Source organism: Pongo pygmaeus, chromosome 6 (genome assembly GCF_028885625.2).
Source record: "Pongo pygmaeus isolate AG05252 chromosome 6, NHGRI_mPonPyg2-v2.0_pri, whole genome shotgun sequence".
Lineage (NCBI taxonomy): Eukaryota > Metazoa > Chordata > Mammalia > Primates > Hominidae > Pongo > Pongo pygmaeus.
The window spans coordinates 148,249,504-148,391,975 of record NC_072379.2 but is presented as its reverse complement, the minus strand read 5'-3'; the positions used below and the strand labels follow the sequence as shown (position 1 = coordinate 148,391,975).

At 47.6% G+C, this 142,472-nt stretch overlaps 4 protein-coding genes across 9 annotated transcripts in view; 1 reads left to right on the top strand and 3 right to left on the bottom strand.

Moving 5' to 3' along the window:
* LOC129040959 (zinc finger protein 212) overlaps positions 1-3,976 on the bottom strand; it is a 17,463-nt gene extending 13,487 nt beyond the window's left edge. Inside the window, exon 1 of one of the 3 annotated variants that reach the window (XM_054495916.2) lies at positions 3,771-3,976. In XM_054495916.2, coding sequence (XP_054351891.1) covers positions 3,771-3,794 — 24 coding nt within the window. In that variant the 5' untranslated portion in view covers positions 3,795-3,976. The remainder of the gene's footprint in view (positions 1-3,770) is intronic. The other 2 variants (XM_063667949.1, XM_054495917.2) reach the window with 2 other exon arrangements.
* A 13,269-nt stretch (positions 3,977-17,245) lies between these two features.
* ZNF282 (zinc finger protein 282) lies at positions 17,246-49,035 on the bottom strand. 2 transcript variants are annotated; one of them, XM_054495775.2, is made up of 8 exons: positions 48,752-49,035; positions 45,764-46,183; positions 37,674-37,800; positions 37,012-37,131; positions 33,753-33,872; positions 31,994-32,107; positions 30,651-30,764; positions 17,246-19,661 (listed from the first exon to the last, which is right to left on the bottom strand). In XM_054495775.2, exons 1-8 carry the CDS (start codon positions 48,914-48,916, stop codon positions 18,826-18,828), a joined length of 2,016 nt encoding a protein of 671 aa, XP_054351750.1. In that variant the 5' UTR covers positions 48,917-49,035; the 3' UTR covers positions 17,246-18,825. The 2 variants fall into 2 exon arrangements, with proteins under 2 accessions (XP_054351750.1, XP_063524010.1); XM_063667940.1 differs by lacking the exon at positions 48,752-49,035 and adding an exon at positions 46,574-46,642.
* Positions 49,036-61,230: 12,195 nt separating this feature from the next.
* On the bottom strand, positions 61,231-97,710 carry ZNF398 (zinc finger protein 398). Its single transcript, XM_054495838.2, has 6 exons — positions 97,335-97,710; positions 91,062-91,457; positions 77,735-77,861; positions 77,089-77,202; positions 67,457-67,570; positions 61,231-65,387 (listed from the first exon to the last, which is right to left on the bottom strand). Exons 1-6 carry the CDS (start codon positions 97,356-97,358, stop codon positions 64,234-64,236), a joined length of 1,929 nt encoding a protein of 642 aa, XP_054351813.1. The 5' UTR covers positions 97,359-97,710; the 3' UTR covers positions 61,231-64,233.
* On the top strand, positions 97,704-141,407 carry ZNF425 (zinc finger protein 425). 3 transcript variants are annotated; one of them, XM_054495835.2, is made up of 4 exons: positions 97,704-97,989; positions 126,375-126,501; positions 132,350-132,508; positions 138,623-141,407. In XM_054495835.2, exons 1-4 carry the CDS (start codon positions 97,981-97,983, stop codon positions 140,575-140,577), a joined length of 2,250 nt encoding a protein of 749 aa, XP_054351810.1. In that variant the 5' UTR covers positions 97,704-97,980; the 3' UTR covers positions 140,578-141,407. The 3 variants fall into 3 exon arrangements, with proteins under 3 accessions (XP_054351810.1, XP_054351809.1, XP_063524018.1); XM_054495834.1 differs by lacking the exon at positions 97,704-97,989 and adding an exon at positions 118,772-118,900; XM_063667948.1 differs by lacking the exons at positions 97,704-97,989; positions 126,375-126,501; positions 132,350-132,508 and adding an exon at positions 135,134-136,118.
* The last annotated feature ends 1,065 nt before the right edge of the window (positions 141,408-142,472 follow it).

Genomic DNA, 142,472 nt, shown 5'->3' with positions numbered 1-142,472 from the left:
TTACAAAAGTAGTAGTAGCCTTCTATCTCTAAAGATACTAAATATATTTGTCAACTTTCTTTTGATTAGTATTTGCTTGGCATATTTTTTCATGATCTTTTATATTCAACTGTTTCTATATCCTTATCTTTTAGTTGTATCTCTTTTTTTTTTCTTTGAGACGGAGTCTAACTCTGTCACCCAGGCTGGACTGCAGGGGCGCAATCTCGGCTCACTGCAACCTTTACCTCCCAGGTTCAAGCGATTTTCCTGCCTCAGCAACCTCCGCCTCCTGGGTTCACACCATTCTCCTGCCTCAGCCTCCCAAGAAGCTGGGACTACAGGCACCCACCACCACATCCGGCTAAATTTTTGTATTTTTAGTAGAGACGGGATTTCACTGTGTTAGCCAGGATGGTCTCAATCTCCTGACCTTGTGATCCTCCCACCTCTGCCTCCCAAAGTGCTGGGATTACAGGCGTGAGCCACCACGCCCGGCCAGTTGTTATCTCTTTTAAACCATCTAGTTGGATTTTTCCCCCATCCTGACAATCTATGCCTTTTAACTTGAACATTTCATTCATTTACATTTATTTTAATTGTTCATTAGTTTTATTTTTACCTTTTTTGTGCTATTTATCCCATCTTTCTTCCCTACTTTCTTGTCTTTTACATTAATTTTTTCTTATTCTATTATCCCCCTTTCTGATCTGTAAGTTATACAACCAATTTCGAGTTGTTTAGCAAGTATCCTAGAAATTATGGGAAACATACATAGAAGGCCCTTTAACAAAGCCCTTTAAACACTTTAATTCTGATCATCTCTTCCTCATATTTACACCAATGCCATCATGTATTTTAATTGTTTTTAACACAACAAGAAATTGTTTCTGTTTTATTAAGTCACTATTTGTTTAGATTTAACCATTTCCATGCATCATCATATCTTCTCACATTTTCAGACTATTTGGGAAAATTTTCATTTTACCTGAGGTATATCTTTCAGAATTTCCTTTACTAAGAGTGTACTGGTAGCAAACTGTCATTTTTAATTTGTCTGAAAATGTCTTCATTACATCTTTGTTTCTGAAACATATTTTTGCTGCATATAAAACTATGGGACTATAGTTACTTTCTTTCAGCCTATTGACAATATCATTCTCCTTTTGTCTGGCTTCCATATGGTTGCTGTTGAGAAGCTGGCCCCCATTAGTTTTGCTGTACTTCATTTCAAGGTAGTCTTTTTTTTTTTTTTTTTTTTTTTTTTGGTTGCTTTTAAGAATTCCCTCTGCCTTAGGCCGGGTGCAGTGGCTCATGCCTGTAATCCCAGCACTTTGGGAGGCCGAGGCGGGTGGATCACCTGAGGTCAGAAGTTCAGAGACCAGCCTGGCCAACACGGTGAAACCCCATCTCTACTAAATATACAAAATTAGCCAGGCATGGTGACGTGTTCCCGTAATCCCAGCTACTCTGGAGGCTGAGGCAGGAGAATCACTTAGAACCTGGGAGGCAGAGGTTTCAAGGAGCCGAGATTGCTTCACTGCACTCCAGCCAGAGCAAGAGAGCAAGACTCTCTCAAAAAAAAAAAGAAAGAAAGAAAAAGAAAAAAAGAAAGAAAAGAAACGAAACTATGGCCAGGCACGGTGGCTCACGCCTGTAATCTCAGTGCCAAGGTTTAACAATTTACTTTGCAATCATCTGAAGGTCAGACCTTACTTTCAGTTCACCCTTACACAGAATATTGCCCTTTGAAGTCTCTGCTTCATGGGATTGGGTTAGGGAGCTTCTTAGACTTTCCATCTTAGGCTCTGAGATGTGTGTTCTATTTTGCAGGTCCTTGAATCATAAACACCAAAGATGAATGTTCGGCCAATGCCCTCAAAGTTGGCTTCAGAACTCTATCACTTTCAAGTTTCCTCTTTCGCTTAAGTTTTGGGGCTCCAAGTATTCTTTACTAAAATACATTTCAAATGCATTTATGTGCAGGATTTTCCAGCATTTTCAGTTGTTTCATCAGGGCACCTACTTGATCTTACTGTTAAACGAGAAACACAGAATTCTCACCTGAAGAGATGTCTGAGAAGAGAAACAGGCTCAAGAACAATTTGAGTAAGTTCTACAACGACAAACTCATTTTATTTAAGGCATAGTTTGGGATTCTGGTGGACTTTTTTTTTTTTGAGACGGAGTCTCGCTCTGTCACCCAGGCTGGAGTGCAGTAGCACCATCTCAGCTCACTGCAACCTCCACCTCCCAGGTTCAAGCGATTCTTCTGCCTCAGCCTCCCGAGTAGCTGGGTCTACAGGCGCCTGCCACCACGCCCAGCTGATTTTTTTATTTTTAGTAGAGACGGGGTTTCACCATATTGGCCAGGCTAGTCTTGAACTCCTGACCTCGTGATCCGCCCTCCTCAGCCTCTCAAAGTGCTGGGATTACAGGCATGAGCCACTGCGCCTGGCCTGTGGTGGACCTTTAAGGCTTCTTCCTAACAAGGTCTACTGACAACATGTAGGTAATTGTGGAGTGACCTGGCAGGAAGAACTGTGGCGGAGTCCTCTCGCCGGACTCTAACACTAACTAGATCTTGTGGAAAAGCCAAGTCTTTGACTGGCTCAGCCTAGCTTATAGGAGTCAGATGAGGTTAATATTGTAAACATTTGTGTCTTGTCTTCCCAATTCAACTGTTAACTTCCTTGAAAGCAAATACTGTGTTCTCTAAGTCTTCCAATCCCTCCCTTCTTAGTTCTTAACGCACTTTCTACAAGAATCAAATATAGCGCACCCTGCTCATGGTCAAATTTTCCCCACAGAATCTCCTTAGCCCTACATTCTCACAAAGATCTAACATGATTCTCGAAGTGCTTCTAGACCAAGGAACACTTCATTAAAAATCAATTCAATTCCAGCTGCCCTTTCCGTTGCAAACCCTCTGGTGTTGTTAAATTAACCACTACTTTGGAATAGTATGAGAATGTCGGAGCTGGAAGGAAACTTAGAGCCTTAGAGATTATCTAGCAACTACTCCAACACTCTCGATTTACAGTTAAGAAAACGAAAGAGACCCAGAGAGGCGAATACAGTTGCCTAAAATCACCCAAATGGATAGCTGAAAGCTTCGTGACTCCACAAATAGGATTTTCCTCACACCAAGCTCCGTATCTTGACGTTCCCGGAATGGGGATGGTCGGTGGGCTGGGGAGGGGGCGGTGAAGGAGAGAGTTTGGGCAGCTCTACAAACAAAATGCAGCAACTGCACTGTAGATAACATCCGTCCCCAAGGAGAAGCCCAGGCTGACTTCAACCTGTGGCTGCAACCCCAAGACAGAAATCTGCAGCACGGGAGAAACCGACAACACATCGGACCGAAGAGGAGGTGGTCGCAGAGAGGCAAGTCCTGGGGTCTCCCGGGCAGCGGGAGAGCTCACTCGTAGCGACGGAGACCGTTTCCAATCTGGAAAGGCTCCAACCTGGGAACGGGCTCTTTTGGCACGACAGAGAAAATGTGTGGGCAGGGTCACAAATCCCCCAACCTAAAACAAGCTTCAGAGAAGTTTCTGGGCAAGGGCGCACGGCGCCGAGGCTCCGACCCCGCTGCAGAAGGAAGCGGAGGGAAAAAAGGGCAGAGCACTGGGGTCGCGAGGAGGAGGGTCTGCGTTCACCCGCGCCAATTGCAGCCCCGGGAAACCAAGACCCCGGCGGCGTCCAAACCGCGAAGCCCCGCCCCGGGCAGGGGACTCCGCCATCCCCAACGCGCCCTAGGGCCCTCGAGCCCGCGCGCCGGTGCCTTTTACCCGAGCAGGCGCCGACTCCGCCATGGCTCCAGTCTCCCCTCAACACCCGGACCCCGCCTCAGAGCCCCCGGGCTGGGTTCCTGTCCGCTCGGTGCCCCGGAGCCTGCTGGAAGCCGCCGCCGCCGCCGTCGCCGTGTTGATGCCAGGTGCATTCTGGGAGCAGCGACCTCCCCCGGCACAAGACCGGCTCCAGCCGCTCTTCCTCACTGCACAGGCTTCCCATTGTGCCCCCGTGCGGCGGGAGGGAGAACGCTGCTTGGCACTCCCGGCCAGAGTGCGGGCACCAGGAGGGCTCAGTCACTCAAAAGTCAAGACCAGGTTCCGCGTTTCAGGCAAAGCCACGGGATCCTGCTGTCTTCCGTATGCTCAGCACTCTGCTGAATGCTTTGAGGGATTCAAAAATGTGTACAACTCAGACTTTTTGCTGAGGAAAGAACATGTCATGTTGTTGGAGAAAAGAAATATGGTTCCAAAAGGCAAGTGATTTTATTCCAAAAGTTCACCTGTTATTTGGCTTTTTAGAAACTGGGAACAGTTTCCGTATCAGCAGTGTGGAGTGTGGGGTCAGGCCCAGGCCAGCCCTCTGTAGCCTGTTAATTATGGTAATCATGTGCCTTGGAAAGTCCAAGACAACCCTGATTTCAAATATTTCCAGTCCTCATGCTACATGTAAGACGATGTGTCCGGGATTTTTGTTGGAAAGCACGGCCACATTAACATTTAATCGCCATGTACTTAATCCCCAATACCAGCAACACTACGGCAACCATACCTGCCTAATTTATACCATTGTCTCTCTGGAGACAAGCAATGAACTTCCACTTCACAGGATAGGCGTGAAGTGTTTCCTCTGAGAACGAAACTTTTTTTTTTGAGATGGAGTTTCGCTCTTGTTGCCCAGGCTGGAGTGCAATGGCGCAATCTCGGCTCACTGCAACCTCCACCTCCCGGGTTCAAGCGATTCTTCTGCCTCAGCCTCCCGAGTAGCTGGGATTACGGGCATGCGCCACCACGCCTGGCTAATTTTTTATTTTTAGTAGAGACGGGGTTTCTCCATGTTGGTCAGGCTGGTCTAAAACACCTGGTCTAAAAACCAGGTGATCCGCCCAACTCAGCCTCCCAAAGCCCCGGGATTACAGGTGTGAGCCACCCCACCCGGCGGAGAACGAAACTTTTAAGATCATGACTGGCTCCTTCCTCACATGCAGGGCTCAGTTCAGACTCTACATCCTCAGAGAGACATCCCCAGTCCCCCCTTTCTACAGCCCCACACCATCCTCCATCTCAATACTCAATCTCGTTACCCTGCTGGAAATTTTTCATACTATTTATCACCATCTGAAGTAATCTCATTTTTTCACTCGTTTACATAATAATTATCTGTATCTCTTCCACTGAAATGTCTCTCTAGTGTATCCTCCATTTGTTGTACACAGAAGTGTTCATATTTGTAAATGATTGAATGGTGAATCAGAGTGTAAGGATATGAAATGTCATCTCAAACAGAGGCATTATTTCCAGGGCAACTAGATCGACAGGCACTTCACTGAATCATTAATAAATCTAGAGAAAGAATGGGCCAGGCTGAAGAAACCAGTCAGTCAGGGAGATCCTGTCCAGAGGGTCTGACCTAATCTCTCAGACCGACAAACTCTTGGTGTCACATACAGAAAAAAAAAAAAATGTGTCATGGGTGAGGTGGCTCATGCCTGTAATCCTAGCACTTTGGGAGGGCAAGGCAGGAGGATCACTGGAGTTTGAGACCAACCTGAGCAAATAGGCAGACCCTGTCTCTACAAAATTAAAATTAAAATTAAAATAAGCCAGGAGTAGTGGTGCACACCTGTAGTCTCAGCCACTCAAGAGGTTGAGGTGGAAGGATCATTTGAACCCAGTAGTTCGAGGCTGCAGTGAGCCATGATCGCACCACTGCACTCCAGCGTAGGCAACAGACCAAGACCTTGTCTTTAAAAATAAAATAAAAATGTTATCCTCCACAGGCACAATATCAGGACATAGGATGCTGAGGTCATTAAACAGTTCAGTCGTAGAACTCATTCCCTCTATTCTATTTCTATATTCACAAGGCAACCTTCTGACGTTGCATGTTGCCAGGTAGCTTCTGGGAGGCAACACGCAGGTGAAGCTGATGCACATTTATACCTCAGTCTCTTGAAAATGAGCATGTTTCAGCATCCCAGACTCTGAGCCTCAAGTCTGGAAAAAGGTTCAGATCAAATTTCCAGCCTGCAAAGGAGGCAGCACCAGGCACCAGGGTTGCAATCACGTGGGCTGGTGGAGATGGTGTGGCGCCTGCAGTCCCCTGGGCTGGTGAAGACAGTGTGGCACAGTGATTTGCTAAGTGGGGCTGGGAAGTGAGACCGTCTGGGTCCCTAGCCCAGCACTGCCACTATATTAGGGTTCTCTAGACAGACTAATAGGATATATATATAATATTATATAAAGGGGAGTTTATTAAGTAATAACTCACATGCTCACAAGGCTCCACAATAGGCCATCTGGAAGCTGAGGGGCAAGGAGAGCCAGTCTGAGTCCCCAAACTGAAGAACCTAGAGTCTGATGTTTGTTGATGTTCAAGGGTGGGAAGGGTCCAGCACGGGAGAAAGATGTAGGCTGGGAGGCTAGGCCAGTCTAGTCTTTTCACATTTTTTTCTGCCTACTTTATATTCTAGCTGTGCTGGCAGCTGATTAGATGGTGCCCACCCAGATTGAGGATGGGTTTGCCTTTCCCAGCCCACTGACTCAAATGTTAATTTCCTTTGGCAACACCCTCACAGACACACCCAGGATCAATACTTTACATCCTTCAATACGATCAAGTTGATTCAGTATTCACCATCACAGCCACTTACTAGATGTGAAGCTTGGTCAGGTCTTTAACTTCTTAGTACTTGTTTCCTCATGATTATTGATGAATAGATAACAGTACTTAGCTCATAGAGTTGTGTGAATTAAATGAGTGAATTCAAGTCAAGTGCTTAGAACAGTACCTGGCACAGAGGAAGGGCTCAACAAATACTCATGATCATTATTGTTGTTTAGTCCCAGATCCTTCATTTACTAAGTGCTGTGGCTTACGCTCACTCTGCCCTAGTGTTCTTGTCTTCCGCTGAGAATGTGAACACCTCATCCTAAGGTTGTTGATGGAACTAAAAGATAATTTATGTAAAGTGCTTATGTAGCCAAGTGCCCGGCATACAGCAAGCACTTGATAACAGGCCATTTCTTCTCTCTGCTTTACTTTTGCAAGGCCCAAGCCTTGTATTGCAATGAATTCAGCAGGATAAATGTGGCTTTGTTGTGTCTCTTAGAAGCTACCCATTTGTTTTTTCCCACTGACATTCAAATCTTGACATATGCTGTTTTAAAAAACGTTGTTGGCTGGGCGCGGTGGCTCACGCCTGTAATCCCAGCACTTTGGGAGGCCAAGGCAGGCGGATCACAAGGTCAAGAGATCAAGACCATCCTGGCTAACATGGTGAAACCCTGTCTCCACTAAAAATACAAAAAAATTAGCCAGGCATGTTGGTGGGCGCCTGTAGTCCCAGCTACTTGGGAGGCTGAGGCAGGAGAATGGTGTGAACCCAGGAGGCGGAGCTTGCAGTGAGCGAGATTGCACCACTGCACTCCAGCCTGGGCGACAGAGCGAGACTCCGTCTCAATAAAACGTTGTTGTTGTTTTTTGTTTTTTGTTTTTTGAGACGGAATCTCGTTCTCTTGCCGAGGCTGGAGTGCAGTGGTGAAATCTTAGCTCACTGCAACCTCCGCCTCCCAGGTCCAAGTGATTCTCCTGCCTCAGCCTTCCAAGTAGCCGGGATTACAGGTGTGTGCCACCACTCCAAGCTAATTTTTGTATTTTTAGTAGAGAGGGGGTTTCATCATGTTAGCTAGGCTGGTCTCGAACTCCTGACCTCAAGTGATCCACCCGCCTCGGCCTCCCAAAGTGCTGGGATTACAGGTGTGAGCCACTGCACCCAGTCCGTTTTAAAAAACTTTTTTTTCCTTTTTTTTTTTGAGACAGTCTCTCTCTGTTGCCCAGGCTGGAGTGCAGTGGTGCGATCTCGGCTCACTGCAAGCTCCATCTCCCAGGTTCACACCATTCTCCTCCCTCAGCCTTTTGAGTAGCTGGGACTACAGGCACCCGCCACCAGGCCCAGCTACTTTTTTTTTGTATTTTTAGTAGAGACAGAGTTTCACCGTGTTAGCCAGGATGGTCTCGATCTCCTGACCTCGTGATCCGCCCGCCTCAGCTTCCCAAAGTGCTGGGATTATAGGCATGAGCCACCGCGCCCAGCTTAAAAAACTTTTAAATGAAGTTCACAGTTATTCCCATTAGTAGCAGTGGTATTCCAAGAATCAAGAAAATAGACATTTAGTACTTGTAGCCTGTCATCTCTACATTTGTAGAATATGAATGCAACATGCAGAGCTGAAAATGACCTTAGACATCATCTTACCCCAGACCCTCATTTTTAGTGAGAGAAAAAAGTATTCTTTGAACAAACAAATAATATACATTGTTAAAATCATGTTTTAATACTATTTATCTTGGCCAGGTGCAGTGGTTCATGCCTGTAATCCCAGCACTTTGGAAGGCTGAGGTGGGAGGATTACTTGAAGCCAGGAGTTGGAGACCAGCCTGGGCAACATAATGGGACTCCATCTCTACAAAAAAAAAAAAAAAAAAGCTAGGCATGGTGGTACACGCCTGCAGCCCCAGCTACTCGGGAGGCTGAGGTAGGAGGATCACTTGAGCCCAGGAGGTCGAGGTTGCAGTGAGCTGTGATCACGTCACTACATTCCAGCCTGAGTGACAGAATGAAGCCCTGTTTCACACACACAAAAATTATCTTATCCTTTAAATTTGTATCATGTGTATGATTTATAGCATACATATTAGCCTATATAAGTACATATATGTATGCCTGGTTTTTTCTCAAAAAAGTTTATAATCCATGGCTTTATTCCACTTGTTAAGACTCTTTCTGTCTCACTGCCATTACCATCTTGCAAGTCCCTAGATGGCATGAACCATTTTTTTTTTTTTTTTTTTTTTTTTGAGACAGAGTCTCGCTCTGTCGCCCGGGCTGGAATGCAGTGGCGCAATCTCAGCTCACTGCAACCTCCGCCTCCCGGGTTCAAGCAATTCTCCTGCCTCAGCTTCCCGAGTAGCTGGGATTACAGGCATGCGCCACCATGCACGGCTAATTTTTGTATTTTTAGTAGAGATGGGGTTTCCCCATGTTGGCCAGGCAGGTCACGAACTCCTGACCTCAAGTGATCCAAACGCCTGGGCCTCCCAAAGCGCTGGGATTACAGGCGTGAGCCACCAGGCCAGGCCGAACAATGTCTTTTGTATTCCTTCCCTCACACTAACAATCCTCTGGAGAGCATGCTCTGCTAGACTACAGGTCAGTGAGAATCCTGGAATCAACACGCCTTGGCTCAAGGTGCCTCCCCTGCTGTTTATGTGTCCGTGGTGCGCACCCACGAACTTCTTCAGCCTAGCATGTCTCCTTTCTTCCTCTGGGCATTGCGTCTCCCTAGGCTCTACCCATGTAATTCAAATGTGTGTTGCCATTCTTCTTGCATAGCAACTCCAGCCTGGTCTCAGTAACCACTTGAAGGGTGAGCACCTGGCTCAAGCCAGCCCAATCATATGGGTCCAATCATAGCACAGTCATTAAGCCAGCCCACCCTATGGGCCCAGTCATAGCACAGTCATTAAGCCAGGGTGGGATGTGTCCTGAGCTGGACCAATCCAAGCTTTCCCCTGGGTTTCTTCTAACTGAGCTGAGGGAAAAAGCTAATTTCCTCTCTGGTGAATTATAACTATATGAGTCAGGAATAATCTTGTCCTCCATTTTTTTTCTTTATAAATTTTTCTGGGACAGAGCCTCACTCTGTCACCCAGGTTGGAATGCAGTAGCGCAATCTCGGCTCACTGCAACCTCTGTCTCCCGGGTTCAAGTGATTCTCGTGCCTCAGCCTCCCGAGTAGCTGGGACTACAGGCATGCGCCAGCACGCCCGGTTAATTTTTGTATTTTTAGTAGAGATGGGGTTTCACCATGTTAGCTACGCGGGTCTCAAATTCCTGACCTCAAGTGATCCACCTACCTCGGCCTCCCAAAGTGCTAGGATTACAGGCATGAGCCACTGCGTCTGACCATCCTCCATTTTTTTAGAGTAAGTTGGTTTGAAAGAATGATCCCAATACAGTGAAAGGAGCAGAAATGAGAGACACATTTTTGTCAGTATCCAAGATTGGTTCTTCATCAGTTCCTTTGAGTCTGTGAATGATTCCAGGTTCCTTCCAGAATGTTCCCTTTTCTTCCTGGTTGGCCAGTCAGCTTCTGTTGATTGCAACCAGAAGCACACTGACTACTGAAAGAATGATGGCTCTCTGTATACCCAAACCGAATGGAAAGTCCCAGAGGGCAAGGAGTGCCTCCCATCCTGTCTTTGTGTCTTTCTCAGCCGCACAGTTTTGGACTTGGAGATACTTCTAAAAGACTTGGAGATACTTCTAAAAGCTCTGTGGGAAGTCAGGGGAGGGTGTGACCTAGAGTGGTGAAGCAGTCTTCAGGGACAAAGTGGAACCAGAGCTGGGGCTTGAGAGACCAGGACTTGGACACAGCTCCCCTGGCCCAGGACCCCTGGAGAACAAAAGTGGGAAAAAACAGGGCATGGCTTGGAAGTAGTCAAGAGACAAGCCTGTAATCTCAGCACCTTGGAGGCTGACATAGGAGGATCCCTTGAGCCCAGGAGTTTGAGGCCAGTCTGGGCAACATAGGGACACCTCATCTCTACATAAAATTTAAAAATTTGCCAGACATGGTGGCACACATCTGTGGTCCCAGCTACTTGGGAGGCTGAGGTGGGAGGGTTTCTTGGGCCTGGAAAGTCAAGGCTGCAGTGAGCTATGATTGCACCACTGCAACCCTCCAGCCTGGGTGACAGAGCAAAACCCTATAGATGATTGATTGATTGATTGATTGATAGATAGATAGATAGAGCAAAACCCTATAGAGAAAGAAAGAAAGAAAGAAGGAAAGAAAAGAAAAGAAATAAAAAGAAGGAAAAGAAGAAATAAACGAAGGAAAAAGAAAAGAAGGAAAGAAAAGACAGAAAGACGGAGAAAGGAAGGAAGGAAGGACAGGAGGGAGGGAGGGAGGGAGGAAGGGCTGAGCACAGCTGGGCAAGTTTGGGTAGTAGGCAATAGAGCAGAGAGAGCTTCTACTAACAAGCTAAATATCTGTATTGCTGTCATAGGGGCAGTGTAAAGAAAGAAATGCTCCTTTAAAAACTAAAGGCAGTCGCCGGGCACGGTGGCTCACGCCTGTAATCCCAGCACTTTGGGAAGCTGAGGCGGGCAGATCACGAGGTCAGGAGATCGAGACCATCCTGGCTAACACAGTGAAACCCTGTCTCTACTAAAAATACAAAAAAAAAAAAAAAAAAAATTAGCTGGGCGTGGTGGCGGGTGCCTGTAGTCCCAGCTACTCAAAAGGCTGAGGCAGGAGAATGGCGTGAACCCGGGAGGCGGAGCTTGCAGTGAGCCGAGATTGTGCCACTGTTCTCCAGCCTGGGTGACAGAGCGAGACTCCATCTCAAAAAAAAAAAAAAAAAAACTAGCTCCTGTAATCCCAGCTACTTGGGAGGCTGAGACAGGAGAATCACTTGAACCCAGGAGATGGAGGTTACAGTGAACTGAGATTGCACCATTGGACTTCAGCCTGGGCAACAGTGAAATTCCGTCACGAAAATATATATATATTTATATATGTAAATAAATATATATATGTGTGTGTGTGTATGTATATATGTATGTGTATATATATATATATACACACACACACACAAAAAAAAAAATTAGCCAGGCGTGGTGGCACACTCCTGTAGTCCCAGCTACTTGGGAGGCTGAGGCAAGAGAATTGCTTGAACCCGGGCAATGTATGTTGCAGTGAGCTGAGATCACGCCACTCCACTCCAGCCTGTGCGACAGAGCGAAACTCCATCTCAAAAAAAAAAAAAGAACCGCTTCTCATCCCCAAATCCTTGAAGTGTGGGGCAGGGGCACTGGCTTTGACACTATATGTAGGATGGGTCTGAAGCTATTTTTCAGTTAAAGGATATTGACACCATCGGAATGAAAGGTATGGGGACACCCAGATAGTCAACACTGGCTTACACCTCTAATACTAGATACAAGATTTGAATCTTGAATGGGAGACATCAAAGGTAGTCTTTTTTTTTTTTTTTTTTTTTTTGAGATGGAGTTTCACTCTTGTTGCCCAGGCTGGAGTGCAATGGCACGATCTCGGCTCACCACAACCTCCACCTCCCAGCTTCAAGCGATTCTCCTGCCTCAGCCTCCCAAGCAGCTGGGACTACAGGCATGCACCACCACACCCGGCTAATTTTGTATTTTTAGTAGAGACAGGGTTTCTCCATGTCGATTAGGCTGGTCTTGAGCTCCTGACCTTAGATGATCCACCTGCCTTTGCCTCCCAAAGTGCTGGGATTACAGGCGTGAGCCACCATGCCCGGCCCAAAGGTAGTCTTTTATAACAAAGAGAGTCTTCTGGTAAACCTATAGAAATTATCACGCTGAGGGGTGATGTGGATTTAAAATATGTCTAGGCCAGGCACAGTGGCTCACGCCTGTAATCCCAGCACTTTGAGAGGCCAAGGCAGGAGGATCGCTTGAACCCAGGAGCTCAAGGCTGCAGTGGGTCATGATCCCACCATTGCCCTCCAGAGTGAGTGACAGAGCGAGACCCTATCTAAAAAATAACACATTAAATTAAATTAAAGTATGTCTAAAGAAGTTTGAACAGAGGTTCCCAACCCTTGGGATGCAGGGCCAGCATCTCACTAGCAGAGTGATTCTTATGGAAGGAGACATCTGGGGCCCTTGTCATGGGGGCTGGGGGCTGTGTATGATTCTGACAGATATTCAGGACCTCTCATCTCAAGAATTACCAGTTTAGAGATATGCCTCCCTAGCCGGGCGCGGTGGCTCATAACTGTATTCTCAGCACTGTGGGAGGCTGAGGTTAGTAGATCACATGAGGCCAGGAGTTCGAGACCAGCCTGGCCAACATGGTGAAATTCCATCTCTACTAAAAATACAAAAAGTAGCCGAGCATGGTGGTGCACATCTGTAATCCCAGCTACTCAGGAGGCTGAGTCAGGAGAATCGTTTGAACCTGGGGGCAGAGGTTGCAGTGACCTGAGATCGTGCCACTGCACTCCACCCTGGGCGACAGAGAAAGAGCCTGCCTCAAAGAGAAAGAAGGAAAGAAAAGGGATATGCCTCCCTAATGACTCCCTACGAGTCAGTGGACAGGGGGAGCCATGGCCTCCCCCAAACTGTCCTTCTGTGCTCTTCCAAAACAGGGTTCTGGGGCTCTAGGATGCTCTATTGCATGTTTTTACAGTAACAGCTGGATGGACCAATGCTGTGAAATTATAGGCACAGGCTGGCTCATCCTGAGCCTGGTATGAAGTTTCCTACTTTTCCCCTTTACTCCCTGCCAATACCCAATACCCAGGGCCCAGATGTCAGAGAGCCGGTCATGGTGCCCAAATCCTTGATCATAAGATAACTGCCTTTACCTTTGTGTTTCGGGGTGTTTTTCATTTTTGGTGGTGTCTGACTTAAACCTACCTTTTCGAGACTTCCATTTCATCCTCTGGCCTCCTTTCAGTGCTATGCATTCCCTGTTCCTGAGGAGTTCCAAAGGGGCTGCAGCTCTGTGGGGCCCAGATCACCAGCAGCTGGTCCACGGCCTCTGGCTATGCCAGTCTCCTGCCTTTCAATCCCAATTGCTGTTTCCCCAGTGTGTTTCACCTTCGTCCCACATTGCCTCCTCCCTCCTTTCCCTCTGCCCCATCCAATTCATCCTCCAATCCCTGACTTCTCCATGAAGGTTAATCTCACGCTTATCGTATCATGAGCTCCAATTCCTCCCATCAACTCTGCTGTCAAGCAAATTGTACCACCTTAGGTTGCCAATTTCCTCTTCATGTCTGTCGCTCAACTCCAATCACTTGTACCCCCTATGGTCCCCATACTGGCTAGACACGTGCTAAATACTAAAGAGGTAATCAAGTGAACAAAATGCAGAGGCCAGCATCCTGAGTGTCACCATCTTTGATCAGCTCTGTGGTTAGAGCTCCCTATGGGACTCTCCTAGGGCCTGTGCTGGGGGCTGGGGTGACTCACAGTGTAGTTGAGGGGCACTAGTGCAGCGGGATCCCCCAGCCCAGGATCCAGGAAACCGGAGACTTAGCCTTGGCCATCACTAGCTTAGTATGGCTTCTATAGACCAGTATTTTCCCAGCTTCTCAGTGGGATGTCCTGCGGTAAGCCTTCCGGATGATCAGGCATATATTTCTCAAGCCCTCACCCTCATGCAGTCATATGCTTTCTAGTAGTGTGGTTCTCACAAATACCTTCTCTCCTATTAGACGTCAGGCTCCCAGAGGGCAAGGACTAGGTCTTACTCTTCTTTGTTCCCTAATAGGTGTTCATGAAACAATAACAATGCAGCCATCCATCTATCCTCAATCTCATTCTCCTAACACCCTGCCTTGCCCTTTCCATAAAGTAAGGCACAAACGGAGGCCATGAGCATGAAGTTCCCTGAGCTGTCCACTCATCTCAGGAAACGTTCTACCTCTCTTGAGCTTTTTGGAGCAGCAGCCTTTGCAGAGCACTGCTTGTACCTGATCATCTGGTACAGTGCTGAGGAAGGAATGCTACAATCCAGATGTCCCTGTTAGAGCTTCCTAGGCTGATGAGGACAGAAAGCCCAGAAAAGCATATCCTGAAATGAAGTAATTTGAATGTCTGGGAAATTGAACACAGGTCTGTAAGGACACAGATGCAGCTCTCAGCAGTGGATACTTCCAGGAAGTGTGTTAGGAAAGAGTTTCACTCTTTATTGTGTCCTCTTTTTTCTTTTTTTTTTTTTTTTAACCGAATTTTTATTGCATGCACTGTGTGTGTGTTTTTTGTTTTTTGTTTTTTTTTTTTGGAGATGGAGTCTCACTCTGTCACCCAGGCTGGAGTGCAGTGGCACAATCTTGGCTCACTACAAGTTCCATCTCCCGGGTACAAGCGATTCTCCTGCCTCAACCTCCTGAGTAGCTGGGATTACAGGTGTGTGCCACCATGCCCAGCTAATTTTTGTGTTTTTAGTAGAGATGGAGTTTCACCATGTTGGCCAGGCTGGTCTCTCCTGACCTCAAGTGATCCACCCACCTCAGCCTCCCAAAGTGCTGATTACAGGTGTGAGCCACCATGTCTGGCCTGCATTGACTTTTAAATTAAAAGTCAATTAAAAAAATAGGCTGGGCTGGGCGAGGTGATTCACACCTGTAATCCCAGCACTTTGGGAGGCCGAGGTGGGCGGATCACTTGAGGTCGGGAGTTAGAGACCAGCCTGGCCAACATGGTGAAACCCCATCTCCACTAAAAATACAAAAATTAGCTGGGCATGGTGGTGGGGGCCTGTAATCCCAGCTACTCCGGAGTCTGAGGCAGGAGAATCACTTGAACCCAGGAGGCAGAGGTTGCAGTGAGCTGAAGTGGCACCACTGCACTCCAGCCTGGGCAACAGAGTGAGACTCCATCTAAAAAATAAATAAATAAATAAATAAAAGGCTGGTGCAGCAGTTCACACCTATAATCTCAGCACTTTGGGAGGCTGAGGTGGGAGGGTTGCTTGAGCTCAGGAGTTCAAGCCCAGCCTGGGTAACATAGCAAGACCCTATCTCTACAAAAAGTAAAGAAAAAATAGCCAGATGTGGTGATGCATGCATGCCTATAGTCCCAGCCACTGGGGAGGCTGAGGCAAGAGACTGTTTGAGCCCAGAAGTTTGTGGCTGCAATAAGCAATGATTGAATCATTGCATTTCAGCCTGGACAACAGAGTGAAATCCTGTCTCTCTCTTTTTTTGAGACAGAGTCTCGCTCTGTTGCCCAGGCTGGAGTGCAGTGGTGCCATTTCAGCTCGCTGCAACCTCTGCCTCCGGGGTTCAAGCGATTCTCCTGCCTCAGCCTCCCGAGTAGCTTGGATTACAGGCGCACACTACCACGGCTGGGTAATTTTTTGTACTTCAGTAGAGATGGCGTTTCACCGTGTTGCCCAGGCTGGTCTTGAACTCCTGAACTCAGGCAATCCATCTGCCTTGGCCTCCAAAAGTGCTGGGCTTACAGGCGTGAGCCACCATGCCTGGCCTGTCTCTGTTTTTAAGATTTTTTCTTTATTCTAGAGACAGGGGTCTCGCTATGTTGGCAGGGTAGTCTGAAACTCCTGGTCTCAAGCAATCCTCCCACCTCAGCCTCCCAAAGTTCTGGGGTTACATGAATGAGCCACCACACCCAACCGGATTGCTTCAGCTCCGGAGGTCAAGGCTGCAGTAAGCCAAGATTGCACCACTGCACTCAGCCTGAATGGCAAAGCAAGACTTTGTCTCTAAATAAATACATAAACTACATTTTCTCAGAAGAAAAATAAAAATCCATCCCCAAAGCAAAACCCCTGTCCTGCTTCAGGATGTGGACTCCAGGGTCTTCACTGAGGATCTTCACTGCCTGGGAGCCAGCAGAGGCCAACATCCTGAGTGTCACCAATCCCCGATCAGCTCTGGGGATAAGGCTCATTATGGGATGCTCCAGCAACCTGTGCCAGGGCTTGGGGTGACTCATGGTGTAGCTGAGGGGTACTTTGTGCAGTGGCATCCACCAGCCTAGGATACAGGAAAGCAGAGCCTTGGCTCTCACTAGCTCAGTCACTAGGTCTCCTTGGGAATCAGCCCCTTGAAGGTAAAATAAAGGGATCAGACTGAGCCTCGTGCTCAGGTGTTTTTGTTTTGTTTTGTTTTTGAGTCGGAGTCTCGCTCTGTTGCCCAGGCTGGAGTGCAGTGGTGCGATCTCCACTCACTACAATCTCCACCTCCTGGGTTCAAGTGATTCTCCTGTCTCAGCCTCCTGAGTAGCTGGGATTACAGGCGCCTGCCACCATGCCCGGCTAATTTTTCTATTTTTGGTAGAGATGGGATTTCACCATTTTGGTCAGGCTGGTCTCAAATTCGTGACCTCGTGATCCACCCACCTCGGCCTCCTAGTGCTGGGAATACAGGTGTGAGCCACCGCGCCCGGCCAGGTGTTTTAAACCCATGTCTCAAGTGACATCTCCCCTCTCCTCACACTCCTGCAACCAAAAAACATTCTGACCTTTCCATGATCTGGATTAGGAAAATACCTTGTGCATACGCTTTTGAAAAGTGGCACACTACCCCCCTCCCCCAGCAACTGATCACTGGAGCGGCCCCTTCTGCTCTAACAAAACTCTACTGAACCCTAATTTCTCATCTCAATTTGCTTTAAGATTTGTCTCCTTCAAAAAGCAGAATGAAGAAAAAAAAATACCCCATTGAATTGGATTCCAGTTCATTGAGGCTTTACTGTAGGCAAGCTGGAGAACCCCCAGCTCTGTGAACATGCAGTCTGCAATCTGGATACCTTTTATTTAATGTCAGGAATTCCCTTTGCACGGCAAAAAGGGGTCTGAGGAAAGCGGAGCAGCGTAGATGAGGGCGAGGGCGGAAGCAGGGCGCTCGCCAAAGTGGTGCCGGGTGCCGGCTGCCCACTGTGATCCCGGCTGGGAGGAACGCCGGACCCACGGCAGGGGCAGGGAAAGTCATTTTTGACACAAACAAGGGTCCTGGGGCATGCCACCCCACCCGGTGCCAGGCCATGCAAGACTCTGAAATGGAGACTGTGGCCCCTCGGGACGCAGCGCCCGGAGCCATGGAGCAGGTGCACCAACTTGAAGGGGAATCCTTTGGGCGCTTCCCGAGGCGCCTGCAGGGTGTGGAGCACAGCAGGGTCTGTATCCATGTCCGTGAGCACGGGCAGTAACAGATAGCACCAATTGGGAGGCCCAGGGCAGGAGAGCCTGAGGCTCAGACTCTAGCACCCACTTGCCCGGCGCTGCTGGGAAGAGACACATGACGGCTACTCTCTCAACAAAAGCCTCTCCCTCGCCCCTCTGCCCTGGGAAAACTGGAACAAATCATCATGGTGAGGTCTGACCTGGGGCCCTAGCTGCCTGTGGGGGACCAGGCCACTGTTGTGCAGTGACAAGATGCTGCTGCACCAGATTGAGGGGCTGGGGACAGGCTGGGGCCGAGGCGGCACCAGGATCTCCCATGGAGAAAGAGCCCTCTGAATGTACAACCTGGGGCGTTCCGTAGCCAATCTGTTCCCCGCTCCCAGGAACCCCAGGAGCTGGCCTCATGTCGCTTCTGGTTTTGTCCGTGGGTGAGAGCAAGGAAAGGAAGAGAGACCAAGAGGGCCAGGCCAGCAGCTTCCCGGGCAGCGGAGGTAGGCGCTGAGCGCGGTTGGGCAGCGCGCGCCCCTTCCCATGTGATTGGGTGAACCGTCTCACCTGCCTCTCACTTTCCTCGGTCACCAGGAAAATCCTACCCCACCTATCTTAGAGGGATAGGCCAAGGGTGAAATGGATAACGGATAGAAAACACTTAAAAAAGTATAAAGCGCTATTGAAACGCGAGGCAGTGTTGTCATCATGAAGGTGTTACCCTTAGCACATCCCTCGGCCTTCGCTTTTTTTCAGGGCGTCTCCTAACCTTGGGACCTGATTTCCTGATCTCGGAAGGGCTTCGGGACTCCCTGGTGGCTTCCCCTGATGACCATCTGTGGCCCAGTGGTCCCAGGGCACTCGAGGGGGCGTGAGGGCGGTGCCCGAGGACGCTCGGCTTCTCGCGGTCCCCCTGGCACTTCCCCGGCAGCTGGGTCCACCCTAGAGACGAGCTGGGCGTCCATTCAGACCAGACAGATCTGGGGGATCCCTGCCCCACCCTGGGGGACCCCCAACCGGAGTGCAATGCCTGTTGCCGATTTCCAGACGGTGGCCGAGGACACCCGGCAAGGTGGTTGGTGCTCAGGCCGCCCCCGGTCCACTCCGTCCGGCCCTGCCCTCCCCCAGCCCGGCCCTAGTCTCGCTCGGGCGGCTGCGGGAGCGGCCGTGGGGCGCCGGGGCCCGGGCCGCCACTGTGCACGCGCAGGTGGTCCTTGAGCGACTCCTTGTAGCGGAAGCTCTTGCCGCACTCGCCGCACGTGTAGGGGCGCTCGCCAGTGTGGATGCGCTGGTGCTTGAGCAGGTTCTGCTTGCGGATGAAGCTCTTGCCGCACAGTGCACACTGGAAAGGCCGCTCGCCCGTGTGCAGCCGCTGGTGGTTCTGCAGGTGCTCCTTACGGCTGTAGGTCTTCTCGCACTCCGAGCACTTGTAGGGCCGCTCGCCGCGGTGCGTCATCTGGTGGCGGATGAGGCCCGAGTGGCAGTTGAAGCTCTTCTCGCACTCAGCGCACTCGTAGGGCCGCTCCTTGGTGTGGCTGCGGTGGTGGATGATGAGGCTCTTGCGCACGCCGAAGCTCTTGCCGCACTCGGGGCACGAGTAGGGCTTGCTGCGGGCGCCGTGCAGGAGGAGGCTCCGCCGCAGCCCGCCGGGGCAGCAGCTGCCGCAGCCGCCGCCTGCCCCCGTCCCCGCCTCCGCGCCGCCGCCCCCACCGCCCCCATCGCCCCCGCCGCCCCCGGTGCTGCGGTCCCCACCCGGCGGCGCCTCGCCGGAGCCACGCTCCCCGGGCAGCGCCTGGAAGCCGTCGTCTAGCAGCCCTCGGCTCGGGGGGCCGCCCAGGTTCTCGGCCACCGCGATCGGGGGCAGGCTCTGGGGCTGGGGCTGCGACTGCAGCTGCGGCTGCGGTGGCTGGGGCTGGGGCTGGGGCTGTGGCGGGGCCGGGGGTGGGTTCTTCACCATCAGCAGGCTGTCACCTGGGGAGATAGGAAGAAGTGACATGCTGACATGGGTTCTCGGCCAGGATCCCACACTGCTCCCGAAGGGGGCCCAGGGAGCATGCTATCTGAGCCTCAGTTCCACTAACTACGAGGGATTGCACAAGGTGCTGGACCACGATCTACATGGCCCTTCAACCTGTTCGAAGCCACCCTGCTGTGGAGCCCAGAAACGGGTCAAGCAGGTGGCACGCGGCAAGGACAGGAAGTCCCTCCAGAACGCTGAGGGCTAAGGGGTAGGGGACCTGCTGTCCAGAAGTCATTTTGGAAGGCAGAATTTCCCGGAAACAACAAGACTTACTTGCAGTCTGATGGACAATGTTTTTTGTTTGTTTGTGTTTCCAGACAGGGTCTGGCTCTGTCTCCCAGGCTGTAGTGCACTGGTGAGATCACGGCTCACTGCAGCCTTGACTTCCTGGGCTCAAGTGATCCTCCCACCTCAGCCTGCCAAGTAGCTGGGACCATAAGCACGCGCCACCAGGCCCAGCTAATTAAAAAAACAAATCTTTTCGGACGGTCGCAGTAGCTCACGCCTGTAATCCCAGCATTTTGGGAGACCGAGGTGGGTGGATCACCTTAGTTCAGGAGTTGGAGACCAGCCTGACCAACATGGAGAAACTCCGTCTCTACTAAAAATACAAAATTAGCCGGGAGTGGTGGCCCCAGCTACTCAGGAGGCTGAGGCAGGAGAATCGCTTGAACCGGGGAGGCGGAGGTTGCAGTGAGCTGAGATCTTGCCATTGCACTGGCCCAGGCATCTAGCCTGGGCAACAAGAGCGAAAGTCTGTCTCTCAAAAAAGTAAATAAATAAAATACAATTTTAAAAGGCCAGGCGCAGTGGCTCACGCCTGTAATCCCAGCACTATGGGAGGCCGAGGTGGGTGGATCACGAGGTCAAGAGATCGAGACCATCCTGCCCAACATGGTGAAACCCCATCTCTACTAAAAATACGAAAATTAGCTGGGCGTGGTGGCACGCACCTGTAGTCCCAACTACTTAGGAGGCTGAGGCAGGAGAATCACTTGAACCTGGGAGGCGGAGATTGCAGTGAGCTGAGATCCCGCCACTGCACTCCAGCCCGGCGACAGAGTGAGACTCTGACTCAAAAAATAAACAAATAAAAATAAAAAATAAAAAATAAAAATTTGTTGAGACAGTGTCTCACTATGTTGCCCAGGCTGGTCTCCAACTCCTGGGATCAAGCAATCCTCCCACCTTGGCCTCCCAAAGTGCTGGGATTACAGGTGTGAGCCAGCACACACACTGCCAATGCTCACTTTATCTCAGGACAATGTCTCCATGTGAGCCAGCACACACACTGCCAATGCTCACTTTATCTCAGGACAATGTCTCCATGTGAGCCAGCACACACACTGCCAATGCTCACTTTATCTCAGGACAATGTCTCCATGGGAAGTGCTGGGATTACAGGTGTGAGCCAGCACACACACTGCCAATGCTCACTTTATCTCAGGACAATGTCTCCATGGGAAGTGCTGGGATTACAGGTGTGAGCCAGCACACACACTGCCAATGCTCACTTTATCTCAGGACAATGTCTCCATGGGAAGTGCTGGGATTACAGGTGTGAGCCAGCACACACACTGCCAATGCTCACTTTATCTCAGGACAATGTCTCCATGGGAAGTGCTGGGATTACAGGTGTGAGCCAGCACACACACTGCCAATGCTCACTTTATCTCAGGACAATGTCTCCATGGGAAGTGCTGGGATTACAGGTGTGAGCCAGCACACACACTGCCAATGCTCACTTTATCTCAGGACAATGTCTCCATGGGAAGTGCTGGGATTACAGGTGTGAGCCAGCACACACACTGCCAATGCTCACTTTATCTCAGGACAATGTCTCCATGAGAAGTGCTGGGATTACAGATATGAGCCAGCACACACACTGCCAATGCTCACTTTCATCTCAGGACAATGTCTCCATGGGAAGTGCTGGGATTACAGGTGTGAGCCAGCACACACACTGCCAATGCTCACTTTTATCTCAGGACAATGTCTCAATGGGAAGGAAAGAATTTTATCCAAGGTGAAAACCATCTAGAGGCCCACAGGAATGGAATGCAGGGAGCTGGAAACATAAGCATCAGACGGGTTGGCAGTCATGTTTCCACTAAGCATGTGGGGCATCTGATTTGGGCAGGTGTGGGCAGCTGGGACATGTGAGTCCCACCCTGGCACCTGACCCACCTGGACCTTGGCAGCACCGTGAGAGGCCCTCCTTGCACTCGTGGCAGCGGCCGCCCAGCCTACCACCCCAGGAAACGCAGTTCTTGCCCGCTTTCCTCCAAGTGCACGGTTCTCCACCACCTTGGGGGGCAGTGGGAGACAAAGCCCAGGCTCTGAGCATCAGAATGGTGACGTCAGGCCCAGTCCTTCCGCCTCCCACCCACCCTGCCCCTCAACCCAGTGGTTCTCATGCCTCACGCTCCATCACCTACCTGGTCTTCAGTTTGCATTCCTTTCTCCCTAGAGAAGCCCTGCTCCCCAGTTTAGGGGAAGCCTGTGGAAGAGCTCTGAAGAAAGAGACGGCCTCCCACCTCTTCTTGGCATCCTTTTCTCTTCTCCGTGCTCACACCCCTCTGCCTAGGACCCAACCGCTCCCCGGAGGCCACTTCCCAGGCCACATCTGCCATGTTTCCACCCAGCCCTCCTATATTCGTTGGTGTTTGACTGAGGTCTGTCCTTATATAGACTGGGCCCGCCCTCCTTCTCTGTCTCAATCAAAACTGACCTGGCAGAGAACCATCTCTGCAGGACACACTGGCCAGGTGCAGAGGCCAAAAGAATTCTCTTCACGTCAGTGCAGGATGCCTGGGAAGGGTCATCCCAGCTCCAGAGAATCCCGGGAGATCGCTGTGGCCTCTGTGGCTACGGCACTGAGGGTGTTTGCTTCTCTGTCTACCCAGTCCCGCTATTCTCACTCCTTCCCGGGTGTTATTTGCTTCTCTGTCTACCCAGTCCCGCTGTTCTCACTCCTTCCCGGGTGTTATTTGCTTCTCTGTCTACCCAGTCCCGCTGTTCTCACTCCTTCCCGGGTGTTATTTGCTTCTCTGTCTACCCAGTCCCGCTGTTCTCACTCCTTCCCGGGTGTTATTTGCTTCTCTGTCTACCCAGTCCCGCTGTTCTCACTCCTTCCCGGGTGTTATTTGCTTCTCTGTCTACCCAGTCCCGCTGTTCTCACTCCTTCCCGGGTGTTATTTGCTTCTCTGTCTACCCAGTCCCGCTGTTCTCACTCCTTCCCAGGTGTTATTCCCAGAGGACTTGCAAAGAAACTATATGCACGTAAACTCCCAGGGGCTGTCTCCCAGGAAGCCCACCTAAGACAGTCCTACTCTGACCATTCTTCCAACCCAGTGTGAACCTCGATCCACGTTCTCACCATCCCGCCACGCCCTCCACCTCCAACCTTTTTCTGTCTTCTGACGCAACTTGGCTCTCCAGGCCCAGCAGCCCAGGCACTTGCTAGGGCACCATGATTGCCTTTGCTCCTCCGTTGTGCTTGCCTGGAGAACTCCAGTCCTGTGACTGCACTCAGGCAGCTGAAAAACTGCACAAGCTGGCCAGGCACAGTGGCTCATGCCTGTAATCCTGGCACATTGGGAGGCCAAGGCAGAAGGATTGCTTGAGCCCAGGAGTTTGAGACCAGTCTAGGCAACCTAGCAAGACCCCATCTCTACAAAAAAACATTTAAAAATTAGGCACTGTGACACACGCCTTTGGTCCCAGCTACTCAGAAGACTGATGCAAGAAGATTGTTTAAACCTGGGAGGTCGAGGCTGCGGTGAGCCGTGATCGCGCCACTGTACTCCAGCCTGGGTGACAGAGTGAAACCTTGTCTCAAAAAAAAAAAAACAACCCTCCAGGGGCCTCCACACAGCCCGGCATCCTGGCCCATGTCTCTAGTGGGTTTTACTTTTCCAGTCTGGAACGATTACGTCATCCTTCCTCCTCTACCCTACCCCCTCCCACCCCCCGACCCATGCATGGCCATGAGGGCTCTTCCTTTCCAGTCACTGGCTGGTAAGTGATTCACATGCAAGCATGTAACCTAGTTATGGTCAGTAGGGTAGGGGAAGTTTGCTGGGAGGCTTCTGGAAAGATTTCCTCACTCCTTAGAGTGTGCAGGAAAAGACGGGCTTTCCTGTACACTCATGTCTGGATGTGACGCTTGGGACAGCTGCAGCTGCCGTGCTACCAGCCTGAGGATGAAGCCACACCGAGGATGGTCAGGCAAGGAGTTGGAAAGAACCTGGGTCCTTGAAAACATGCTGAGTCTTTGAATCAACTAAGCCTGAACCTGACCTACCTTAGGACTTCTAGTTACATAAGAGAAGAAATTTCTTCATTCTTTTTGGAGACGTAGTCTGGCTCAGTTGCCCAGGCTGGAGTCCAGTGGCGTGATCTCGGCTCACTGCAAGCTCCGCCTCCTGGGTTCACACCATTCTCCTGCCTCAGCCTCCCAAGTAGCTGCTACTACAGGCGCCCGCCACTACGCCAGGCTAATTTTTTTGTATTTTTAGTAGAGACAGGGTTTCACCGTGTTAGCCAGGATGGTCTCGATCTCCTGACCTCATGATCCGCCCGTCTGGGCCTTCCAAAGTGCTGGGATTACAGGCGTGAGCCACCGCGCCCAGCTTCTTTATTCTTTAAGGCAGTTTGAATCAGGGTTCTAAAGTAGTTGGGAGCATCTGACCTGAGACAATGGTCTAGTTATCTCCCACCTTAAAAGAACCCCCTCCCTAGGCCCGTGTGGCCCCTGCCCCAGCTCCTCACATGTCATTTCTGTTCCTTTTCATAGTAAGACTCATCAAGAGTCACTGAACTTGCCCTTACCACTTCTTCACCTCCCATTCTTTTTAGATGATTCCAATCAGGCATGCACCCTTGCCATTCCACTGAAAAACTTCCTCGTTTTTGAGACCAAGTCTTGCTCTGTTGCCCAGGCTGGAGTGCAGTGACACAATCTCTGCTCACTGCAACCTCCACCTCCCAGGTTCAAGCGATTCTCCTGCCTCAGCCTCCCAAGTAGCTGGGATTACAGGTGCCTGCCACCATGCCTGGCTAATTTTTGTATTTTTAGTAGAGACAGGGTCTCTCTATGTTGACCAGGCTGGTCTCGAACTCTCGACCTCAAATGATCCACCTGCCTCGGCCTCCCAAAGTGCTGAGATTACAGGTGTGAGCCACCGCACCCAACCTCCATTGAAAAACGTTTGTCGAGATCACCAACAATTTCCAACCTGCCAAATCCACCAGCCTCTTCCCTGTCCTGCATATGCAACCACTCATGGGTGTCTGACATAGTTAACCCTCCCCAAGAGATTCTCTTCTCCCAGCCTCTGTAACACCTTGCTCCTCTGGTTTTCTGCCATGCTCAGAGCTAAGATCTCTTTAATTCTTTGTTTACACTGTCCCTAGAACTCATATAGTTCTCAACAACCTAAGTGTAATAACTTGACTGGCCTTTGTCCCTGGTTCCTGGGAAGGAGCCTCTAAATCTCTGGATTTTCCAAGTGACAGGGGTGCCTTTGTTATTCATCATGGGCTCTTACAGAGTTTAAGCTAAGGAGATGACAAAGGATGGGGCTGCCATGCTGAAAAGACCAAGCACGTGACTAAAGGGTTAGGGTTTGAGGCCCAACCTCCAGGGAGGGAAAGGGGCGGGAGACTGAGCTGAACTTCATGGCTAATGATTCAATCAATCATATCTATATAAAGAAGCCCCAACAGAAACTCGGAACGCCAAAGCTCAGTGAACTTCCCTGGTTGGCAATGCTCTGCATATTTTCACACATTGACATGCTGGGAGGGTGACACATCCTGACTCCACTGGGAGGGAACAATGGAAATTTCATGCTTAGGACCATCCCAGACCTAGCCTTATGGGTCTCCTTTTGGCTAGCTCTGATTTGAATCCTTTTGCTGTGATAAAACTGTAATGATATATATAGCACTTTCCTGAGTTCTATGAGTCATTCTAGCAAATTATGATGGGGTGATGGGAAGCCCAGAATTTGTAGCCAGCTGGTCAGAAGTGAGGGTGGCCTAGAACCCCCAAATTTGCGGCTGGTGTCTGAAGAGAGAACAGTCCTGTGGAGGCCCGAGCCCTCAACCTGTGAGGTTTGGCCAATTCCAGGTCGCTGATGTTGGAAGTCACTGCAACCTGTAACTCCCAAATAAGTCTATCCCCAAGCTCTCTCTTGAACTCCAGATTCCTATATTCACCTACTTGATCTGCTACTTGAGTGTCACCTCAAATTTTAATAGGTCCAAACTAGAACTCTTGACTCCAAACTAGAACCAGCAACACAGGTTCTTTTCCAGGGCCTGGCACTTCAGCACACAGTACTACCATTCACCTACTTCTGTAGGACCCAGACCCAGGAGTCATTCTTGATTCCGCAGCCCCCACAGGCAACCCGAGTGACACTCCCAAAGTGCATCTGAATCTGTCCTTTCTCTCCGTGTGCACTGCTGCTACCCCAGCTCTGACCACCAGCATCTCTCCACCTGGTCTGCATCAAATGCATGAGCCTCAGACATGGCTCCACACCCCCCGCCAATCCACTCCTGAAATCCTATAAAAATGTAAACCAGATCATGCCCGATTTCATACCCTTTATTAGTCTCTCTCTCTCTTTTTTTTTTTTTTTTGAGACAGGGTCTCGCTTTGTTACCCAGGCTGGAGTGCAGTGGCATGATCTCCACTCACTGCAACTTTCGCCTCCTGGGTTCAAGGGACTCTCATGCCTCAGCCTCCCGAGCAGCTGGGATTACAGGTGCCTGCCATGATACCCGGCCTAGTCTCCTTTCTTGTAAGAATAAAATCCAAACTCTAACTTGTCCCATAGGTCATACACGTTCAGGTGCCTCAGTCTACGGCTCCATCCTCCTCCCCAAAGCCTCCATGGCCCTGCCCTCACTTCCCTCTTCTTGGTCTTCTCTTCCCCCTGCAGCCCCACGGCCGGCTCCTTCCCACTGCCAAGGGCACACTCAGTCAGGCACCGCTTCCCCTCGGAGGCCTTTCCTGACCACTCTGCCGTTGCTCTGCCTCATGTCCGCACCCCTTCCTGTTCTCCCTGCCATTGTTCTCAGAGCATTGCTGCACGCTGGCTTTACCTTGCCTGCTTGCTGGCCTGCTTATTCATCCTCCTTCCACAGAAGAAAAGGTCTTTCTTCACTGCCAATTTTTTTTTTTTTTGAGACAGAGCCTTACTCTGCCACCCAGGCTGTAGTGCAGGGGGACAATCTTGGCTCACTGCAACCTCCGCCTCCTGGATTCAAGCAATTCTCCTGCCTTAGCCTCCCAAGTAGCTGGAATTACAGGTGCCCACCACCCTACCACTCCTGGCTAGTTGTTTTGTTTTTTTTTTGTACTTTTAGTAGAGATGGAGTTTCACCATGTTGGCCAGGCTGGTCTCGAAATCCTGACCTCAGGTGATCCACCTGCCTTGGCCTCCCAAAGTGCCGGGATTACGGGCCTGAGCTACCACACCTGGCCCTTCACTGCTGACTCTAAGTGCTTACAATACTGTGCAACACATAGCAGGCACTAAGTAAATACCTGCTAAAAAAATATAAACTATGAAAGGTTGGAACCACTGTTTTAACCCAATGCAGTGAATAATGTGGGAATTTCAAGAGGGTGCTTTCACGTCATATTCTGTGGGTGTTGGCATCTGGGAATGGTGGCCCAGCTTCAGGATCCTGACCACCTCTCACTCCAGAAGCCCCTTTTAGCCACTGGACTCCAGAGTCCTAGCTACGCTTCCTGCTTCAGTGGAGGCACTGATGTACATTAACCTGGGCAAACTGAATCTTCTTGTCTTACACTACCATGCTGAGAGCAGAGACTCAGTACACACTCATTAATAAATAAATTCAGGAGTCCCTTTTACAAGAATGTAATATCCAGTTGGGTTGAGGTCTGCCTTTGAGTCAAGCGGATACCAGTTATTTCCCTCTTACATATCCCAGGGCTGGAGAAGGAAGTTGGCAGGGACAGGTATCCCATGTCTGCACTGTGTTCTCTACCCTGACTCTTCTCCCCTCCATACCCTTTCCAGAAGACTCTTCCACATAATAGCATGTCTACCAGTCTGACTGTCCCTGGCAACCACAATACTAGGTTGGTTTTAAACCTCAAAGAAACCACAGATGACAGGCCAGTGTCAAATTCCAACACTGATAAATAGGAAGCAGGCTCACTTTGGGAGAAAGAACAGAGGTTCTGTTAAGAGGCTGTCGTGACTGGGCAGGCAAGAGAACCATTTCCAGATACTCCTATCTCCTAAATTCTGTGCATTTCCTCCCAAATGCTAGGGTTCAAAGGTCCCTCAAATATAAAATAACATGGGCTGGGCCTGGTAGCTCCTGCCTGTAATCCCAGAGCTTTGGGAGGCCCAGGTGGGAGGATTGCTTGAGGCCAGAAGTTCAGACCAGCGTGGGTAATATAGCAAGACCCTATCTCTACAAAACATTTAAAAAAATTAGTGAGGCACAGTGGTGCATGCCTGTAGCCCCAGCTATTTGGGAGGCTGAGGCAGGAGCATCGCTTGAACCTAGGAATCGAGGCTGCAGTGAGCCAGGATCACACCACTGCACTCCAGCCTGAGCGGCAGAGTGAGACCCTGTCTTTAAACAAACAAAAAAAAGATAAAACAACATGAGGCATATCATTCTATGATATCCAAACTTAAGTAGGAAAATGGTTGGGTCCTTTGCAAATCCTTGGAAGTTCTCCATGGGCCTTCCTAGACTACTTTCCACACAGCACAAGTCCCCAAGAACAGGCTCCTCCAGGCCCACACGCTCCTAGCCAACTGGGAAGAATCAGAAGACAGCACTGAGGGATAAGGAAGGGTTTGGGCAGACTTTCCTGGCCCCAGGTCAGATGCAATAGTTCCTATGCCTTCGGGCCAGGGCTAGCAATGGTAGCCTACCAGCTGTGGAGGAAGAGGTGGAGTTGGCTTTCTTCCGGTGCTCACCGCCAGTCTCCTGGCTTCCCCCATCTCATCCCACCAAGTCAGCAGTTACAAAGAGGACCGCTTTCAATTCTACTTGAAATAAGGACATACATTGTTCCTATCTCGCTCCTGCCAACTCCTCCAGGCCCACACTGGCTCTTCTAGGACTAAGTTTGTCTTATAGAGAGTGTGATCCGCTTGCCTGAGTTTGAAATTGCTGTTCAGAACCAGAAACAACCCATGTCCTCCGCTCTTACGTAAAGTTTAAGCTCTTTCAAGATGTCAGCACTGGGCACAGTGGCTCATGCCTGTAATCCCAGCACTTTGAGAGGCCAAGGTGGGCAGATCACCTGAGGTCAGGAGTTTGCAACCAGCCTGGCCAACATGGTGCAACCTCGTCTCTACTAAAAATTCAAAAATTAGCCAGACATGGTGGCACGCGCCTGTAATGCCAGCTACTCGGGAGGCTGAGGTGGAAGAATTGCTCGAACCCAGTAGGCGGAGGTTGTGGTAAGCCTAGATCACACCACTGCGCTCCAGCCTGGGCGGCAGGGTGAGACTCTGTCTCAAAAAAAAAAAAAAAAAAAAAAAAAAAGATGTCAGGAAATACGGACAGGGAACACACATTCAGCTATTCCGTTAACCCTTCCACCAGCCAGAAGACACCAGGTCAGCCATGTCGAGGGCAAGGGGATGGTACTGGGTTTTAGCGAGGAATATTAGCCTGAGCTAAGAGTGTTCAACAATCCATAAACATATGCCTAGGGTCACAGGTCAATAAGTGGAGCTTCAGAAAGACCCAAGAGACCCAAGTCTGGTGAGACATTTGGTTCCATACCTGTTGGGAAAACAATCCTCCCTTTCTCTTTGAGCTTCAGTGTGTTCATCAGTGACTCCGGGATGGTAGCTCACGGATGCCTGGGGTACTTCTGCTAGTGTTTTTTGTGTTTTCTTTCAGGTTTTTTTGAGACAGGATCTCACTCTCGCCCAGGCTGGAGTGCAGTGGTGCAAGCATGGCTCATTGCAGCCATGACCTCCCAGGCTCAAGCGATCCTCTCACCTCAGCCTCCAGAGTAGCTGGGACCACAGGCATAAGTCACCACGCCTGGCTAATTTGTTAATTTTTTTGTAGACCCTGTGGGTCTCACTATGTTGCCCAGGCTAGTTTCAAACTCCTGAGCTCAAGAGATCCTTCCGCCTCAGCCTCCCAAAGTGCTGGGATCAAGGGTGTGAGCCATGGTGTGCAGCCTGGCTAGTGTCTTCCAGCATGTGAGCCACCTGCTGCTATCAACTGCCTCGGGCACACTGGCTCAGCAATCTCCCAGCCCCTCTCCCTTCCTCCCCTCCCTGCCATAAAGGGTTAAATTGTGCCCTCCCCCTCCCCCACCAAATATGTTGAAGTCCTAACCCCCAGGACTTCAGAATGTGACCTTATTTGGAAACAGGGTCATTGCAGACGTAGTTAGTTAAGATGAGGTCATACTAGAGTAGGGTGGCCCTGATCCAATATGACTGGTGTCTATAGGATGGCACGTGAGGACAGACACAAGGGAACGCCATGTGACAACAGAGGCTTGCAGCAACACATCTACAAGCCAAGGAGTGCCAGAGGTTCCCCGCACCCACCAGAAGCTGGGAGAGGCGAGGGAGGAATCCCCTACAGACTTCAGAGGGAGCAAGGCCCAGCCCACCCCTTGATTTTGGACTTTCAACCTGTGGAACTGTGAGAGAATAAATTTCTATTGTTGAAGCTGCCCAGCCTGTGGTACCCTGTTATGACAGTCCTACGGAGCTAATACAATTATCACACGCCAAAAAGAACGGGAGTGCTTTGGTGCAGAACTTTGAAAGGCTGCCACCAACAGAACATCACCCTACGAGGGGTGAGCTGAGAAAAGGACCAGCCTTCGTCCAGGCTTCAGCTGTACAGCTCCAGAGAAGAAACCCCAGGGTCTAGGTGGGGACATTACTCACTAGGGCCAGAGTCTAATCCGAGCTCTCCATCCATTGAGTCGCGTGGTCCCCATGGGTATGGCTGCTCCTCCTGCTTGATCCATGACAAAATGTCATGTGCTGAGATGAGAGACTCTGTTGACACGGAAAGAAGGCAGTCTTAGATTTTGTTCAGTTCCATTCGGCCTCCCATCAAAGATTTGAAAACCATCCCATGCGGAGGCTGCAACCTGCAGGGCATGTTTTGGTATCAGTGTTGCATTTCCAGGCCATCCTCCTTACCCTCGTAAGCCCCTTCCTAAATGGACTCTCACTGCTCGCTGCATTTCAAGTTGGCCAGAAGGAGACTTAGCCCAAGGTCTGTGCAGTGGCAGGGCCAGGATTAAAACCCAGATCTCCCAGCTCTGCCACTTAGCCCCAGAGGAACCCATGGGGACAGGACAGGCCAGAAGAAAGCCCCAGATAATGGCCCTTAGGGTCATGGCTAACAGGTATGACTTAGAAACCAGCAATGGCAGAGGCTGCAACCAGAGGTCACTGATAAGAACCACAGTGAAGCAGGAAGGCCCCTCTTTCCCTCTGCCCTGGGTCCCCTCAATTTCTCTGTGGTGAAGTTGACAAAGTACAAGGAATCCTAGATTCAACTTCTCACCCTCTCTCCCTGGTATGGTGGGTAGGATGAGACTTGTGTCCTAACTACCAGGCAATGACACTGGACTCCTCAGCTCTGCAAACACACGGACACACACATAGGTCGTGGGCAGGTGGGGCTTCCATTGTTCTTTTATGCCTCCCTGAATACCTAGACCTTCCCTACAAGTTTCTTGGGAAACTTCTAACTAGTATTCACTCAAGAGAAATTCCAGAAAATGTAAATGATTTTCTGACACAGAAATATACGCAGCTTTTAGATGCTTTTTGGTTGTTTTTATTGTTCAAAAATCAGTGCTGAATGGCCGGACACGGTGGCTCATGCCCGTAATCCCAGCACTTTAGGAGGCTGAGGCGGGCAGATCATTTGAGGCCAGGAGTTCAGAACCAGCCTGACCAACATGGTGAAACCCCATCTCTACTAAAAATACAAAAAATGAGCCAGGTGTGGTGGCACATGCCTGTAACCTCAGCTACTCAGGAGACTGAGGCAGGAGAATTGCTTAAACCCGGGAAACGGAGGTTGCGGTGAGCTGAGATCACAGCACTTCACTTCAGCCTGAACTACAGAGCAAGACTCCATCTCAAAAAACAAAAAATCAGCACTGAAGTAATTTTAGTATCAGTTGCATAGACACAATAAATTATTAATTTAATGATTCCTTTTGAAAAACGCTTGTTGCCCTCAATATTCATTCTGACCTTGTTCTCACCTGAATTGGGATCCGTGGGAATATCTCTGTCTGCCAAATCCTGCTGATCCCACACACACTGATGCTCCTCCTGTTTAATCCGGGACAAGAGGTCCTGGGCAGAAATTGGGGAGTCTACTCGCGGGAACAAGAGCGGCAAAGGTGTTAGAAGATGCGAAATCTCCTGCAAGTTTGTGTTTTGAGTAAATCTCGGATTTCATGCAATTATCTCTTTCCCCTAAACGTCAGGTACAATTACATAAGTCTCATTAACTAAAGGTTGAAGTCAGCTTGGCCCCAATTAACGGAGATTTTGCTGCAAATAAGAGGATGCTGTAGGGGAGTGACATTACAGTCTTTAAGAAAGAGCCTTTCTGTGTGGCAGGAACTTAAATCTCCTTAGAATGAGCTTCCTATTCTGGTGCTGAGACCACTATGGAAAGAGGTATTTCCTCTGGAAAGATGACAACTTCCAGAAAGCCATTTTTTTAAATTATATATTGACAAATTATATTTGTATATGTTTATGGGGTATAAAGTAATGTTACAAGCAGCCTTTAAATCTTTTGAATGAGATTTTTCTAAGATGTAAGAAAAAGACCCTATATTTTCTTCTACAGAGTCTCTGAAACCTAATTACCCCTTATTGTGTTCTTATCTCTTAAAGATCTCCTTAAAAATCCTAATACTGTGATGCTTTCAAGGGTCATGCCTGATGACAACTGAACGGGCTTTCCTCTACCCAGACACTATGAGCACTTACCTATGGGTGTGAGGCTCTGACTAAGGGGGGGGATGAGGTTTGTGGAGCTCTAACCTGTGGATAAGTAAAGGGCTACAGTATGTTAATATGTCTCATGATTGTTGATTTTATATGTCAACTTGGCTCGGCCACGGTACCCAGATATTTGGTCAAACATTATTTAGCTGTTTCTATGAAGGTATATTTTTAGATGAGATTTGAACATGTAAGTCAGTAGACTTGAGTCAAGCAGATTGCCCTCTATGATGTGGGCGGGCCTCATCAACCAGCTGAAGGCCTAAGAGAAAAGACAGACCTCCCCCAAGGAAGAGGGAATTCTGCCTGCAGGCTTGAGCAGCCACATCAGCGATTCCCTGGGTCTCTAACCTGCTGGCCTGCCCTGTAAATTTTGGACTTGCCAGCCTCCACAATCACAAGCCAATTCCTTAATATAAAATAAATCTCTCTTTTACACACACACCCTTACAGGTCCTGTTTCTCTGGAGAACTCTGATTGATACATACATCTGCTCTAACAGAGTTCTCACCTACGACAGAGTCCAGCTGCAATGCCAGCTAAGAGGAGGTCCCTCACAGGACTGCAGGTATGTGGGTGCCTGGCACAGAGGTAGCAGCCCATAAATACTTGTTTAAAACAATGAAAGGCCTTCCTGGTCAGGGAACAACAGGTCTTCCTGACCTCCCTGTTCCCCCACCCATGAAGCCTTACACTTAGTACTTCTGCCAGGATATTGTTTCTAAAGGGGAGGATGGAATAGTTAAAACCAGATCTGAGGAAGAGAGGAAACAGAACACGCTGAGCCCAGGTGTACCAGCAAATTGTCAATGCTGTTTGCCACGTCTGTGTCCCCTGGAGGAATCCTGGCTCAGCCCAGCCCTGGATGCACAGCCCTTCCATTTCGAGCTCAGCCCTCTGGCCTGGCACATGCGACAGCTAACTCTGGGGGCTGGCAGACCATGCTAACCCTCTCCCCTCCCCTCCCCTCCCTGGTGTGGACAGCTGCTTGGCTCACTCACCGGTAATGGATTCCGTGGGGATGGCTCTTTCCTCCAGGCCCCGCTGACCCCGGACACACAGGGTGTCCTCACGCTTCACCTGGGAAGACGCATCCTGCACAGGCACCAGGGACTCTGCTCCTGGGGACAGAGAATGACATTGCTTTGTGTCTTTTTTTCTGCAGGCACCAGGAGCTCTGCTCCTGGGAACAGAGAATGACATTGCTTTGTGTCTTTTTTTCTGCATGCTGGTCACCAGGACATTCTGGGCTCAGAAGCATGGCTGACAGCACTTGCCAGGGGAGAAGACAGGGATCTCGGGTCCCTGTTGGAGCCATGGGGGACCCTGAGGAGCAGAAGGTCTCAGGAGCAGGGAGGAAGCCAACATTCAAGAAAAAGGGCTAGGCAAGCAGCAAAATGAGGGGTGATGACGCTGAAGAGAGAATTCAGAAATAACCTAGAGCTGTGTAACTGGCTGGGTCCTAATCAGGGCTGGGCCACAAGTTCGACCTCTCTGTGGGAGTCATTAGTCCTTGTTTGTCATCCCAGTCAGAAAGAGCTGGCCAGGTTGAGGCCAGATGCACACACACGTGTATATATATGATTTGTGAGAAGCCGGGATGGGCAAAAAGGCACAACTAAGCTCTATTGTTGGACAGATAGTGCACAACCTCCTTCTACAGCCAGTCTCACTGTCGTCAACAGGTTCTTGGAAACAGTGAGTTCAAGTGAAATGACACATAGCAGATCCTCGAATAACGTCATTTGCTTCTATGATGTTTAGTTATAACATTGATGAGAAAGAAAAATTGGTTGTGTTATATGTCATTTTAAAGCCACAGTTTCCAAGACCCTATCAATGACATTAAGTGAGGACTCACTGTGCATGAAAGACAAGGACATAGCCTCTACACAGAAGCCCAGCATGCAAACAGGGCCTTTTCTTCTGATGGCGCCCCCTGCTGCAAGAGGAGGCTCAGGCACCAGGAAAGAGAGAAGACAAAGAATACCAAGACTGGGATCCTGGCTTCAACTCCGCACCAACTCAGTGGATGAGTCATTTAGCCTCTCTGGGTTCCGGTCTACCCTTTTCATCTACAAAAAGGACACAGTGATCCCTGTTCTCTCTCATGCTCAGTGATGGTTTGATAACCAACTGAAACTGTTGAGATTACAGTGCTTCACATGTAAAAAGCTACCCCATAAGACTAGGTGCTGTTACTACTGCTGCTGACCTTAAACTTCTGCAGTGCTTGATGAAGACAGGGAAGGAGCCATTTAGAGTAAATGTCCAGGACAGGCAAATCCATAGATACGGACAGTCAATTAGTGGTTCCCAGGGGCGGGGGGTAAAAGGGAGCAGGGAAGGACTTCTTGTGGGTGTGGGGTTTCTTTTTTTTTTTTTTTTTGAGACGGAGTTTGTCTCCCAGGCTGGAGTGCAGTGCAGTGGTGTGATCTCGGCTTACTGCAAGCTCCACCTTCCGGGTTCACACCATCCTCCTGCCTCAGCCTCCTGAGTAGCTGGGACTAACTACAGGCGCCCACCACCATGCCCGGCTAATTTTTTGTGTTTTTAGTAGAGACAGGGTTTCACCGTGTTAGCCAGGATGGTCTCGATCTCCTGACCTCGTGATTCGCCCTCCTCGGCCTTCCAAAGTGCTGGGATTACAGGCGTGAGCCACCGCACCCGGCCCTCTTTTTTTTTTTTTTTTTTCGAGATGAAGCCTCCCTCTGTAGCCCAGGCTGGAGTGCAGTGACGCAATCTTCGCTCACTGCAACCTCCACCTCCCGGGTTCCAGCGATTCTCCTGCCTCAGCCTCCCGAGTAGCTGGAATTACAGGTGCATGCCACTGCACCCGGCTAATTTTTTGTATTTTTTAGTAGGGATGGGGTTTCTCCTTGTTGGCCAGGATGGTCTTGAACTCCTGACTTCAGCTAATCCACCCACCTCGGCCTCCCAAAGTGCTAGGATTACAGGCATGAGCCACCATGCCCTGCCAGGTGCCGGGTTTCTTATGGTAGAAATGTTCTGGAATTAGATAATGATTTTGGTTGCATGACTTTGTGAGCCACTGAATTGCATTCTTTAAAACAGTAAATATTATGGTCCGTAAATCACATCTCAATAAAAAGGAAAGATTGGGAATGGGAGGAGGGGAGAGTGTGGCCTTGAGAGTTGCATTCTAAGATGAGTTTCAGGAAAATGTTCTCCGCTTAAAAACAAGGGAGGACACGGCCGGGCATGGTGGCTCACGCCTGTAATCCTAGCACTTTGGGAGGCCGAGGCGGGTGGATCACTTGACGTCAGGAGTTCAAGACCAGCCTGCCTAACATGGCGAAATCCCGTCCGTACTAAAAATACAAAAATTAGCTGGGCGTGGTGGTGTATGCCTGTAGTCCCAGCTACTCGGGAGGCTGAGGTTGCAGACTTGAATCTGGGAGGCGGAGGTTGCAGTGAGCTGAGATTGCACCACTGCATTCCAGCCTGAACCACAGAGTGAGACTCCGTCTCAAAGAAACAAAAAACAAAAAAACAAGGGAGGATAGAGGACCCAGACAGGCAAAAGTTCCTCCAGTGAGGTAGAGAACACAGTTTGAGCACCAGATTTCACCTAGTCCAACAATGCTCAGGAAAGCTGACCCTGAGGAAAGATTTCCAAGGCAGAGGCAGGCCTGGAACCCTAGGGCCTTCCACCCTTTCCACCCCAGCAAGAGCTCATCAAGTGTGATGTGCTCAGGAGGCCCGATTTCCTCAGGCTTAAGATTCCTTCTTGAGTGAGGCAAGCGGCTTGCAGGGCGAGCCTGCAGGTGAGCCGCATGTGTCGGCCGAAGAATGAGGTGATGACGCCGCACATTAGGCCGAGCAATAAGCGACGGGCTGGGGCGAAACCCCGCATGCGCCGCAGACTCCTTTTTCCCTCCTCTGTCAGCCTCTCTGAGCCCGGGCCTGGGGCCTCTCTCTATAGTTCCACGTCAGGCCCGCGCGGTAGTGTAAGTCTAAGCCCTTCCTCATCTCTCCACCCAGCTTACTTGTGAGTCCAGAGCTACGCCGCTTTAACAAACCAAACGACAAATATCCAGGGTGCTATTTTGAGCCCTGAGATCTCTTCCTGTAAGTGACCACCAAATTTCGACTCTGGCCGAACTGGCCCCTGGGAGCCACCCAAGACCCCCGCCCCATGGTGCACACACAGTGGCGCCTCCCAGCAGCAGCGTGCGGGCCGCCGGCTGTCCTCTCTCGCCCTTCCCTGGACCCCGCACTCTCTTCTGCTACCATCACCTGCTTCGGGATCCATTGGGATTTCTCTCTCTTCGGGGTGGCGCTGCTCCCACACACAAGGTTCTTCCCTGGGCTCAGCCTGGGCTGGAGCATCTGGCTTGGGGACTGAGCCCTCCGCGTCTGGAAGTGAGGAGGAGGGAGGGAAAGGCTGAGTGAAGCTGACCAACGCATCCAGCAAGGGGACGGGAGAACTCTCCGCTACCCCATCTCCCCCTCTCCACCTGGGTGTCCCTCTTTGGCAGCAGTTATGCGAGTTAGGCGGGTAATCTGTCATGAAGAACCTTGAAAACGAGTCGATAGATGCCCAAATTTCTACTGTAGGAAGAGCTGGTCTCTGAAAGCCAACATCAGACCAGCTATGGCTTAGCCAGGGCTGCTGGGATGTGGTGCATGGTGAGGTGCGAATGGTGCTGTTTTACTGTAATCCAACATGGTAGTGGTGTAACGTTGAGTTGTATGGTAATGGGCCCATTACTGGGTTTTAAATTTTTATCCTATTGTAAACTTTTCTATCCTACTAGCATTATAAGCAAATGGTTTCCTGAGTTTCCATTACATAAAAACATGAAACAACCTGCCTAGGCGGTGCTAACATGGACGAATAAGCATTTCACAACCCTCTGCAGAGATGCCTCACCAAAAAGGAGAGAAGGCGTCCTTACCCAGGGACATGAGGGTTTTGTAGTTCTCCTTAACAAGGTTGTTATAAAGCTCCTTCTGCCATTCGTCCAAGTTCTTCCACTCGTCTTCAGAGAAGTACACAGCAATGTCGACAAAAGTCACTGGAACCTAAGCCAACAAGCGGTTAATCTAGCACCTCCTGCCTGTGCCTCCCCACCACCTGCCCTTCTCCTGCAGGCCACAGGACCCACTCCCCACCAAAGCCCAGCCTTTGCTCTCCGTGGCTCCCCAGTCCCCAATGTCCATCTCAATGGAGTCAGTCCTCTCTGTCCCAGACCTTCTCATGCTTTCAATAACACGGATGGTCAACCCTGCCTTTTTAGAAAAAGCATTTAGCCACATCCATTGTTATTTCACTTTTAAGTCAACTGGATACCTGAGGGTAAAAAGTAGTCAATATGCTTCTTTTGGTATTTGGGGTGACAGAGGGGTGACAGGTTCTCAGAGTGGGTATCCGTGAGCCAAGTAGAGTAAAACCTGGTTACCAAACCTGTATTTCAGGTCAGGTCACCTCTGTGCACAGTTACCTCTTTGTCAGCAAAGCATGTAAAATCTAAGGCCTGTGCTAAGGTTCAGGACCTTGGTCCACTTCGTTCACTACTCTATCTTGATCATCAAGGAGCATACAGTAGGGAATCAATAAATACTTGAGTGTGCTGCACAGCGAGTGCCAATACCAGGAAGCTCCACTGCAGCCCGAGTCGTCGCGTGGTGTCAGTCACTTGTCAGACTGATGACAAGTGTGTTCGGATCTGTTACAGAAAGCCGATTTCAGTTTGCAATCCCTCACTTCAGCCACTCACCAGCACGACCTCAACTTGGACCGATTGTCTAAAATCGTTTCACTTCCATGACTTTGATAACTGAACTTCCTCCTCTGGACACACAGCCTTCCCTCTTACCACTTTCACATTCCGATTGAACCAGCCTTTCACTCTCGGTCTGAAATCCGACCCCTCAATCCTCCCCCATCCCGTGATTACAGTCCATTCGCCTACGTATCTGCATTTACAGGGCCAAAGCTGGCTTGTATGGCACCTTGGGGTGAGTTAGAAAAAACAAAGTCAGGAGCACAGCTACCACTACTCAGCATGGTGAGTGGGCAGCACCTTTACGTAACTTAGAAATGTCAGCCCTTTTACCAGGTGCTTGTAACTCTGAGAATGCCATGCACAGGTGCGATGTCTACACCTCAGTGCCATGGCCCCACCCCTACGGACTGACAACTCACTGTCCATCTTTACAATCAGAACTAGAATCTTTAACTACTGGACCTTCCACCAGATGCAGGAAAAGCCCCAACCTGGGAAAATTAATACAGATCCCTTTCTTCATTTTATTTTTATTTATTTATTTTTTGAGACGGACGGAGTCTTGCTGTCGCCCAGACTGGAGTGCAGTAACGCGATACCAGCTCACTGCAACCTCTGCTTCCCAAGTTCAAGTGATTCTCCTGCCTCAGCCTCCCGAGTAGCTGGGATTACAGGCGCTTGCCACCATGCCCGGCTAATTTTTGTATTTTTAGTAGAGACGGGGTTTCACCATATTGGCCAGGCTGGTCTCGAACTCCTGACCTTGTGATCCACCCGCCTCAGCCTCCCAAATTGCTGGGATTACAGGGGTGAGCCACTGCACCCGGCCTCTTCATTTTGCTTTTTTGTTTTTATTTTTTTGAAACGGAGTATCGCTCTGTCTCCAGGCTGGAGTGCAGTGGCACGATCTCAGCTCACTGCAACCTCCACCTCCTGATTTCAAGCGATTCCCCTGCCTCAGCCTCCCCAGTAGCTGGGACTATAGGTGTGTGCCACCACACCTGGCTAATTTTTTGTTGTTGTTGTTATTTTAGTAGAGACAGGGTTTCACCATGTTAGCCAGGATGGTCTCGATCTCCTGACCTCGTCATCCGCCTGCCTTGGCCTCCCCAAGTGTTGGGATTACAGGCGTGAGCCACCGCGCCCAGCCCCCTTTCTTCATTTTAATTCTCTGTTACTAGAACTCCGCAGATGACATCCACCCCAATTCACACCGCTGTCTCACGGCTGCTTCAGAAGCTTCTTGTTTGTCTCTTACTGACACCTTGCTATGTTCCCCGGGAGGCTTGTTTCAAATGATTCATCCTCCCAGACCTTTAAGTGACCTCCCACATCTGTCTGTCTTTGATCTCAGGTAGGCGCCGGCAATCTCCTTTCTTGCCCCTCTCCTTGCCAATCCAAGGCCACCGGTATGTGCCCTTCACCTCTTCCTCCACCTCCTGCCTGTGAAGCTTAATCTACGTCATCAGTTTCTCCCTCTCCACTGGCTCCATCCCTTCAGGGTCATTCCAACCTCAGAAAAACCTTCCCTCAAAACGCTGCTCCCTCAGGTCACTCTGCCCTCCCCATTCACTGGGAACATCTCAAGAGACACATTCTGTTTCTTCCTCTTCACCATCTACACATTCTTTACCCGTTTAGATTCTGCCTCTGTACCCTCCATTCTCTGAAACCACACTCTGGAAGATCATCAGCGACCTTCTGTTGAAATCCTCAACAATTCTGACCTCTTTGAAAGGTCAAATCATCTTTCTAGAATTTTATCCTGCTTGGTTCCCGTAACTATGTTACCTCCGTCCATCTGGCACGTGTCTTCTTTACTTTTTCCTCTTCCTCCCCCAAGACCACGTGCCTCCCACCAACAGGTAAGTGAGTGAGCCATGCCGGAATCAGGCCCTCCAGCCCCAGTCAAACCTTCAAATAACTGCTGCCCCATTCAACAGCTTGACTGTAACCTCATGGGACTCTGAGCCAGAACCACTCACCTAAGCTGCTCCCCAGTTCCTGACCCACAGAAATGGTGAGATGATAAATAATTATTTTTTTAGGCTGGGCTGCTACATTTTGAGGTAATCTGTTATACAGCAATAGGTAACTAACAAGATAATCTACATAGTGTCTTCCCACAAATAAAATTAATTAATCCTCACAACTCCATGAAGTAAGCATATTATCATCTTCATTTTATTGATAATAACCCTGAAACTCAGAGAAACCAGCTGGGAATTTACTGAATTGTTTATACTTCACTTCCTTCAAAAGAGGAATTAAGGAGGCTCAGAAACAACAAAAAACATATTTGACCAATGATAGGAAAATCAGTACAAGCAGGCCTCATGCAGTGGCTCAAGCCTATAATTCCAGCACTTTGGGAAGCCAAGGCAGGAAGACTGCTTGAGCCCAGAAGTTCAAGACCAGCCTCGGCAACATAGCAAGACCCTGTCACTACAAAGAATAAAAATAAATAAAAAACTTAACTGAGTGTGGTGGCATGTGCCTGTAGTCCTAATTAATTGAGAGACTGAGGTGGAAGGATTGCTTGAGCCCAGGAGTTCAAAGCTGCGTGAGCTATGATTGTATAACTGTACTCCAGCCTGGATGACAATGTGAGACCGTCCCAAAAAAAACAAAAAACCAGCAAGTGGCAAAGTCAGGATTTAAACCCAAGTCCTCTGATTCCAGACCCCAAAACCATTTCATTATTCTCTAAGAGCCCTTGTCAAGTCAAGTCTCCTCTAATGCCTAATCCAACGCACAGAACACACCACAGTGCCACACAAGGATATGCGCTGAGACACACAGAACAGACAAAAGAAAAGGGCAGTGTGTACGTAAATGCTGATGGTGCTAGACAAGCAACATATGCAAAACCATGCTAAAAACCAGCCTCTGTGGCTGCAGTGCCAGGAAATGTTTTGCCGAGGAACCAGAGCCACTATTACAACTCAGTTCTGTGAAGCCTCAATGAGTAATGTCAAACAACTCCTCTGGCAAAGTCGTTGGGGTGGTTGCCTCAGCAGACACGGAGACATACAAGACCCAGTCCTTGCCAGGAAGCTGTTAGCTCTCCAGCTGGAGAGAGGCACTCCACAAACATTTTTTGCATACCAGCCTAAGCCAGGTACCGTTCCAGGCACAGGGTTACAGCAGGCAACCAAGCAGAATTTACACTCTGGTTGGGGAAAACCAACCAAGAAGACAAAAAAAGGAATGCTAAACTTAAGAATAATATCTTAAGGCCAGGTGCAGTGGTTCACGCCTGTAATCCCAGCACTTTGGGAGGCTGAGGCGGATGGATCACTTGAGGTCAGGAGTTCAAGACCAGCCTGGACAACATGGTGAAACCCCATTTCTACTAAAAAATACAAAAATTAGGCCAGGCGCGGTGGCTCACACCTGTAATCCCAGCACTCTGGGAAGCCGAGGCGGGCAGATCACGAGGTCAGGAGTTCGAAACCAGCCTGACCAACATAGTGAAACCCCGTCTCTACTAAAAAAAAAATAGAAAAATTAGCCAGGCATGGTGATGTGTGCCTGTAATCCCAGCTACTTGGGAGGCTGAGGCAGAAGAATGGTGTGAACCTGGGAGGCGGAGCTTACAGTGAGCCGAGTTCGCACCACTGCACTCCAGCTTGGGCAACAGAGCAAGACTCCGTCTCAAAAAAAAAAAAAAAAAAGAAAAATTAGCCGGGCGTGGTGGCACGTGTCTGTAATTCCAGCTACTCGGGAGGCTGAGGCAGGAGAATTGCTTGAACCTGGGAGGCAGAAGTTGCAGTGAGCTGAGATTGTGCCACTGCACTCCAGCCTGGGCGACAGAGCAAGACTCTGTCTCAAAAAAAAAAGAAGAAGAATATCTTAAATATTTAAGATGTCAATGGCAAAAGTGCTTTGGAAAAAATTCGAGTAAGGGCAGGGAGACGAGTGTGCTGGGGGGACGTGGTTCTTTCATATAGGATGGTTGTGGAAGGGCACGCTGATGAAGTGGCACCTGAGCAGACCCTGATGGAAGAGGAAGCGAGGACAGCCATGCAGATATTCAGGGCAGGAGCTTCTCAGTGGAGAGTCCCTGAGCTGGGGCGCACATGGTGTGCTGGCAGAACAGCACAGATGGGAGCGAGCAGGAGGGCCTGGATGCAGAGAAGGTCAGAGAGGCAGGGGAAGAGAGCGTGGGCCATAAACAGACATGGGCTTTTATTCTAATCAGATGGGAAGCCATTTGGGAGCTGTTTTTTGGGGTTTTTTGAGACAGATTCTCACTCTGTCACCCAGGCTGGAGTGCAGTGGTAAGATCTCAGATCACTGCAGCCTCTGCCTCCCAGGTTCAAGCAATTCTCCTGCCTCAGCCTCCTGAGTAGCTGGGATTACAGGCGCCTGCCACCATGCCCAGCTAATTTTTGTATTTTTAGTAGAGATGGGGTTTTACCATGTTGGCCAGGCTGGGCTTGAACTCCTGACCTCATATGACCCACCTGCCCCGGCCTTCCAAAGTGCTGGGATTATGGGCGTGAGCCACCGTGCCCGGCCATTTGGGAGGTTTAAGCAGAGGTGTGATGTGACTGCTTCACATTTTCAAAGGATCACTCTGGCTGCTGTGTTGAGATAGACTGTATGGGTGGGGGGACAAGGATGAAGACAATGAGACCCACCAGGAGGCCATGGCAAAAATCAGATGAAAGACCATGGTGCCTGGGACCAGATGATGGCAATGGGAGTGGAGGTGGTGAGGACTGGCCAGGTTGTGGATATATTCTGAAGAAAAATCAGGGTATTTACTAATAGATTGGAAGTAGGGTGTGAGAAAGAGAGGAGACAAGTATGACTCCAAGGCTTTGGCCTGAGCACTTGAAAGGATGGAAGCATCCGTCATCAATGGAGATGAGGACAACTTCAGGTAGAACAGGTCTCAGGCAGGTGACCCGCAGTTCACTTTGGACATGTTAAATCTAAGATTTACTGACATCCAAATGAATTAATAGGTAGGAATGTGAATCTGGCATTCCAGAAAGAAAGCTGGGCAACATATAGAAAGGGAGCAGGGGAGAGAAAGCATCTATTTGGGAGGTGACAGCATACAGATTGCTTTTAATCCTGTGAGAGTAGCTGGGCGTGGTGGCTCACGCCTGTAATCTCAGCACTTTGGGAGGCCGAGGCGGGTGGATCACCTGAGGTCAGGAGTTTGAGACCAGCCTGGCCAACATGATGAAACCCCGCCTCCCCTAAAAATACAAAAAATTAGGTGGGCGTGGTGGCAGATGCCTGTCATTCCACCTACTAGGACGGCTGAGGCAGGAGAATCACTTGAACCCCGGAGGCAGAGGTTGCAGTGAGTCAAGATCACGTCACTGCACTCCAGTCTGGGCAACAGAGCAGGACTCTGTCTCAAAAAAATAAGTAAATAAATAAATAAATAAATAAATAAATAAATAATAAAGACTGTGAGATGTGATGCAGTCATGAGGGAGGAGAGTGAATAAAGAGCAAAAGGCCAAGACAGAGGTCTGGCCCACTCCATGCATTAGAAAGTTAGCCAAAGGAGGCAAAATTGGCAAACAATGAGACAGAGCAGCTGGTGGGGTAGGAAAAGAATCAACAGAGAGAGGTGTCCCAGAAGCCACCACAAGGGGTTTCAAGGAGAGAGTGGTCACCTACACACAATGCTGCTGACGGGACAGGGAGGATGAAGACTGAGAAGCAACCACTGGCTGTAACACCACGGACATCATTAGTGAGCAAAGGCCTGATCAGAGTGCGTTCCAGAGAGAAAGATCCAGTTACCAATCAACTGGAATACTGAGAATAGAAGAACATGTTAAATGAGACCACAGGGCACGTAATCAGTGGAATCCAGACAGTGAGATGCAAAACAGGACAGATGGCCCAATTCCTTCCAGATAAACTGAAAGGAAAAATAATAGATGGAAGAGATGCCTGCAGATTAAAAAAGACTTAAGAGACATCTCAAACATAATGTGTGGACATAACTTGAATCCTAATTCAAACTAAAAAAAGTTTTTAAAAATTGAAACAACTGAAAATCTAATCACTGACTAGATAGTGATCTAGGCTGAAGCTTTTACTATGGTGGTGGTGGTAATAACATTGAGGTTATCACTTAAAAAAAAAAAGAGTCCTTACCTTTTGAGCTAATACTGACAAATTTGCAAAGGAAGTGATTGATGTCTGGGGTTTGCTTCAAAATAAAATGGGAGTGGGGAAGTGGGCAGGGATTTAGGTGAAACAAGACTGGCCAAGAGTTGGCAGCTAATGAAGCTGGAAGTTGGATACATGGGGACCCATTATACTATTCTGTCTACTTTTATTTGAATATTCTATAATAAAGAGAAGGGGAAAAGGGAGGGAAGGAGAGAAAATGGGGAAGAAAGAATTGGACATAACAAGTATAGACAACTCTTTCAATGGATTCTGCTCTAAAGAGGAGTGGAGAAATGAGGCACCAATGCAGGTAGATGCAGGGCCCAGGGAAGTTTTCTGTTAAAGATAGACAGCAGGACAGAACAGTCACATGCTGGTGGGAACGGCCCAGCAGACGGGGGAGAGCTGATGACTCAGAGGAGAAAGGAGAGAGACACTGGGGTGACCTCCTGGGGTGGGCAGGGGACATCAAGCCACAAGAACAAGGGAAAGCAGAGCCTGTGGCCACCGAGCAGCAGATGGAAGAACAAGCTGGCTGCATGTGGACGCCTCTTCTGGGTGACTCCGTTCTCTCAGTGAACTGAAAAGCAGCGTTGAGGATCCGGGAGGAAAGCAGGAGAGGGAACGGAATAAGATACGGAGTGTGCATTCTGAACTTTAATAAGGGCCCCCCTGAGGTCAGTGACCACGACTTGAAAGCAACTCTAGGCAGCCTGGTTTGAGGTGCAGCTCCAGCCACATTCCGGTGAGCATATACCAAGACAGCCAGTGACACATGGTCGCTGGTAGGTGTCAAGTGGAAAACCAAGGAGTGAAGAGCTGCAGGAACTTGCAGACAACCAGACAACTCAGAGGGGTCTAGGGACAGTGAGAGCAAAGGCTCCCAGACAGAAATGCAGACTGTGGGGAATGAATGGAGTGAGCCTTGCTGGAGTAGAACATCCAAGACCAGGTTGTTTCAGTGGAGACAGGCTTTAAGAAGACACTGAAATTGGATAACGGGGGGCCAGAGAAATTTATGAGAAGGGCTGACAAAATGAAATCAAGGATTTTATTCACCTGTGCTGTTCCTCACCTCCATCCCTGCCCTGGGGACCACCACGTACCTTGGGGGCCTCCCCCTTGCTGCCCGGGGGCAGCCGCAGGACCCAGAAGTTCCTGTTGCGCAGCAAGTTCTCTAAGTTCTCCAGCCGCCTCTGCAGCAGCCCGTACTCCTGCAGCAGGGTCCCCAGCACGGCCCACTTGCTCTCCATGTGGTTCCCAAATTCCACGGCCGTCTTCTCACAGTCAGCCAGCTTCTTCTCGGCTGTCCCCGTGCGCCCCTCCAGGTTCAGCAGCTGGCTGGCCTGGGCATCCACCTTCCTCTCCACAGCCTGAATGGCAGCTACCACCGTCCAGAGTGAGATCTCTGCTGTGGGCAACTGGGGCTCTCGCATCATGCGGTCGGGGAAGACAGGTGCCCTATCTGGAAAGGGTGGGAACTGAAAAGGCATCGGCCGCCGGGCGTCCATGTCCCATTCTTGAGCCTGTATGCAGAGGGAGAAAGCGACAACCCAGGATGAGACCTTGTGTGAGTGGCGGAAGTCAGCTGGGAACAGGGGTCAACTAATCAGATGCTACATGTTGTCTTTCTTCTGCCAGGCCCCCGTAACTCAGGATACACTAATGCCCCCAGCAATAGCTACCCACTCACCCACCCACCCAACTCAACACTCTCCCATCTCCTGCCTAGGTGAGTCAGGCTGGTCACTAGTTCACCCACATTGACCCTTAGCAAGTTAAGGCTGTGACCCCTGCCTAAAATGTCACAGGCCACTTTCTTTGAATAGACCAACTGATTTCTTCAAGGGCTAGCCTTAATGACGAACTTCATATTTGCCTAGTGTTTTGTTTCCAAGAACTTTGATGTAAGTTACCTGATGCTAATCTTCCCAGCAATCTCTCAGCAGGTTAGGGCAAGAATGATGATCTCTGCCTTAAAGATGATGAAACTGAAGCACAGGGAGGCAGCTGGTCACTCCGCAGCGCCTCCCTGCACTGCCAGCTGGGGCAGCTCTAGGTGCTGCAGGTAACAAAAAACACATTCCTGGCCAGGTGCAGTGGCTCACACCTTCCCAGCACTTTGGGAGGCCAAGGCAGGCAGCTCATTTGAGGTCAAGAGTTCAAGACCAGCCTGGCCAACATGGCGAAACCCTGTCTCTACTAAAAACACAAAAATTAGCCGGGTGTGGTGGTGGGCTCCTGTAATCCCAGCTACTCGGGAGGCTGAGGCAGGAGAATCGCTTGAACCTGGGAAGCGGAGGTTGCAGTGAGCCGAGATGGTGCCACTGCACTCCAGCCTGGGCGACAGAGCAAGACTCCGTCTTGGAACAAACAAATAAACAACAAAAAAACCCACCACATTCCTACCAGGGCTTGCGGTCAAGGAAAAGACTGGAGAGCCCAAGCTAGGGCAGAAAAGCTGCTTCCCCCACGTATACAACTACTGTTTCATAAATATTTTCCAAATTGAAAATAGGTTCACTAAAAAAGGTCACTCATTAGAGGTGAAGAGGGGATGTCCCTCACACCCAAGAGGACCAAGAGAAAGAAAAACTCCTCTAGGATCCCTCCTTGCTTCCTGGGGAAGGGGTGCCCCATGGCCTGGGGACTCCCCCTTTTATCTTCCAGCACAGAGCTCTCACCCCAGAAGGGTAGACTAATTGGTGCAGTTGAGAGCTGAGACCTATGGTTAAAGGGGGCCAGTTGAGGCTGGTGACAGTTCACTGGTCATCTGGGACCTGGTGTCAGACTCAGGGCTCACTGGACCACATGGGCTGGCAGCCGACTCCCCTTCACACCTGGGACAGGAAGAGGTGTCATTTTCTGTCATCCCGATGGCTGCAGAAGAGGCCCTCAGGCTAGGAAAAGGGGACGCTTGCTGCTTGGGGCGATCTGGGCAGACCAGCCCCACTCTCTGACTCAGAGCAGCCCCAGCTTCCTGAGACCTGCTCCGGGACAGGGCAGAGTGGAGAGCAGGGCCCTAGGATCGCCAGGCCCTGTAATACCAGTAAGAGGTGCTGGTATTTCCATCAAAAGCACCCATTCCTCCATCACGGAGGCTCCACTCCGCCCTAGCCCACACAAGGGGACAGAGTCCACAGTAGAAGTTAAGAAAGTCCCGGGGCCCAGTTTAGTTTTCTCGGGTTTGAAGCCCTAACTCTGAAAATGATCAAACACAACACAGCAGCTCCTGGCTCCCTCGTTAGCACCTGGCTGAGAGCCGGGCCCCTGAGGAGCCCAGCCTCAGGGTGGGCCCAGAGACTCTTCCCTGGGGAAGCTCTCAGGCCTCTCTGAGGATCCACCTCCCCTGGTTTTATACCCAATTCTGGAGCACCGGTTCTGCCCACGGAGATCATCGATGGAGCCTGAAGAAATGCCTGGTGCTACTCTCACCCGGCAGAGACTCTGAGCTCTGGGACGAGGCAAGGGCTCAGGAGTCTTAAAAGCTGCCCAGGCCATTCCAACATGCGGCCAAGTTTGTCAACCGCAGGAAAGACCCCAAAGTCACCTCTCCATGGCCCCCTCCCTGGATCACACCCGGTGCAGGGGGAGAGTAAATTACTCATTACACTTGGTGAAAGGTGGTAATCAAACATTTAAAAAATCTCCTTGTCAAATTGGCCACCGTGTAAACACGAACGAGGCATTCACTCCTGCGGCCAGGCGGAAGCACTGCCCGCGAAGCTCTCCGCCGGCCGGGCGCAAAGGGAGCCCCGAGCGGGGGCTCAGCCACAGGGTCAGAGCTCCGCCAGGTCCCGGAAAGGACGGTCCCGGTCCCGGCCCCCGCCCCGCTGGGCCTCCGCACTCGGGCCCGGCGATCACTGCTCCGCGCTGCGCGGGCCAGGCCTGCCGTTCCGGGCCTGCGTCGGGCCCGCTCCGCCCTGCCCGCCGCGCAGCCGGGCCGTGCCCCGCCCGCCTCGGGCCTCGCCTGGGCGCGGGAGCTGGGAGGGCGCCGCAAGGCTACCGGAGGACGGCGCGGCCCGGTCCCGCGGCCCAGCCCCGCGCCCCGCCCCCACGGCAGCGCGGCCATGGCGCCGGCGGGGTTCTCCCACCTGCATGGGCGGCATTCCCTCGGCCATTTCCCCGCGCAGCGCCGGCTCCTGGTGGCAGACCTCCTCCGGGGGCAGAGCCTGGGCCCAGCTCCAGCTCCCGCTGTCCAGCCCCAGGCCCTGGATGCCCAGCTGCTGAGGCTGCGGCCGTGTTGACACAAACTGCATCCTGGGAGTGCTGTTCCCCGCTCGGGCCGGCCAGGGAGAAGAAGAACGTTTTCCAGGCGCCTTCCCCCTCTCCGGGGCCGGACAGCTCCATCTACAGCCCGTAGGAGCAAACAGTCCCCTTCGGCGGCGCTCCCCGCCCCTTGGCAGCCCGCGCGCCAGCCAATGGCCTCGGAGCTCCTGCCCGCCTGCGGGCACCGACCGGGGGCCACTCCCGGGCTAGGGTCGCCGCCGCCCCAAAACTGAGAGGCGGCGGCCTGGCCCAGGGGTCAGGCCCCCTCAGTCTGGGATGGCCGACTTTAAAGGCCCAAACTATGCGAGGACCTGGACTGTGGGCTTGATTACTGTTAATTCTGCAAATGTATTGGGCATCCCGGGAGAAAATAGTGCCTGACCCTTTTGAAAATTTTGCAAGAGTAATTCTGTCTTCAGACACTTTCTTCTGGCCTTCTGCCTTCCCTCACTCCTTTGCAGACTTTACCTCCCACTCCCCTTCTTCCCAATCCAGATTTACCTGGACCCATCCCAGAGCTTTTGCACTGTTATGGATGATAGAGAAGTGATTCATGTTAAGGTGTCAAAAGAGGGCTGAGCTCTTTCTCCCAGGTAAGGTGCAGTGCATTTTAACAGTGGCCTCTTCAAACACCTTGAAATTGGGTTGGGCGTGGTGCCTCACACCTGTAATCTCAGCACTCTGAGAGGCTGAAGCAGGAGGATGACTTGAGCCCAGGAGTTCCAGACCAGACTGAGCAACATATTGACACCCCATCCCTACAAAAAATAAAAATTAGCCGAGCGCGGTGGCTCACATCTGTAATCCCAGCACATTGGGAGGCTGAGGCAGGTGGATCACCTGAGGTCAGGAGTTCGAGACCAGCCTGGCCAACATGGTGAAACCCCATCTCTACTAAAAATACAAAAAGATTAGCCGGGCGTGGTGGCGTGGGCCTATAATCTTAGCTACTCCGGAGGCTGAGGCAGGAGAATCGCTTCAACCTGGGAAGCGGAGGTTGCAGTGAGCCAAGATCGCGCCAGTGCACTCCAGCCTGGGCGACAGAGTGAGACTCCATCTCAAAAAAAATAATAATAAAATAAAAAATAAAAATTACCCAGGCATGATGGCTCATGCCTGTACTCCTACTTACTCAGGAGGCTAAGGCTGGAGGATTGCTTGAGCCCAGGAGTTGGAGGTTGCAGTGAGCTGTGATTGTGCCGTTGCACTCCAGCTTGGGTGGCATAGCAAAGATCCTGTGTCAAATAAATAAATAAATAAACCTTTAAATCGGGCAGTCATGGTGGCTCACACCTGTAATCCCAACACTTTGGAGGCCAAGGCTGAGGCCAGGAGTTCAAGACCAGCCTGGGTGACACAGCAAGACCCCTTCTCTACAAATAAAACCCTTTAAAGGCAGGTCAGTGTCACTTTGAAACGTCAGGCCAGGTCAGAGGAGGAACCAGGGAGAGGCCAGTATAAGCTGATGCAAGATGGAGGAGGGGAAAATTCAGTCATTCCAAATGTATTTATTGAACACCTACTGTGTGCCAGGTACTGTTTAGGAAGAGAGTGAGCTTTGCAGTTGCATACACCTGAGTTTAAATCCCGAAATCACCACTCACTAGCTATGACTTTGAGCAACTTATTTAACTTCTCTGAGCCTCATTCTCTTCATGTATAAATGAAGAAAATAATGGCAACTCTATTTTAATGTTGTAAAATTAGATGAAAATCGTGCCTGGCACATAGCGAGCATTCTGCAAAGATAGTTACCCCCAAAAGGTGCTTCTGTAATTATTCTCAAAATAGTATTTACTTTGTTTTCCTAAAGGACCAGTCCCTGTCTTGTTAAGGAAGAGATCTCTGAGGCTCATCACCTTGCTTGGAGGCAGACCTGCTAGTACCTTTAAGTTCCACTGCACTTTGTAAAATGAAGGACATTATTGGCCTACGTAAGACATGTGCTTAGAGGGCCATCTTCAGAACAGTTACCAAGTACTTTCTCTGCTAGGCACACTTCCAGGATACAGAAATGAGTACTTCACAGATTTAAGATTATCCTCAAGCAGTTTATAAGCCAGTAAAGTCCATGCTCCCAGAAGTCAGTGATTTCCTTCCCTGCTTCCTGGCCCTGATTGTAAACATCACGTCCACTTTTATTAGAGGAACCAGGCAAGTTAAGTCTGAAAAGCTCTAGGCAAATCCATTTCCACCAGCGAGCCACATTTCAGAACACATCTTCTGCACTACAGATTATCAACTATCTCTTCTCTTTCCTAGAGGTGATAAAGGCAGGACTAGGTTAGTCCCAAACATTTATGCTATCTTTTCAGTATAAAGCCTTTAAAATGACTTCCCTTCCTAACCACTTAACTAGTTATAACGATGTCCTTTGTTACATCGCGGTAGTGTGTCTACTTCACATTTCTCCTTCACAGAGGGTGGATTTTTATGCAGCCATCAACACTTTCACCCTTTGTGACCAGAATAGTTGCTCAGAGCTAGAGGTCCCACTCATTGTTAAGATGATCCCAGCACTTTGGGAGGCCGAGGCGGGCAAATCATGAGGTCAGGAGTTTGAGACCAGCCTGGCCAATATGGTGAAACCCCTTCTCTACTAAAAATACAAAAGTTAGCCGGGCGTGGTGGTGTGCGCCTGTAGTCCCAGCTACTCCAGAGGCTGAGGCAGAAGAGTCGCTTGAGCCCAGGAGGTGGAAGTTGCAGTGAGCCAAGATCCTGCCACTGTACTCCAGCCTGGCGACAGAGCAAGACTCTGTCTCAAAAAAAAAAAAGAGATATATGAGCAAAGCTACTCAATTCAAACAGAATTTAAATGCACAGGCTTCATTGTACTTGCAATATTTTTATTTTATTTTATTTATTTTTGAGACAGAGTCTCACTCTGTCACCCAGGATGGAATGCAGTGGCTCAATCTCAGCTCACTGCAACCTCCGTCTCCCAAGTTCAAACAGTTCTCCTGCCTCAGCCTCCCAAGTAGCTGGGATTACAGGCACTTGCCACCACACCCAGCTAATTTTTGTATTTTTAGTAGAGGTGGGGTTTTACCATGTTGGCCAGGCTGGTGTCAAACCCTTGACCTCACATGATCCACCCGCCTCGGCCTCCCCAAGTGCTGGGATTACAAGCATGAGCCACCGCACCTGGCCACTAACGTTATTTTATAACCACCAAGCCTAGCAACCATAGGTCATAAAAGGCCGTAGTGGATACCAGCAGGAAGGTAGTGAATGGAGTGATTAAGGAGAACTTCCCAGAAGGAAAACAAGCAGCAAATGAGGAGGAAGCTGCTGTAGCTGCACAGGCGGTGGGCCCCATTATAGGTGCTCCCATGATCAACGGGCTGATGAGACAGAGAGATCCCCAAGAGTAGGAGAGACCCTGCACTGGGAGAGGTGCTCAGTCATAAGACTGGTTTCCAGAAATCACTGGGTGACGAGGAGACAGTTATCTAATGTACCGAGGAGCAGAATGAGCAACTGGATAAAGTGGATTGTAAATGCCATGTATCACGGTTAACACACGTCTCTTGTTAGGGAAGGACCCAGGCCTGGCCCCTCAGTTGCTCAGGTGGGAACTGACTGCTTTTCATCCCCTCCCCTAGGAATTTTATTGTTACTGCTCTGGACAGGATATTTGAAGTGATAGATGCTGAACTAAAGAATACAGGAGAGGCCGGGTGCAGTGGCTCACGCCTGTAATCCCAGCACTTTGGGAGGCCGAGGCGCGTGGATCACGAGGTCAGGAGATCGAGACCATCCTGGCTAACACGGTGAAACCCCATCTCTACTAAAAATGCAAAAAAATTAGCCAGGCATGGTGGCGGGCGCCTGTAGTCCCAGCTACTCAGGAGGCTGAGGCAGGAGAACGGCGTGAACCCGGGAGGCAGAGCTTGCAGTGAGCGGAGATCGCATCACTGCACTCCAGCCTGGCGACAGAGTGAGACTCCGTCTCAAAAAAAAAAAAAAAAATACAGAAGAGGCCAATGGAGAGGGGATGCATCAACGCCAGAACATTTATGTCTACTATTTCCTAAAGATTTCTGGTGCTCTGTGTCTTTTCAACAACTGCAATAAAGCTTTACTTGAGGAAGAAAACCTCTAGACTCACTGTTAACTAAGAGAAGAGGGTAACCAAATTTGCACTCCTATCTTGGTTTTTTGCCCCATACCTAATTTAATGAGCAGGCTACGAAGTACCAGTGTGGTCACCAGGATAGGGAAAGGAAGGCAGTTCAGCTTCTCAGGCTTCCTCCACCACTGGCATGTCCCTGGTCACAGCTTTCCACCTTCATTTTAGGACACTGTGCCTAGTTATGCCAAACTGCAAGGAAGAGTAACTTTTTTTTTTGGAGACAGAGTCTTCCTGTGTCACCCAATCACTGCAACCTCCGCCTCCCGGGTTCAAGCTGTTCTCCTGCCTCAGCCTCTCAAGTAGCTGGGACTACAGGCACGTGCCACCATACTCAGCCAATTTTTTTTGTATTTTAGTAGAGACGGGGTTTCACCATGTTGCCCAGGCTGGTCTCGACTCCTGAACTCAGGCAATCTGCCTGCCTCGGCCTCCCAAAGTGCTGGGATTACAGGCATGAGCCACTGCATTGGGCCGAGCAACAATTTAGGTTACAATATAAGTGACAGCCTCAGTGTGATAAAAAATCAGAGGCAGGGCTTTATGGAGGGGATGGGCACTAGGAGTAAGGTGACAAAGCTCCCAGACCACTTAAAGGGGCAGAAAGTATTAATGTGGGGGTGGGGGAGAAATACAGTCAAATATTTTGTATTATAAAGTTTTAGGGCAATTTGCTCTTGCAAAGGCATTTTTGAACATCTCTGCCCTTTACAGACCCTCCTTTTGGCAACATTTTATTTCAAACTTAAACACCCAAACACATACATGGTCTCCTTATTTCTGAAAATTTTTGCTTTATACGTATGCAACATTTGGAGAAAATACTTTTTTCCTCTTGAGTTCATTCTCAGTCTCCTTCAAATAAGCATTTCATTACCTTTACAAGTTTTGACACTGTAGATGAGTAAATTCACTGGCTTCTCGTCAGTTCTTAGTGACTCCATGGTACCTCTCCACTGCTCAGGTAACTAAGTATGCTACTAACATACTAACACAACAGACACCTAGGGCTTAGAAACTCTTTATGCAGATGACAGGTTTTATGTTGGTAATTGCTGTATGTTCTCTTGAATCTCCTCAGTAAACAACCTTTCAACCTTTTTTTTTGTTTGTTTGTTTTTTTGAGACTGAGTCTGGCTCTGTTGCCTAGGCTGGAGTGCAGTGGTGTGATCTCCTCACTGCAACTTCTGCCTCCTGGGTTCAAGTGATTCTCCTGCCTCAGCCTCCCAAGTAGCTGGGATTATAGGCATGCGCCGCCATCCCCAGCTAATTTTTGTATTTTTAGTAGAGATGGGGTTTCGCCATGTTGGCCAGGCTGGTCTCGAACTCCTGACCTCAAGTGATCCACCTCAGCCTCTCAAAGTGCTGGGATTACAGGCATGAGCCACTGCGCCCAGCAACCTTTCAACTTTTAAGTGCAGATTTGATTACTACTAACGGCCGAAATTCATGCAAAATAAAGTCTAGTGCTTATACAGAAACATCCTAGTTCTTCCAAATTCAAAAATAAGGTATTAAAACCAAGTGTTGGCCGGGTATAGTGACTCAAGCCTGTAATCCCAACACTTTGGGAGGCTGAGGCAGGCGGATCACCAGGTCAGGAGATAGAGACCATCCTGGCTAACACAGTGAAACCCCATCTCTACTAAACATACAAATAAATAAAATAAAATAAAATAAAATAAAATAAATAGCCAGGCACCTGTAGTCCCAGCTACTCCGGAGGCTGAGGCAGAGAATGACGCGAACCCAGAAGGCGGAGCTTGCAGTGAGCCAAGATCGCGCCAGTGCACTCCAGCCTCGTCCACAGAGCGAGACTCCGTCTCAAAACAAAACAAAAAAATAACAAACAAACAAAAAAAAGTGTTATTGTTAAATCCAAGTTGGTAACGATGTCACTAAAGTCTCTTTTTGTTCTTCACTAAACTGCTCTTATAAGGAGGCACTAGCCTCACCATTCTGGAAGTTAGTTAGGTCTACAGCATAGGCATGGGGTGCCAGTCTCATCTGTGCTTCCCCAGTCCTGCCAACTTTTTTTAATCACAGGCCCTGGACACAGCTCTGCAGCCTGAAGTGAATGCTGCTTTTCCCACTGACTCTAGAGCTCCTAACTATTGAGGTCAGAACTTTTTCAACCACTATTCCCACAGCTTTATATCCTTCTGAGTCCTGCTTCTAGAATCAAATTATGACTTCCCATTGTGGATTCAAAGACCCGTTATTAATCTCCAATCCACAGCTCCCTGCTCCAGTAAAGCAGGCTAAGTAGCCATTTCCAGTCCAATAATTCACTTTCTCTCTGATCTTCTATACCTTGCAGGCACATTAAAATCACTTGGGGGAACTCTAAAAAACAAAACATCCAGGTCTTATCACACACCAATTAAATCATACCATGGTGGGCCTTGGCATAAATATTTTTTTAAGCTCCCTAGGTTATTGTAAAGTTCAGCCAAAAACAACTAGTGCAACAGAATCTTCCTCCTACTCCTCATCTCCTTGTCAAGATCATCTGGGAAAATAAACACCCTAAATGACTACTTTCTTGGCTAATAACATAAATATGATTGGTGTAATTATTCTTGTTTTTATCCTGCTCTTTAACCACTGAGGGTGGCTTGTAGGTATTGTCTTATACAATTTTTTCCCCACAAGATCATCTGGGAAAATAAACACCCTAAATGACTACTTTCTTGGCTAATAACATAAATATGATTGGTGTAATTATTCTTGTTTTTATCCTGCTCTTTAACCACTGAGGGTGGCTTGTAGGTATTGTCTTATACAATTTTTTAAACTTATGAACTCAAGGCCAAGAACTGACCTGATGGACATAGATTGATGTACATCCTTAATTTGGAATCCTGCTTGTTTAGTCAACCCTCTCCAGTAATGTGCCTGCCTTCCTGATGTTCTAATTCTTACTATACATACAAGTGGTTATCTTACAAAAGTTGCTGCCAGAGCTAAACACACTATACATGTAAAACTAATTTTTTGGCATTAAATTTTTTCATCTCTGTCCGTACTTCCACTTCTCCCATTGCCCCCCAAATTGCGATATTGGGCTATAGCTTCTCCTCATCATAGGCAAGCAAATTGGAAACCAACAACTACTGCTTTTTTTTTTTTTTTTGCGACAAGGTCTCACTCTGTCACCAGGCTGGAGTGCAGTGGCGCAATCATGGCTCACTGCAGCCTCAACCTCCCGGGCTGAAGGGATTCTCCCACCTCAGCCTCCAAGTAGCTGAGACTACAGGCATGTGCCACCACACCCAGCTTTTTAAGAATTTTTTGGTAGAGACGGGGGTCTCACTATGTTGCTCAGGCTGGTCTCAAACTCCTGGGCTCAAGGGATCCTCCTGCCTCGGCCTCCCAAAGTGGTGGGATAACATGAGTGAGCCATCACACCCAGCCTCTGCCCAGTCTTGAATGAAGAGAAGCATCAATATGACCCATGATATTAACTGGTTAACAAAGTAATTCTCCTGCAACTACTATATCAACAGTCTTCTTATGTTTGACATATAGACTTCAAAGCACTTTAAAATCTTTCCTGCCAGGTGCGGTGGCTCATGCCTGTAATCCCACCTCTTTGGGAGGCTGAGGAGGGTGGATCACGAGGTCAGGAGTTCGAGACCAGCCTGACCAACACTGTGAAACCCCCTCTCTACTAAAAATACAAAAATTAGCCGGGGGTGGCGGGGGTGTGCACGCCTGTATTCCCAGCTACACAGGAGGCTGAGGCAGGAGAATTGCTTGAACCCCGGAGGCAGAGGTTGCAGTGAGCTGAGATCGCACCACTGCACTCCAGCCTGGATGACAGAGCAAGACTCCAACTCAAAAAAAAAAAAAAAACCTTCCTCATTTGATCTTCACAACACCTTTGTAAACTAGGTATTATCCTCACATTATGAATGAGAAAACTGAAAGCAAGGTTAAAACTCTGGCCTCCTGACTTGCTTTCCAGGACCTTTTCCATGACAATAATCCTTGTTCTTACAAAAACATTAAAAATGCTTTACGCGGGCCAGGCGCGGTGGCTCACTCCTGTAATCCCAGCACTTTGGGAGGCCGAGGCAGGCGGATCACCTGAGGTCAGGAATTCAGGACTAGCCTAGCCAACGTGGTAAAAACCCTGTCTCTACTAAAAATAAAAAATTAGCTGGGTGTGGTGGCACCTATAGTCCCAGCTACTTGGGAAGCTGAGGCAGGAGAATCTCTCGAACCCGGGAGGCGGAGGTTGCAGTGAGCTGAAACCGCGCCACCGCACTCCAGCCTGGGAGACTGCAGTGAGCTGAGATCGTGCCACTGCACTCCAGCCTGGGGGACAGAGTGAGACTCCGTCTCAAAAAAAAAAAAAACAAAAAAAACCACTCAGCTGGGCTTGGTGGCTGTAATCCCAATACTTTGGGAGGCCGAGGCAGGTGGATTATTTGAGGTCAGGAGATCGAAACCAGCCTGGCCAACATGGTGAAACCCCATCTCTACTAAAAATACAAAAATTAGCTGGGCATGGTGGCAGGTGCCTGTTATCCCAGCTACTTGGGAGGCTGAGGCAGGAGAATTGCTTAAACCTGGGAGCCAGAGGTTGCAACGAGCCGAGATTGGGCCACTGCACTCTAGCATGGGCAACAGAACGAGACTCCATCTCAAAAAAAAAAAAAAAAAAAAGGTTTCCACAAAGAGCTTTACGTTACACAAAATTTATAGGGAAAAGTAATCATTGAATTACCCTAGCACCCTAGCAAAAGAATTACTGTTTTCCTATGTTTTGAAAAAGTGAATTAAATGTATACTTTATATTTAAAACAAAATGTTATACTTTTGCTAGAACTTTTTCAGTTTGTGTAGCTTTGGAGTTATTATAATATGGATAGAATGAGACTCTTTAGTCTGTAAAAACGCATACCTCTCCAAGGTGTTTATACTGCTTTCCAGAACAATCACTCAATAGGGCAGAATCTAGGAAGAAACCAGACAAGGGAACAGGACCCAAAAGTAAAATCTTAAATTCTGAAATTTTAGAATTGAAGGGTCTTTTCCCCAACTCTGGCAATCCTACTCCAGAATAAAGGAACTTATATTACCATGTTGTTCAATCTTCACATTAGAGAGAGGAAAATAACATCTTTGTAAATTAGGTAGTTTGCCCCATACAAGTAGAGAATGTTAAGCAAGGACCATCATCCACTTTTTAACTCCTACTTCTGGCAGTCTTCATACTATATAATCATTCATTGAACAACCATGTGCCTAACAGCATGTGGCATCATGAGGAATACAAAATAATACATGGCCTCTGTTCTTGGGTAGCTTTAGACCAGTTTTAAGATTTTACAGTAAATACTAGCTTTGCTAGTAAACATAAAGCCACATAGCTCAATGCGGTTTTATTAAGTATTTTATGGATTTTTTTTTTTGAGACGGAGTTTCACCCTTGTCACCCAGGCTGGTGTACAGTGCTGCAATCGGCTCACTGCAACTTCCACCTCCAGGGTTCAAGAGATTCTCCTGCCTCAGACTCCCGAGTAGCTGGAATTACAGGCACCCACCACCACGCCCAACTAATTGTATTTTTAGCAGAGATGGGGTTTTGCCATGTTGGCCAGGCTGGTCTCAAACTCCTGACCTCAGGTGATCCGCCCGCCCCGGCCTCCCAAAGTGCTGGGATTACAGGCATAAGCCACCGTGCCCCAGCCTTTATCAAGTATTTTATTTGAAATGTAACCTGGGAATTTTTGAGAGCATTGCAGGACATTGCTTTTGAGGCATCTCTGGGCTGTAATATCTGCCTTCTTTGATGGGAGGTCTCCCTTTTTTTTTTTTGAGACAAGAGTCTCACTCTGTTGCCCAGGCTGGAGTGCAGTGGCACAATCTCAGATCACTGCAAGCTCCGCCTCCCGGGTTCAAGCCATTCTCCTGCCTCAGCCTCCTGAATAGCTGGAACTACAGGCGTCCACCACCACACCCGGCTAATTTTTTCTATTTTTTGGTAGAGACGGGGTTTCACAGTGTTAGCCAGGATGGTCTCGATCTCCTGACCTCGTGATCCACCCACCTCAGCCTCCCAGAGTGCTGGGATTACAGGCATGAGCCACCACACCTGGCCGGGAGGTTGGTCTTAAGGGTAAATTTTTTTTTTTTTTTTTTGAAGAGGCAATTTAATTGACCAAGTTGAGAAAAGTCATTGTGAATGTATGCATACATGATTGTGGCCAGTTACTCATTTAAAAAGAAACTAAAACAAGGCCAGAAGGAATAACATCCTAGAAAGCGACAAATGACTCCTGCAAGATACATAAACCGAACCTTCTAGATACATACACAGAAACTTCCATATTGTTTTCTGCAAGAAACAATATGCTCTGGCCCATGATAGTTCTTCTGCAGAGCAGCCTCCGTTCTTGGCACCTTCACTTCAAATTCAGCCCAGCTTTATGACCCCTCGTCTGGCTGGTCCTGTAAAATCTGATAGCCGATATACTGAACACCTCCTGTCAGCGTCCTGTGTTACACACTACATAGGTTTCCTCTTGAGCCTTAACACCTCTGAGACACAGGTATTATTATCCCTATCTTATAGATAAGGAAACTAAGGCTCAGGATGGTTAAATAATACATCAGTTATCTTACTTACGATGTCAGGACTTGAATCGAGGACTCCAGAGTCCCTGCTCAACCATTAAGCTGTACTAACATACATGATGTATTGTTGTTAAGGCCCTGCACACTCCCTGCCCCCACCAATTTGATCTAACTTGAGTATCTTTTGCTTGTAAGAGTCTGAAACATTTTAAAACAAAGAACGGACCAGGCGCGGTAATCCCAGCACTTTGGGAGGCCAAGGCGGGCGAATCACAAGGTCAGGAGTTTGAGACCAGCCTGACCAACATGGTGAAACTCCATCTCTACTGAAAATACAAAAATGAGCTAGGTGTGGTGGTGTGCACCTGTAATCCCAGCTACTCAGGAGCTGAGGCAGGACAATCACTTGAAGCCAGGAGGCAGAGGTTGCAGTAAGCCGAGATCGTGCCACTGCACTCCAGCCTGGGCCATAGAGCCAGACTCCGTCTCAAAAACAAAAACCAAAAACAAACAATAGCCTCTGTGTATAAACCCTGTGAGAAATGACTGCTCCTTTGCTACAGATAAAGAACTGGAGCTAGGCCAGGCAAGGAGGCTCACACCTATAATCCCAGCTCTTTGGGAGGCCTTGGCAGGAGGATCACTTGAACCTAGGAGTTCAAGACCAGCCTGAGCAACATAGCAACACAGTAAGACTTCTCTAAAAAGAATTTTTCAGTAAAAACAAACAAAAAACCAAGACTAAACATAACAGGGTTAGAAATATCAATCAGGTTGCCGGGCGCGGTGGCTCATGCCTGTAATCCCAGCACTTTGGGAGGCCGAGGTGGGCGGATCACAAGGTCAGGAGATCAGGACCATCCTGGCTAACACGGTGAAATCCCGTCTCTACTAAAAATACAAAAATTAGCTGAGCGTGGTGGCAGGTGCCTGTAGTCCCAGCTACTCAGGAGGCTGAGGCAGGAGAATGGCGTGAACCTGGGAGGCGGGGTGCAGTGAGCCGAGACCATGCCACTGTACTACTCCAGCCTGGGCAACAGAGCAAGACTCCGTCTCAAAAAAAAAAAAAAACAAAACAAAACAAAACAAAAAAACATCAGGCACAAAGAAAGAAAAAAAAAACATATTTGGTGACATCAGAGGTCCTTGTCCGTAAGAAAATATTTTTGAGAAAGAGAAAGATGCTTTTGTTCATGGCTCCTGAGCTGCCCTCAGGCAGTCACTGAGGATGCTTTTTGTAGTTTAAGAAGCTAAGACATGAGAGGAAGGGCGGGTGTCCTGCCCCTCCTCAGAGAAAATCTGAGCAGAAATTTGGGATTCCCATTCCATTTGGAATGAGGTCCTTTTTTTTTTTTTTTTTTTAATATCAAAGAGGCTTTTGTGGACTGTTATTACCTAGTAAGTCCCAGGGTCTGGTCCTGGTTGAGATAGACATGAACATCATTTCTCAGATATGCTCAAGAGAAACCCAGCAGAGCCCCACACCTTCCCCCCTAATAGGAACCTTGCACACATTATTAATGAAAAGGGAAGCAGGAGTTTCCAATACTAAATGTTCAGCAGAAAAGGAGCAGGGCCATCTTCTTGCACTTTCTAGACAATCAACCAACTTCCATTTATTTTCACAACTGTGGCTAAACCAGAGGTTCATCCAATGGTGACAATGGAAAACCTAGTAAGCAAAGAGTAAATCTGATTATAGTCAACACCTGGATCCACTCTAAGGGAATGGTGCTTATGTGTGATAGTGACAGCTTCTTGGTCCAAAAGACTGACAGATGAAGAGCACGTTTCTGGGGTTTCCCCTTTCCTATCTTGTCTGGTCATGACAAGCAGTTCTCACGTATTTCTTTAACTGAAGTGTTAAATTGCATGGTTTCTCTCAGGAGCACTTGATGGGCCAAGAGTTTCTCCTCCACACTTTCTGTTGGACACCTTATCCTTCCCACTGATCCATTTTAGTTGCCCACTTTTGAATCTTAAGCAAACACTCTCTGGAGCTGGCCTGCAGTTCTAACTGATAGGGGATTGATGAAAGAAAAGAATAACAGTTGAACTCGCTTTTATTCTTGGGCTGAGGATTAGTATCACACCTGCTTCCGTCTTTCTGGGATGGCCTTGCACATCACCTTTCGTTCCATTTGAGGGCTCTTGCTTCATTCGTATTTGAATTGTGTTCACTTTTTGCCAAAGTTTACGTCCCTGCTGGCTACACAGTTCCTTTCAGAAGGGACTGCGGGATCTATCTGCAGCATTTCAATCCACAGGTCTCTTTCACTAATAAGCTGTGTTCTTGGCAAATCTTTGAGTAAAAAAGTATTTAAAGTGTTACCTAGTCCCACATCTCACCTACCTTAGGAGTCCCTCCTCCAGCATACCCTGGCAAATGCCTGAAATCCACTCAGAAAAGGGAACTCAGCACCTAGACAATATTTTGGCTCTTCTCCCTTTTCACTGGGGAAATCAAGGTGCAAACTAGAGCTGAATCTCACATTCAAGTTCCTAGTGGGTTGCCAATGAAGCCAGAACCTTGGCTTTGGGATTCCCAGAACCCCTAAATTTTCCCATGGTATAGGTCCAGATTCTGGCTAGAAAGCTCTTAATCCCGATATGCTAGGGTATTGCCCATCATGTCTTGTTCTGTATTATTGGGCTTTTTCACTATAAGTTATGACAGCAGACACACATTTCTTGTGTCTCCCATGGTCCCTGGTATTGTGAATGTCATGGAGCAGATGTTTTGTAAGTGTGATTATCCTACAGAGCAACATGTTCAGACACAGCCTTCCCAGAAGCAAAGTTAGCTGGGCTAACACCTTCTCCTAGTGTTGTTATGCATAACTAGAGAGAGTGAAGGTTGGGCTAGGTGATAAGCAAAAATTGGGTCCTTTCCTTATCACTTCATCAAGAAAATATCCTGTCTAAACATTTCCAGACCTTGTTCTAGGCACCTCAGGAAGAAGCAAGAGAAAAAAAGAGTATAGGAATAAACAAGCTTTCTGCCCAAGATGTAAGACTTCTGCATTCTGTCTTCTACCTCAGGATTCCAAGTGGGAGTAAAACAACGAATCAAATAAATTTTAGTCAAGTTTCAACAAGAATTTATCTGCTTTGACTTTGCTATCTTATTTAGCTTTGCCTGGACAGAAGCCAAAGACAGAGACAGAACTTTGGCAGGAAAAGGAATGTATCAAAGACTTTTTTGAATAATTCCTAGAGGCTCACTTTTTTTCCTTTCAACAGCCTCATTTTGCAGATGAAAATTTGAGATCCATAAAGGAAACAGAACTTAGGCCCAGTTGCAAAGCCACTTAGGAGCAGACTCAGATGCTCCCAGGTGATTAAATCACCCCAAGAAAAGAACACGTGGTAGTCAAAGTCCCTAAAAGCAACACAGGCAAGAACAAACTGTTGTTGTCTATGCATGGTGCTTAGCTCTCAGTGATCTAGGAAGTTCCTCAATCTGTCCACTGCCAATGGGATACAGCCAGATAGGGTGAACATACACTCTCTCTGATGGCTAAAGGAAGCTGCATTACAACACTGTTATCATCTCACTACTGAGGACCAAGAGTTCACTGGCACTTTCTGAAGCTCCATGCTTCTGGAAAGTGCTGTGATCTTTGTTGCTGATGATTGTCAAGAATATCAGACACCAGGAATGGAGAAGCCAACTTACTGGCTTGGAAAAGATAAGAATTTGATGTGAACGACCCTCAGAACATGGTGTAGGCACAAATTTTAGGCTGTTCTGTCATTGTTAAGCCAGCTATTTCTCTGAGATCTCTAGTTTTTAAAGCTGGGGCTGAGAAAACTGTTTCCAATTTTTTAACCCGGACCTTGGCAAAGATTTCTGGCAGTTTAAATGGCAATAAGAGCCTGTTTCAAATCAAGCCAGTATAGTTAAGGAATAGTCTCCTTAATAATCTTTTAAAGTCAGATTTCTTGTTCAACCAATATTAAACAAAATGTATGTGAATAATTAATCTAAGAAACCTAGGCAGGCAGTCTTGAGTTACCATGTTTCAGGGAAAGGCAGCCACAGAGGTGTGTGAACAGATCTTGGCTGGTTTTGAGAGAGGAGGCAGCAACATAAACAGTGGCTTAAGCGCTTTCTCCAACAACCATCTTAGCTATCAAGGAGCTAATAAAAGGCTTTATAGTTAAACATTCTCATGCCTCATGATGGGCTTCCAGTTTTGGAGGCTCTTCTCATGTACCTGTCTCTACCTAGAGACATAATCTACTATCAACCTGCTGTTCTCTGAGAACAAGAGAACCAGAGGTTAAATCCTGCTTTCCAACCTCTCCGCAATATTCTTGTAACTTCTGCTTTTGTTGTATCATTGAAAAGAAGGACATGCTGGGCTCCTTTCCAGGTCTTTCTGGATTTCAAAATGTGGTATTCTTGTAAGGGTGTGAAATTCCAAAACACAAGCATGTCTCTAGTCAAGTGTATAGGACCCCAAATTCATTGATGTGCCAGATAATAATTACTGTGGGTGTTGGATGGGGCTCACAGACCTTCTCTTGGATTTTGTGCCCTGCTGTGAGCATATACAACCATGAAGCCACAGAGATTTGGATTTACAAAACTCCCCCTCCACTCCCTTCCCCATACCACTGGTTGGTCTCTAGACCTTCAGTGTTGACACCCAGGCCAGAAGTTTCAAGCCCAGTTATGAGGGGACCTGGTGGGTCGGGTGGCTGACCTGATGGGTCACTATCACCCCCACAGCCTCCATTGTGGCCCGAACGGAGGTGGTCCTTGAGTGTCTGTTTGTAGCGGAAGCTCCTGCCACAGTAGGAGCAGGGGTAGGGCCGCTCCCCGGTGTGGATGCGCTGGTGTTTCATTAGGTGGTGCTTGCGGATGAAGCTCTTGCCACAGTGAGGACAACTGAAGGGCCGCTCGCCTGTGTGCAACCGCCGGTGGTTCAGCAGGTGCTCCTTGCGCATGAAGCTCTTACTGCAGTCAGTGCAGGGGTAAGGACGCTCGCCTGTGTGGATCATCTGGTGGCGGATCAGGGCCGAGTGGCCGTTGAAGTCAATGCCACACTGAGGGCAGGAGAAAGGGCGCTCTTGTGCATGACCCCGCTGGTGAAGCAGGAGGCTGATTTTCAAGCTGAAGCTCCTGCCACACTGGGCACAACGGAAGGGTCTTTCGCTTGCATGAGCTCTCCGGTGGCTGGTGAGTCGAGCCTGGTCAGCAAAGCGCTTGGGGCAATCAGGACAGGGGAAAGGACGCTCAGTGCTGTTATGGACCCGAAGATGGTAGGTAAGTCTTGATGGGTGAGTAAAAGTCCTGGCACAGTGTGGGCAGGTGGGGGGTGTCTCACTGGCATGGTCCTGGGAGGTGCTGCTGAGGTCCGCCTGTGGAGTAAAGTGCTTAGGGCACTGGGCACAGGGTAAGGGGTGCTCAGTAGCATGGCTACATTGGTGGGTCAGCAACATGTCTTGGCTGAGATTCTTGCCACAGTGGTGGCATGAGAACACCTGCTCGCCAACTGGAGGTGGAAGGGGATAGCTACCCAACTGAGTAAAAGTCACTTGTCCCTCAGAGGCTTCAGGCAGGTCAGTGGCTGGACGTCCAAAAGGTGTCATGGATGTAGACTGCTGGCTTTTGAAAGCCACATCTGTAAAAGCATCCTTTGCTGCTGCTGGTGGAGAAGAGAAAGGGACTGGAACCTCAGGGCACAATGAGGATCTAGCAAGGCCTTCAGCTTTGATGACAAGCTCTTCATCTGAAAGAAAAGACTCCAGAGTTATACCCATCAATAACTGTCTCACTAGCAACTCTCATGCAGTCCTACCCAGCTCTAACTGATCACTCTAAGCTCAGATCAGAAATTCAGCAGAAGGCTGCAATAATAACCAAGACATCTGTGGTCTCTGTGGCAAATCATCAGAGAAATGAAATGACACTTTAAATTTATTTTATGACAGAATCACATTCTGTCACCCACGATGGAGTACAGTGGCGTGACCTCGGCTCACTGCAGCCTCCACTTCCTGGGTTCAAGCGATTCTCCTGCCTTAGCCTCCTGAGTAGCTGGGATTACAGGCATGCACTACCGTGCTCAGGTAATTTTTTTTTTTTTTTTTGAGACGGAGTCTCGCTCTGTCGCCCAGGCTGGAGTGCAGTGGCACAAACTCGGCTCACTGCCAGCTCCGCCTCCCAGGTTCACGCCATTCTCCTGCCTCAGCCTCCCGAGTAGCTGGGACTACAGGCGCCCGTCACCACGCCTGGCTAATTTTTTTGTCTTTTTAGTAGAGACAGGGTCTCACCGTGTTAGCCAGGATGGTCTCGATCTCCTGACCTCATGATCCACCCACCTCCGCCTCCCAAAGTGCTGGGATTACAGGCGTGAGCCACTGCGTCCGGCTGTGCTCTGGTTATTTTTAGTAGAGATGGGGTTTTGCCATGTTGACCAGGGGTCTCGAACTCCTGGCATCAAGTGGTCCACCTGCCTCAGCCTCCCAAAGTGCTGGGATTACAGGCATGAGCCACCGTACCCAGCCCTCATCAGAAAATTTAACACTGTACCTCTTCTATGCTGTCTGTTAAGAAACAGAAAATCCTTGGCATCAATCTTCCCAACGTTACTTTCACTATATTTTACCTCTACTCAAGAACTTTCTCTATTGCCTGTTGTAACAAAACCTAAAATCACATAATTATCTATTCCTATTTCTCTGTATTCTATCAGATCAACCCATCACTGTGGTCAGCTGTCTCTTTACTTCCCCTGAGAACAGAGTACACATTTCTGCTATGCATCTTTACTTATTCTGTCCTCCCTTTTGCAGAATGCTACCCCTCTCTCCCCATCTTTCCAAATTATACCCAGCCATATCATACCAATCTTTTAAGGTACAACTGTGGCTTTATGCCCTTCTTTAGGTCTTATCTAAATACCTAAACTAAAACTGATGCATATTTTCCTTTTTTTTTAAGAGACAGGGTCTCCCTATGTTACCCAGGCTGGTCTTGAACTCCTGGGCTCGAGTGATCCACCTACCTCAACCTCCTCCCAAAATGCTGGGCTTACAGGCATGAGTCACCAAGCCAAACCTGATGCATGTTCCTGAAACTTCTCATTCGTTTATATAAGTCGTCCACCCCACTCATCCTTGACACTTAACAGGCTTACCTAGTACTGATATGTATGTCCCTAGTATAAGTTTCTTCAAGAGCTGAAACTATCTTATTTTTCATTTGTGTTTCCCAGTCTAAAAGAACACAGAGCACAGAAAATACTAAAAAAAAACAGACTGCATTAAGCTGTATAAATGACTGGGTCTCAAGACCCTTCTGATCTTGAGATTCTCTTCTACAACACAAATGGCAAAAGTATCTTAGAAGGAAGATACTTCTATTTCTTCTCCCATCATTGATTTTCCTTTCACTGAGGGAGGGCTCTTACTTAACATTCCATTTACACCACTCCACGACCATTTCTGTCTCCAGGGCTTGTCTCCCCACCCCACTCCCACTTTTTCTACCCTTTCTACATGATTTTCAAATGTTCTTCTGTCTTTCCCCATCCCCATAATTTTGGTTCGTCTGTATGCCCTTATTTTTCTTCTGACAATTCTCATTTGTCTTTGCATGTAAGAGTGTATTTTTTCACTCACTTCAAATTTATCTTAGTAACTGTTTGGTTTCATTCATAATGTTGAGCATGGCTTTGTTTCTTTCCCTCATTCTTCTCCCACATATTTGCCTCTACAAATTTCACCTGCTGTTTCTTCAGTCAGTCCTGGCATGAGCTGGATATGGACATGAACACCTCTTTAATTTCATACTCACCAGCATAAGTGCTTTTGTACACGTCACTCTCCTTGGACTCCGGTGGGGCCCCAACCTGAGGCTCTTCTTCTTGTTTAATCCAAGACAGAATATCTGATGTTGAAATACCAGGTGCTAATTTGTGGGAGGAAAAAAAAAATGGCCTTCATGAACTTGAATAAGAAGGTGAGATAATCATGTTGGTTTGTTGAACACTATATTTTGCCCCAAATTTTTTTTCTTTTTTCTCTTTTTTTGAGACAGAGTCTCGCTCTGTCACCCAGGCTGGAGTGCAGTGGTGCGATGGCTCACTGCAAGCTCCGCCTCCCAGGTTCAAGCCATTCTCCCCCCTGCCTCAGCCTCCAGAGTAGCTGGGAATACAGGCGCCCGCCACCACGCCCAGCTAAGTTTTTTTTTTTTATTTTTTTGTTTTTAGTAGAGATGGGGTTTCACCATGTTAGCCAGGACGGTCTTGATCTCCTGACCTCGTGATCCGCCCACCTTGGCCTCCCAAAGTGCTAGGATTACAGGCTTGAGCCACTGCGCCCGGCCCCAAATATTTATTTCTAAATAACTATAACAATAGCACAGAAGCAGCCTTTTAAAAAATGCATACAGGCTGGGTGTGGTAACTCACACGTGTAAGCCCAGAACTTTGGGAGGCCGAGGCAAGTGGATCATTTTGAGGTTAAGAGTTCAAGACGAGCCTGACCAACATGGCAAAACCCTGTCTCTACTAAAAACAAAAAAAATTAGTCAGGCGTGGTGGCGGGCGCCTGTAATCCCAGCTACTCAGGAGGCTGAGGCAAGAGAATTGCTTGAACCTGGGAGGCAGCGGTTGCAGTGAGCCGAGATTGCACCATTGCACTCCAGCCTGGGCAACAAGAGCAAAAAAACTCCATTTCAAAACAAACAAACAAAACCAAGCCGACTTCCAAAATTACAGTTAGGTCAGCATAGACACAGAATCCAACTCCCCAGAAACACACTTTTCAGATTCCCAGTTCCGGGCTCTTTCTATGAGATATATTATCTTTGTCTATTAAATGATACAAGTCATTGTTTCCTAAATGCTGGAAGGGGAAAGAATATAGTATTGGCAAGTCCTTCAGGTCCTGGGGGTTCTTTCTGAAAGAAAAAGTGCACAGCCTGTAGAGGCTTTGCACACAACATGCCTCATCTGATCAGTACCAAAACAGCTGTGCTAGCTAGCTATCACGACCTAGGCCTATATGGCTTTATTTATTTATTTATTTATTTTGGACTAAATGGACAAGCTGGCAAGCTGACAAGAGAGCTTGTCAAGCTCCAGAGAGTACCCTGAAGCTCTCTATAGTTATTTCTCAAACACAGCCTTGTGGGCAAAATATGGTTTAATTCACAGCAAATTAACAGAATTCACTACTTTACCCGATGTCTTTTAAATCAGTTAGACGCCACTGAAATCTAAAGGTGTTCTCAAAGCAGAAATAAGAGGCTGGGGTAAGACGAAAGCCCAAAAGACCATCGGTTATGGGGAGCGATTTGGGAAATAGATTTTAGCACATGCAACAGTTGCCTTTCCAACTTCCTGTTCTGACCTAAAAGAAAAGCTGAAGTGTATTAAACATAGTCCCATCTTATCTTTGTTCTCTTCCAGATGTTATACACATACATATCTATAAGGGAAAAGGCAGAGTGGGGAAAGACTGGATATAAGGAAGAAAACCTCTGAACCGATATCCAGAGGATTAACTTCCCATTCAAAACATCTGACTTTTGTTTGTTTGTTTGTTTTTGAGACAGGGTCTCACTCTGTCACCCAGGCTGGACTACAGTGGCGTGATCTTGGCTTACCGCAACCTCTGCCTCCCAGGCTCAAGCGATTATCCCACCTCAGTCTCCCTAGTAGCTGGGACCACAGGTGTGTGCCACTACGCCCAGCTCATTTTTTGTATTTTTGGTAAAAATGGGGTCTCACTATGTTGCTTAGGCTGTTCTTGAACTCCTGAGCTCAGGTGACCCACCTGCCTCAACCTCCCAAAGTGCTGGGATTATAGGCATGACCCACCATGCCTAGCCAAAAAACCTGACTTTTAAAACACTTACCTGCTTGTTTTTAAAAATTTTCTGAATGGGCTGGGCACAGTGGCTCATGCCTGTAATCCCAGCACTTTGGGAGGCCAAGGTGGGCAGGTCACAAGGTCAGGAGTTCAAGACCACCATGACCAACATGGTAAAACCCTGTCTCTACTAAACATACAAAAATTAGTTGGCTGTGGTGGCACACGCCTAGCTACAATTACTTGAGGAAGGTGGCTACACTAAACAACAAATTTTCATGTATGAGAAACAACTTTCTATTGGAAGAATATATCATCTGGGACTTTCATAACTAGAGAGAAGTCAATGTCTGGCTTCAAAGGACAAGCTGACTCTCTTGTTACAGGCTGATGCAGCTGGTGACTTGAAACCAGTGTTCATTTTAGTATTCTGAAAACCCTAGGGCTCTTAAGAATTATGCTAAACCAGGCCGGGCATGGTGGGTCACGCCTGTAATCCTAGCACTTTGGGAGGCCAAGGAGGGCGGATCACCTGAGGTCAGGAGTTTGAGACCAGCCTGACCAACATGGAGAAACCCTGTCTCTACTAAAAATACAAAATTAGCCGGGCGTGGTGGTGCATGCCTGTATTCCCAGCTACCCAGGAGGCTGAGGCAGGAGAATCGCTTGAACCCAGGAGGCGGAGGTTGCGGTGAGTTGAGATAGCGCCATTGCACTCCTGCCTGGGCAACAAGAGCCAAACCCTGTCTCAAAAAAAAAAAAAGAATTATGCTAAATCTACACTGCCTGTGCATTAGAAATGGAACAACAAAGCCTGGATGACAGCACATCTGTTACAACATGGTTTACAGAATATTTTAAGCCCACTGTTCAGAACTACTGCTCAGAAGAAAAAATTCCTTTCAAAATACTAGTGCTCATTGACAATGCACCTGGTCACCCACAAGCTCTGATGGGGATGAACAAGGAGATGAATGTTGTTTTCATCCCTGTAAAACAACATCCATTCTACAGCCCACAGATCAAGGAGTAATTTTTACTTTGAAGTCTTATTGCATAAGAAATGTATTTCAGCATCAATGCACTTCAGCCTGGGTGACACAGCTAGACTCTGTCTCAAAAAAAATGAATAAATAAACATATTTCAGCCAGGCATGGTGGCTCACGCTTGTAATCCCAGAACTTTGGAAGACCGAGATGGGTGGATCACCTGAGGTCGGGAGTTCGAGACCAGCCTGGCCAACAGGGCAAAACCCTGTCTCTACTAAAAATACAAAAAAATTAGCCAGGCATGGTGGTAGGCGCCTGTAATCCCAGCTACTCAGGAGGCCGGGGCAAGAGAATTGCTTAAACCCGGGAGTTGGAGGTTGCAGTGAGCCGAGATCATGCCACTGCACCCCAGTCTAGGCGACAGAGCAGGACTCTGTCTCAAAAAAAAAAAAAAAAAAAAAAAAGTAATTGCCACAGCCACCCCAACCTTTAGCAACCACCACCCGGATTAGTCAGCAGCCATCAATACTGAGGCAAGACCCTCCATTAGCAAAAAGATTATGACTCTGAAGGCTCAGATGATTGTTAGGATTCTTAGCAATATTTTTAAATTAAGGTATGTACATTGTTTTTTTAGACATAATTTATTGTCAACTTAATAGACTGTATAGCATAGTGTAAACTTAACTTTCACATGCACTGGGAAAACAAAAGTTATTGTGACTCGTACTGCAATATTCACTTTATTGCAGTAGTCTGGAACTGACACAATATCCTGGAGATGCCTGTACTTGCCTTTAATGCTGTTTCCATATTAAATAAGTATTTATCACACACTGTGGCCGTAACTTTTGCAGTTTGAGGTGCAACAGTAAAACTAGTACAAATTTCTTTTACTTTCTTCACAGTTTCACAGATAGAAGATTTGTTCTTACCAGAAATCTTGGCAACCTCAGCATGTAACTTCCTTCCTTCCTTATTTAGTCAAGAAATTTCACCTTTTCACATAAAGGAAGCACTTGATGGCTTCTCTGATACATCTGAATTGCCACCATTACTACTTTTGCAGTTTGGGGCCATTATTTATTTTTAAAAAGGTGGGGAGTGGGGGGTTACTTAACATAAGCACTGCAATACTGCCACAGTTGACATAGCTTCTAAGTGACTAATGGCCAGGTAGCGTATACAATGTGGATGCACTGGACAAAGAGATGATTCACGCCCCAGATGAGACAGAGCAGGATAGTGCAAGATTTCATCATACTACTCAGAATGGCAAACTTAAAACTTATAAATTATTTCTGGAATTTTCCATTTAATATTTTCAGATCACAGTTGACAGCAGGTAACAAACTGTGGAAAACGATACCATCAATAAAGGGGGACTACTGTATGTAGTCTCTATGCTGATACAAAACTTCCCCTAAATGATGAGTGGTTGGCTGTACCTAACTGCAGTCACGTACCATGTAACATTTGTATAGCAGTACAAAGGTTTATATTCGTGCTGAATATAAGGACAGTTTTGAGCAAGACACATGGAGTCATGCACTGCATAATGGTGTTTTGGTCAAAAACAGGCCACTGTCGAGCATGGCGGCTCACATCTGTAATCCTAGCACTTTGGAAGGCCAAGGCAGGCAGATCACTTGAGTCCAGGTGTTTGAGACCACACTGGGCAACATGGCTATACCCCATCTCTATAAAAATAAAAAAAAATTAGCCAGGTGTGGTGGTTTGAGCCTACAGGCTATTTAGGAGGCTGAGGCAGAAGAATCACTTGAACCTGGGAGGCGGAGGTTGCAGTGAGCCAAGATCACACCACTGCACTCCAGCCTGGGCTACAGAGCAAGATTCCATCTCAAAATAAATAAATAATAAAAAGTAAATCCCAGCACTTTGGGAGGCCGAGGCGGGTGGATCATGAGGTCAGAGGCGGGTGGATCATGAGGTCAGGAATTTGAGACCAGCCTGGCCAACATGGTGAAACCTCGTCTCTACTAAAAATGCAAAAATTAGCCGGGCGTGGGGGCACAGCATGCCTGTGATCCCAGCTACTGGGGAGGCTGAGGCAGGAGAATCACTTGAACCCAGGAGGCAGAGGTTGCAGTGAGCGGAGATTGCACCACTGCAATCCAGCCTGGGTGACAGGGCAAGACTTCATTTCAAAAAAATAAGTAAAAAATTTAAAAATAGGAAAAAGTTATAGAAAAAAGGTATAAAGAAAAAATATTTTTGTATATATGTACAATATGTTTTACACTAAGTGTTATTACAAAAGTCAGAAGTTATAAAATAATAAAAGTCGTTACTGTATTATAAAGTAGTATTATAAGTATATTACTGTATTATAAAGTAATACAGTAAGCTAAGGTTAATTTATGGTTAAAGAAAAAATTTTTTGGCCAGGTGCGGTGGCTCATGCCTATAATCCCAGCACTTTGGGAGGCCAAGGTGGGTGGATCACGAGGTCAGCAGATCGAGACCATCCTGGCTAACATGGTGAAACCCCGTCTCTTCTAAAAAAAAATAAAAATAAAAAATTAGCCGGGCGTGGTGGCACGTGCCTGTAGTCCCAGCTTCTCAGGAGGCTGAGGCAGGAGAATCACTTGAACTCAGGAGGCAAAAAAAAAAGAAAAAGAAAAAATTTTTCTATAAATTTAGTGTGGCCTAAGTATAGTGTTTATAAATTCTACAGCCTAGTAATGTCCTAGGCCTTCACATTCACTCACTGACTCAGTGAGAACAACTTCCAGTCCTGCAAGCTCCATTCATGGCAAGTGCCCTATAGAGATGTACCATTTTGTATTTTTTTTTTTTTGAGATGGAGTCTCGCTCTGTTGCCCAGGCTCGAGTGCAGTGGTGTAATCTCGGCTCACTGCAACCTCCGCATCCTGGGTTCAAGCAATTCTCCTGCCTTGGCCTCCCGAGTAGCTGGGACTACAGGCGCCCACCACCATGGCTGGCTAATTTTTTGGATTTTTAGTAGAGACAGGGTTTTACCATGTCAGCCAGAATGGTCTCTATCTCCTGACCTCATGATCCACCCGCCTTGGCCTCAAAGTGCTGGGATTACAGGCATGAGCCACTGTGCCCAGCTCATTTTTTATCTTTTATACCAGATTTTTGCTGTACCTTTCCTAACTTTACATGTGTTTACGTACACAATTACCATTGTGTTACAATTGCCTACAGTATTCAGGACAGTAACATGCTGTACAAGTTTGTAGCCTAGAAGCAATAGGCTATACTATATAGCCTAGGTACATAGAAAGCTACGACATCTAGTTTGTGTGAGTTCACGCTATGATGTCTGCACAATGACAAAATCAACTAATGATGCATTTCTCAGAAGACATCCCCATTGTTCAGCAGCGCATGACTGTGTTTGTCAAACAGTGTGGTATATGCAGAACATGCGCTTTCCTTCTATGAGTCTGGAATTTGGGTAAGTGCTAGACAGAGGGTATGCATGTGATTAGCCCCCAGTAAAAACCTTGGGCACTGAGTCTCTAATGAGCTTTTCTGGTTGTTACAACTCATTACTGGAACAATTAAGCGTATCCTATAAGACTCCACTGGGAGAGGACTCTGGGAAGCCTGTCCCTGGTTTCCTGCAGACTTTGTCCCGGGTACCTTTTCCCTTTGCTGTTATTACTTTGTATCATTCTAACAAATCTTGCTGTGAGTACAACCATATGGGAATCCTGTGAGTCCTCCTAGCAGATCACCAAATCTGGGAGTGGTCTTTGGGCCCTCCAACAGAGCCAGGAGCATACATTTTTTTAAGAAAACAAGTACTGAGGCTGCGTGTGGTGGCTCAGGCCTGTAATCCCAGCACCTTGGAAGGCCGAAGCAGGTGAATCACTTGAGTTCACGAATTCAAAACCAGCCCGGGCAACATGGCAAACCCCCATCTCCACAGAAAATACAAAAATTAGCCAGGCATGGTGGTGTGTGCCTGTAGTCCCAGCTACTTGGGAGGCTGAGATGGGAGGATGGCTTGGGCCCAGGAGGTACAGGCTGCACTGATCTCAGATCATGGCACTGCACTCTGATCATGGCACTGCACTCCAGCCTGGGCAATAGAGCCAGACCTTGTCTTAAAAACAAATAAACAAACAAAAGAAATTGTGAAGCTGACAATTTGATCAACCAACAGCAAACAACTGTCCAGGCATGGTGGCTCACGCCTGTAATCCCAGCAATTTAGGAGGCCGAGGTGGGTGGATCACCTGAGGTCAGGAGTTCGAGACCAGCCTGGCCAACATGGCAAAACCCCATCATTACTAAAAATACAAAAATTAGCTGGGCATGGTGGCACATGCCTATAGTCCCAGCTACTCAGGGGGTTGAGGCACGAGCATCTTGAAAAACCATGGTAAAAACAAACTGACAAGATGACAGCAAAATGTAACTTTGATACGTTATTACAAAACCTAATTAGTTGTTATCTTTTTCACCCATCCCATAAAATACAATGATATATTCATTTGTACTTGCTGAGGGCTATGTCAGATAACTAATAATGTAGACCAAAGAAATATACCCAATAAGAAATCTTTCTGTAGTCAAGTCACTCATCTTTATTGGTGGTATTATTTTAGCCTCATTACTTATATCTGTGATATAAAGATTAGTAAAATGCAACCTGTTACACTGCCTAAATGCAATCACCTGCACATTCTTAAAAAATAATATGGCCAGGCGTGGTGGCTCACTCCTGTAATCCCAGCACTTTGGGAGGCCGAGGCGGGTGGATCACTTGAAGTCAGGAGTTTAAGACCAGCCTGGCCAACATGGTGAAACCCCATCTCTACTAAAAACACAAAAATTAGCCACGCATGGAATCCCAGCTACTCAGGAGGCTGAGGCTGGAGAATCACTTGAGCCTGGAAGGCGGAGGTTGCAGTGAGCCAGGATCACGCCACTGCACTCTAGCCTGGGCGACAGAGTGAGACTCCATCTCAAAATAATAATAATAATAATATATGTGTGGCAGACGTGTGCATTGCTTAAAACTCAATTAAGACTTGAAATTTCATTATATGTAAAATTTACCTGAAAAGACAAAAAACAAATATTGAACTCTGGGTTAACAATATTCATGCTGAACTATTTATAGGAAAACGCATTGATGTCTTTACTGATTTTGAAATACATCAAAAATAGGATAGATGGCTGGGTGCGGTGGCTCACGCCTGTAATCCCAGCACTTTGGTAGGCCAAGGCAGACAGATCACTTGAGGTCAGGAGTTCGAGACCAGCCTGGCCAACATGCTGAAACCCTGTCTCTACTAAAAATACAAAAATTAGCCAGGCGTGGTGGCAGGCACCTGTAATCCCAGCTACTCAGGAGGCTAAGCCGGAGAATCACTTGAATCCAGGAGATGGAGGTTGCAGTGAGCCAAGATCGCACCACTGCATTCCAGCCTGGGCGACAGAGTGAGACTCCATCTCCAAAATAAATAAATAAATAAATAAATAAATAATAGACAGATGGCTGGATGGAATGATGCAGTGATAGATATATGCATGATAAGGAAGGATGGTATAATGTTAGTGGCAGAATTTAGGCGCTGGATATCCAGGTGTTCACTATAAAAATATTTTAACTTTTCTGATTGAAAATTTTCATAATTAAATGTTAGAAAAAAATAAATGTGGCAGTGGCTCACGCCTGTAATCCCAGCACTTTGGGAGGCCGAGGCAGGCGGATCACGAGTCAGGAGATCAAGACCATCCTGGCTAACGCGATGAAACCCTATCTCTACTAAAAAATAGAAAAAATTAGCCGGGTGCGGTGGCGGGCGCCTGTAGTCCCAGCTACTCGGGAGCCTGAGGCAGGAGAGTGGCGTGAATCCAGGAGACGGAGCTTGCAGTGAGTCGAGATCGCATGAGCAAGACTCCGTCTCAAAAAAGAAAAGAAAAAAATAACTATATGGGACAGCGGGTGGGTTGTAAGAGAAGTTCATGTAATAGAGATGCCCGGAGGATGAACTTTCTGTGTGCTTCTATCCATCAAAGAACAAAAAAGTGTATGAGAATTTTCTGACAGCAAAGGTGAGGCATGAGAGAAACAATACAACTGGACTTTGGTTGGCAGTCTTTCCCACACAATATTAAGCAGCTGCCAACTAAAAAGTTAGGAAGAGTTCATGATAGCCAGCTTCCCAGACCTGAGAAAAATCCATGTTGCCCAGGTGGATGTCATCAGTGTCTACTGGTTCCATGCATCTTAGAGGGACCATGCAGACTCCTAGTCCCTTCAGCACTTATGAAGGGCCACGCTTACATTTGCTCAAGCCACTTTAGTCCAGATGAGCATGACTGCCTCCTTCATCATGTAAGGACATGTTTATGTTACTAAACAACTAGGTGTCAGTACTTCTGTCAGGGAATGCAACTTGTAACTGTTAGATGTGCAGTATCGATAGGTGAAGACACTGGACAAGGTGACCTCTAAGTTCCCTTTTATATTTAAATGCCTGATAACACATTCAAAATCTAGTTGCTTCAGCAATGAATGGCTCTAGAAGCCCCTAAGCCCTGCTTAGTTCTGAGCCACCATGTCTGACCAGGAAAGGGAGACAAGAAGTAGCAATCTCTTCTCCCACTTACCTTCACTGGGGTCTGTGGGAATCTCACTTTCCCCTGGCCCTGCCTGGTCCTCTGTATTATGTTCCCCTTCTGGTTGAATCTGAGATAAGACATCAGGTTGATTTATAGCATAATCTAGGAGAGGAAAAAGGAAGACAGAGTATTACAAAGAGATAAATGAGGATGACAACTAATTGCCGTCAAGGCTGAGCTGAAGCTTTGTGGTCACAGTGCCAGGGAATTTCTTTTAGATTCCGTATCACTTCTTCCCATCTATCCATCTTCAACTGTGGATATCTATTCAGGAAAGCAGGTAGTGGAGATGTAATATGTGGGGAAAACACATGTGCTAGGTTAGCACTGCTTTCAGAGTGACAGTGTGCCTCAAGCGGGAGAAGTCAAGCTCCTTTCCAAGTGAAGCATACCCATGGAAACCACCAGCTGTCACACCCATAACCCTGAACTTCATTCTCTGTCCTACAATTTTGTAAAAAGAGAGATTATGATTCCTAGTTAGCAAGCATTAATTGGTCATATTTTGGCTTGAAACCAGAATTTGAAGTGTGTGAAGATAGAGTGAGAATGAGGTCACTGGAGGAAAAGGGACTGTTCTGAGCCCTCTTGGAGCTGCTGTCACTTCATTCAAAAGGTGTCAATTCAGCCTCACCCATGGAGATGAGAGACTCGTAGTTGCCCTTCATGATATTCTTGTAAAGTTCCTTTTGCCATTCTTCTAATTTTTCCCACTCTGGAGTGGAAAAGTAGATGGAGACATCATCAAATGCCACAGGCACCTAAAATTACAATCACATGGGTTAGTCCCTCCCATTATAATTCAGTCATTCAATAAATCTCTTTCCAATTAGTTCCTTTTTTTTTTTTTACATTTTCAAAGGGTGGTCAATAAATATTCTAAATATCTCTGAAACGGTTTAATGCTTCACTTGTCATCAGAAAATCCTAAAATCCCAGTACTCATGCAATACAGCATGAGTACCTTAAATAAAGCTGGTACCTTTTCTTGAGGCACATTCAAGTATTTTGGTAAGCAATAACAAAATATCTAAATACCATGTATGTTAAAACTTCAAGCTTTATTGAGTCTTTGATTTCACCTCTTTTAAAATGCCTTTTCTCTAAGAACATCACTCTCCAGGAGATCCAAATTCCTCTATTTGTTTTCTTTGTGTTGTTTCTAGTTCCTCTAGTCTTTTGCCAAGTACAGAGTTCCCTTTGATGCTGTTCATCGTACACATGAGGAAGGATAATACCATGGCTGATGACTGAGAGCAAACAGGATTGATTCTGGAGGCATGTTAGGAACCAAAATTAAACTTCAAAATTCATTATGTCTTCTGTGTGTATCCTTTAGTCTTTTCTGAAGCTTTGTACATTCTTCAAATGGAATATTCTGTCTATTTAAAACCGAATTTTCTGTTTCCATTTCTTCTCTACCTGCCTCCAAGATTTACACCTTGTCCTGCCATCTCTTCAATTGTTTTCACGGCAAGATTTCCTCTTTTTCTGGGCAACTGCAGCTCACTGCAATTTCTCTTTAGCTTGACTATACATTTCTCTGAGATACATTCATGAAGCATATGCTTTTCTTCTAACTGCTGTGTCTGTTCTTTTTCCAATGTCTTTTTGACTTCTAGTTAGACTTTCTCAGCTTGATTTCTTACATTTCAGCGTTCCTGTTTTAATGTCTCCATCATTTCCTTCAGCATTCGGTTTGAACTCTGCAAGTGAGGTAACTTGGATCTGAAAACTACTGATTTACTATTCCAGGTCAAAATTTTCATTTTTTTTTCTTCCTCTGCATTTTTTTTCTTTCTTTTCTTTTTTTTTTTTTTTAGAGACAGAGTCTCGCTGTACACCCAGGCTGGAGTGCAGTGGCGCGATCTCATCTCACTGCAACCTCTGCCTCCCGGGTTCAAGCAATTCTCCTGCCTCAGCCTCCCGAGTAGCCAGGATTACAGGCACCCGCCACCATACACCGCTAATTCTTGTATTTTTAGTAGAGATGGAGTTTCACCATGTTGGTCAGGCTGGTCTCGAGCTCCTGACCTCGTGATCCACCTGCCTCAGCCTCCCAAAGTGCTGGGATTACAGGTGTGAGCCACCGTGCCCGGCCTCCCACAATTTCTTTTCACACTGATGCTTTTCACATTGCTTCCAGACATTGTGCTCCATTTTCATTTTCTATCTGCTAACTTGTTTTCAAATTCTAGCTTTTCATCCTGTAATACCACAAGTCTTTTACAACCTTCTTCCTTGGCATCTGGTGCCTTACATATTAATATATGATCTTTTTTTTACTAAGGGCACTTTGTGGTGTTCAATAGCTGGTCTGAGAATTTCATTGTCTGACCGTAAACCATTCAGTTCACTTTGAATCTTTTTCCTTTCCCTTTCTAGCTCACTCTTGCTGCCTCTAGTTTCATGGCTGTTATTTCTAACATGCTTGAAAGTTTCGTTCTTTGACTTTCGTGGTCAGTGTCTTTCTTTCTCTTTTTTTATTTTTATTTTTATTTTTTTTGAGATGGAGTCTCGCTCTGTCACCCAGGCTGGAGTGCAGTGGTGTGATCTTGGCTCACTGAAAGCTCTGCCTCCTGGGTTCATGCCGTTCTCCTGCCTCAGCCTCCTGAGTAGGTGGGACTACAGGCGCCCACCACCACACCCGGCTAATTTTTTGTATTTTTAGTAGAGACAGGGTTTCACCGTGTTAGCCAGGATGGTCTCGATCTCCTGACCTTGTGATCTGTCTGCCTCGGCCTCCCAAAGTGCTGGGATTACAGGTGCAAGCCACTGCGCCCGGCCCTCTTTCTTTTTTTAAGATAGAGTCTTGCTCAGTCACCCAGGCTGGAGTGCAGTGATGCTATCTCAGCTCACTGCAACTTCTGTCTCCTGGGTTCAAGCAATCCTCCTGCCTCAGCCTCCCAAGTAGCTGGGATTACAGGTGCACACCACCACGCCTGGCTAATTTTTGTATTTTTAGTAGACACGGGGTTTCACTATGTTGGTCAGGCGGGTCTCGACTCCTGACCTCAAATGATTCACCTACCTCAGCCTCCCAAAGTGCTGGGATTACAGGCATGAGCCACCGCCACCACTCCCAGCCTGGTCAGGGTATTTCTTTCTTGTTCAGTTTTATGTAATCTTTAATGATTAAAAAGGTACTTTGGCCACGCGCGGTGGCTCCTAGAACTTTGGAAGGCCAAGGCGGGTGGATCACCTGAGGTCAGGAGTTTGAGACCAGCCTGACCAACATGGCAAAACCCTGTCTCTACTAAAAACACAAAAATTAGCTGGGCATGGCCGGGCGCGGTGGCTCACCTGAGGTCGGGAGTTCAAGACCAGCCTGACCAATATGGAGAAACCCCATCTCTACTAAAAATACAAAATTAGCCGGGGCGTGGTGGCACATGCCTGTAGTCCCAACTACTCAGGAGGCTGAGGCAGAAGAATCACTTGAACTCGGGAGGCGGAAGTTGTGGTGAGCCGAGATCACACCATTGTACTTCAGCCTGCACGACAAGGGCAAAACTCCGTCTCAAAAAAAAAAAAAAAAAAAAAAAAAAAAAAAAGCTGGGCATGATGGCGCATGCCTGTAATCCCAGCTACTCAGGAGGCTGAGGCAGGAGAATCGCTTGAACCTGGGAGGCGGAGGTTCCAGTGAGCTGAGATCACACCACTGCACTCCAGCCTGGGCGACAGGGGTGAAACTCCGTCTGAAACACAGGTATTTTGTTCATTGTTTGATTGTGGCTCTTTTTCCGAGCATTTAACCTACAGTTTACGTGACATTTTTGGGCTCCTGGGACCTGACTGTAACTGCATCTCAGCCAACTGTCACATCTGTATTCTTAGGACATTTTCTAACTGAGCACCAGAATTCTCTTTTCCAGCCGTTAAATGTGCTACTTCAGCCTCTGAATGAATATATATATATTTTTTGAGACGGACTCTCGCTCTGTTGCCTAGGCTGGAGTGCAATGGCACGATCTCAGCTCACTGCAACCTCCGCCCCACCCAGGGTTTCAGCATGTTAGCCAGGCTAGTCTCAAACTCCTGACCTCAGGCAATCTGCCCACCTCGGCCTCCCAAAGTGCTGGGAGTACAGGCGTGAACCACTGTGCCCAGCCAGCCTATGAATATTTTAATTTCTGAAACAAATGGACTTTTTCTCAAACAAGTTCCTCTACTCATTTGTTGTCTCTTGTGGGATCAACACTAAGCAGCTAGTTATATAGTTCTATATCTTTCCCCAGTCTTGCAATCTATAATTCAGGCCAGGTGCACTGGCTCATGCCTGTAATCTCAGCACTTTGGGAGGCCAAGGCAGGAGCATCACTTGAGGTCAGGAGTTCGAAACCAGCCTGGACAACATAGCGAGATCCTATCTGTATAAAGAAATTTAAAAATTAGCCAGCTGTGCGGCCAGGCGCAGTGTCTCACGCCTATAATCCCAGCACTTTGAGAGGCCGAGGCGGGCGGATCACGAGGTCAGGAGATTGAGACCATCCTGGCTAACATGGTGAAACCCTGTCTCTACTAAAAATATAAAAAATTAGCCAGGCGTGGTGGCAGGCGCCTGTAGTCCCAGCTACTCGGGAGGCTGAGGCAGGAGAATGGCGTGAACCCAGGAGGCGGAGGTTACAGTGAGCCAAGATCGCGCCACTGCACTCCAGCCTGGGCGATGGAGCGAGACTCCGACTCAAAAAAAAAAAATTAGCCAGCTGTAGTAATGCACACCTGTAGTCCCAGCCACTCAGGAGGCTAAGGCAAGAGTCTCACTTGAGCCTTAAGGCTGCAGTGAGCCAAGACAGCACCACTGCACTCCAGCCCAGGTGAGAGCAAGACCCTGTCTTGAAAAATATATAAATAAATAAAAATAAAAATAAATCTCTAATTCAAATTTTAGAGTTTTTTTCTAAACTACATGCAAATTCTTCTTCCTAGTGTTTCAGATTCTATTTAAGAAATGTATGTTTACAGCAAAGCTTGCAGCTCTATACTTTTCCACTTCTTCATCCCAATTGCAAAAACACTGGAGTTTCTAATTCTTGCTGTATTTGGGCTTTTAACAATTCCCTTTTTTTTTTTTTTTGGAGTTAATTACCTGCAGCTTCATTTCTTCTAAGTCCTTAGCTTTTCTATTAATTCCCCTCTTAGTTCTTCAAGCAGGAGCTGAAGTTCTTCCTGGTATGTTTGCTTTTCATTTAATAGGCGCTTGAGTACTTTTTGCGACTTTATGTACTCATCCTGCCACCTTGTATGCTTGTATGTTAGGCATTCAGAATCTGGTAACTAGTTGTTTTTGGTTTTTGTTTTGTTTTGTTTTGTTTGTTTTTAAGACAGGGTCTCACTCTGTCATCCAAACTGGGGTGCAGTGATGTGATCATGGCTCACTATAGCCTCGACCTCCTGAGCTCAGGTCATCCTCCCATTTCAGCTTCCTGAGTAGCTGGGATGACAGGCACATGCCACTATGGCGAGTCAATCTTTAGAAACATAATTTTTGTAGGGATGGGTCTGGCTATGTTGCCCAGGCTGGTGTCCTACACCTGGCCTCAAGCAATCCTCCAACCTCAGCCTCCCAAAGCCCTGGAATTACAGGCTTGAGTCACCACACCTGGCCTAAAAACTAGTTTTTACCTTTCCTCAATATTTTCTAGAAGTCAGGTTGTCAGCCCATTGTCTCTACTAGGAAAGAAAAAAGTTAGGAAAAGATCCTGGTGGCAAGGAGCCAGAGCAAACAGGAGGAGGGAGAGACAGGGTGAGGAGGTGGTGGTGGGACAGGGAGGAGGCAGGGCAAAGAGGAGGAGACACAGTGCCAAAGGGGTGCTGGGGAAATCTGAGGAATCCTGGGAGAGCTCCAAGGGTCAAGAGGGCAGCACTGGGGAAAGCCCACCTCCTCCTGACAGGCCTCCTTGGGGTGCAGAGCAGAGACACCACCTCAGCCAGCAGCCCGCCCCCACTCTAGCCCCCTCAGTCTAAAAATCTTTACTATTTACCAAGTGCCTCCTGACTGAGAAAACTATATGGGGTACTGAAAGGATACAGGAAAAATAAGACACAGACCAGTCTCTAGGAGTTCACAATGTTTTCAAGAAGAAAAGTGATAATCTAAAGCTATGTATGAGCTTCTGGAGGGTGGAGGACTCAGAAGGGGAGGAGTTAGATACAAATGCAAAGCGTACTTAATTCACACGAGAAAACATTCTGAGTATCCACTACATACAAGGTTTTCCCTAAGCATTGAGATAATTAAAATATGGTTTCTGCCCCAAAGGGGAATATGACTATCTGCAAATGAATGACATGGACAAGACATGGGGCTGGCATGACTCAAAAAGAGATGTGACTTTGGCTAGTCCTAATGGGAATGGAGAAAACATTCAAGTGAAGGAAACTGAAGAGTGCATTTAGAGGAGGACTGTGAATTCTGCCTCGTTGGGGTTAAGACTGCCTGTAGGGAATGGCCATATGCAGAAGAGAATCCCACTTCCTAGTATAAACTGGTCTATACTGTCAGCTCACTGCAAGCTCCGCTTCCCAGGTTCACACCATTCTCCTGCCTCAGCCTCCCAAGTAGCTGGGACTACAGGCGCCCACCGCCACACCTGGCTACTTTTTTGTATTTTTAGTTGAGACCCCTGTGTCAGCCAGGATGGTCTCGATCTCCCGACCTCGTGATCCACCCACCTTGGCCTCCCAAAGTGCTGGGATTACAGGCGTGAGTCACAGCGCCTGGCCTAGAAGAGAGGATTTTTTGGTGTTCCCAACACAAAGAAATGATAAATGCTTCAGGTGATAGATATGCTAATTACCCTCCTTTTATCATTACACTTTATACAAGTGTATCAAAGTATCACACTGGCTGGGCCTGGTGACTCACACCTGTAGTCCCAGAACTTTGGGAGGCTGAGGGAGAAGGATCACTTGAGGTCAGGAGTTCAAGACAAGCCTGGCCAACATGGGGAAACCCCATTTCTACTAAAAATACAAAAATTAGCCAGGCATGGTGGTGCATGCTTTTAGTCCCACCTACTCGGGAGGCTGAGACATGAGAATTGCTTGAGCCTGGGAGGTGGAGGCTGAAGTGAGTGGAGACTGTGCCACTGCACTCCATCTTTCTAACAGAGACAAAGTGAGACTCCATCTCAAAAAAAAAAATTTTTTTTTTTGAGGAAAAGTTATTCTGGACCTGGAACTTGGCATTCAAATTTAAGAGCAGAAAAAGAGCATTTTTTTTTGAGATGGAGTCTCACTTTGTAGCCCAGGCTGGAGTACAGTGGCGCGATCTCAGCTCACTGCAAGCTCCGCCTCCCGGGTTCACGCCATTCTCCTGCCTCAGCCTCCCGGGTAGCTGGGACTACAGGCACCCGCCACCACGCCTGGCTAATTTTTTCTGTATTTTTAGTAGAGACACAGTTTCACCATGTTAGCCAGATGGTCTCGATTTCCTGACCTCATGATCCACCTGCCTCAGCCTCCCAAAGTGCTGGGATTACAGGCATGAGCCACTGCGCCCAGCCGAAAAAGAGCATTTTCAACAAAGCAAGGACACAAAAGTTTCTCATATTTCAATTTAGTAAATCTTTAATATATTTTGACTAGAATCAAACGCATTTTAATTTCATTAAGAAATATTCAAGAGATGGCCAGGCGCGGTGGCTCACACCTGTGATCCCAGCACTTTGGGAGACCAGGGCAGGTGCATCACTTGAGGTCAGAGTTCCTCTAAAAATTCAAAAATTAACCAGGCGTGGTGGTGCACACCTGTACTCTCAGCTACTTGGGAGGTGGAGGCAGGAGAATAGCTTGACCCCGGGAAGTGGAGGTTGCAGTGAGCCGAGATCACGCCACTGCACTGCAGCCTGAGCAAGAGGGAGACTCCATCTCAAAAAAAAAATCTTTAAGGGAAATCACATTATTTTATATATGATTTTAGAGTCTAAGATGGACAGTTTAACTGTTAACCACTTATTCCAGATAAGACAATAACTTTAACTTACCTTTACTATTATTCTTAAAATAAATACTAAATTTTTTTTTTTTTTTTTTTTTTGAAACGGTGTTTCGCTCTGTCACCCAGGCTCGAGTGCAATGGCACGATCTAGGCTCACTGCAACCTCTGCCTCCTGGGTTCAAGCAATTCTCCTGCCTCAGCCTCCTGAGTAGCTGGGATTAGAGGAATGCGCCACCATGCCCAGCTAATTTTGTATTTTCAGTAGAGACAGGGTTTCACCATGTTGGTCAGGCTGGTCTCCAACTCCTGACCTCAGATGATCTGCCTGCCTAGGCCTCCCAAAGTGCTGGGATTACAGGTGTGAGCCACCGCGCCAGGCCATGAATACTAAATTTAAATTATCCCAAGGAACTTCTGGAGGAGCTCCAGATGCACAAACAAAATGTACTATGGAGAAGGTTCTCTATGAGAAAGGGCTCCAATATCCTTTCCAGGTACTTCCTCATCCGCCACCCCACTTCACAGAAAAATCTGAAAGAGTTGTTGATCATCTTTCCATTTTTTCTCTTAGCATTCACTCTTCAAAATCTGCTCCATTCAGTCTTCTATCCCACCAGTCCACACAAGCAATTATTGTAAAAGCCACCAGTGACATCTATGCAGACAAATCATACTCAATGTCCTCATCTTTCTAAACCTCCCAGTAACATATTCAACATAAATGACAACTCTCTGCTTGGGATGCTTTTTTTTCTCCTTGGCCCTGTGACACCACATACTTTCCTGTTTGTTTTTTCCTCTACCTCATCACCCTTTCCTTCTTTTTGATTTTTATTTTTATTCGTTTTTTTGGAGACGGAGTCTTGCTCTGTCTCCCAGACTGGAGTGCAATGGCACGATCTCGGCTCACTGCAACCTCTACCTCCTGGGTTCAAGCGATTCTCCTGCCACAGCCTCCCGAGTAGCTGGGACTACAGGCGCGTGCCACTATGAGCCACGGCGCTGGCCCAGCCTTTCCTTCTTAATCTCCTCTGCCGGCTCCTCCTACCACCGGACTTGGTCCTGGACTTTTTTTTTTTTTTTTTTTTTTTTTTTTTTGAGACAGAGTCTTGCTCTGTCGCCAGGCTGGAGTGCAGTGGCACGATCTCGGCTCAATGCGACCTCCGCCTCCCGGGTTCAAGCAATTCTCCTGCCTCAGCCTCCCCAGTAGCTGGGACTACAGGCGAGCGCCACCACGCCCAGCTAATTTTTGTACTTTTAGTAGAGACGGGATTTCACCATGTTGGCCACAATGGTCTCGATCTCTTGACCTCGTGATCTGCCTGCCTCGGCCTCCCAAAGTGCTGGGATTACAGGCGTGAGCCACTGCGCCCTGGCGGTCCTGGACTTTCTTTCTTTTTTTTTTTTTTGAGACGGAGTCTCGCCTGTTGCCCAGGCTGGAGTGCAGTGGCGCCATCTCGGCTCACTGCAAGCTCCGCCTCCCGGGTTCATGCCATTCTCCTGCCTCAGCCTCCCGAGTAGCTGGGACTACAGACGCTCACCACCATGCCCGGCTAATTTTTTGTATTTTTTAGTAGAGACGGGGTTTCACCGTGTTAGCCAGGATGGTCGCGATCTCCTGACCTCGTGATCCGCCCGCCTCGGCCTCCCAAAGTGCTGGGATTACAGGCATTAAGCACCGCACCCCGCCCTGTCCTGGACTTTCTTAGTCCACTTTTAACGTCTCTCCTAAAAGTATCACAGGCATTTCAAACCTAACAATGTCAAAGGGGAACTCCTAATTTCCTCCCAACCCCAAGGCCACACTTCCCCAAGGTATTCCCCTCAAGGAAACTCCAACACCATCTACCCAGTTCTTCAAGCAGAAAGCCTGAGTCAGTAAACCTAACGTGGTTAAGAGCATCTGCTCTGGAGCCAACCTAGTTAAAACACAACTTCGTTATTTATATTAACTATGTGATCTCGGGCAAGTTGGGTCCTTCTGAGACTCATACGCCTTAAGTAGAACACTTAGAATAGTAAGTTCTAACTAAATTACCACACAGTAAATTTATAATTATTCTTTTTTTTTTTGAAATGGAGTTTCGCTCTTGTTGCCCAGGCTGGAGTTCAGTGGTACAATCTCGCCTCACCGCAACCTCCGCCTCCTGGGTTCAAGCGATTCTCCTGCCTCAGCCTCCCAAGTAGCTGGGATTACTGGCATGCGCCACCACGCCCAGCTAATTTTTTTGTATATTTAGTAGAGATGGGGTTTCTCCATGTTGGTCAGGCTGGTCTCAAACTCCTCACCTCAGATGATCCACCTGCCTTGGCCTCCCAAAGTGCTGGGATTACAGGCGTGAGCCACTGCGCCTGGCCTACAATTACTGTTCTTAATGCCTTATTTCCCTAATTCCCATCAGTAACTCTTTTTTTTTTTTTTTTTTTTTTTTGAGATGGAGTCTCGCCCTGTTGCCTGGTCTGGAGTGCAGTGGCACGATCTCGGCTCACTGCAACCTCCCCCTCCCAAGTTCAAGCAATTCTCCTGCCTCAGCCTCCCAAGTAGCTGGGATTACAGGCGCCCACCACCACGCCCAGCTAATTTTTTTGTGTTTTTAGTAGAGACAGGGTTTCGCCTTGTTGGCCAGGCTGGTCTCAAACTCCTGACCTTGTGATCCGCCCACCTCAGCCTCCCAAAGTGGTGAGATTACAGGCATGAGCCAATGCACCCGGACTTCCCATCAGTAACTCTTACTGTCAGTTCTACCACCAAACATTTTGCATCTGTCCACTTCTCTCCATCTCTACAATTGCTACCCTCATCCAAGCCACTTGCATCCCTCCCTGCCTTAGTATTTCCTCCCTTCTTCAGTTCTTCCCCTACGATCCATTCTCCACAAAGCAGCCAAAGGGATTCTTTCAATATATAAAACCGGCCGGGCGTGGTGGCTCATCCCTGTAATCCCAGCACTTTGGGAGGCCGAGGTGAGCGGATCACGAGGTCAGGAGATCAAGACCATCCTGGCTAACATGGTGAAACCCCGTCTCTACTAAAAATACAAAAAATTAGCTGGGCATGGTGACAGACGCCTGTAGTCCCAGCTACTCAGGAGGCTGAGGCAGGAGAATGGCGTGAACCCAGGAGGCGGAGCTTGCAGTGAGCCAAGATGGCGCCACTGCACTCCAGCCTGGGCGACAGAGTGAGACTCCATCTCAAAAAAAAAAAAAAAAAAAAAAAAAAAAATATATATATATATATATATAAAAAAAACCAAATATAATTCCTCTGCTTCAAACCCTCCAATTTCTCCTCATTACACCTTAGTTAAAAATCCAAATTCCTTTCCTTGGTCTTAAATGCCCTACACATCAGTGGTTCACAACCCTAGTCATATATTATAATCATCTATGGAGGTTTTTAAAAAATTATTCATGCTTAAGCTCCATCCTGGACCTATTAGGTCAGAATCTGGATGTGATGCTCACCAAAATTTTAAAAGCCTACCAGGTGATTCTTCTTTTTTGTTGTTGTTGGAGACGGAGTCTCACTCTGTTGCCCAGGCTGGAGTGCAGTGGCGCAATCTCAGCTCACTGCAACCTCTGGCTCCCGGGTTCAAGAGATTCTCCTGCCTCAGCTTCCCGAGTAGCTGGGATTACAGGCACCTGCCACCACACCTAGCCAATTTTTGTATTTTCAGGAAACGGGGTTTCACCACCTTGGCCAGGCTGGTCTCGATCGCTTGACCTCATGATCTGCCCACCTCAGCCTCCTAAAGTGCTGGGATTACAGGCATTAGCCACCGCGCCTGGCCCCAGGTGATTCTTACGTATAGCCACGGCTGAACACCACCACCCTAAATGATCTGACCCCTGCCCCTTTCTCCAGTCATGCTCTTGTTCATTCATCCATACCAACTCACTGGCATCTTTCCTTTGCCTCAGGGTTCCAAATCTGTTTGTGCCTTAGGGACTTTGCATAGCTATTCTTTCTGCCTGGAAAGTTCTTTCTCAGATCTTCTCACAGTTGAATCCTTCCTCATCTTTCAGAATCAACTTAAATATTAGCTCCTTTATGAAAGCTTCTCTGACACCCAATTGAAAATACGAAAATAGATTACCAGATGGCACTCGTTTTATTTTTATCAAAGCATCTAAATGTGTATGTGGGTTTGTATTATTTTTCTTTTCTCAAAAAAATCTAAGCTCCAGAGGAGCTTAAGTGAATTGTTTGCTGCCATGCCCTCAGGATGTAGATAGCAAATAGTAAGCATTCAAAAAATATTTGCTAGCTGAGTGTGGTGAAACACACCTATAGTCTCAGCTGAGGTAGGAGGATGGCTTGAGTCCAGGGGTTCGAGGTTGTGGTAAGCTATGATCACGTCACTGTACTCTAGCCTGGGCAACAGAGTGAGATCCGTCTCAAAAAAAAAAAAAACCCACAAATTTTTGTTGAATGAATGAATGAGTAAATAATAAATAGGCTTGCATGCAAACCAGCTTACTCAGGGCTGTCTCCTGTAGCTTAATTTTTTTTTTTTGAGACAGGGTCTTGCTCTGTCACCCAGGCTGGAGTGCAGTAGCAGGATTTTTGCTCACTGCAACCTCCGCCTCCCAGGTTCAAGCAATTCTCCTGCCTCAGCCTCCTGAGTAGCTGGGATTACAGGTGCATGCCACCACGCCAGGCTAATTTTTGTATTTTTAGTAGAGACAGGGTTTCACCACGTTGACCAGGCTGATCTCGAACTCCTGACCTCATGATCCACCTGCCTTGGCCTCCCAAAGTGGTGGGATTACAGGTGTGAGCCACCGTGCCCAGCCAATTTTTTTTATTTATTTATTTTTTAATTTTTAGAGACAGGGCCACCCAGCCTCCTGGGTTTAAGCAATTCTCCTTTCTCAGCCTCCTGACAGGGATTATGGGCACCTGCCAGTATGCCCAGCTAACCTTTTTTTTTTTTTTTGAGATGGAGTCTTGCTCATCGCCCAGACTGGAGTGCAATGGCATGATCTAGGCTCACTGTAACCTCTGCCTCCCGGGTTCAAGCAATTCTCCTGCCTCAGCCTCCCAAGTAGCTGGGATTACAGGCGCCCGCCACCAAGCCCAGCTAATTTTTGTATGTTTAATAGAGATGGGGTTTCGTCTTGTTGGCCATGTTGGCCAGTCTTGAACTCCTGAACTCGTGATCTGCCTTTCTCGGCCTCCCAAAGTGCTGGGTGTACAGGTGTGAGCCACCACGCCTGGCCAATTTTTATATTTTAAGTAGAGACAGGGTTTCACCATGTTGGCCAGGCTGGTCTTGAACTCCTGACCTCAGGAGATCCACCTGCCTCAGCCTCCCAAAGTGCTGGGATTACAGGCGTGAGTCACCTCGCCAGCACTTTTTTTTTTTTAGAAGGAGTTTTGCTCTTGTTGCCCAGCCTAGCGTGCAGTGGCATGATCTCGGCTCACTGCAACCTCCAACTCCTGGGTTCAAGCTATTCTCCAGCCTCAGCCTCCTGAGTGGCTAGGATTACAGGCGTGCGCCACCACACCCAGCTAATTTTTGTATTTTTAGTAGAGACAGGGTTTCCTCACGTTGGCCAGGATGGTATCAAACTCCTGACCTCAGGTATCTGCCCATCTCAGCCTCCCAAAGTGCTGGGATGAGCCACTGCGCCCAGCCTCAAATTGACTGATTTAAATGAATATTTATGTAGTCTCCTCCCCAAGAATCTGGCACACAAGTTAACAAAGAAAGAAGCGGCTCATGGGTAATGGGTAGGAGAAACCAAAAGAGAAAAAAAATCCATCTACCAGATAGCCAACTTTGGTCCAGAAAGAGGTTTCCAATCTGAATCTTGGCACTCTAAATGGGTACTAAATTGAACATAAAATGTTTCCCAAATAGACAAATATAAAACACCTTCATGATTCTTTCAGCCTGAGACACTTTAAGAAACTTTAAAAGGAAATAAAAATATCTAAGTAACTGAATGATCAAGACTACTACTAGTGTAAGTTCTAGTGGTACCACTTTACAACTGGAAATGAAGGTATTACCTTTGGGATATCTCCCTTAATACCTGGAGGGAGCCGCAGGATCCAGAAGTTCCTGTTGCGCAGCAGGTTCTCCAAGTTCTCCAGCCGCCTCTGCAGCAGCCCGTACTCCTGCAGCAGGGTTCCCAGCACGGCCCACTTGCCGTCCAGCTGGTTCCCAAGCTCGGTAACTGTCTTTTCACAGCTGGCTAGTTTCTTCTCTGCTGTCCCTGTCCGACCTTCTAGGTGTAGGAGTCGCCGGCTGTGGATCTCCACCTTCCTCTCTATAGCCTGCACAGCGGCCACCACTGTCCACAGAGAGATAGCTGCTGTCTGCAGGTGTGCCTCATTTGCTGCTGGGGGTGTAGGAAGAGGAAGGGGCTGCAGGGATGTAAGGCACTCGGAGTCCCATTCAGATGTCTGCATGCAGTGGAAAGATGGAACAAGACATTGAGTGTTAGAAGGAACCCTAACTCCAAACTAAAATCAGATAAGGACTGCTTAACTGTCCAGCAGAGATTAATTTGAATATAGTTTTAGTACTGCCTGCGTATGCCTCATCTTTCTGGAGCTCACTGGCATCAACAGCCAAGAGACCTGATTTGGTGGTTCTGGGATAGATTGGGTAAGACAGTGAATTAATGAAATTGGCTCTTGAACTCGTCTGGTATATTTCCTCTGATATAAGTCCCAGCTTAGGTTGCTGCAGCATCCTCTGTCTCTGGAAAAGGCAAATGTGCACAAGGATCCTTTCCAGGCCTCATTGAACCTAGTCCCCTCTGATAAATCCATTATAGACTTATGCTCTAGACCTGTCAATCACCCTGTTTACAAACTACAACCACACCATTCAGTAATGGCTGAATAAGCTAAGAATCTTGAATCTGAAGAAAACATGAGAGCTGTTTTCAAATAATGAGGGTTACAAAACAGAAGGCAGAACAGCCTTGTTTCATCTTACACTATGTTACTCCAGAGGGCAGAACTAGAACCAACATAACGAAATTTTCAGACAGGCAAACTTTGGCCTACAATAAATACATTTTTTGTTTCTTTTTAGAGACAGGGTCTCAGGGTCTCATTATGTTGCCTAGGCTGGCTCGCTCAAGCAATCCTCCTGCCTCAACCTCCCAAGTAGCTGGGGCTACAGGTGTGTGCCACTGTGAACCACTAATAAATAATTATTGAACTATTCAAAAAAAGAAATTCTTGCTGGTGTGGTGGCTCATGCCTGTAATCCTAGCACTTTGGGAGGCTGAGGTGGGCAGATCACCTGAGTTTCGGAGTGCAAGTCCAGCCTGGCCAACATGGTGAAATCCCGTCTCTACTAAAAATACCAAAATTAGCTGGGTGATGGTGCACATCTGTAACACCAGCTACTCGGGAGCCTGAGGCAGGAGAATCAGCTTGAACCTGAGAAGTGGAGGTTACAGTGAGCCAAGATTATGCCACTGCACTGCAGCATGGGCAACAGAGGCAGACTGTGTCTCAGGAAAAAAAAAAAAAAAAAGAGGCTGGGCGCGGTGGGTGGCTCACCTGTAATCCCAGTACTTTGAGAGGCCAATCACCTGAGGTCGGGAGTTCGAGACCTGCGTGACCAACATGGAGAAATCCTGTCTCTACTAAAAATACAAAATTAGCCGGCCATCGTGGCGGGCGCCTGTAGTCTCAGCTACTTCAGAGGCTGAGGCAGCAGAATGGCGTGAACCCGGGAGGCAGAGCTTATAGTGACCCAACTTCGCGCCACTGCACTCCAGCCTGGGTGACAGAGTGAAACTCCGTCTCAAAAAAAAAAACAAAACAAAAAAAAGAAATCTTTAAGGGAAATCACATTATTATTTATTTATTTATTTATTTATTTATTTCTTGAGACGGAGTCTCACTCTGTCACCCAGGCTGGAGTACAGTGGTGCCATCTCAGCTTACTGCAACCTCCGCTGCCTGGGTTCAAGCGATTCTCCTGCCTCAGTCTCCTGAGTAGCTGGGACTACAGGAGCGTGCCACCATGCTCAGCTAATTTTTTGTATTTTTAGTAGAGACGGGGTTTCACCGTGTTAGCCTGACCTCATGATCCGCCCTCCTCGGCCTCCCAAAGTGTTGAGATTACGGGCGTGAGCCACTGTGCCCGGCCACATTATTTTATATATGATTTTAAAGTCTAAGATGGATAGTTTAAATATTATCCACTTATTGCTTGAACCCAGGAGGCGGAGGTTACAGTGAGCCAAGATTGTGCCACTGTACTCCAGCCTACACGACAGAACGAGATTCAGTCTCGAAAAAAAAAAGAAAGAAATTTTTGTTGAATGAATGAATAAATAAATAGGCTTGCATGCAAACCAGCTGCCTCAGGGTGTCTTCTATAGCTTATTTTTTTTTCAATTTTTTTTTTTATTTTTAGAGACAGGGTCACCGAGGCTGGAGTGCAGTGGCATGACCATAGCTCATTGTAACCTATAACTCCTGGGTTATTGATCTTTCCAAGAAAATAAAAGGCTACTCCAAAATAATTTACTTTGAAACAAAGAGTAGTATAAAAGGAAAAAATTCCCACAACAAATAAGTTGGACTAGGATGATGTATACAAAGCCTTCTAACTCTATGAACCTGAGAAGCCACTCTCTGACCACAACATCCCATCTTTCCAACTCACCCACTACTTTATTCTCATTTCACCTAGTCCTTTGACCATTCCATTCGCTCCTGGTTTATCTGCCCGTTCCTGGCTTTTTTTCTCTAGTTGATCACTCCCCTTCTCTCATGTCTTTCTGCCTCACCTGCTCAGCTAACCTCCGGCCTTGAATCAGTCCAATCATTCTTTCTCCATTCCTGTAAGCAGATTAGTAAGCATGCCTAGAGGAAATCACCAGGTAAACTGCTGTTACCACATACCAATGGTTTCTAAGCTTAGTGGGGATCTCAACACTGACTCGTGCCCTCCATGTCGCTTGTCCCGTTCCATAAAGTGGCTACTACAAAGCCTCAGCACAGTCCTTCAGCTTTTAGTAGTTTGTCCTCAAACTAACATGAATAAGAATCACCTGGAGGGGCCAGACACGGTGGCTCATGCCTGTAATCCCAGCATTTTGCAAGGCCGAGACAGGTGGATCACCTGAAGTCAGGAGTTTGAGACCAGCCTGACCAGCATGGTGAAACCCCATCTCTACTAAAAAATACAAAAATTAGCTGGGTGTGGTGGCAAGCGATGTAATCTCAGCTACTCGGGAGACTGAGGCTAGAGAATCACTTGAACCCAGGAGGCGGAAGTTGCAGTGAGCTGAGATCGTGCCACTGCACTCCAGCATGGTGACAGAGCGAGACTGCCTGGGGCGGGGCAAGGGGGGGCGCTGGGGGGGCGGGGAAGAATCACCTGGAGATCTTGTCAAAGTACAGATTTTTATTCAGTAGGTCTGTAAGGAAAACTGAGATTCTGTTGGGTTTTGTTTTTGTTTTTTTTGGGATGAGGTCCCACTGTCACCCAGGCTGGAGTGCAGTGGTGTAATCTCAGCTTACCGCAACCTCCATCTCATGGGCTCAAGCGATTCTCCCACCTCAGCCTCCCGAGTAGCTGGGACCGCAGGCACACACCACCATGCCCCGCTAATTTCTGTATTTTTGGTAGAGACACGGTTTCACCATATTGCCTAGGCTGGTCTCAAACTCCTCAGCTCAAGTGATCCACCTGCCTCAGCCTCCCAAAGTGCTGGGATTACAGGTGTGAGCCATGGTACACAGCCTGAGATTCTGTATTTTTAACAAATTCCCAGGTGATGCTGACACTGAGTAGTAAGACTTGCCTGCTGCAGCCCCCACTCTCAGAAGATGACATGTCCTCTTACTTTGAGACGGAAATTAATCAGACCTAAATTCATTCAACTTTCTCTTCATACTCCTCGCTTCAAACTTATCAGTAACCAAATGTAAGTTTTCTTCTTTACTTCCTAAGGAAGTTGCATCCTATTTAAATCTTAACTCTCCACATTTGCTTCACTTATGCCAACCCCTTCCATCTTTTTGGGTACGTTGTTCCTTTCTTAGTGTCAATCTGTCTCCTGATTCTTCTCCATAGGGTAGACTGGCACTGTTCAATACAGTAGCTAGCCACTACCTACATGTGGCCACTGAGCACCTGAAATGTGGTTAGTTAAATTGAGATGTGCTATGAGTATAAAATACACGAGACTTTGAAGACTTAGTATGAAAAAAATATGTTTGTTTGCTTGAGACAGGGTTTCACTTTGTTGCCCAGGTTGGAGGGCAGTGGCAGGATCACAGCTCACTGCAGCCTCCACCTCCCTGGCTCAAACACCTCCCACCTAAGCCTCCTGAGTAGCTGGGAGTACAGGTGCATGCCACCACGCCTGGCTAATTTTAAAAAAAAAAATTTTTTTTTGTAGAGATGGGGTCTCCCTATGTTGCCCAGGCTGGTCTTCAACTCCTGGGCTAAAGCTATCTTCCCACGGCAGCCTCCTGAAGTGCTTGGGATAACAGGCTTGAGCCACCACACCCGGCCATTAATGTTTTAAATCGATTACATGAGGCCGGGGGCGGTGGCTCACGCCTGTAATCCCAGCACTTTGGATCCCAGCGGGCGGATCACGAGGTCAGGAGACTGAGACCATCCTGGCAAACACGGTGAAACCCCCTCTCTACTAAAAATACAAAAGGACCCGGGCGTAGTGGCACGCGCCTGTAGTCCCAGCTACTCGGGAGGCTGAGGCAGAAGAATCGCTTGAACCGGCAAGGCAGAAGTTGCAGTGAGCCCAGATGGCGCCACTGCACTCCAGCCTGAGGGACAGAGTGAGACTCCACCTCAAAAAAATAAAAAAATAAATTGGTGACATGTTGAGATAATATTTTGCATATATTGAGCTAAATATATAATTAAAATTAATTTCATCTATTTATCTTTATTTTTTAACTTCTCAAAAATTTTTTTTATTTTAGAGACGCGGTGTGGACTGCCTCGAACTCCTGGGCTCAAGTGATTCTTCCGCCTCAGCCCCCAGCCTAGCTGGGACTACAGGCGTGCACAACACAGCGCCTGGCTTTCTACTTTTTAAACGTGACGCCCAGAGAATTTAAGCAGGGGTGTCCAATATTTTGGCTTCCCTGGGCCACATTGGAAGAACTGTCTTGGGTCACACATAAAATACTGATCATGACAGCTGATGAGCTTAAAAAAAAAAAAAAAAAAAGACAAAGAAAAAGGTCCGTGCATAAATCTCATGATGTTCTAAGAAAGTCTACGAATTTGTGTTGGGCCGCATTTAAAGCAGTCCTAGTCCGCATGCGGCCTGGGGGCCGCGGGTTGGACAAGCTTGATTTAGAGTTTTGTATGCGGCTTCCCTTATATTTCTATTAGCCAGGACTGGCACAGACACAGGATCATCGCTACCATCCCACCTATACACAAAAAAAAAGGTTGGAAAAAAAGAAAAACAGGTCCAAGAGTGGAGGTGGCACTTTCCTCTACTCTATCCCCTACCCATCGCTGCTCTTCCTCCTTTTCCCAGTCACCCCTCATGTGCCAGTGTGGCTCCTGACCCAGTACAATGGCTCTCCTAGAGGTGACCAAAGACCTCTTGGGTGGCAAATGCGATCAGTGCTTTCCCCGCGGCCTGACCGTCCCCTTCTCATTCTATGGGGCTGCGTGCAGGCGCGGCCCGGTCGCCTCCGTCGCCCTGGCAACTGGCCGCTGCCGGCCCCCGCAGGCCTTGGCAAACACCCGCGAATGAACCGCCACGCACGCGAGGCCACTCCAGCCTCCGGGTCCGCACCATTCATTCGGCAGATATTTCGGGAGGGCCTCCCGCGTGTCCCGAGTCCGGTGCCGGGAGCCCAGGAGTCACGCAGCGCGGCGGGAATGCGCCTCCGCACACTTAAATGCCGCCCGCGCCACCGCTCAGATTGCTGGTGACGACCGCTCCCGCGGCCGCGAGAATGGTTGACGGCTCCCCAGCCCAACCCCGCTGCGCGTCTGGCGGGCAGGCGTGGGGCTGACACGCAGCAGGCACCCCCTCGACTTCAACCCAACTGCAGGGCCCCGGGTCTCATAGCTGCCTGCGAGTCCCCCTCAGACCTGCGGCCCAGCCTGGTGTCCCCGGGTGGGTGGTTTCACACCCACCCGCTAAGTCCTCTCACGCGAGGCTGCAGCCGCCAAGCACAGACGACAGGCGACGTGGCCGGCGGGACCCGAGAACGGCGCCTGTGCCTGGCAGCTCCCTGCCCGCCCGCCTTCCTCCCTCGGGGTCTGGGTCTCGGCGGCTCACAACACTCGCGCGCGGCCGCCCTTACCGGGGCCGGGGCCGCCTCAGCCATGGCCCTGCGCTATCTGGCCCGGGCCTCGGAAGTCGCCGCCGCTGCCGCCGCGCGCAGCTCCAAGCAGGCCTGGCCGCCGGGTCCTCTCCACAGGCGACGCCGACCCGGCCCTGCCTTCCCCGCACGGACGGGACTCACGCGGCCGTCGGGGCTCGGGACGCGCAGGAACGCGGCGGAGGCGCGGGGCGGCAGGCGGCGGGTCAAGCTGGGGTCGCGAGGCCGACTCCGCCGCACTCCGCCCGCAGCGGCCCCTCAGCTGGCGCTTTGTGGGCAGCGAGTGCACCGGGAACCGCGCGGGCCTAGACGCGCCGCAGGCTCGCGCTTCCAGGCCGCCGCGGCCAGCGCGCCCCCTGCCGGCCCCCGCGGCCAGCGCCGCCCGCGTCGCCTCCGCCCCTCCCCCCCGGCTCTTGGGCTTCGGTGTGGGGAGGGTTGTTATTTGGCGCCCACGTGTGTTCCGCTTTCTCACATTCCCACGAGAAGGTTCAGCCGACCGCAGTTTAGGACCCAGCCGCAAAGCCGGGCTCATTCTGGGGAGTGATTTTCTTCACGGAGGCTCGATACGCAGGCGCCGTCTGCAGGGAACGGCTTCTCCTGAAGGGCAGCCGTATTTTAAACAGCGGAAATGTACAGGGTGAGAGTAAGGGGGACAGGGCTGAAGGGAGCCTGTGGGTGGAATGAGTGACGGAGAGACACAATTTTGGAATGAAGAAGATATAGATCATTTGCGGAAATTACAAATGTGGTTGCCAAGGTGAGGCGGTTCAAGTCCCACGCGGCCCGTGTTGAGATCAAATAATATTCTAAGGTCTCCTTCACATCTCGGATTATTGACTCTTCGGGGCCTGGTCTGGAAATGGGATTCTTAATTTTTGTTTATTTATTTATTTAGAGACGGAGTCTCACTCAGTCGCCCGGGCTGGAGTGCAGTGGCGGGATCTCGGCTCACTGCAACCGCCTTCCGGGTTCAAGCGATTCTCCTACCTTTGTCTCCCAAGTAGCTGGGATTACAGGCATGTACCACCATGCCCAGCTTTTTTTTTTTTTTTTTTTTTAATAAGTGGAGACGGGGTTTCACCATGTTGGCCAGGCTGGTCTGAAACTCCTGACCTCAAATGATCCACCCGCCTTGGCCTCTCAAAGTGCTAGGATTACAAGCGTGAGCCATTGCGCCCGGCCTTATTTATTGATTTATTTAGAGACAGAGTCTCCCTCTGTCGTCCAGGCTGGAGTGCAAGTGGCACAAACAAGGCTCACTGCAGCCTTAAACTGCTGGGCTCAAATGATCCTTCCCCTCAGCCTGTCCGAGCAGCTTGGACTACAGGCACAGCTACCAAGCCCGGCTAATGTTTTATTTATTTGTATTTATTTATTTACTTATTTATTTTTCTGTAGAGACAGGGTCTCGCTATGTTGCCCAAGCTGGAGGAAGTGGAATTCCTGAAAGCGGCAGAGATCGAGCTCGGGGTTAGGGTTTGCTGCGTCTGAGCTAAAGGACCTGCGAGAACAGGCCGGGCGCAGTGGCTCACGCCTGTAATTCCAGCACTTTGGGAGGCCAAGGCGGGCAGATCACCTGAGTTCCAGACCAACCTGGCCAACATGGTGAAACCCCGTCTCTACTAAAAAATACAAAAATTAGCCGGGCGTGGTGGCGTGCACCTGTAATCCCAGCTACTCCGGAGGCTGAGGCAAGAGAGTCGCTGGAACCCAGGAGGCGGAGGTTGCAGTGAGCAGAGATGGCAGCACTGCACTTCACCCTGGGCGACAGAGCTAGACTCCATCTAAAAAAAAAAAAAAAAAAAAAAAAAGGACCTGCGAGAACAAAGTGTTATCTGGGGAGGTAGTGTTTTAAGTCAACAGAGTGTGTGTAACTGCAGTAGGTTCCTTGCCCAATGCACATAGCAAGTCTATATGCAGAGACACCAGGTTGCAGCAGAGAAAGAGGTCTAATCATAGGGCCACCAAAGGAGGAGACAGGAAGAAGCCTCACATCCATCTCTCCTAGGAATTTGGGAATTTGGGGTTAGAGTTTGTAAGGGTAATGGAGTTGACTGATTGGTGGGAGAGTGCTGGTGAAATCGTGGTACAAGAAGATGAAGAAACTACATTCTCATGCTCATCCCATTCCTCTGTGGGGGGTCTTCAAACTGGTTGAACTCAACTGTTTCACCGGAACTCGTGGTCTGAAAAACATCTTAAGCGATCCTTAAACAAAAGCCTTATGATTCTAATGTCAGAGATCCTGTCTACAGGAACAACAGGGATGCAAATCAATTCTTAGTCTGATGTCTGAAATCCTATCTATAGGAACAATAGAGATGCAAATGTCAGTATCTAGTGCCTTGTGACTATTAGCAACAAGGAAGTAGGCCGAAGTGCAGCCTGATTAATGCTTAATTATAACTATATTTCTGTCCAGAACCTGCATGCAATTTTTGTCAACCCTGTTGGGGCGGTTTCATGTGTGTGATGATAGGATAAACACATGACCCTGGTTTTCCAGGAAGTCTTCATTTCAAACATGTATGAATCAAACACTGCCAAACCTGTATTTCAACACATGAATCAAGTCAATGCCTGTAACAGTATAACTATCTGTAGATCACAAAAGTATGAGAACTATCCTGTTGGGGCAACTGCTCTTGAGCAGACTAAGTTACTTTTAGCCTGTGGCTATATATGCAGTCCGTAATTTGGGATTTACCTGAATATACATATTGGTCAGATGGTGAATGTTTAATAATGAAAATTGCCATTCTCTGAATCACAATATGACTAGGTTACAAAAAAATAATAATCTGAATTTTCTTGGAAAGAAAATTCTGTTGTATAATTTTATTATTTAAAATGTAGTAGCCGAGAAGCCGGGCACGGTGACTCACGCCTATAATCCCAGCACTTTGGGAGGCCGAGGTGGGTGGATCGCCTAAGGTCAGGAGTTGGAGACCAGCCTGAACAACATGGTGAAACCCCATCTCTACTAAAAATAGAAAAACTAGCCGGGCGTGGTGGTGGGTGCCTATAATCCTAGCTACTCAGGAGGCTGAGGCAGGAGAATCACTTGAACCTAGGAGGAGGAGGTTGCAGTGAGCGGAGATTGCACCATTGCACTCCAGCCTGGGCAACAAGAGTGAAACTCCATCTCAAAAAAGAAAAAAAATGTAGTAGCCGAGCACAGTGGGAGGCCAAGGCGGGTAGATTGTTGGAGCCAAAGAATTCAAGGCCAGTCAGGGCAACCTGGTGGGACCCTGTCTCTACAAAAAAATACAAAAATTAGCCTGAAATGGTAATGCGCACCTGTCGACCCAGTTACTCGGGAGGCTGAGGTAAGATCACTTGAGCCAGGGAGGTTGAAGCTGCAGTGAGCTGTAATAATACCACTGCACTCCAGCCTGGGTGACAGACTGACATCCCATCTCCAAAAAAAAAGTAGTAAAGTTTTCAAGTTTGATGTTATAAGGCAAGAACAACAATTTCTGTCAGATGCTCCTATGGCCATTTAACAGGGACATTTGTATTACTAAATAAGACGCTTCCAACTGAGCTCCATAGAAAGCAAGGCTACCTCTCTGCTTTAATATGGCAATATTACCACCAACTTATTAAATGTTCCTTCCTTGAATAGGAATATATTAAGACAAGAAATTCTTCCTATTTAATTCTTGACCTTAAAAATTCTTTGGATGGTACTGGCATTTCATTAAGCAATTTCACTGACTGAAGCATTTGTGTACTGTTTAAAGAAGATGCACAATATTTTCAGAAGCAGATGTAAGGTTGTTGTACTAACTTATTTTTAATTTATAATATTTTTGTCTGCTCTTGCTGCTATACATAATCACTAGAGAAAAAATTGTCCTAAAAGTTTGGATCTAGAAATGTGACTATGAAACAATTTAATTGGCTTTTTTGGGGGGTTGTTTGTTTGTTTGTTTTTTGAGATGGAGTTTTCACTCTTGTTGCCCGGACTAGAGTGCAATGGCGCAATCTCTGCTCACTGGAACCTCCGCCTCCAGGGTTCAAGTGATTCTCCTGCCTCAGCCTCCCAAGTAGCTGGGATTACAGGCATGCGCCACCATGGGGGCTAATTTTGTATTTTAAGTAGAGACGAGGTATCACCATGTTGGCCAGGCTGGTCTCGAACTACTGACCTCAGGTGATCTGCCCACCTCGGCCTCCCAGAGTGCTGGGATTACAGGTGTGAGCCACCGCACCCTGCCAATTGGTTTTTGAGTTAACAAAATAATCCCAGTTTCCATCTGCATCTTGACTTTCCCTGCATATGCACACCAATTTCAGCATCTTCCCTTGCATAGAATCAAGGACAGATTTTTTTTAGCATGTATCATGTAAAAAATACACTGATAGCACATCAATTTATTCAGCAAGTTCCAACAAACTCTTTTGTCTTCAAGCAACCATTGGTTATTGGTAAATCTTGCTACATTGGTAATATTCTCTGAAAATTACAAAATTAAAGCCTTTATCCGATCAGCTTTAGAAGGACATAATAATTGCACCACCTTGCTTAAGTATCTTGTAAAACAAGACAGTTTCAAAATCTACAATGTTCCTGCTTGCGGCCACTAATTTTTTTTTCTTTTCTTTTCTTTTTTGAGATGGAGTCTCGCTCTGGCCACCGCGCCTGGCCAGTAATTTTCTATTACGTCATTAATACATTAAGCTAGAGGTGGGAGAATCACCTGAGCCTGGGAGGTTGAGTTTGCAGGGAGCCAAGATCATGCCACTATACTAATCAATCAATCAATCAATCAATAAAATAACATACATTAAGCTATACCTATTTTCTGAATATGAAACTGAAGATGGGAACAAACTATAGTGTGCTTGTGCTCATAGCCTTTACTGTATTTTTCCATGGGAAATTAGACTTTCATGCATTTCTGTTTACTGATTTTACATTCCATAAATTTTTCTCAAAGTCAGATTCACTAAGGCCTAGGAATTTTTCATTAAGTAGGGAAAATGGAAACACAGTTGAATTAATCATTGGTCCTCTGTATGGTCAAACATAAAAAGTTAAGCTTGATTCTTCATATCCAAATATCTGGGTTTTTTTGTTTTTTTTTTAGACGGAGTCTCGCTCTGTTGCCCAGGCTGGAGTGCAGTGGCGCAATCTTGGCTCACTGCAAGCTCTGCCTCCTGGGTTCATGCCATTCTCTTGCCTCAGCCTCCTGAGTAGCTGGGACTACAGGTGCCCGCCACCATACCCAGCTAATTTTTTGTATTTTTAGTAGAGACGGGGTTTCACCGTGTTAGCCAGGATGGTCTCAATCTCCTGACCTCGTGATCCGCCCGCCTCAGCCTCCCAAAGTGCTGGGATTACAGGCGTGAGCCACCACTCCCGGCCCCAGATATCTTATATACCAGATATATACAGTATCTGGTACATATACAGATATATACGGTATATATCTGGTATATAAGACATTTTTAATATTTTATTGCAGCATTTTTAATATTTCATTAACCTTTTTGTGCACAGCAGAAAATGAATCAGGAAAAATATTTTAGGAATGTTTCCTAAAATAAATCAATATTTAGAATTAAGAGCTTGGGGAAATCTCAACCGAAAATGGTTACCAGTCTATAGCAATTATCTCTACAAGCTCTAAAAACATTAGTCCAGGCACGGTGACTCACCTCTGTAATCTCAACACTTTGGGAGGTTGAGGTGGGAGGATTGCTTGAACCCAGGAGTTTGGAGCTGTAGTAAGCCATGACTGCGCCACTGCATTCCAGCCTGAGTGACAAAGCGAGACCCTGTCTCAAACAAAAACAGCCTTCATGGATGCCAACCTATGATAACCTGTCTTACTAAAAGCATGCTCTAAAGTCTGTGGATTAGGGCCGGGCGCAGTGGCTCATGCCTGTAATCCCAGCACTTTGAGAGGCCGAGGTGGGTGGATCACCTGAGGTCAGGAGTTCAAGACCAGCCTGGCCAACATGGTGAAACCCCATATCTACAAAAATACAAAAATTAGGCTGGGCACGGTGGCTCACGCCTGTAATCCCAGCACTTTGGGAGGCCGAGGCAGGTGGATCACGAGGTCAGGAGATCCAGACCATCCTGGCTAACACAGTGAAAACCCGTCTCTACTAAAAATACAAAAAATTAGCTGGGCATGGTGGTGGGCACCTGTAGTCCCAGCTACTCAGGAGGCTGAGGCAGGAGAATGGCGTGAACTCGGGAGGCGGAGCTTGCAGTGAGCCAAGTTCGTGCCACTGCACTCCAGCCTGGGCTACAGAGTGAGACTCCGTCTCAAAAAAAAAAAAAAATTTAGCCTCACATAATGGCAATGCCTGTAATCCTAGCTACTCGGGAGGCTGAGATGGAAGAATCGCTTGAATCCAGGAGGCAGAGGTTGCAGTGAGCCAAGATTGTGCCATTGCATTCCAGCCTGGGCCACAAGAGCGACACTGTCTCAAAAAAAAAAAAAAAAAGTCTGTGGATTAGAGAGAACAGTTGTATTTGGAGTGCCCCATTTTAATCTAAACTTTCTCTTTTTCTTCATACTGTCTTTAAAAAAATTTTTAATCATGTCTCAAAGATGATTTAAAGATGATTTATCATATATGTGTTGTAGTTGAGATTCTCCCTCCTTGTGAAATTTTGAGGTGACCAAGTTGACACTGTGCTTTTTTCTCCCTAATGGGTGAAAAATTACCAAATAGGGATTTTTTTTTTTTTTTTTTTTTTTGAGACATGCTCTCCCTCTGTCGCCCAGGCTGGAGTGCAGTGGAACAAGCATGACTTACTGCAGCCTTGACCTCCTTGGCTTAAGCAATTCTCCTGTCTTAGCCTCCCAAGTAGCTGAGACTACAGGCCCACCCTGCTACCACAACTTTTAAATTTTTAGTAGAGAGAAGGTCTTGCTATGTTGCCCAACCTGGTCTCCAACTCTTGGGCTCAAGGGATGCTTCTGCCTTGACTTCCCAAAGTGCTGGGATTCCTGGTGTGAGCTACCACGCACAGCCAGGGATCTTTTTTTTTTTTGAAAGGACGGAATGGAACAAAATTGTTAAACATTCGTTTCTAAAGAGTGTTTTATGCGCCTGGCGTGGTGGCTCACACCTGTAATCCCAACACTTTGGGAGGCCAAGTCGGGTGGATCACCCAAGGTCAGGAGTTTGAGACCAGCCTGGCCAACATGGTGAAACCCCATCTTTACTAAAAATACAAAAATTAGCCGGGCATAGTGGCACATGCCTGTAATCCCAGCTACTATGGGGGCTGAGGCAGGAGGATCGCTTGAACCTGGAAGGCAGAGATTACAGTGAGCTGAGATCGTGCCATTGCACACCAGCCTGGGGAACAGAGCGAGACTCTGTCTCAAAAAAAAAGAGTATTTTATGTACTGTTATGAATGCAACTGTGCAAAATAATTCCACAGTAACTAGAATTATTGTATCTAATGTTAATTCTCTTTCCCTATGGTAGAATTATATTTTTATAAACATCTGTAGGCTCAAAAAGAACATAATGTTCTTTCTAAAGTTATCTAGATAACACACTCTAAATATACAGTCAATGTATGTAACTACTTGAAAGTTCCTGTTTATTACATAAAATAACATCTTTCGTAATCCTCAATAATTATTATAGCATTTTACTTTTGCAGTGTTAAATATATATTCATATATACTTCAACTGACTGCTAGGATTTGAACATTAAAGCACATCATCAGATTTTATTTTTATTATTTTTAAATTTTTATTTTATTTTATTATTTTTTTTTTTTGAGATGGATCTCGCTGTGTCGCCCAGGCTGGAGTGCAGTGGCGCAATGTTGGCTCACTGCCTCCTGGGTTCACGCCATTCTCCTGTCTCAGCCTCCTGAGTAGAGCTGGGACCACAGGTGCCCGCCACCACGCCCGGCTAATTTTTTGTATTATTAGTAGAGACAGGGTTTCACCGTGTTAGCCAGGATGGTCTCGATCTCCTGACCTCGTGATCCTTCCACCTCAGCCTCCCAAAGTGCTGGGTTTACAGGCGTGAGCCACCACGCCCGGCCAAATTTTTATTTATTTATTTATCTGTTGCCAGGCTGGAGTGCAGTGGCCGATCTCGCTCACTGCAATCTCCGCCTCCCAGGTTCAAGTAATTCTCCTGCCACAGCCTCCCAAGTAGCTAGGACTACAGGCATGTGCCACTACGCCCAGCTAATCTTTGTATTTTTAGTAGAGGTGGAGTTTCACCATGTTGGCCAGGATGGTCTCGAACTCCTGACCTCATGATGTGCCCGCCTCGGCCTCCCAAAGTGCTGGGATTACAGGTGTGAACCACCAAGCCCAGCACATCATTAGATTTTATACTTCAAGTTACATTTGGAATTTAGAATACCTAAATTTAAAAGTACGTATTCACACAGTAACGACAGGCCAGGTACACTGGTTTATGCCTATAATCCCAGCACTTTGGGAGGCCCAGATGAGAGAATCACTTGAGACTAGGAGTCTAAGACCAGCTTAGCAACATTGTGAGACCGCATCTTTACAAAAAAAATTAAAACTTAAAAAAACAATTGGCCGGGCGCGGTGGCTTGTGCCTATAATCCCAGCACTTTAGGAGGCCGAGGCGGGTGGATCACGAGGAGGTCAAGAAATCAAGACCATCTGGTCAACATGGTGAAGCCCCGTCTCCACTAAAAATCCAAAAATTAGCTGGGCATGGTGGCGTGCTCCTGTAGTCCCAGCTACTCTGGAGGCTGAGGCAGGAGAATTGCTTGAACCTGGGAGGCAGAGGTTGCAGTGAGTCAAGATGCATCACTGTACTCCAGCCTGGTGACAGAACGAGACTCCGTCTCAAAAAAAAAAAAAAAATTAGCTGGGTATAGTGGCATGCACCTGTAGTTCCAGCTACTCAGGAGGCTGAGATGAGAGGATCAATTGAACCCCAGAGGTTGAGGCTACAGTGAGCACATTTATTATTATTTTTCTGTGCTTTGCAGAATATTTGAAATATACAGGGATGTATAAAGACAAAGGCCACATATAATCATACAATCCAGAGACAATCACTCGAAGCATTTTGGTTCTTATCTTTGTGAGCTTCTTTTATATAAATATATATATATGTATATATACACACACACACAATATTTATTTGTTTATTTTCTTAATACAGTTGAAACTGTAAATACTGTTTTTTGATTTGTTTTGTTTTTGAGATGGAGTTTCACTCTGTCACCCAGGCTGGAGTGCAGTGGCACGATCTCGGCTTATTGAAACCTCTGCCTCCTGGATTGTAGCGATTCTCCTGCCTTAGCTTCCTGAGAGTAGCTGGATACAGGCGTGCACAACCATGCCCAGATAATTTTTGTATTTTTAGTAGAGATGGTATTTCGCCATGTTGTCCAGGCTGGTCTCGAACTCCTGACCTCAGGTGATCCACCCACCTCGGCCTCCCAAAATGCTGGAATTACAGGCGTGAGCCACTGCACCCAGCCATAAATACTGTTTTGAAACCTGCCTTTGTTATTTAATATACTTGAATATCTTCCATAGCATTAAATTTTTTTCTTTTTTTTTTTGAGACAGAGTTTCGCTCTTGTTGCCTAAGCTGGAGTGCAATGGCCTGATCTCAGCTCATCACAACCTCTGCCTCCCGGGTTCAAGCTATTCTCTTGCCTCAGCCTCCTGAGTAGCTGGGATCACAGGAGTGCGCCACCATGCGCAACTGATTTTTTGTATTTTTAGTAGAGATGGGGTTTCTCTATATTGGTCAGGGTGGTCTTGAACTCCTGACCTCAGGTGATCCGCCCGCCTTGGCCTCCCAAAGTGGTGGGATTGCAGGCGTGAGCCACTGCGCCCAGCCAAATATTTTTCGAAAACATGAATGTAATGTCTACATATTTCATCTTATGGATGCTTCCGACTTATTTATACATTTAGGTTCCAGTTTTTCACAACTAAATACATGTAAGTGTGCTTGCCCATAAATGCAGAAAAATGATTTGACAAAACAAATATTCACATTTACTCACAATAAAAACTCTCACAAAACTAGGGATGAAAGGGAATTAGCACAACATGATAAAAAGTATCTACATGCCAGGCACAGTGGCTCACACTTGTAATCCCAACACTTTGGGAGGCCAAGGCGGGTGGATCACGAGGTCAGGAGTTCAAGACCAGCCTGACCAATATGGTGAAAACCCGTCTCTACTAAAAATACAAAAATTAGCTGGACATGGTGGCGCATGCATGTTATCCCAACTACTCAGGAGGCTGAGGCAGGAGAATTGCGTGAACCAGGAAGGCAGAGGTTGCAGTGAGCCGAGATCACGCCACTGCACTCCAGCCTGGGGGAAAGAGCAAGACTCTGTCTTAACAGTATGCAGTTAACATCATACTCAATAGTGAGACTAAATGGCTTCCCCTCAGCTTGAGAAAGGCAAGGATGTCTACTCTCAACACTCCTCCAAAGCTACAGTAATCATGAGCATGTCATATTGGGGAAGGGATAGACACATGGATCAATAAAACAAGAATCTAAAAATAAACCCACACAAATTTGGACGACTGACTTTTTACAGAGGTGTAAGAGCAATTCAATGGGCTGGGCATGGTGGCTCACACCTGTAATCCCAGCACTTTGGGAAGCTGAGGCAGGAGGATCACCTGAGGTCAGGAGTTCGAGACCAGCTTGGCTAACATGGTGAAACCCCATCTCTACTAAAAATACAAAAATTAGCCAAGCATGCTGGTGGGCGCCTGTAATCCCAGCTACTTGGGAGGCTGAGGCAAGAGAATCACTTGAACCCACAAAGTGAAGGTTGTGGTGAGCCCAGACCATGCCATTGCACTCCAGCCTGGGCCACAAGAGCAAAACTCGGTCTCAAAAAAAAAAAAAAAAGGCCCGGCGCAGTGGCTCACGCCTGTAATCCCAGCACTTTGGGAGGCCAAGGCAGGTGGATCACGAGGTCAGGAGATCGAGACCAGCCTGGCCAACACAGTGAAATCCTGTCTCTACTAAAAATATAAAAAAATTAGCTGGGTGTGGTGGCGGGCGCCTGTAATCCCAGCTACATGGGAGGCTGAGACAGGAGAATCCCTTGAACCCAGGAGGCAGAGGTTGTGGTGAGCCTAGATCATGCCACTGCACTCTAACCTGGGTGACAGTGCAAGACTCCGTCTCAAAAAAAAAAAAAAAGCACTTAAATGAAGATAGAATAAGTTTTTCAACAAATTGTGTCTCAACTATTGGACTTCTATATGCAAAAAAATGAACCTCAACCCAACTCTCACACTTTTTACACAAAGTAAATGAAAACATATCATAGATATAAATTTAAACTGGGAAGTGAGGAGCACCTCTGCCTGGCCGCCAACCCGTCTGGGAAGTGAGGAGTGCCTCTGCTCAGCCGCCCCACTGTCTGGGAAGTGAGGAGCGCCTCTACCTGGCCGCTGTGCAACCCTCTAAGTGTGAGGTGGCAGCCTTGAGTGTGATTTTTACGCCCTCCTCAAGTTTGCATTTTTGACATTAAATTTTACTTTTAAATTAAAAGCTTTAAATAGGGGAATATAAATAAACATATAAATAAATAAATAAATAAATTTAAAATATAAAACTAGGAAACTTCTAGAACAAAAACAAATCTTTATGACCTTGAATTAGGCAGAGTTCTTACACATGACACCAAAAGCCCAATCCACAAAAAGCAACAAAGTACAAATTGGACTTAATCAAAATTAAAGCTTTATTATTATTATTATTGTTGTTAGTTTTTTGAGACATAGTCTCCCTCTGTCTCCCAGGCTGGAGTGCAATGGCATGATCTTGGCTCACTGCAACCTCCGCTTCCCGGGGTCAAGTGATTCTCATGCTCAGCCTCCTGAGTAGCTGGGACTACAGGCGCACACCACCACGCCCAGCTAATTTTTGAATTTTTAGTGGAGACTGGGATTCACCATGTTGGCCAGGCTGATCTTCAACTATTGCTTACCTCAAGTGATCTGTCTGCTTCAGCCTCCCAAAGTGCTGGGATTACAGGTGTGAGCTACCGCATCCGGACTATTATTATTAGTCCAATAGTTTTTGGGGAACAGGTAGTGTTTAGCGACATGGATAAGTTCTCCAGGTGTGATTTCTGGGATTTGGTGCATCCATCACTCGAGCAGTGTACGCAGCAGCATCCAATGTGTAGTCTTCTATCACTCACCCCCGCTCCCAGTCTTCCCAAGTCCCCATAGTCCATTATATCATTCTTACGACTTTGCGTCCTCATAGCTTAGCTCCCACTTAAAGTTTTCTTCTTTTCTTTTTTTTTTTTTTGAGACAGAGTCTCGCTCTGTCACCCAGGCTGGAGTGCAGTGGCGCGATCTCGGCTCACTGCAAGCTCCACCTCCTGGGTTCACGCCATTCTCCTGCCTCAGCCTACTGAGTAGCTGGGACTACAGGCACCTGCCACGACGCCCGGCTAATTTTTTTGTATTTTTAGTAGAGACGGGGTTTCACCGTGTTGGCCAGGATAAAATATTTACTAATCATATATCCAACAAAGGACTTAATTCAGAATAAATTAAGAACTGTCAAAACTGAACAATAAGAAAATAAACCACTTTCAAATGCCTGCCTTCTTCAACTAGGCTTTGTTAATGTGGTTATTGCAATCAGTATTATCTCTAACAGTCTTTAACATAATAAATGAGGTCAGGTGGTAATCCCAGCACTTTGGGAGGCCGAGCTGGGCAGGTCACTTGAGCCCAGGGATTCCAGACCAGCCTGGCCAACATGGTGAAACCCATTCTCTACTAAAAATACAAAAATTAGCTGGGCGTGGTGGTGTATGCCTGTAGTCCCAGCTGCTTGGGAGGCTGAGGCATGAGAATTGCTTGAACCAGGGAGGCAGAGGTTGCGGTGAGCCAAGATTGCGCCACTGCATTCCCGCCTGGGCAACAGAGCCAGACTCTGTCCAAAAACATAAAAATAAAAGTGCTGAAGGAAAAAAAACCAGCCTGGGCAACAGAGTGAGACTCCATCTCTAAATAAATAATAAATGATTAGATGTTACTCTTTTACCTATTATCTAATGTCTAGTTAATATATCTTTAAAAGTACTCAGAGTTGAAAAAATAAACTTAAAGTTGTACAGAAAGATCATTAAGAATATAATGGATGGGATGCTGTGGCTCACACCTGTAGTCCCCAAACTTTGAAAGGCTGAGGCGGGAGCATCTTGAGCCCAGAGGGTGGAGGCTGCAGTGAGCTATGATCACACCACTGCACTCCAGCCTGGGCAACAGAATGAGATCTCATATCAAAAAGACAAAAATGGGCTGAGTGTGGTGGCTCACACCTGTAATCCCAGCACTTTGGGAGGCCAAGCGGGGTGGATTACCTGACGTCAGGAGTTCAAGACCAGCTTGGCCAATATGGTGAAACCCCGTCTCTACTAAAAATACAAAAAAAAAAACCAAAACTAGCTGGGCGTGGTGGCGGGCGCCTATAATCCCAGCTACTTGGGAGGCTGAGGCAGGAGAATTGCTTGAATCTGGGAGGCAAAGGTTGCAGTGAGCCGAGATCACACCATTGTACTCCACCCTGGGCAACAAGAGCGAAACTCCGTCTCAAAAAAAAAGATAAAAACAGCATGGCCGGGTGCGGTGGCTCACGCCTGTAATCCCAGCACTTTGGGAAGCCAAGGCGGGCAGATCACCTGAGGTCAGGAGCTCGAGATCAGCCTGACCAACATGGAGAAACTCTGTCTCTACTAAAAATACAAAATTAGCCGGGCACAGTGGCGCATGCCTGTAATCCCAGCTACTCGGGAGGCTGAGGCAGGAGAATCGCTTGAACCCGGGAGGCAGAGGTTGCGGTGAGCCGAGATCATACCATTGTACTCCAGCCTGCACAACAAGGGCAAAACTCCGTCTCAAAAAAACAAAACAAAAAAAATCTGAAGGTCACAAAAAACAAATATATATATATTTAAAAAACACAAAAATAACCAAAAAGCCAGGTGCAGTGGCTCACCCCTGTAATCCCAGAACTCTGGAAAGCTGGGGCAGGCAGATCACTTTGTCAAAAGCCTTTGAACTGTAGCAACTTCATCTTGAATAGGGGCTGGGTAAAATGAGGCTGGGCTGCATTCCCAGATGGTTAAGGCATACTAAATCGCAGGAAGAGATAGGAAGTCAGCACAACATACAGGTCATAAAGACCATGCTGATGGCCTGGCACAGTGGCTCATGACTATAATCCCAGCACTTTGGGAGGCTGGGGTGGGCAGATCACTTGAGCTCTGGAGTTTGAGACCAGCCTAGCCAACATGGTGAAACCCTATCTCTACTAAAAATACAAAAGTTATCTGGGTGTGGTGGCAGGCCTATAATCCTAGCTACTCAGAAGGCTAAGGCAGGAGAATCGCCTGAACCAATGAGGTGGAGGTTGCAGTGATCCAAGATTGTGCCACTGCACTCCAGCCTGAGCTACAGGGTGAAACTCTATCAAAAAAAAAAAAAAAAAAAAAAGCCTTACTGATAAAACAGGTTGTGCTAAAGAAGCCAGCCTAAAACCCACCAAAACCAAGATGGCAATCAGAGTGACTTCTGGTTGTCCTCACCACTGATATAGGAGTTAAAAACAAATTATTTAGGCAGATAGTGAGGGTAAGGAAGTCCTCGGTAAAGGTTTCCTTTTGATAAAAAGCAGCCCCCAAATCATTACTTTCTAACAAGGAGCCTGTAAAATTGAGCTGCAGACATACACAAGCAAGCGGAAGCTTGCACAGGTGAATGCTGGCAGTTGTGTCAATCGGAAAAGGCTACCAGAGACTAGGTGTGTTTAAAATGGCAGCTCCATCTTCTGTTTTTCTTTCCAACCACTTGTGCAGTAGGGAGCACACAACATGGCAGTGGCCCAGTGGAAAGCTCATTTGCATTAAGAAGATTAGGGTGGGTGGCCAGCTTCCTCTCATGCTATGTGGACGTCCCACCTGGTCCAACCCTTCTTTGGGTCCCTGGTAAATCAGACACTGCCTCCTCAAGCCTGCCTATTAAATCCGGTGCACTCTACTGAGGTCTGGAGGTCCCATTCGGGTGCCTCTCTCTCTCGAAAGAGAGAAAGCTGTTCTCTGGGAAGGGCAGGGTGGCTCACGCCTGTATTCCCAGCGCTTTGGGAGGCTGAAGTGGGCAGATCACATGAGGTCAGGAGTTCGAGACCAGCCTGACAAACATGGAGAAACCCCATATCTACTAAAAATAAAAAATTAGCAGGGAGTGGTGGCACATGCCTGTAATCTCAGCTACTCGGGAGGCTGATGCAGGAGAATCAGTTGAACCTGGGAGGTGGAGGTTGCAGTGAGCCAAGATCATGGCATTGCACTACAGCCTGGGCGACAGAACAAGACTCTCTCAAAAAAAAAAAAAAAAGAGAGAGAATATAAGGAAGTCAGTGGAGTAATAAATTGATATAACCTCTTCTGAGCAACTTAGTAGTGTATCAATTATAAATAAGTAGACCTTTTGATCAAGCAATATTTTTCTAGGAACGTATTCTATAAATATATTTGCAAATGTAAGATTCATCAAAAGCAATATTTGATGCTTTTTGACTATAAACTAAAATTTGACTAAACAAAATGTCTAGTAGAGGACTGGATGAATAAATTGTGGTAAATTGGTATGCTGCATAGCTATTAAAGAAGGTGTGAACATATTTAAAATGTCTAAAACTGTTTAAAAGTGTCAAAAGCAAAGAATTTTCCACGAGGATAATAGACTAAGCTAAAACAGGAAACCCTCCCCACTACTTCAAATTCAATAGAAATGCTAAATAAAATATATATTTTTAAATGTTTCCAAAGCTGGATTATGGCTGGGGCTTATTACATTGTTCTGCATATGTTTTTTGTTTGTTTGTTTTGTTTTGTTTTTGAGGCAGAGTCTTGCTCTTGTTGCCCAGGCTGGAGTGCAGTGGCCTGATCTTGGCTCACTGCAACCTACCCCTCCAAGGTTTAAGTGATTCTCCTGCCTCAGCCTCCCGAGTAGCTGGGACTACAGGCGTCCACCACCACACCCAGCTAATTTCTGTATTCGTGGTAGAGATGGGGTTTCACTGTATTGGCCAGGATCATCTCGATCTCCTGATCTTGTGATCTACCAGCCTCTGCCTCCCAAATTGCTGGGATTACAGGTGTGAGCCACCACGTCCAGCCTGTTCTAAATATGTTAAAAGAATTGCCCATAGTAAAATCTTTCCTTAATAAAAAGTCCATATTTATCAACCTGAGAAAAATGCAATTTAAAAATGGACAAGAAGCAAGAACAAAAACTTAACTAAAAGTTGGCAATTTAGCACGTAATAAGAATTTTTTATATCATTAGCAACTAGGGAAATGCAAATAAAAACTACATTGAGATACCCCTACACTGAAACAGACCCAATTGCCCTATAGAACTGATGTTTATGGTTTCTTTGAATAAACACAGTAACTGATCCTTTTAGTCTTAAAACTTGAGACAGTTGCATTTGTCTTATCTGAGTTCCTTTCTCAGGAAACCAACCATCAGCCCTCCCAGATAGTATTAACCAGTTGAAACTCACAAGATCACTGAATTTGGACAATGAAAGTCAGATCCCTCACCCATCATGATTGCCTAACCCACCACCTGCTTCCTGTTGACCAACCCCTCTTCCTTACCCCTAACCAATTCATGTTTTTCCACATATGGTTACATTTCCTCCCAGCAATAGAAGCCGCTCATTTTAGCCTGTCAGGGAGATGGATTTGAGACTGATCTCCCATCTCCCATCTCCTCAGCAGTAACACCCAATTAAAGCCTTCTTCGTTGGCAACACTTGCTGTCGCCATGATTGGCTTTCTGAGCCACAAACAGTAGCACCTAGACCAAACCCCTGGTGTTTCAGTAACAACACCATTGATTAGAATGTCTAACAGTTTTTTAAAATGCTAAAAATACCAAACAAAGAATGTAGGCCAACTGAACTCTCATACGTTCACAAGGGGAACACATAATAGTACAGTCACTCTTAAAAATGGTTTGCTAGTTCCTTGTAAAATTAAATATACATATTTACCATGACTCAGCAGTCCCACTCCTGGGTATCTACCTTAAAGAAATAAAAATTTATCTTCACACAAAAACCTGTATGCAAATGTTTAGAGCAGCTCTATTCAGAATTCCAAAACTTGGAAAAGTCTGGGCACAGTTGCTCATTCCTGTCATCCCAGCACTTTGGGAGGCCAAGGCAGGCGGATCACTTGAGGTTAGGAGTTTGAAACCAGCCTGGCCAACATGGTGAAACCCCTTCTCTACTAAAAATACAAAAATTAGCCAGGTGGGGTGGTGTGCACCTGTAATCCCACCTACTCAGGAGGCTGAGGTGGGGGAATCACTTGAACCCCAGAGGTGGAGGTTGCAGTGAGCCGAGATCATGCCACTGCACTCCAGCCTGGGCAACAGAGTGAGACTCCATCTCAAAAATAAATAAATAGGCCGGGTGCGGTGGCTCATGCCTGTAATCTCAGCACTTTGGGAGGCTGAGGTGGGCGGATCACCTGAGTTGGGAGTTCGAGACCAGCCTGACCAACATGGAGAAACTCCGTCTCTACCAAAAATACAAAATAGCCAGGCGTGGTGGCACATGCCTGTAATCCCAGTTACTAGGGAGGCTGAGGCAGGAGAATCACTTGAACCTGGGAGGCGGAGGTTGCGGTGAGCCAAGATTGCTCCATTGCAGTCCAGCCTGGGCAACAAGAGCAAAACTACATCTCAATAAATAAATAAATAAATAAACAAATAAGTATTAAAAACAATAAAACGGGAAAAAATACAAATATCCTTCAATGGATAAATACTCTTCAGTATATCATAACATGGAATACTATCAGCAATTAAAATAAAACTGTTGTAGGCCAGGCGCAGCGGCTCATGCCTGTAATCCCAGCGCTTTGGGAGGTCGAGGTGGGTGGATCACCTGACGCTAGGAGTTGGAGAACAGCCTGACCAATACGGTGAAACCCTGTCTCTACTAGAAATATAAAAATTAGCCGGGTGTGGTGGGATGCACCTGTAGTCCCAGCTACTCAGGAGGCTGAAACAGGAGAATCATTTGAACCTGGGAGGCAGAGGTTGCAGTGAGCCAAGATCGAGCCACTGCACTCTAGCCTGGGCAACAGAGCAAGACTCTGTCTCAAAAAAAAACAATAAAAAATAAATAAAATAAACTGTTTTCACACACAATGATATGGAAACCAACTAAATTGTGACCTTTTTTCCTTTCTCGTCCAAATTTCTAACTAAGGGACATAGGGAGTCACGCCCTACAAACCATAAAAATCTCACCAGAAGGGTTTTATTTAACCCTATATAACAGCTTAGTTTCCAACCTGACTCTGGCATAACAATGCATGACAAAGAAGGAAATCAAAATATTTTATCCCCAAATATGCTTCTTTGCAGTATATATTATATATTTATATGAAAATATAGGGCCAGGCATGGTGGCTCATGCCTGTAATCCCAGCACTTTGGGAGGCCGAGGTAGGTGGATCACGAGGTCAAGAGTTGAAGACCGGCCTGGCCAACATGGTGAAACCCCATCTCTACTAAGAATACAAAAATTAGCCCAGCGTGGTGGCACATACCTGTAATCCCAACTACTCGGGAGGCTGAGGCAGGAGAATCGCTTGAACCTGGGAGGCGGAGGTTGCAGTGAGCCAAGATCACACCACTCTACTCCAGCCTAGGCAACAGAGCAAGACTCTGTCTGGAAAACACCCAACAAACAAACAAACAAACTATGTATGTATATATATATATATATATATATATATATATATAAAATTTTATTTTATTTTATTTTATTTCATTTCATTTTTTTTTTTTTGAGACACAGTCTCCCTCTGTCTTCCTCTGTCACCCAGGCTGTAGTGTCAGCACAATCTGGGCTCACTGCAACCTTCGCCTCCCAGGCTCAAGTAATCCTCCCACCTCTGCCTCCCAAATAGCTGAGATTAACGTCTTTGCCACTGTGCCGGCAAAATCTTGTATTTTTTGTAGAGATGGGGTTTCGCCATGTTGCCCAGGCTGGTCTTCAACTCCTGGGCTCAGGCAATCCTACTGCCTCAGCCTCCCAAAGTGCTGGGATTACAGACGTGAGCTACTGCGCCCGGCCAGAGAATCTAGCACCTTTTAAAGGTTTAAATAGGAAATTTTTGCCATCTAAAGCCAGTCACTATGAGACATCCTAAGAATCTTGGTCTCCACAACCCCTTATCTTAACCCAGACACTCCTTTCTATGAACCTGGTCTTCAGATAGCCAATTGCCAATCAGAAAATCGCTGAATCCGCCTATGACCTGTAAGCACCGCTTGGAGTTGTCCCGCCTTTCCTGGCAGAACCAGTGTATACTTTACATGTATTGACTGATGTCTTAAGTCTTCCCAAAACGTGTAAAATCAAGCTGTAACCCAACCACCTTGGATACATGTTCTTAGGACCTCTTCAGACAGTACCTTGGCCTTCCTCACTCATATTTGGCTCAGAATAAACTTCTAAATATTTTACAGTTTGACTCTTCGTCAACATGGATGAATCACAAAAGCATTACGCTTTTGAGGAGCCAGTCACAAAAGTTTACATCATACTGTATGATTCCATTTATACACCATTTCTAAAAAGAGAAAACTAGGTTCCAAGAGCAGATCAGTCCTTGCCAGGGATCCAGGTGTCGGAGGGAGTGACTATAAAGCAAATGAAGCACAGAAGAGAATGGCAGCACAAGGAGTTTCAGGGTGGGACAGGGCTCTTCCGTATCCTGGTTACAGTGGTTACTACATGTATCCATACATATGTGAAAATTCATAGAACTTTACACCCAAAGAAACGTTAGGTTTTTTTTTTTTTTTTTTGAGGTGGAGTCTCCCTCTGTCGCCCAGGCTGGAGTGCAGTGGCGCGATCTCGGCTCACTGCAAGCTCCGCCTCCCGGGTTCACGCCATTCTCCTGCCTCAGCCTCCCGAGTAGCTGGGACTACAGGCGCCTGCCACAACGCTCGGCTACTTTTTTTGTATTTTTAGTAGAGACGGGGTTTCGCCGTGTTAGCCAGGATGGTCTCGCTCTCCTGAACTCGTGATCCGCCCGCCTCCGCCTACCAAAGTGCTGGGATTACAGGCGTGAGCCACCGCGCCCGGCCGAAACGTTAGTTTTAATGTAAGATTTTTTTTAACCCTTTAATCAGTAAGGCGCATCTACATTTCACGATTCCGGGACAAATACAGATGTGCACACGCTCCTCAGCCTATGCAGCGACTATTTTATTTCTCATGGACACCCTTTCTAATTGCACATTTTTCGTTTGTTACTTTAGCCTGACACCTAAAACATGACTAGGACAGAATGCGAGGTTGATTTTCTGGGGACAGTCGCCACCCCCTTCCTTGCCCTCTCTCTCCTTTGTCTCTCCCTGGTTTCCCCTTCTGCGTCTTCCCACCTCTCCCCTGTTTTTGCGTCCCCGTGTTTCTCACGCCCTGTGTCATGGCCTCCTCCGTCTTCTCCCGCTCTGTCACAGTCTCCCGCCGGGGGCTAGGGGTGCCCGGCCCGCATCCCTGGGCGACCCTGAGTCCCCGCAGGCGGCCCCGAGGCCGGGGTGGCTTCCGCATGGGGTCTCTGCTCGAGGCCTTTCTCTGCCAAGGAGGGAGTGTGGACGCACGGGGAGCCCAGAAGGGCGCTGCACCCACGGGGACCGGACGTGGTGGGCGGACCCCTCCTCCGCGTCCTCGACGGGACAAGCCCGGGGCCCCCAAGGCCTCCGCGCCCCCGGCGGGACGGACACCCCGGGCCACCGCGCGGCCCCCACCACCTACCCGGCCTCGCTGGATTCCCGGGACCCCCCTCACAAACGAAGCCCTCGAGCTCATCCCTGACTTGGGAGCGGCTTTGGATGGAACAGCACCGGACTCTCCCCTCTCGCTGCCTCTCAGTCTGGGTTTCTGTGGAGCGCGTTTCCCAGTCGCTGTCCCTACTCTCTCCCTGTTCCTGCTTTCTCCATGTTCACCTGCCCCTCCGTTTCCCCTCCCGTCAGCTCCCTCATCTCGTCTTCGACCGCGTCCCTCGCATGCAGATCCGGGAGTCCAAGGATCCCTCAAAGACCTGCGGCCTGCACTGAGGATGCCCGGGCCCCTCCTCTGAGGATGCCCGGGCCCCTCCTCTGAGGATGCCCGGGCCCCTCCTCTGAGGATGCCCGGGCCCCTCCTCTGAGGATGCCCGGGCCCCTCCTCTGAGGATGCCCGGGCCCCTCCTCTGAGGATGCCCGGGCCCCTCCTCTGAGGACCGACTCCCTCTGGCGGCGCCGCTCCTCTCGCCCGCAGGGGGCGCTATGGAGCGGAGCGGCCTCCGCTGCGGGGCGCCGAGTCCCAGCATGCACCGCGCCCGGCCGGCTCTGCGTTTTGGGGCCAGCGGGGCTGTTCCTGGGAGTCGGGTTGGGGCGGAGCGGAGGGGAGGCCGTGCCAGGCAGGGCCGGTTCGTGCGGAACCGCCATGGCCGAGCCGGCTTCGGTAAGAGGGGCCGGTGGAGGATGCAGGCTCTGTCGAAACTCGGGTCCCTGTCGCAGCTGGATTGGGGTCCGCGTCCAGGGAGTGGGGCGGCGGGGGCCTGGGCCTGGGGTTGGCAGTGGCCCACGGACTGAGCTCCGGGCTGGGCTGGAGAAGGCGCAGTCTTGCTGCGTGTGCTGTTCTGGAATTGACCTGGGGAAAAGCTGTCTGGCTGGGCTTGGCAGCGCGCGTCTGTGGCCCCGGCCACTCGGAAGGCTGAGGCGGGAGCAGCGCTTGAGCCCGGGAGCTCTGCGCTGTATATGCGCTAGGTCCATAGCGCGGTGCCTCCGAGTTCTGCATCTGCGTGGTGACCTGTCGGGAGCGGGGACCACCAGGTTCCCCAGGGAGGGGGAACCGGCCCAGCTCGGAAACCGAGCAGGGCAAAACTCCAGTGCTGATCGTTAGTGGGATCGCGCCTGTGAATAGCCACTGCCCTCCAGCCTGGGCAACAGCCAGACCCCGTCTGTTTAATAAATAAATAAAAGTTGGTTTGGAAGAAAGAATCCGGGTGGGAAAGATCTGTTTCTCGGCCTGTTGTAGGCTCAGATCAACAACGCTGTCCCTGCCTTCAGTGTCGGGGCTCTGAACCTCGGGGTCTCTCGGGCCCGTGCTCTCCTGCTGAAGGTAGCTTCAGAGAAGCACATCAGTGTTAAGCAGATGAGAAAAAGGAGAAGGAAAACTGGAACTGAGAGAAATTGGAGACCGCTCCCTCTGGGAAAGGACAGAAAACTTAAAATGAATTGGGTGGTTAGCGTAAATCGAATTTACCGTAAATGCCGTAGTATTGTAATGTAGTATTGAAAATTTGAGCACCGGTTTTAGAGTTTGAAAGGCATATCCTGAGGCTTAATCCAGGAAACTCTGTTACATTCAGTTAAGTATAACTTGCTTAAGTGTGCAAGTTTTTCTTGTGCCCCCAATGAAATTTTATAATGTAATGCTCCTTATTTGCATTTGATTCTTCCCTTTTGCCTCCCACCCCTTTTCCCCAGCCTCCTTTGGCAGGTACAGATTCTTTTCTGATTTCTTCAAGCTTTGTTTCTGCAGCCAGGCTTTCTTTTTTTCTCTCCTCTTTAAGTGATTGGGAACCTCCTGGAATATTCCTCTCTGTTCTGGGAAAGTTTGTGGTAGCTCTTCTTTGTACATTGAGTTTATAGAAAATGTGGTAACAGTTTATTGGCTAATGTATTATTTGGGATAGGCAAGGAAAAATCGTTTTCTTGATTTTACTTTCCACTGTAACAGTTTAATGCTAATTGTAAATATGGTCATAAATGGGAATTTTATAGGTGGAAAACACATGGGTGGCCGGGCGTGGTAGCTCACGCCAGTAATCCCAGCACTTTGGGAGGTCAAGGCGGGCGGATCACCTGAGGTCGGGAGTTCGAGACCAGCCTGACCAACATGGAGAAAGCCCGTCTCTACCAAAAAAAAAATACAAAATTAGCCTGGCATGGTGGTGCATGCCTGTAATCTCAGCTACTGGGGAGGCTGAGGCAAGAGAATCGCTTGAACCCAGGAGGCAGAGGTTGCAGTGAGCTGAGATCGTGCCATTGCACTCCAGCCTGGGCAACTAGAGCGAAACTCCGTCTCAAAAACAAAACCAACAACAACAACAAAAACATATGGGTGAGGTACAATAAAACTAGAGGAATTTGGTTTAAATCACATTGTAAAAATAACAAGGCCATCCGGACGTGTTTGGCTTACGCCTGTAATCCCAGCACTTTGGGAGGCCAAGACGGGCGGATCATGAGGTCAGGAAATCGAGACCATCTGGCTAACACGGTGAAACCCCCTCTCTACTAAAATTACAAAAAATTAGCTGGGCGTGGTGGCGGGGGCCTGTAGTCCCAGCTACTTGGGAGGCTGAGGCAGGAGAATGGCGTGAACCCGGGAGGCGGACCTTGCAGTGAGCCAAGATCATGCCACTGTACTCCAGCCTGGGCGACAGAGGGGACTCCATCTCAAAAATAAATAAATAAATAGCAAGGCCAGGCCAGGCGTGGTGGCTCAGGCCTGTAATCCCAGCACTTTGGGAGGCCGAGCCGGGCGGATCACGAGGTCAGGAGATCAAGACCATCCTGGCTAACACGGTGAAACCCCGTCTCTACTAAAAAGACAAAAAATTAGCCGGGTGTGGTGGTGGGCGCCTGTAGTCCCAGCTACTCGGGAGGCTGAGGGCTGAGGCAGGAGAATGGCGTGAACCCGGGAGGCAGAGTTTGCAGTGAGCCGAGATGGCATCACTGCTCTCCAGTCTGGGCGACAGAGCGAGACTCCGTCTCAAAAAAAAAAGCAAGGCCGGGCGCAGTGGCTCACGCCTGTAATCCCAGCACTTTGGGAGGCCGAGGCGGGCGGATCAACTGAGGTCAGGAGTTCCAGACCAGCCTGGCCAACATGGCGAAACCCCGCCTCTACTAAAAATAGAAAAATTAGCCAGGTGTGGTAGCGCGCGCCTGTAATCCCAACTACTCGGGAGGCTGAGACAGAAGAATCTCTTGAACCTGGGAGGCAGAGGTTGCAGTGCGCCAAGATTGTGCCACTGCACTCCAGCCTGGGGACAGCGAGACTCCGCCTCAAAAAATAAATAAATAAAAATAAAACAAGTTTGAACTTGTTTGTCGTAATAGCTGATACTCAAGTTTTCAGGGCTTATGATAGTTTAGATAGAATTTTAGCTCTGAAACATTTATCTCCAAAATCCTAAGTGTTAAACGTCAGGTCTCCTAGATTCTCTTATTGGGAGAATTGTAGTGCTTCTGACCAACATTTTCTATACACTTGGGAAGAGCCTTAGCCATCTTTCAAGATGTCCAGTGCTTTGCTTGTAGGCTGTCATCTATATTTATAACACAGAATCTGAAAGGAGTGAAAATGGAATTTTCAAAAGTTACACATGTTCTGTTGCTTCCCTATTGCCACAGTGGATCTGTCCTCAAACACCCAGGAAGAGCCACCCTGGTTAGTTCAGTCCATACTAGAGGTTGTAGGTTAATGGTCCACGAGCCAATCATGGCTTGCAGACATTTTGTTTGAAACACCCCTGTTAAAATTGGAAATTTTAGTTGCCAACATGAGTTCACATAAAATATCTATGTTTCCAGTTTCTCTTTAAGAAAATGACACATCCCAGGCCAGGTGTGGTAGCTCACACCTGTAAATCCCAGCACTTTGGGAGGCCAAGGAGAGTAGATCACCTGAGGTTAGGAGTTCAAGACCAGCCTGGCCAACATGGTGAAACCCCGTCTCTACTAAAAATACAAAATTAGCCGGGCGTGGTTGCACATGCCTGTAATCCCAGCTACTCAGGAGGCTGAGGCAGGAGGACTGCTTGAACCAGGGAGGCAGAGGTTGTAGTGAGCCGAGATTGCGCCATTGCACTCCAAGCTGGGCGACAGAACGAGACTCCGTGTACAAAAAAAAAAAAAAAAAAAAAAAACCCACGTCTCAATGTAAAACACAGCTACAAAACCTGTAGAAGGTGACACTGGAGAAAATCTTTGGAACCTAGGGCACAGTGGGAAGCCCCTGGTGTTGTACCACAAGCACAATCAATAAAGGGAAAAAAGTGATAAATTGGACATAATCAAAATTTAAAACTTTTGCTTTTTGAAGGATACTGTTAAGAGGGTGAAAAGATACAGACTGGGGCCAAAATTTGCAAACCACATATCTGACAAAGGACTCCTATCTAGACAATGTAAAGAGCTCAGCTAGGCAAGGTGGCTCCTGCCTATAATCCCAGCACTTCGCGAGCCTGAGGCAGGAAGATTGCTTGAGCCCCGGAGTTTCAGATTAGCCTGCGCAATGTAGCAAGACACCATCTTTATTTAAAAAAAAAAAAGAATCTTCCTTGGACAGTTAAAAAAAAATCCAATTAGAAAATGGGCAAAAGATGGCCGGGAGTGGTGGCTCACACCTGTAATCCCAGCACTTTGGGAGGCCGAGAGTGGGCGGATCACGAGGTCAAGAGATCGAGACCATCCTGGCTAACATGGTGAAACCCCATCTCTACTAAAAATACAAAAAAAAAAGCTGGCAGTGGTGATGGGTGCCTGTAGTCCCAGCTACTCAGGAGGCTGAGGCAGAAGAATGGTGTGAACCTGGGAGGTGCAGCTTGCAGTGAGCCGAGATTGCACCACTGCACTCCAGCCTGGGCGACAGAACGAGACTCCGTCTCAAAAAAAACAAAAAAAAGAAAATGGGCAAAAGATATAAAGTGGCATTTCGCCAAAGAGAATATATGCATGGGAAAAAACACATAAAAAGATGTTTAACATCATTACTCATTAGGAAAACCAAATTAAAGCCACAGTTAGAGATCACTATACACCCATTAGAACAGTTAAAAGTAATGACATTGCCAAATGCTGGTGAGGGTGCTAAGAAATTCTGTCTTATAGATTGCTGTAGGAATGTGAAATGGCAACCAGGCACAATGGCTCAGGCCTATAATCCCAGCACTTTGGGAGGCCGAGGTGGGCGGATTATAAGGTCAGGAGTTCAAGACCAGCCTGACCAACATAGTGAAACCCCACTTCTACTAAAAATACAAAAATTAGCCGCGCATGGTGGGGCACGCCTGCAGTCCCAGCTGCTCGGGAGGCTGAGGCAGGAGAATCACTTGATCCCAGGAGGCGGAGGTTGTGGTAAGCCAAGATCACGCCACTGCACTCCAGCCTGGGCCACAGAGCAGGACTCCCTCTCAAAAAAAAAAAAAAAAAAAAAAAAGGAACGTAAAATGGCCCAGCCACTCTGGAATATAGTTTGGCATTTTCTTTAAAAACTAAACATATACTCATCATATGACACAGCAGTTGTAGTCCTGGGCATTTATCCCAGAAAAATAAAAACATGCCCACCCCAAATCCTGTACATGATTGTCCATAACAGCTCTTTTGTTAATATCCAAAAAGTTAAAACCAAAATATTTCTCAGTAGGTGAATGGCTAATCAAACTGGTGCATCCATACCATGGAATACTACTCGGCAATAAAAAAAGAAATGAAATACAGTCCTGGGTTGCTTAACGACAAGAATGTGTTTTGAGAAACACATTGTTAGGCAATTTTGTGGTTGTGCAAACATCAGAGTGTGCTTCCAAAAACCTAGATGGTATAGCTTATTTCTCCTAGGCTACAAACGTATAGCATGTTACTGTACTGAATACTGTAGGCAGTTGTAACACAATGGTATTTGTGTATCTAAACATAAACGTACAGTAAAAATGCAATATTATAATCTTATAGGACCACTGTTGTATATGTGGTCTCTCACTGAAGCATCATGTGGCACATGACTATATTGGTAAACATGACAACTTGGATGGATCTCAAGGACATTATGCTGAGAGAAAAAAGTCAATTTCAGAAGGTCGCATACCATGTGATTCCATTTATATAACTTTTTTTTGTTTGTTTTTTTGAGACAGAGTCTCATTCTGTCGCCCAGGCTGGAGTGCAGTGGCACAGTCACAGCTCACTGCCAACTACGCCTCCCAGGTTCAAGCAATTCTCCTGCCTCAGCCTCCTGAGTAGCTGGGACTACAGGCATGTGCCACCATGCCCGGCTAACTTTTGTATTTTTAGTAGAGACGGGGTTTCAAACTCCTGCCTGCCTCAGTCTCCCAAAGTACTGGGATTACAGGCGTGAGCCACTGTACCCAGCCAACATTCTTGAAATGGCAGAATCGTGATGGATAATAGATTCGTGGGTGTGATTATAAAGGGTTGGAACAAGGGAGCTCTTTGTGGTGATGGGATGCAGTTGTCTCTCAGTATCCGCAAGGGATTGGTTCCAGGACCCCTCACAGGTACCAAAATCCATGGATGCTCAAGTCCCTTATATAAAGTGGTAGAATTTACATATACCCCGTGCACATCTTCTTGTACATAAATCATGTCTCAATTACTTATAATAGCTAATGCAATATAAATGCTATGTAAATAGTTATGCTGGATTTTTAAAAATTTGTAGTATATTCTTGCATTTTAAAATACATTATTTAAAATTTTACTTTATTTTATTTTTTAATAGAGATGAGGTCTTGCTATGTTGCTCAGGCTGGTCTCAAACTTGAGCTCAAGCAGTCTTCCCACCTCAGCCTCCCAAAGTGCTGGGATTACCATACCTGGCTTTTATTTGAAAAGCAGTTTTGATCTAAGGTTGGTCGAATTTATGGATGTGGAACCTGTGAATACAAAGGCTGACTGTAGTTGTGTTTTCTGAGTGCAGTGGTGGTCACGAGTGAGCATATGCGATGAAATAACAGAATTATACGCACACATTGTACCAATGTCAGTTTACTTGTTTTGATATTGTACTATAATATACAATATGACCTTTTGGGTAAACTGGGTGAAGGGTACATGGAACCTTTTTAAAAATAATTTTTGGGCCAGGCGTAGTGGCTCGCGCCTTAATCCAGGCGTACCACCACACCCAGCTAATTTTTGTATTTTTAGTAGAGATGAGGTTTTGCCATGTCGGCCAGGTTGGTCTCTCGAACCAGGCATGGTGGCACACCCTGTAATCCCAGCTACTTGGGAGGCTGGGGCAGGAGAATCACTTGAACCTGGGAGTCAGACTTTGCAGTGAGCCGAGATTGAGCCACTGCACTCCAGCCTGGGCGTCAGAGTGAGACTCCACCTCAAAAAAAAAAAAAAAAAAAAAAAATCCAGGCTGGTTTCGAACTCCTGAACTTAAGCAGTCCTCCTGCCTCAGCCTCCCAAGTAGCTGGGACTATAGGCACACTTACATGGAAGCCTTCTGTCCTGTTTTTACAAGATCTTGTGAATCTATAATTATTTCAAAGTAAAACATTTTTCAAAAACTGACACATCCAGCAATACTGGACCCAGTCTTCCACAGCAATAACTGGTTGCTGATAAGTAAAGCATCCCTTTTTAGATGGTCTTTGTGCTCAAAGGCCTGCTATTCATTCATTCATTTTAGTTTATTTTTATTATTTTTGAGACAGAGGCTCACTCTGTAGCCCAGGCTGGAGTGCAGTGGCAGGATCTCAACTCACTGCAACCTCTGCCTTCCGGGTTCAAATGATTCTCCTGCCTCAGCTTCCTGAGTAGCTGGGACTACAGGAATGTGCCACCACACCCAGCTAATTTTTTAATTTTTAGTAGAGATGAGGTTTTGCCATGTTGGCCAGGCTGGTCTCTCAAACTCCTGACCTCAGGTGATCCACCCACCTTGGCCTCCCAAAGTGCTGGGATTACAGGCGTGAGCGATCAGCCCCAGCCCATTCATTCATTTTACTTGGCTCCAATGGACATTTGTGACCTCTTTGTTGTTTATTTTATAATATGGCACCATCCAGAAATAATTAACATGTTTTCTTTCTGTATCTCAATAAAGTAATGGACATTGAAAAACAAAGTAGCCATAAAGTAAAAATGTATGTGTATACTATTTGTGGTTCCAGGTAACTGTGACATTTGATGATGTGGCCTTATATTTTTCGGAACAAGAGTGGGAGATCCTGGAGAAGTGGCAGAAGCAAATGTATAAGCAAGAGATGAAGACCAATTATGAGACCCTTGATTCCCTGGGTAAGATGAGCTTCTAAGGAATCACTTTTTAGGAACCAACCTAATAGTACCAGGCTTCCTTCCCTGTATGAGCCGTGGGCTGGTTGAATATGATGCTGTGCCCAGTTTACATTCATAATGTCTCCTCCCTTTCCTATAATGGCCTGGGAATATTAAATTCCTTTTTATCCAGTGGTATCTTTGCCTTCAGTATTATTAAAACTGTGAATTCTCTGTCTCCCACCTTAACCCTCCCCAATGTCTCCTACAATTAGAATTACTAAGTAATCTGGCCAGGCGCGGGGGCTCACGCCTGTAATCCCAGCACTTTGGGAGGCCGAGGCAGGTGGATCACCTGAGATCAGGAGTTTGAGAGCAGCCTGATCAACATGGAGAAGCCCTGTCTCTACTAAAAATACAAAATTAGCCGGGCATGGTGGCGCATACCTGTAATCCCAGCTACTCGGGAGGCTGAGACAGGAGAATCGCTTGAACCCGGGAGGCGGAGGTTGCATTGAGCCAAGATCGTGCCATTGCACTCCAGCCTGGGCAACAGAGCAAGAGTCTGTCTCAAAAAAGAAAAAAAAAAAAAGACTAAATAATCTAATTGCCCCTCTTTTTAAAAAAGTGTATTCTTTTATTTCTTTAATACTTTCATGCCTCCTTATTGTGTTGCCTGCCTGAATAAGATGAATTTCTCATCTTCAAGGAACTATTGGTTTCATGAAGGGGACAGAGTGATTAAGTGAGAATAAACTGGGATGCAACATAGTGCATGGCGTGAATATAACAGGCGAGAAAAGGGTAGAGGAAGGGAGGAGAGAGCAGTGGGATGGGACATTTAGGTAACTCCAGGGACATACTCAAGGAGTAGATTAAAAAGATTAAAGAGAAATTTGGGGAAATTATAACTTGCTGCTTATCCGGCTTATTCTGATACATTCTTGTATCATTAAAACCATTTCTTTTTTTTTTTTTTTTTTTGTGACGGAGTCTCACTCTCACCCATGCTGGAGTGCAGTGTCGTAATCTCTGCTCACTGCAACCTCTGCCTCCTGGGTTCAAGTGATTCTCCTGTCTCAGCCTCCCACGTAGCTGAGACTACAGGTGCCCGCCACCGTGCTGGCTAGTTTTTTTTTTTTGCATTTTTAATAGAGACGGGGTTTCATCATGTTGGCCAGGCTGGTCTCGAACTCCTGACCTCGTGATCCGCTCACTTTAGCCTCCCAAAGCGCTGGGATTACAGGTATGAGCCACCACGCCTGGCCTCATTAAAACCATTTCTACTGGTTGGTATCAATATAATAAGTGATCACAGTCTAGCCTGAAGGACTCATTCCCTGCTTGGGGGATTTATATTTTATTGTGTGAGATATGAATGACAAGAGTCAACCATGTGAAATTAGGGGGAAGACAATTTTAAGCAGAGAAAAACTAGGGCAAAGGCCCCAGGGTAGGAGTGCCTTGGCTCAGTTTGTTGGGACCTACACTGAGCCTGTGGTAGGACCTGCACAGAGGGCTGGTGAGAAAGGGATGCTGAAGCAGGAAGGGCCCCAAAGGACAAGATAAGGAGTTGGATTTTATTCTCAGCACAAGGGGAAGATGATGGGGGGATTTAAACAGAGGGGAGTGATTTACTTTTAAAATGGTTACTTGGGTTGCTATGTGGAGAATGAATCGTAGTGGACAGCAATGAAAGGAGAGTGTTGGCCGTTCTGGTGCGATTTCATGCAGCTGCACCAGGCAGGTAGTGATTAGGACAGAAGAAGATGGTCTCCAGATAGGCTTTGGAGGCAGAATCCCAGATTTTGCTGATGGATTGGATGTGGAAAAAAAGAAGAATCAACTCCTCGATTTTTGGGTTGAGTATCCTGATGGCGAGTGGCTTTGTTTACTAACAGGAGGAAGGGTGGCGAGGTCGCACATTTGGGCCACATTACATCCGAGATGCTCATAGACATTTCATGGAAACATAAGTATGTGAAACTGGAATTCCATGTTAAGGTCAGGACTGGATTTACAGGATTGGAAGACGTTATAGTGATGGTATTTTAAACTACGGGGCTGGTTTGGGATCACCTAGGGAGAATGTATAGGCAGAACAGAAAGAGACCTGGGACACCCCCTCATTTAGAGGCTAACCTGAGGACGCTGAGGCCCAGTAGCCAGCAGGGTGGGACAGATGAGAGCTGTGTGCTGATCCAGTGTTGTTTTGAGGTATCACAATTAGTGTCCTTCAACTTGGAAAATTTAGCCAGATTTTTCCAAATTTTAAAAATCAAATGGTATTACCTGCCAATGATTTTCTGTACAGAACATCCAGATCCCAGCCCAAGAGCTTAGGATTTAGCAGGTTCGGGCTCAGGCCCAAGGATCTACATTTTTCACAAGTACTTGAGGTGCTGCTAATGTTGGTGGTACCCACTTCCCTTGGAGATGAAGCCTTGATCTGAGGGCTGAGCTGTAGCTGACACCACCAAAGACTCAGAGGATGAGGCTTCCTGCTGCCTACTCTGAAGACCCTCTACTGATTTATGAAAACCCTTCTTTTTTTTTTTTTTTTTTGACGGAGTCTCGCTCTGTCACCCAGGCTGGAGTGCAATGGCACGATCTCGGCTCACTATAACCTCTGTCTCCCGGGTGCAAGCTATTCTCCTGCCTCAGCCTCTTGAGTAGCTGAAATTACAGGTGCGTGCCACCACACCTGGCTAATTTTTATATTTTTAGTAGAGACAGGGTTTCACCATGTTGGCCAGGGTGGTCTCGAACTCCTGACCTCAGGTGATCCGCCTGCCTCGGCCTCCCAAAGTGCTGGGATTACAAGCGTGAGCCACTGCACCCGGCAAAAACCCTTCTTTTAGGCTTATGCCACTAGACTGCATTACTCTCTAACTCTTAATCACTGTTATTTAACAACCTCCTGTTTCTATCACTTCACTGATCAAGAATGTTGGTACCTTGATATTCACCAGGCATGGTGGCTCACGCCTGTAATCCCAATACTTTGGGAGGCTGAGGCAGACAGATCACTTGAGGTAAGGAGTTTGAGACCAGCCTGGCCAACATAGTGAAACCCCATCTCTACTAAAAATACACACACACACAAAAATTAGCCAGCGTGGTGGCACACGTCTGTAATCCTAGCTACTCAGGAGGCTGAGGTGGGAGGATTGCTTGAACCTGGCAGTTGGAGGTTGCAGTGAGCCGAGATCACAACTCTGCACTCCAGCCTGGGTGACAGAGTAAGACTCTGTCTCAAAAAAAAAAAAAAGAAAAGAAAGAAAAGAAAAAAAGAATTTTGGTATCTCAATAGTGAGGATTGGATGTGAGCCATCTCATCAGAAAAGTTTAGTGATTGAAGTTCCCTCCTTAACTCCCTGTAAGTTTTCTTTTCTTTTTTCTTTTTTACTCACAGTGTTCTCATAATGAACACTTTTTTAAATCCACATCATCCTTAACTTGTCTGCTTCCTTTAATTTTGTGAAATATTGGGCCAGGCACAGTGGTTCACGCCTGTAATCCCACCACTTTGGGAGGCCAAGGTGAGTGGATCATGAGGTTAGGCATTTGACACCAGCCTGGCCAACATAGTGAAACCCCGTCTCTACTAAAAATACAAAAAATTAGCTGGGCATGGTGGCGCACACCTGCAGTCCCAGCAACTCAGGAGGCTGAGGCAGGAGAATTGCTTGAACTCGGAAGGCGGAGGTTGCAGTGAGCCACTCTGTGCCACTGCACTCCAGCCAGACTGTGCCCTGCACTCCAGCCTGGTGACAGAGTGAGACTCCATTTCAAAAAAAAAAAGGCTGGGCACGGTGGCTCACGCCTGTAATTCCAGCACTTTGGGAGGATGAGGCAGGTGGATCATGAGGTCAGGTGTTCCAGACGAGCCTGACCAACTTGGTGACACCCCGTCTCTACTAAAAATACCAAAAAAAAAAAAAAAATTAGCTGGGCATGGTGGTGCACACCTGTAGTCCCAGCTACTCAGGAGGCTGAGGCAGGAGAATCGCTTGAACCCGAGAGGCAGAGGTTGCAGTGAGCCAAGATCACACCGCTGCACTCCAGTACGGGCAACAGAGCGAGACTGTCAAAAAATTTTGTGAATATTGCAGAGGATATTTAAACTGAACAGTCTTTTTTTTTTTTTTTTTAGACAGAGTCTCTTTCTATCACCCAGGATGGGTGCAGTGGCACAATCACAGCTCACTGCAGCCTCAAACTCATGGGCTTAAGTGATCCTCCCAACTCTGCCTGCTGAGTAGCTGGGACCACAGGCATACACCACCACACCTGGCTAATTTTTAAAATTTTTGGGCCAGGCGCGGTGGCTCACGCCTGTAATCCCAGCACTTTGGGAGGCCGAGGTGGGTGGATCACAAGGTCAGGAGATCGAGACCATCCTGGCTAACATGGTGAAACCCCATCTCTACTAAAAATACAAAAAATTAGCTGGGCGTGGTGGCGGGTGCCTGTAGTCCCAGCTACTCGGGAGGCTGAGGCAGGAGAATGGCATGAACCTGGGAGGCAGAGCTGGCAGTGAGCCGAGATTGTGCCACTGCACTCCAGCCTGGGTGACAGAGCGAGACTCTGTCTCAAAAAAAAAAAAAAAAAAAAAAAATTTGTAGGGATGGGGTCTCCATATGTTGCCCAGGCTGGTCTCAAACTCCTGGGCTCAAGCAGTCCTCCCACCTCAGCCTCCCAAAGTTCTGGGTATACAGGCATGAGCCACTACACCTGGCTTGAACTAAACAGTCTTGGTAAGGCTTTATTCTATTGTCATTCATGTAATCTCAACGGCTTTCATTTTTTTGACTTAACTTTGATCTCACATCTCTAGGAATCAAAGTCAACTATGAAAATGATTTTTACTGTGGGTAATGGTAAAAAAGAGAGAGAGGCCAGGCACAGTGGCTCATGCCTGTAATCCTGGCACTTTGGGAGGCTGAGGTGGGCGGATCACTTGAGGTCAGGAGTTCGAGACTATCCTGGCCAACATGGTGAAACCCTGTCTACTAAAAATACGAAAATTAGCTGGGCATGGTGGCGTACACCTGTAATCCCAGCTACTCGGGAGGCTGAGGCAGGAGAACTGGTTGAACCTGGGAGGTGGAGGTTGCATTGAGCTGAGATCACGCCACTGCATTCCAGCCTGGGAGACAGAGTGATACTCTGACTAAAAAAAAAAAAAAAGGGTCACAGGGCTGGGCGCGGTGGCTTACCCCTGTAATCCCAGCACTTTGGGAGGCCGAGGCAGGCAGACCACTTGTGCCCAGGAGTTTGAGACCAGCTTGGGCAACATGGCAAAACGCTATCTCTATAAAAATACAAAATTAGCAGGGCATGGTGGCTCATGCCTATAGTCCCAGCTACTCAGGAGGCTGAGGTGGGAGGATCAGTTGATCCCCGGGAGGCAGAGGTTGCAATGAGCCAAGATTGTGCCACCGCACTGCAGCATGGGTGACAGAGTGAGACCCTGTCTCAAAAATAAAATAAAATAATGATAATAATTTTTTAAAATAATTTTTTTTGAGACGGAGTCTTGGTCTGTTGCCTAGGCTGGGGTGCAGAGGTGCGATCTCTACTCACTGCAACCTCCATCTCCCAGGTTCAAGTGATTCTCGCACTTCAGCCTCCTGAGTAGCTGGTATTACAAGTGTGCGCTACCACGCCTAGCTAATTTTTGTATTTTTAGTAGAGACAGAGTTTGCTATGTTGGCCAGGCTGGTCTCTAACTCCTGACCTCAAGAAATCTGCCTGCCTTGGCCTCCCAAAGTGCTGGGATTACAGGTGTGAGCCACCATGCCCAGCCAAAAAAAATTATTTAAGTATGCAGTAAACTCAAAGTCTGTGTGGACTCTATTTGCAGGGTATGCTTTTTCCAAGCCAGATTTGATCACATGGATGGAACAAGGGAGAATGCTATTAATCAGCGAACATGGGTGCTTAGCTAAAACAAGAAGGACAAGCAGCCCTCCTACTGATGAACAGTTGAACATGAAGAATACTGGAAAGTTGCTATGTTTTGGTGAGTAAGATGGATTTAAGGTCATGAATTATTTAATTTTCCTAGCCTTGTTTCCTGAATCTTTCTTTTTGGATACCTGGCTAGATCTAGTCAATAAGAAAAGTTGTTCTGATGGAGAATGTTTGTTTTCTTTACTCAAGAGGGTAGCAAATGTGGGCTGGGCACAGTGGCTCATGCCTGTAATCTCAGCACTTTAGGAGGCTGAGGTGGGTGGATCACCTGAGGTCAGGAGTTCCAGACCAGCCTGGCCAATATGGTAAAACCCCATCTCTACTAAAAATACAAAAAAATTAGCCGGGCGTGGTGGCAGGCACCCGCAATCCCAGCTACTCTGGAGGCTGAGGCAGGAGAATCACTTGAACCTGGGAGGCGGAGGTTGTGGTGAGCCAATGTCATGCCATCGCACTTCAGCCTGGGCGACAGAGTGAGACTCCATCTCAAAAAAAAAAAAAAAGAAAAAAGAGGGTAGCAAATGTGAGACTGTATTATGTATTACTCTCATACAGAAAGTTTTATATATATATATATATAATTTTTTTGTTTTGTTTTTTTTTTAGACGGAGTCTTGCTCTGTCACCTAGGATGGAGCCCAACTGTGCAATCTCGGCTCACTGCAACCTCTGCCTCCCGGGTTCCAGGGATTCTCCTTCCTCAGCCTCCAGAGTAGCTGGGACTACAGATGTCTGCCACCACACCTGTCTAATTTTTTTGTATTTTTAGTAGAGAAGGGGTTTCACCATATTGGCCAGGCTGGTCTCAAACTCCTGACCTTGTGATCCATCCAACTCGGCCTCCCAAAGTGCTGGGATTACAGGCGTGTGCCACTGCGCCCGACACCCAGCTAATTTTTTGTATTTTTAGTAGAGACAGTGTTTTGCCATATTGGCCAGGCTGGTCTCGAACTCCCGACCTCAAGTGATCCACCCATTTGCTCTTCCAAAGTGCTGGGATTATAGATGTGAGCCACCATGCCTGGTGTGGTGATATATGTTATTTAAAAAAAAACAAATCCTGGGAAGAAGATGACAATTCCTTGTAAAGAGCAAGGGATGGCCGGGCGTGATGGCTCATGCCTATAATCCTAGCACCTTGGGAGGTCAAGGCGAATGGATCACCTGAGGTCAGGGGTTCGAGACCAGCCTGGCCAACATGGTGAAACCCCCTCTCTACTAAAAATACAAAAATTAGCCAGGGGTGATGGTGCATGCCTGTAATCCCAGCTACTCGGGAGGCTGAGGCAAGAGAATTGCTGGAATGCAGGAGGTGGAGTTTGCAGTGAGCCGAGATTGCACCACTGCACTCCAGCCTGGGCGACAGAGTGGGACTCCGTCTCAAAAAAAAAAAAAAAAAAAAGAAAAGAACAAGGGATCCATTTGTCAAAACCCTGAGAGGAAAAACCACCTCCTTGTCACACTGTCATGTCCATTTGAATATACAGAAATGAAAAACCCTCTAATTTTGTACAAAATCTTTTTTATTATACAGAACTTTAAAACTTGGGTTTTTAAAACTCCTTTTGAATTCCTTGTGACATAAGGGAATATTTCACTTTTTATAGTGCGTGAATGCTTTTCTTTTTTTTTTTTTTTTTTTTTTTGAGACGGAGTCTCACTCTGTCGCCAAGGCTGGAGTGCAATGGCACCGTGTGGGCTCACTGCAACCTCCATCTCCTGGGTTCAAGCAATTCTCCTGCCTCAGCCTCCTGAGTAGCTGGGATTACAGGCGCCCACAACCACGCCTGGCTAGTTTTTATATTTTTAGTAGAGATGGGGTTTCACATGTTGGCCAGGCTGGTCTCGAACTCCTGACCTCAGGTGATCCACCCACCTCGGCCTCCCAAAGTGCTGGGATTACAGGCGTGAGCCACCGTGCCCGGCTGTGCAAATGCTTTTCTAGGTTCTTGGGAGTCAAGGAATCCTCTGAAGCAGGAGACTTTGAAGCCAGGAAGTGTGTCAAGCCCCATCAACAGGACAAAAGAATTCCCTGGTCAGGCGCGGTGACTCATGCCTGTAATCTCAGCACTTTGGGAGGCTGAGGAGGTCAGATCACATGAGGTCAGGAGTTCGAGACCAGCCTTGCCAACATCATGAAACCCGTTTCTACTGAAAATACAAAAATTAGTCAGGTGTGGTGGCAGGCACCTGTTATCCCAGCTACTCAGGAGGCTGAGGCAGGGGAATTGGTTGAGCCCTGGAGGTGGAGGTTGCAGTGAGCCAAGATCACGCCACTGCACTCCAGCCTGGCGACAGAGTGAGACTCCGTCTCAAAAAAAAAAAAAGAAAGAAAGAAAACAGAGAAGACACCAACCTGCCTGTAGCTGAATGTTACTCTTGGGACATAGTGGGACATGGGAGGAAAAACATAAATTGGTGTTAGACGACCTGAGGCCAGGATTGCCAAGGTGGAAAGTTTGACTTCATTCTATAGAATGAGAGGAGCTTGGAAAGATTTTTTTTTTTTTTTTTTTTTTTTTAGACGGAGTCTTGCTGTGTCGCCAGACTGGAGTGCAGTGGTGCAATCTCAGCTCACTGCAACTTCCACCTCCCAGATTCAAATGATTCCCCTGCCTCAGCCTCCCGCATAGCTGGGACTACAGGCGCACCCCACCATGCCTGGCTAATTTTTTGTATTTTAGTAGAGATGGGGTTTCACTGTGTTGGCCAGGATGGTCTCCATCTCCTGACATTGTGATCCACCCATCTCAGCCTCCCAAAGTGCTGGGATTACAGGCATGAGCCACCACACCCAGTCCTGGAAAGATTTTTGAGTACCAAAGAGTTAACAACTTTGGTAGCTATCCCTAAAAATAAATGTTGTTCCCTTAGTACAAGGTGGTGCTCAGCCAATAATCACAGCTGCTCGTCTGCCTGGGTTTAAGTAGTAAAAGCATGTTTTTAGGAAGATTTAACTTCCAGTGATGAGGAAGAGGATTCAAGGTAAATATACTTTCGTCACAATCCAGGCAAAAGTGTTAATGTTAACTTACTAAATCATATGATCATGTTGAAAACATCACCTGTGTTGTCCTTAAGGTGACCACAGAGCACAGTGAGAGTCCTCTGGGGGTAGTGTCACTTGGGTTTCCTCCCAGGTTAAGAGATTGAAAAATGCCAACATGGTGAAACCCTGTCTCTACTAAAAATACAAAAATTAGCCGGGCGTGGTGGTGGGTGCCTGTAGGCTGAGAGTTTGCTCAAGTGCAGTGGCTCATGCCTGTAATCCCAGCACTTTGTGAGGCTGAGGCAGGAGGATCAGTTGAAGCCAGGAGTTTGAGACTAGCCTGGGCAACATAACAAGACCCCATCTCTACAAACAATAAAAAAAAGTTAGCTGAGCGTGATGGCACGTGCCTGTAGTCCCAGCTACTTGGAGGTAGGGGCTAACGTTGGAGGATCACTTGAGCCCTGGAGGCCAAGGCTGCAGTGAAATGTGATCATGCCACTGCACTCTAGCCTGGGCAACAGAGTGAGGCCTGTCTCAAAATAAATACATACATAAATAAATAAAGGGGAGAGAGTTCCATTATCCAGTTCAACAAGACTTTGGAGGAAAAGCAGTTCTGAAATACAATGGCTTAAGTGAATGTCTGCAATGGCCCTTTCCAGATCTAGTGGGTAATAAAGATAACTCAGGTTCCTCTATTTCCTGTCATCATGTCTTCTACTTTGGGAACAGTAGTGATTATGTTATATAAATATATCATTCTTGGCTGGGCGCGGTGGTTCACACCTGTAATCCCAGCACTTTGGGAGGCCGAGGCGGGCAGATCACGAGGTCAGGAGATTGAGACCATCCTGGCTAACACGGTGAAACCCCGTCTCTACTAAAAATATGAAAAATTAGCCGGGCGTGGTGGTGGGTGCCTGTAGTCTCAGCTACTCGGGAGGCTGAGGCAGGAGAATGGCGTGAACCCAGGAGTTGGAGCTTGCAGTGAGTTGAGATCACACCACTGCACTCCAGCCTGGGCCACAGAGCGAGACTCCATCTCAAAAAATAAATAAATAAATAAATAAATAAATAAATAATTCTTATAATGCAGAGTTCTTTGGAAAAGGAAAAAATTTCTACAGTGTTATTTGTGAATTCAGTAAGCTGTCAGTTTTATTTTCCTAAGAAAAATATTTTCTATTAGCATTTCTTCCAGAAAATCTTTCCTGAAATCTCTGGTAGAAGGGAGACAAGAATATGGCCCTAAGCCGTCCTCCTTAAATTTTTTTTTGTTTTTTTTGAGACAGTCTCACTTTGTCACCCAGGCTGGAGTGCAGTGGTGTGATCTCGGCTCGCTACAACCTCCGTCTCCTGGGTTCAAGAGATTCTCCTGCCTCAGCCTCCCAAATAGCTGGGACTACAGGTGCACACAACCACACCCAGCTAATTTGTGTATTTTTAGTAGAGACAGGGTTTCACCATACTGGCTAGGCTGGTCTGGAACTCCTGACCTCGTGATCTACCTGCCTCGGCCTCCCAAAGTGCTGGGATTACAGGTGTGAGCCACTGCGCCTGGCCACCTCCTTAAATATTTGCCATTTATTTCATAGATGTAATGGTATAGTCAGATGATCAGAGTAACTCATTTTCACTGTCTCCAACTTCTGCTTACCCTCTGAGGATAATTTATAGTTCACAAGATGTGAACTATGAATTTCAATTTGCTTGCAATTTTTTTCACGCTAAGTTATTTCTTAACACATGGTGAAAGGAATATAAAAGTTAAATATGATTTGCCTGCAGGAGGCAGATTGACAAAGTCATTGAGATCAGTGGGATTCCCTTTTCTACTTTGTTAGTGACATGAAGACAGTCCTTGAATGGCTGGGCATGGTGGCTCACGCCTGTAATCACTTTGGGAGGCCAAGGTGGGTGGATTGTTTGAGGTCAGTTTGAGACCAGACTGGCCAACATGGTGAAACCCTGTCTCTACTAAAAATACAAAAACATTAGCCAGGTGTGGTGGTGGATAGTCCCAGCTACTCAGGAGGCTGAGGCACAAGAATTGCTTAAACTGGGGAGGCAGAGGTTGCAGTGAGCGGAGATCACGCCACTGCACTCTAGCCTGGGCAACAGAGTGAGACTCTGTCTCAAAAAATTTTAGGCCGGGTGTGGTGGCTCATGCCTGTAATCCCAGCACTTTGGGAGGCTGAGGCGAGTGGATCAGGAGGTCAGGAGTTCAAGACCAGCCTGGCCAAGATGGTGAAACCCTGTCTCTACTAAAAATACAAAAATTAGTCGGGCGTGGTGGCGGGTGCCTGTAATCCCAGCTAGTCAGGAGGCTGAGGCAGAGAATTGCTTGAACCCGGGAGGTGGAGGATGCAGTGAGCCAGGATTGTGCCACTGCACTCCAGCCTGGGCGACAGAGTGAGACTCCATCTCAAAAAAAAAAAAAAAAAAAGAAAAAAATAAAAAAAAAAGGCCAAGCGCGGTGGCTCACGCCTGTAATCCCAGCACTTTGGGAGGCCAAGGCGGGCAGATCACCTGAGGTCAGGAGTTCGAGACCAGCCTGACCAATGGTGAAACCCTGTCTCTACTAAAAATACAAAAATTAGCAGTGCATGGCCGGGCGCGGTGGCTCACGCCTGTAATCCCAGCACTTTGGGAGGCCGAGGCGGGCGGATCACGAGGTCAGGAGATCGAGACCATCCTGGCTAACATGGTGAAACCCCCTCTCTACCAAAAATACAAAAAATTAGCCAGGCACTGTCCGCCTGTAGTCCCAGCTACTCGGGAGGCTGAGGCAGTAGAATGGCGTGAACCCGGGAGGCAGAGCTTGCAGTGAACTGAGATCACACCACTGCACTCCAGCCTGGGCGACAGAGCGAGACTCTGTCTCAAAAAAAAAAAAATTAGCCATGCATGGTGGCACACGCTTATAATTCCAGCTACTGGGAAGGCTGAGGCAGGAGAATTGCTTGAACCTGGGAGGCCGAGGTTGCAGTGAGCCAAGATCGCGCCACTGCACTCCAGCCTGGGCAACAGAGCGAGACTCCATCGCAAAATAATAATAATAATAATAATAATAATAATAATAAAATAATAAAAAATTTTTAAAAGACAGTCCTTAACCCAATTATAGGGTAGACATACCACTGATGAGAGTGATACTTCTTTCTGCTCCAGATGACCAAGGAACTCTCAGGACAAAAGAAGAGGATTGCCCTTTAAATGGTCCTCAAAAACAGGACTTGTGTGCTGCCTTACCAGGGAAAGAGAGAAACATTTTATCAGCTCAAAGAGCCACCTTCCAGTCTCCAAGTCTCCGAGAAACAGAGATTCTAAATAAAAAAGTCAGCATCACAGCATATGATCCAGACAAGAAAGACCTGCGGCATAAGCCTCGGGAGACCCCAGGGCGCTTAGAAATTCCCACAGGGCCAAGATGCTATTCCTGCTATGTCTGTAGGAAAGTCTTCCAAGTAAGGAGGGATTTGCTAAAGCACAAACGGAGCCACTCCAAGAGCCAGCTCTGCAGATACCCAAAGTACAAAAACTCGTCCAGAGGGAAGTCCAAACTCAGGCGGACGCAGAGGCTCCTGTGTCAGAAGAAGCGGTTCCAGTGCAGTGAGTGTGAGAAGAGCTACTTCCTGAAGGGCAGCCTCGTCACTCATCAGGTTGTCCACACCGGCCAGCGGCCCTACCCATGCCCCGAGTGCGACAAGACCTTCCGGTACAGGGCCAACCTGAAGAAGCACCTGTGTCTACACCGCGGGGAGCGGCCGTTCTGCTGCGGGGAGTGTGGCCGGGCCTTCGTGCAGCAGTGCGAGCTCACGGAGCACCTGCGGCTGCACAGCGGAGAGAAGCCCTTCCAGTGTCCGCAGTGTGACCGGTGCTTCCGCCTGAAGAGGGGCATGAAGGTGCATCTGTCCCAGCACAGCGGGAAGAGGCCCTTCCACTGTCCCGAGTGCGGCCGGAGCTTCTCCCAGAAGGCCGCCCTGAAGACCCACCAGAGGACGCACAGCGAGGAAAAGCCGTTTTCTTGTGGTGAATGTGGCAGGAAATTCATCTACAAGATTAAGCTGGACGAGCACATCAGAGTTCACACGGGAGAGAAGCCCTTTTCGTGTCCCGAGTGTAACAAAAGTTTCCGCCTCAAGAGAAGCCTGAAAGCCCACGGGCTGCAGCACAGCGGGAAGCGGCCCTTCCAGTGCCCGGAGTGCAGCAGGGGCTTCTTCTGGAGGAACGCCATGCGCGCCCACCAGCGCCTGCACAGCGAGCAAAAGCCCTTCCCCTGCGCCGAGTGCGGCAAGCGCTTCACGCGGCCCTCCAAGCTCGCCTGCCACACCAGAGTCCACGACAGGCAGAAGGAGTTTCCCTGCGGCGAGTGCAAAAAGACCTTTTCTCAGCAGTCGCGGCTCACGCAGCACCTGAAGGTTCACACCACGGAAAAGCCGTTCTCCTGCGCCGAGTGCGGCCGCAGTTTCCGCCGGCGCGCGCATCTCACTGAGCACATGAGGCTTCACAGTGGCGAGGAGCCCTTCCAGTGTCCCGAGTGCGACAAGAGCTTCTCCTGGAAGGCCTCCATGAAGTTCCACCAGCGGATGCACAGGGACGAGAAGCCCTTCGCGTGCGGTGAGTGTGACAAGACCTACACGCATCAGTCTCAGCTCACCGAGCACCTGAGGCTGCACAGTGGAGAGAAGCCCTACCAGTGTCCTGAATGCGAGAAGACTTTCCGCCTCAAGGGAAATCTGAAAAGCCACCTGCTGCAGCACAGTGGCCAAAAGCCATTCTCTTGTGTGATGTGCAGCAAAAGTTTCACTCAACAGTACCGGCTTACAGAACACATTCGAGTCCACAGCGGGGAGAAGCCCTTCCAGTGTCCGGAGTGTGACAAGAGCTACTGCATCAGGGGCAGCTTGAAGGTCCACTTGTATAAGCACAGTGGAGAGAGGCCCTTCCAGTGTCCCGAGTGTGGCAAAGGCTTCCTCCAGAAGAGAAGCCTGAAGGCCCATCTGTGCCTTCACAGTGGGGAGAGGCCTTTTTCTTGTGATGAGTGTGGAAGGAGCTTCACGTACGTGGGGGCGCTCAAGACCCACATTGCGGTGCATGCCAAGGAGAAGCCCTCCAGCCTCTAGGTCAGGCCATGCAGCAGTCACGCAATCACAGCTTTCAGGGGGTGCCAGCAGCTCTGTTGGCTCAAGTTGAGGCAGGTTAAAGGATTCACAGGGTAAGATCGGGCACAGTGGCTCCCACCTGTAATCCCAGCACTTTGGGAGGCCCAGGTGGGAGGATCGCTTGAGCCCAGGAGTTTGAGACCAGCCTGGGCAACATTGCAAGACTCCATCTCTACAAAAAATATAAAAGTCAGCCAGGCGTTGTGGTGCATGCTTGTGGTCCCAGCTACTTTGGGAGGCTGAGGCAGGAGGATCGCTTGAGCCCAGGAGGCAGAGGCTGCAGTGAGCCATGCTCACACCACTGCACTCCAGCCTGGGTGACAGAGCAAGATCTTGTCTCAAAAAAAAAAAATCACAAAATACTGGCTACAGACACACTGGACGGGTGTGTGGTCTGCAGAACTCTATGGCTCCTTGACAAAAGTTCCAAATAATCCAGTCAAAGACAGGCAAAGACAATCTCCCTCAATAATCGTCATAGGAAAGACCTGCCAGTTGTGGAGGAAACATTCACACTGATCTGCTAGTCCAACGATCTCTTCAGTGTCATCCAATAATCCCTTCATTAAATTCAGAAACTATAGCCTGAGTGAAGAAATGTTACAGCCAGGAACATATTCCTCAGTCAGCTTTTCCATTACCAGGCCATTTTACTTAAATCTGTATTAAAGTCTTCGGTTTTCTCTCATAGTGGATTTTCATTTTCTCTCAGATGGTGAGAGGGCTTCTGTTTCTTGGAATGTTTCCATATTGCTAAAAAGAAATGTCTTCCACTATCTCATTTGTTAAAATGATTACCCATGTGTTCTTTCCTTCTGAATTTTACTTAAATCACCTAAAAAGCCACCACTGTGAGTAACAGGCAGTGTTATTTATCTAACCCCTCTGCATTTTCGACAGTTGTTATGTCAATTCTCAAAGAACCATACTTAACATTAGGGTCTCTGAGGAAAATACCAAAGGAAAAAATACTGTCAGTCCACAGCATCACTATTTTTTTTTTGCCCTGTCGCCTAATCTAACATTATAAGATAATTTTCCAGGCTATTCTGGCAAACCCTCATCTGTCTCTCAGACTGTCAATCTTTGACATTACTCTTTTTTTTTTTGTTTTTCTTGAGATGGAATCTTGCTCTGTCACCAAGGCTGGAGTGCAGGGGTGCCATCTTGGCTCACTGCAAACTCTGCCTCCTGTGTTCAAGTGATTCTCCTGCCTCAGCCTCCCAAGTAGCAGGGACTACAGGCGTCTGCCACCACGCCTGGCTAATTTTTTGTATTTTTAGTAGAGACGGGGTTTCACCATGTTAGCCAGGATGGTCTCCATCCCCTGAGGTCGTGATCTGCCCACCTCGGCCTTCCAAAGTGCTGGGATTACAGGTATGAGCCACCGCGCCCAGCCTTTCACATTACTGTTAAGAGAACTTACAGCCTTCCTTGGGAAATTTGAGTGTCTTCATAAATTTTGTGTGTGTTGCACAAAACGTGGTCCCCAGTTACCGAAGTCAGAATCTGCTGGGATCAAAGTCGTTACAAGAATCACAGCGTCGGCTGGGTGCGGTGGCTCACACCTGTAATCCCAGCACTTTGGGAGGCCAAGACGAGCGGATCACGAGGTCAGGAGATCGAGACCATCCTGGCTAACACAGTGAAACCCCATGTTAAAATACAAAATACAAAAAATTAGCCGGGCATGGTGGCGGGCGCCTGTAGTCCCAGCTACTTGGGAGGCTGAGGCAGGAGAATGGTGTGAATTCGGGAGGCAGAGCTTGCAGTGAGCCAAGATCTCACCACTGCACTCCAGCCTGGGGGACAGAGCGAGACTCCGTCTAAAAAAAAAAAAAAAAAAGAATCACAGT

Bases quoted from the DNA above. Each gene is read 5' to 3' on its own strand.
- ZNF282 (XM_054495775.2), bottom strand. From the start codon at position 48,916: ATGCAGTTTGTGTCAACACGGCCGCAGCCTCAGCAGCTGGGCATCCAG. The intron at 46,184-48,751 runs GTGGGAGAACCC...CTCTGCATACAG, and splicing joins AGGGAATGCCGCCCATGCAG to GCTCAAGAATGGGACATGGA. The intron at 32,108-33,752 runs GTGAGTGAGCCA...TCCCGCGAGTAG, and splicing joins CCCCACGGAATCCATTACCG to ACTCCCCAATTTCTGCCCAG.
- ZNF425 (XM_054495834.1), top strand. The intron at 126,502-132,349 runs GTAAGATGAGCT...CTCTATTTGCAG, and splicing joins TGAGACCCTTGATTCCCTGG to GGTATGCTTTTTCCAAGCCA. The intron at 132,509-138,622 runs GTGAGTAAGATG...TTTCTGCTCCAG, and splicing joins TGGAAAGTTGCTATGTTTTG to ATGACCAAGGAACTCTCAGG.
- ZNF398 (XM_054495838.2), bottom strand. From the start codon at position 97,358: ATGGCTGAGGCGGCCCCGGCCCCG. The intron at 77,203-77,734 runs GTGAGGCTGAAT...TTCCTCTCCTAG, and splicing joins CGAGTCTCTCATCTCCATGG to ATTATGCTATAAATCAACCT. The intron at 67,571-77,088 runs GTAAGTGGGAGA...CCCACAAATTAG, and splicing joins TCCCACAGACCCCAGTGAAG to CACCTGGTATTTCAACATCA.